Source organism: Paramormyrops kingsleyae, chromosome 4, assembly GCF_048594095.1.
Source record: "Paramormyrops kingsleyae isolate MSU_618 chromosome 4, PKINGS_0.4, whole genome shotgun sequence".
NCBI classification, from domain to species: domain Eukaryota; kingdom Metazoa; phylum Chordata; class Actinopteri; order Osteoglossiformes; family Mormyridae; genus Paramormyrops; species Paramormyrops kingsleyae.
Genome location: NC_132800.1, coordinates 7,065,439 through 7,187,334, shown reverse-complemented (window position 1 = coordinate 7,187,334; position 121,896 = coordinate 7,065,439). Strand labels below are relative to the sequence as shown.

General features: G+C 44.3%; 3 protein-coding genes across 5 annotated transcripts in view; 1 reads left to right on the top strand and 2 right to left on the bottom strand.

The window, feature by feature from the left end:
* The first annotated feature begins 289 nt into the window (after positions 1 to 289).
* Positions 290 to 32,504, top strand: LOC111860740 (pituitary adenylate cyclase-activating polypeptide type I receptor-like). Of its 2 annotated transcripts, XM_072710560.1 has the most exons (13): positions 290 to 1,029; positions 6,410 to 6,518; positions 15,677 to 15,784; positions 19,060 to 19,160; positions 20,387 to 20,484; positions 21,776 to 21,908; positions 23,988 to 24,141; positions 24,267 to 24,327; positions 25,490 to 25,559; positions 25,678 to 25,769; positions 28,151 to 28,280; positions 28,613 to 28,654; positions 32,279 to 32,504. In XM_072710560.1, the coding sequence occupies exons 1-13, from the start codon at positions 943 to 945 to the stop codon at positions 32,459 to 32,461; spliced, it is 1,368 nt and encodes a 455-aa protein (XP_072566661.1). In that variant the 5' UTR covers positions 290 to 942; the 3' UTR covers positions 32,462 to 32,504. The 2 variants fall into 2 exon arrangements, with proteins under 2 accessions (XP_072566661.1, XP_072566662.1); XM_072710561.1 differs by lacking the exon at positions 15,677 to 15,784.
* Positions 32,505 to 35,073: 2,569 nt separating this feature from the next.
* On the bottom strand, positions 35,074 to 66,756 carry adcyap1r1b (adenylate cyclase activating polypeptide 1b (pituitary) receptor type I). 2 transcript variants are annotated; one of them, XM_023844720.2, is made up of 14 exons: positions 66,295 to 66,756; positions 59,159 to 59,337; positions 57,067 to 57,166; positions 50,873 to 50,983; positions 50,560 to 50,660; positions 47,284 to 47,381; positions 46,096 to 46,228; positions 45,633 to 45,786; positions 45,037 to 45,097; positions 44,769 to 44,838; positions 44,228 to 44,319; positions 40,801 to 40,930; positions 40,501 to 40,542; positions 35,074 to 39,865 (listed from the first exon to the last, which is right to left on the bottom strand). In XM_023844720.2, the coding sequence occupies exons 2-14, from the start codon at positions 59,210 to 59,212 to the stop codon at positions 39,656 to 39,658; spliced, it is 1,356 nt and encodes a 451-aa protein (XP_023700488.2). In that variant the 5' UTR covers positions 59,213 to 59,337; positions 66,295 to 66,756; the 3' UTR covers positions 35,074 to 39,655. The 2 variants fall into 2 exon arrangements, with proteins under 2 accessions (XP_023700488.2, XP_023700489.2); XM_023844721.2 differs by having other exon boundaries at positions 35,074 to 39,852; positions 66,295 to 66,752.
* Positions 66,757 to 108,867: 42,111 nt separating this feature from the next.
* Positions 108,868 to 121,896, bottom strand: part of ghrhrl (growth hormone releasing hormone receptor, like) — a 33,068-nt gene continuing 20,039 nt past the window's right edge. The window contains exons 7-13 of the mRNA XM_023844728.2: positions 116,731 to 116,887; positions 114,256 to 114,316; positions 112,938 to 113,007; positions 112,618 to 112,709; positions 110,796 to 110,925; positions 109,874 to 109,915; positions 108,868 to 109,677 (exon numbers count right to left, since the gene is read on the bottom strand). Coding sequence (XP_023700496.1) covers positions 109,576 to 109,677; positions 109,874 to 109,915; positions 110,796 to 110,925; positions 112,618 to 112,709; positions 112,938 to 113,007; positions 114,256 to 114,316; positions 116,731 to 116,887 — 654 coding nt within the window. The 3' untranslated portion in view covers positions 108,868 to 109,575. The remainder of the gene's footprint in view (positions 109,678 to 109,873; positions 109,916 to 110,795; positions 110,926 to 112,617; positions 112,710 to 112,937; positions 113,008 to 114,255; positions 114,317 to 116,730; positions 116,888 to 121,896) is intronic.

The window sequence follows — 121,896 nt, the reverse complement described above, 5'->3', positions numbered from 1 at the left end:
TTTCAGAGGGAAGATGCCAAAAATAGGAAAAACATTATTATTATTATTATTGTTGTTGTTGTTGTTATATGGTTTGGTAATGTTTTTGTTTTAAGTGATATTTTCCCGAATGTGTTCCAGAACATGAACTAAGCATATATGGCAGTGGGTAAAGTTATAGCCCTTGGCTTAACTGCAAGCCTGAACATGACAGAAGCAAAGCCGATGTCCTTCATGAGAACCGTCAGCGCGTCCAAAAGCTGCTTCAGGGTCGTGCACGAGTTTGCTCCTTTTACCGACCTCCTCCCCTTTGCAATGCGTCTGCTAGCTTCACCTGCGTCCTCGAGTAGGATGGGCTTTCGGGGACGTGCCAAAAAAAGCCGTGGCTATAAAACACAAACTGTTATTACTGGTTTGCGTTGTCGTCTCAGAACTCCTTGTCATTCATCTGCTGTTTTTTTGTCCTACAATCTGAATGCTGAAGCCCCGATAATCTGGAGGATATGCTTAAATCGCCACAATATTACCGCACCTACTATTGCAATCGTCCGCAGCTTAGCGAGCTGCACGGTCCAGCGCAGTCCCTGCACGAAAGCCGAGGCGCGCCCGGCGTCCTCATTCCCGACCCGGTCCATCTGACGACGGGCTGCGGCTGTTAGGGCTGCGGGAGGTGGGGTTGCGGGCTGCATTCCTCCTGCCTCTCAGCTTCGGGACCCGAAGACATCACTGGGACATCGGGAAGCAGACCGTCCTCCGCTGCTGCTCACAGACATCAGCATCTGCCTTTCGCCTATTTATGCTCTATACTTGCCCATAGAATAAATTTCGGGGAGTATGTCTCAGCTGTGGTTATTTTTTCTACCTAAATTATCCAAAGAAATTTAAAAAACGGACAGTTTAAATAGAAAGAAGTCTTTTTCTCCCCGTTTCCACTTCTTCTTCTTCTTCTTTTTTTTTTGCAAAATGACAAGCTGTTTTAAAACTTCGTCGACACTGAGATTAATATTGCCTTTATGTTGTCTGTGGGTGCAGCACACTTCATGGAAGCTGGTAAGTTTGGGATCCTGTTATGATAACTTTGAGCGCGAAAATATCATCATCACAAAGATTATTTAATAATTCTGATATCGGCCTATTAATGAAACATTTTATATAAGACACATCGTTTTCCCACAACATCTTAACCAAAGAAAAGCGAATAGAATTGCAGAATCCAAAACTATTTTGCTATAATTCCACAAAAAGTTAATATTAAGGAAGTCATTATGGAAGTTCAATTCGCTTCCCTCCTGAAAATAAGAACATTTTATAAAATGAATAACAATGCAAAATTAATTTAAGCTACATGATGGTCAGAGATACAATTACAGCGCAGCCGAATTGCAGCAGTTTTTCCAATCATCTACAATCCGAAAGCACATTAATCGTAATTAAGGTTAATTAGTGGCGGAAATTCTGTTCGCTAAAATGTATCGATTTGTTTCCCAATGGTTTGATCCTAATCCATTAGCTACAGCGCAGCCAGAACGTATCTGAACAAACACCAAGAATAGTATTAATCCTTTCAATGCGAAATTGGTTGACTGAATACTTCTATAGCGCAATAAACACTACGCCATTCTTTTCTTTAATCCGGTCTTTTCTCCAGTTACCGTTTCACATATAGGAGGCAAACGCAATAGACTGATAAAATTGTGCTGGATAATGCATTGCCGGCGTTTATGGTAATTACATCCCTTCGTGCGAATTAGAACACAGCGACCGCCAGTGATTTTGTTCCTTCTCCGATTATGAAGAACTTGCCCGTTCTTCTTGTCAAACGTCCTTCCTGAAACTCAGCTCTGACAACTGCACTGTGAAGAACGGACCTTCATATAAAGTAATTCGATCTCACCCGTTGTTTTTACAAACGTCTACTTCAGAATTTTTCCTTTTAAATTGTTAATCCGGCACTGATACGTTGGCATGCAGTGTTTATTCCCTGTAACACCTGCACCTAACCTATTACCGCCAAACTCACTGCTTATGGGTAGATTTCAGTATCTCAGGACTTGAATTGATTCCAGCTGATTCTCTCCTGAATTTAGAAAGGATGGATTATTTGGTTTTGCTCCCGCTATGGACTTATGTGAGTAAATGTTAGGAAAGGATTATTTCTCATTTGTTTCTCCGGTTTTAGTCTGAAGTGGTCTTGAGTTATATGGTCTCATTAAAAACACTGCTACTGTAATGCCAAGGTGAGCCAGTAACGTCTATCTTAGGAAATCTGCCCGTAAAATCAGTCTTGAAGGGTTTCTGCTTTTCACCCTTGAGAAGTTCTCCGGAGGACAAGTGAGGTTTGCAACCATTATTACGTAATTTACGCTCATTAGGAGGTGCCAGGTAATGATACCCTGATTTTCTCCGAGGCTATTCAGCTCCAGTGTCATTTGTTAAGGTACTTCAAAATATCCAAACATCCGACTTCAAAACACTTTTTCCCGTACCAAGCGCATAACGCAGGATGGATAAACAGGAAAACGGTCAAGGACGAGTCAAAATATATATATATATATATAGCTTAATGATCATTATAAATAGAGGAGCATAAGAACAGGGGAAAAAATCCTCATCTATATAAGATAAGATAGAGGATTCTTTATTGGTCATGGGGGGATTATTTATGAACAACATAGTCTTGCTCAAGAGGACACTAAATAAATACACGGTTGTGCTCCATCTAGGACAGCGCTCGGCCGCACGCATGGGTGAATTAGTTAAGATACGTAATGGGAAGTACTGCACGTCCCTCAGACGGTTACCGCGGCTTGACTGAGCGCCCTGGCCTCCGCTGTGATCGATCAGCACTAAAGATAGATCGATCCCAGGGCTGCGCCGCGCCGCATCGACACGCCGGCCGGGGAGCACGGCTTTCTCCGGCACGCCGATCCGGAAACCGCCGGAAAGACTCCCACTCTCCCAGTCAGAAACCTATTGGGATCCGCGGTACATGTAGGTTAAAAGGATTAAATTATAGACGGGGGCAGCAGATGAAAGGAACGCTGGAGGTAAACCGTGAAACCAAGGCATTGTGCTATGCAGGGGAGGAGTTAGAGGTGAATGGTTGGGGGGCTAAGTCTTTACTTGGAGAGAGGGGGGCTGAAAGACTTTAGCCAGTAAATACACATTTATTTGGGAAAGGGGGTGGTAAAAACAATGCCAAAATGACACCCCTGCTGCAATGTCCCTGTCAGTTAAATTTGCTATATTAACAGGCAGGCAAAGAAACGCAGTCTTTCCAAATGACCAATCAGCAGCTTCAGTCCTCCTGGTATCTGGGGCCTCTGTGGTGTGGCCAGCAGGGGGCTAAAGGTCACCCCCCACTCCTCGAATCTTGCCATCTGTGCGCACAGAGGCCAGGAGGGTCAGCTGATGTACATATGCGGGGGCACAAAGGCATGCGTGTGTGTGTGTGTGCTTTCACGCGGCTGGTTCCTAGGGGCCTCATCTGGGGGTGGGGTGGGGGGTTCTGTTCTGGCCAGCCTTCGTTGCCTGTCCTTCCATCGTTATTAGCACGCAGGAACCGACCTCGCCAGAGGCAGACGGCCGCACACTGGCAGAAGACCACTGGAGGTCAGTATGTAAACAAATGGAGGATGTTATTAATAGCCCTTGGGCGGAGTCACCCAAAGACTTCGGGTTCGAGCACTGCGGATGACGGCCATTTGCTACATGAAGACAGGTCGTCACGTTAAATGATATTAAGAACCAGAATCTCAGCCAATCTCGTGTCCCTTTATTAAACTGTGAAGTGGAGCATTTCATCAGCAGCCAATCAGACAAGTCGTGTTTTGCACCATCACACTTTTGGGGGCAACAGCAGCTTCCGAGGTGGGATCTGGTTGGCAGACTCTTGGTGGTTAGAGGATCTTCCATTGTACAAGATCCCATTCTTAAAATGTGCCCGCAAGCCACGCCCACACCTGATGTGATGCACTTGGTGAACTTGTGAACGGGCATGCAAAAAAAAAAAAAAAAAAAAATCTTGAACGCTTGAAAAAATAGGCCGAGTTGGGGTGAAAAAACGAATGTCCTTGTGGTGTAGGAGATGGGATCCGTGAGATCAGAATTAGCGGGTGGGACGGCATGTCAATTTGCTGACAGTGTCCCCTTTTGGTGATTAAGGACGTCCTTTACAGAAAAAAGTCATAAATGTTTAAGCTGGGAGCCTCTGATAAGAGGAAAATGGTCTGTAATGGGTGCTGAGGTGCTTGCGTAGATTGTGAAATTATCAGCTATTGCCTCTTTCAGACAATGGAAAATCAAAATTACAGATACCATAAATTTGCTATTTGTTGTACAATACTCATTATACAATGTCCTGTGAGTGTGTGTGTGTGTGTGTTTGTGCTTGCAGGACTTGTCACACTCATATATAATATGGTTCACATAACATGCATGTGACCTCTGTGTGTTTCTGGGTATGTATTGAGGTTTATATATAATATTAAGCATAATATTTTGTTATATAATATATATTTGCTTGCACGTACGTGTGTGTATGGATGCAGGTATCTCTCGTAGTAAGAAAAAGGGCTGCAGGCGGGTAGGGTCTTGCTGTTGTACCTTTGGCTAAGATATCCAGCTGTGCCATATGTTAAAATAAGCAAAGAAAATGTGTATCAGAGTCACTGCAGTATGTAGCATCGGATATATTCGGACACAGGTACAGAGGGGCGAGTAGTTATACAAGAAGAATGATGATACCGGTGTGGGGTAGAAGAGAAGGAAGCTTAGAGCTTTGTTATACTGTGAGGTGCATTTCCTGGCAAGATTTAGGTCATTCCAGCCCTTCGAGCACAGAAACCAGTATAGCAAGCAAATACCAGCTTTGTGAGCAGTAATGCACTCTAACCTCTCACCTTCTCTTATGCTCGTTTTCAGGATGGAGCAGGCTGTCAGTTTCTGTCATACGCTTGAAGCGAAGTCGCAAAGGTTTAAGAATCGGTAACGTTCAGAGTCATAAGTGGGAGGGAATGAATTCATGTCTAATCAAAGATAAAGACAGGCCACCCAGAGCGACGCCGTCCTGTTTCTGCTGGATACTGAGCCAGCCTGAATATTGTGGTAATTCAGGCTGTCACAGTAAAAGCGGCTCTGATGCTGCCCGTGTCGCAGCTAGAAAGCCGACAGGAAAGTCCGCAATCGGGCCCCTGGGAGTGGAGAGGCAGGGAGTGACATGGTACTTCTCACCTGGATGCTGACATTCACACAGGATTCACACTTCAAGTTCCCCGCAGAAAAAGGGCAACCAGGGTCCACCCCGAGATCACTGACATCTCGCTTTTTTCCAGAGGTGGAAATTTCAGGTCCAGAAAGTATAAATCCAGACCAGGATTTTGTTTCAACCAACCAGCTGAGTACTCTGTGACAGTGACTCTTCATACTCAATTGGTTGGTTGAAACAAAATCCTGGTCTGGATTTTTACTTTCTGGACCTGAAATTAACACCTCTGCTTTTTTCCCAAGAATGCAAAAAAAAGAGAGCTTTCCCAGGAGAGTGGATGCATATTTCTAATATGACACTCAAAGAGCCAGCAGAGGAGGTCACTGAGGTGCCGTCCAAAGCTGCTGCCTTTATTGACAGGGCTGGTGACAAACCTTCCTCACATCATCCCCGTATCTCGATCGAACTCAAGAGAGTCACAGATTCACAGTTTTCTTTCCAGATCTTTCTATCCCTTGGGTGGGCAGTTAATCCACACGCTGTGTTGAGCGACAATGACAGACTCGACCCCTTGATTCCTTTCTCCCGTAGAGTCCTACTTCTGACAAATCATTTTCGTTTTCTGTATTTTTGTTCCCACGCCCTTTGCATGGTACGGATAGTTATTCATGTCAGAAAAGCTCACAGGGTTAATGCTGAAAGGGGCAAGCGTACAGGTTTAACGGCAAGTGAGAGACCCCACCAATTCATGTGATTGCAGGTCATGTGACAGCAGGACCTGTAAATTCAAGGTGCCCATCAGCTTGATAAATGCGTGGTCATGACATGGTTTCCTACAGCACCTTTGCAGAGAAACTAAATTGCAAACTCAGGGTATCTAAAGTTTTTGCTCTAGGTTTGCAGCTGAGTACTCTGGTTTTTTGAGATATTTTATTTGCATTAGATTTCCTTTAGTTCCACGAGTGGCTTTTCACTGTAATATCGTGGCTAATTGTGTTAGTGTGTCAAACTGGAAAAAGTATGATTTTTAGCCAAAGTGACCTACTGGTCCTATAGCTCATAAAACGTTTTAGTAAAATGGTCCGAGGTGAGAATCTTAATTCGAAGGTGTTTGATCCAGGGCAACCGGGACAAAGCCACATCTGGAACTGTAACCTAATTCTGAAGCCAATCGCGATGCCACCTTATCGCTGTGACCTTTGACCCTTTCCTCCCCCTTTGCAGGTGGACGCCATCCATCCAGACTGTGCTATAATATCACAGCTGGCCAAGGCCCAGGAGCAGTGCCTGCAAACACAGAGGCAGGAGGCCCAGAACCAGACAATGCGGTCAGGTAAGCCCCCCCCGCTGCTGAAGTTTCCCTTACAGACAGCCAGACACTGAAGACTTCTGTTACTCAGTAGCTCTCATTCTTCACCCAAAAGCTGTAGGTCCGTCTTACATGTGAGACACTCATTGATAAGCTGACCCTTTAATAAACTGGCATAGCAGACAAATGAGAAACCATGATATGCGATTGTACACATATTGCATTCCAGGTAACCTAGAGCTTGAAAATGGCCTATGTCCTACTGAAAAATGTCTATGGAGCATCTTAAACTCCTTCTTTACTTCAGGCTGCTTTATAAAAATGATAATGATGATGATGAGGAGGAATACATAAATAAATAATATTTGCAATAATAATAATAATAATAATAATAATAATTAAAGACTGTCCTGCTGCGAATTACTGGCCAAAGCACAGCATGGCCCTGCTGAAGCCAGAGGGATGACCTCAAGTGACCTCTCCACTTCAATATGTATATCTGAGCGAGAAAAGTATGGGAAAGAGAGCACGCGCAGTGAGGAATGCGCTCCTGGCACTCGATGCCGCACGGGCAGCAATTATATGGCGTAATCGGCTGTGCGGATGGGAAGATTAGAAACGGGGGCTGTGCTCGCGGAGACCGCGGGGTGGGATGGAACGTCAGGCTCTGCCCCCCCCCCCCCCGCACAGACTGAGAAAGAAAGACACACGTAACGGGACAGTGTGCATCTCGGGGAGAGGGGAACGCAGCAGAGGGTTCGGGGGGGAGGCTGAGACATCTGTAAGCAGCCCGAGCTGCATTTACATGAGCTCCTTCCTCCCCGAGACCACAGTCGCCCTCACTTCAGCCCTGCTGGCTCCGTTATGCCGTCCGGCCGCTCTGACACCAGTTAGCCTATAATTAATGAACTGGCTCGTGACTGAAGTTGCACGTCCAGCCGCACGACAGGTAAAAGAATGGTCGCAGTGTGCAGCAGGCAGCGTGTTAGTGCGCGACAAATGCTTCCGGTCCTAATCTCACGCCGGGCTGCGGAGCGGAGCAGCCGTCGCACTCTTGAGGTGTGCGTATCGAGGACGTTCTGAGCCTCTCGCCATGCGGGTCTCATTGAAGTGAAGTAAAAAAAAATATTTAATTTGAGTCGTTTGCCAGAATTCCCCACAGAGTCACAGACGTTCGCTCTACACGGTAAAATAAGCAGCTATTTTGTGCTTAAGATTCATTATTGCTTTCCGCTGGGTTGCCTTTTGTGGAGCACTAAGTGTAATTTACTTGAAGCACGCCTGCTCTGTCGTGTTATTTTAAAGAGGGCTCTGACGTTATTAAGTGACTTGAGGACTTTGATTCATTCTAGGGCAAACGTTCAAACCTGTTGGCTTTTTCCAGGAAGACTAATCCCTGTGTACAGAAAGGAAGTACTGGGATGACAGCAAAACATCCCTATAGTCTATAATCTAGATTGCATCTTCCAGGAGTTTGAAGAGATTTTATCAAACATTTCCAACATAGGATGGAGGATCTTGTAAGTGGCTGACTTTGACAGGTGATCCTCCTTACCTGTAGGGGGCGCTTACTTTATATCCATCTGCATTCTCTGATTCCTGTCACTGAGAGGTTGCAGCCTTAATGATGTATTATTCTTCTTCTGAAAGTACCAAATACTGATATCAGGTCAGATAATGATTTGCATTATTTAATTCAGCAATTCAGTCTCTCTTTGCATGTGCTTCCTCTCACATAGGGGACATATCCGATCTTTGTTCTTGCATATTAGTGAAAACTACAGGGGTCTATAGCTCCTGTCTCTGTGAGATGTAGGGCGTTCTTGGTTTTCACTCCACTCAAGCTCTTAATCACTTCATTCAAGAAATTGCCGCCTGAGATGGTGTTTAAGGGATAAACCGGGAGCTTGGTTGAGAGTTTGTTGAAATATCCAGCACTGTATTTTTATGCTCCTTTAGAGTGGTCATGGTGTATAACTGTTGAGACTTTAAAACTACATATCCCAGCATGCTTTTGGGGTATTCCATGAGTCGCTTAAAGAGCATCACTGCACAGTGGCACCTCGGTTCTCGAACTCGCTAGAACTCGAATTTCTTGAAAGTCGAACAAACTAGTTTGACCTACAACTCGATCTGAATATCAGAAGTCGAACCGTGAACGCTGACCTAATATAAATTGTACGCGCCAGGAAATGAGTCATACTACAATGCAATTCTTACTTGAATGCCTTCTTCACAGGCTGGACCATTAACCAAATAAAGCAGCGCAACATTACAGTAACTAACAATAAATAAACCACTAACTTACATGTACTATTAGAGCATTTATGTCATTTATTTAAACTTTATTTTACCAGGTAAATTAACTGAAAACCAGTTCTCACTGCTTTACGTGATATTCGGGAGAAATAGCAGATTACGCATCGGAACTGCCTGGGATACAAACGTCATGCGTGTAACTAAACTCTTCAGCCAATAAGGGCAAAGGCGGTTCCAGTTTGTGCAGCCGGGTGAGAGGTCGCAATGCATCTAACCGTAATGTATTGTGTCAGGATCAGAATGCGTTGTTTTAAGCCAGCGCTGTAAGCAAGTCGAACACACCCAATGACCGGACTGGGGAAACAAACTGAAACGCGGACTTAATACAGAGGACTAATGACAACAACCAGAAACAGCTGATCACATGGGAATCCCACACGAGGTTAAATTAACGAGGGGGCGTGGCACACGGAAGGAGCGGACGATCGGGGCAGGACAGGGGTAATGTTGGGATAAGATCTTTATTGTTTTGGAAGCCATTAAGAAAAAAATGATCTTCTTATTTTATCCTGTTTATTTTGTGTTTAAATGCTTAAAAAAAAAAAAAAAACATATTTAGGTGTAATTTTGGGGGGCCGGGAACCAATTAATTGGTTTTCCATTATTTCTTATGGGAAAAATTTGATCAGAACTCCAACTTTTTAGGATTTGATCCGGAGTCCGGAACGGATTAAGTTTGAGAACCGAGGTACCACTGTATATAAACTATCTATGTTTTTAACTATATTCATAGTGAGCATCACCCAGTCCTGGATGTTGTTTCTAATATTTTGTTCCTCCCTCTGGATAAGTTTCTTGTGGTTTTACTCGTATCATCCATCCATTCTCTGCAACCACTTATCCTATTCTGGATTGTGTAGGATCCAGAGCCCATCCTAGAGGCTATAGGCAGGGAACAACCCAGGATGGGACACCAATGCATCACAGGGCACATTCACACCTATGGGAGAACATGCAAGCTGTACACACATGGAGTCATGGACAGAGACTCGAACCCTGGTCCCAGAGTTGTGAGGCAATAGTGCTAACCGCTATGTCACTATTCTACCCCATTGCTCATATCAGAACTGTGTAAATGTGTAGGGTAGAGAAATGGATGATCAGCAAACTTTAGAGATTTCACGTCCAAACACAGTTGATTTTCCTCTTGCTGTTTGTGCTGGGGTCAGCGGCTTACGCGCCGGACCCTGAAATATATCAAAAACCAGAATGCGAAAGTTTATACGCATTCCGAAAGCATCAGGTACCAAGAAGGAAAAGCAAAGCTTATTTATTGGAGGGTTACTGCATCCATTACTGCTAGTATCTGTTGTTTTACAAAGTTCTCTGGTGAGCTTGTGGCTGACACAGTGCTGAAATGAAGGATTGAGTGAAATAAAAACATAATTTTATAATGTATTTTTAGTGGCCATTAATAGCTAATAAATGTAAAATAAATAATCTGAAAGCATTGTGTGTAATATGTGTGGGAATAAAGAAAAACATAGACTGTATATGGGCAATAGGTATATATTGTACTTTTACGGTTGTATAGTATGTATTTCTTGTGACTCACTTTAGCTGAAGTAACTCGCTGAGGAAACATCTGGAGAGGCAGCCTGAGGCAGAAAGCAGTAGCCGCTCCTCACAAACTGAGCTCCTTAGCTACACGCTGTGTGGGAGTGCGAACGCCTCACGGACATTTAAAGGGCAGCTGGCTCCTGGCATCCTGGACCGGTGGAGGGAGCTCATTCCGCTTCAGTTCACAATGCTCAAACCAGAAAATTACACTTGAGAGAAAATCAAGTAACATGCAATGTTGGTGACTTTATGGATGCGGTATATTAAGCTGTAAATGCCTTTAAATGGGTGGGGCACCAGAGGTAGGATCAAGTCATGTGACCAGTCAATTTATTCACTTCATCTCTGACGTAGCATCTTTAGTGTCGCATTACTTGACAGCATGTTTCTTAGTAGTCCCCTTAAGAAAATGCAGGGGGCCCAAGGCAGAGCTGTGGGGCACCCCGCTCTTAGTAACACAGTAATCGGAAGGCTTGATCTATACTTCTTTACAAAGATTCACTAATCTTTGGGTACATCCATCATTCAGCGGAGTCTCCATTTCATTTACTTAGGGCAAAGACTGCAGTTGGAGGCCAGCAGTCATTAGCTCAGAGGACGTTGAGCAAAACGCTCCTTATCGCGGAAGCAGCTATCGCTCTGCCGGACGTTTTCCTTCCCGCTCACACCTTATTTCAGATGCTGCTGCCTTATTCAGTCTTTGCAATCAGCACGGCTGGCTTGTGGGTGTGGGGGGGCGTGGGGTGTGTGTGTGTGTGTGTGTGTGGGGGGGGGGGGGGGGGCGGGAGGCCTGCTGCAGGGTGATAAAGTGGAACCGGATCTGCTGTCTGCCGATTGTAATTAAGGTGGAGGTAATGGTGAGTGGGAGGGGGATGTGGTTTTATCTTTCACGGTTACGCTGTGACTGGCCGTATTAGATGGGGAAGGGAAACCAAGTCGGGGGGGGGGGATATAAAGGGAGGTGCGGCTCCTCTATACTGTCATTTGTGTTTTTCACAATGTTATCTCCTTTGACTTTTAGCCTTCTATAGACATAGTCACCAAGCCAATGTTTTATCAAAAGTCCATCTAACCACCCATCTGTCCATCCGCCAGAATCTCCTGAAGTCATTCAGATAAGTTTAATAAGACCATATTACAGCAAATTATGGAGAATTAGCCTTTTGGTTTTTAACGTGACTTTTGTTCTCGCAGATGGCTTAACGTTTTCAGGAGCCCAAGGCAAAGCTCTCCTTGGGAGGCCCCCCTACCAAGAAAGCTGATGATTTTTTCACTTGCACCACAATCAGGGGACCCTCCACTAGGGGGTCCCAACCCCTGGTCCATAGCCAGTATTCCACCCAACTTTGGATCTTTGCCAGCATGTTTTTAGGGAACACAAAGAACGTTTCTTCCTGCTACAGTACCAGCCTTTGGGATTGTGTTCTGACATCCTCTCACACTCACTTGGGCAGCACAGACTTGCTCCACTGACTCACTGCTTCCAATGCTGGAAGCTCTGCACTGCTACCCATCCTGAATTTCTCCTCTACGGTGCCCAGCTATTTTAATGGCCAAAGCTGTGCATTTCTTTGGGGACAGACAATGACATGGTACAACACCATACTGTGGTGCCGCTGCTACCCATCGGGTATTCAGTTCTACGTATTTAGCAGATGCTTTTAGTCAAAGCTACATACATTTTTGAGAAAGCAGGGTCAGCCAGTCCCCCCAGTAACTGGGGACTCAGGACCTTGCTCTGGGGCCCAAAAGTGAAATCACTCTGCAACCCTGGGATTTGAACCAGTGACCTTCTGATCACAGGCACAGAGCTCTAACCTACTGAGCAACCACCACCCTGAAAGGCATTTAATCACCTGGGATTTGAAACCTGGTTACCAACATCACAATTCCAGCTCATCCTGGCCCCGCCCCCATCCCCACCCCCACCCCCCTCATTTTTCGAGGTAGCAGTAGGGGAAACACACAGGACCTCTAATAGACTGGGAGCTACTAAAGTGACATGTAAACATATACAGGTGTAGTTTAGGTTGATGCCAAGTACAGACGGGGATAGATTATACGGAGGATGAACAGGGATGAAGTTCGCGTCATATAAAGGTTAGTTTAGATGTCGTGCTAAATATTTAGTCATGTTCCTAAACTCCTAGTCCTGCAGTCCTTATCTCGAGCCTTCCTCCCAGAATCCTGCCCTGCCTCTGGACTTGCGTGGGATGGGTAGTAGGTTCAGCAGAAGAGTGGGATGGTCTGCTGGATCTTCCAAAGCTGTCTGAGTTGGGTCACAAGGAAACCAGTGTCTCACCACTTAACTAATAATGACATGTAATATGAGAAGTTGTACAGCAAAGCATCCTGTAAATGTGGCCACTGACCTGAGACCAAAAGATGGCCATTCTGGGAAGTGATTAGCTTGTTGCATCAAGGTCACAGTTGACCTCAGAGCAGTGCTAGGAGTTAACGTCTGCGGCAAAAAACCCAGCGACATTCCTTGTCTTATTGCCAGACTGGTCACAACTACAGTGCAGGGTCATGATGCATCTTGAGGCTACTCTAGGAAGGCTAGTGGAGACCCAAAAGAGGATGACCGTCCATCACAGGACACAACACCAGGGTCTGGGATTGAACCTCCAACCCTAAGGATTTAAGCAGTGTGCGAAAAACCCGTCAATATTCAGGGGGGGTCCCCATCTCCCTATTGTTGTGCAAAACCGATCTTGAGACCCCCTTAAAATTTTGCTTATGAGGCTTTCAGGGGGTCTCATGGGTTAATCGGGGGTGTCGGACCCCCCCGTATTTCACACACTGGATTTAAGGCTGCCCCCTATGCCATGCCACACTTTTCAGTTAGGTGAGAAGATCGCTAAACATCATTGTAGTCATGTAACTGACCAAAGCTACAAGTATAAGGGATACCCCTGTAAGGCAGCCGGTGTGAGCATGTGTAGCAGGGCGGCCATGCCTCCGCACTTAATCAATGCTCTCTAAACACACTCGTTGACTTGTATGGTTCCTTGTGACCCCTGTGAATTATTATGATAATTCAGTTGTCACTGGTCCGCCAATGCAATCATGTGGATAATGTCCCCCGCCCCATGACGGCCCCATGCCGAGGCGAAGCCGTCCCCACGCTAATTCCATCGATAAACCGACGCTAATCACGAGTGCCGTGACCTTGCAACCGGACCACGGAAGATTTAATGATGCGTGAATGGGAACACGTGGGGATCAGCAAGAAATGGCCCTGGCTGGATCCCCGGCATTAAGGGGCCAGTGACTGCGGTGAGGCTGGGCGGTGATTTCTGTCATTTCTGCCGTCACGGTGCCCCTTCCGCTCCCCCCTCTGTCAAACACACTGGTGACTCTCTCCCTCTATCAAACACACTGCCGGCTCCCTCCGTATAAAAAGGACACTAGTGACTTCCTGCATCTATCAAAGACACTGCTGACTCCCTGCCTCTATCAAAGACACTGGGGTCTACCCTCCCTATAAAAAAGACACTGGTGACTCCCTGCCTCTATCAAAGACACTGGTGACTCTCTGCCTCTATCAAAGACACTGAGGTCTACCCTCCCTATAAAAAAGACACTGGTGGCTCCCTGCCTCTATCAAAGACACTGGTGGCTCCCTGCCTCTATCAATGACACTGGTGGCTCCCTCCCTCTATCAAAGACACTGGGGGCTACCTCCCTCTATAAAGGACACTGGGGGCTCCCTGCCTCTATCAAAGACACTGAGGGCTACCTCCCTCTATAAAGGACACTGGGTGCTCCCTGCCTCTATCAAAGACACTGAGGGCTACCTCCCTCTATAAAGGACACTGGGGGCTCCTTGCCACATATCCCTTTGTAAGCCTTGTTTTGAGTGAGGATGTTTTACGGACCATGGGGCAGAGGACATGGGGCTCTGCAGATCAGACTGTGGGCAGGTGGTGGGGGTTTGACACTGTGGGTTTCACCCACTATGCTTGTGTCAGAGTAGGTTCCTTCAGTATGGAGAACAGAGCCACATGACATGGCGATGGAACTGGGGACTCTGGGTATTTAACAAGTTGAGAGCAGAAGGAACACAGGCATTTTGGCTCTAACAAAGAGAGTAACAGACCAGGAAAATGCAAGCCAGAACATAAGGACTGAACATATCTTTTGCTCTCCCTCTTCCTTCTCTCTCTCTTTCTCTCTCCATCCTTTCTCTCTCAGCATATATTACTTGCAGTTTTTTCTCAAGGAAAGCCAGCTTCATGTCGTCAGTAATTAGTAACTGATTGCAGGTGCGTTATCTCTCTTCCCTGTCATCTCTCTTCAACATATAAATCAGCGCTTCTGAAATCTGGCCCACGATTCCATATCCAGGCCGTGTTTTCAGTTCTCCCAGGTAGTTCGTTTAATAATTACTGATTCTGATTGGCCAGCGTCTTCACACCTGGCGCACAGGTAAAGGAAGGCTGGAAAACCATCAGGGCTCAGACCTCGAGGAACGTGATTTGATGTAAATCCTTTAATAATGTCTTATTATTATAATTTTTCCTAAAAAACACCAGACTGGCATTTTGACTTGCACCTCTTGGTCTTGTAACTAATATGCTGTGAGATCCTTAAAGGCTTCACATTTCTTGCCAACTGGGCTTCAGACTTGTTGTTCAGGTTCTGCGGTTCTTCTTGGAAGCGTGTGGGCCTGGTAAGGACTTCGCTGACACGTGTGTTGTTTTATCTTTGTGTAAATAATCAGTTTCTATGTTAGAGCAGTTAAGGCCAGTGCTGGGTGATATTTTTATTATGACATGCCCAAATAATCAAGCCGTAACTTTATTGGAATCTGTAGACAGACCTTTGGCTTGTGCTTTCTGGATTTATGTACTGCGTTCTTCAGCTTATTATAAATTCAAAGTTTTATTTGACTTTTTTGATGTCCAGTTATCCAGTAAAGTTTGCCTTCAAATGAAGCTTGTCTTCTTAGTCTCTTAGGCAATAACATGAAGTTATTTTCTTTTTTTCAATTGTATGAGGAATTTTCAGTCCATGGATTGATTTTGTCCCCTTGCTGCAAACTGACATCACACAAAGAATCAGAATCAGAAGACTTTATTAATCCAGGAGGAAATTGCTCACATTGCGACTGCACAATCACACATAGACACAAAGAAAAGAACAATACAGTAGAAGTATAAAAATAGGAATGAAGTGTAAAAAAAAAACTAGGGCACTGTTAAACATTCTAATAAAATAAAATAAAATAAAAAAAACAAAAAAAAAAACACACTCCTGACAGGAAGTGATTTAATATTCCCGCTTCCTGTATCACCCAGGATGTCGAACGGAGTGGGTGGAAATCCACTGCTGGTCACGTGCCGAGGTTGGGCAGGTGGTCAATGCCTCCTGCTTCGAAGTCTCCCAGCTTTTCACCAACAACCAAGGTAACTTCTCCCAGACTTTTGTGGAAGAATGTGTATTTGTTTATATCCATAATGTAGAATGGAACAACACGCATCGCTACTTTACCATTCCATTTTATTAAAATGACTGTGTTTATACATTGCTCTGGTAACAGGTGTGACCAGTGAACAGTGCCAGTTTGGCAGAATGGAGCTTTTAGACCAGTGATGCACTATAAAACTGCATTCATAAATGTAATTAAATTCTGTTTACAAAAGAAAATCACTTATGTTCAACATTAAAATAGATTTGGCTCTGAGATACATGTTCCCTGCTCTTGTTTACATTTGAACCCCCAGCTCTGCTTCCTTCCAAGACTTCCTTTCAATAGAAGAAAAAAAAAAACCTCTGAGAATGGTTCTTTCTACTCTGGGGATGGTCTCTTAGCTCTAGAGATGGTCTCGTCCCTGGGGATGGTCTCTGCTTTGGGGGTGGTCTTCTCAGCTCTAAGGATGGTCTCGTCTCTGTGGATGGTCTCTGCTTTGAGGGTGGTCTTCTTAGCTCTAGGTATGGTCTCGTCTCTGTGGATGGTCTCTGCTTTGGGGGTGGTCTTCTCAGCTCTAGGGATGGTCCCTGCTTTGGGGGTGGTCTTCTCAGCTCTAGAGATGGTATCTCTGGTCTGTGGATGGTTTGGTGCCCAGTGAGTGGCTCGGGAAACATTGGCCCTGGTTTATACGTTATAAAGAGACGTTCTGGCCACATCCTGACTCAGGTACGAGGATGACCTCTCAGACAGTACTAAACGATCACCAGAGGGAATTGGCTTTTATTCAATTTCGGGTTGGGGGCCCAGCTAAGGGTACAGTATATCTTAGAAGCATCTTGAACAACTGGGAAAACGAATAATACATGTCAGAAAAGAATGGAACGGAATGAAATAAATAAAACAATTAAGAGCTGTGTAAGCAGCCTGGCTGCATGATTCACTGTCCGCACACATTGGCCATTCCCTGGGGCCCATGCCCGGCCAAGGGCATCGCAGTCACCGGGGGAGGTGTTCTGTGGAACCAACAGGAACTATATTAATGCAGGGGGAGGGCAAGAGCAATCCCACCGGCAAGCTATGAGTCGAATCGCCCACAGAGCACTCCTCCACGCAGAACCTTGTTTCCCAGAAGCCACACACATTCAACGTACAAACTCCCAGGGCCGCTTTAAATACCTGAACCCCTTCGCCCCCATCGCCCACCCGCACCAACGCAAACGCTGCCCTCTGTCGATCTGCTGATATTGCTCATCATCATGGCAACCGTTGCCCCATGCTGTGGAACACTGGCAATAATAATCCATCCTCTGGCGATAATATTTACAATCATCCTTCATGATCGCATTGAGTTTGCTGCCAAGGAAGCTTCAGATGGAGGGTCATGGACACAAAGACCACATGCACACAGACCACATGCACACAGACGCACACACACACACAGATTCTGTTAAACACCATCTTGCGAGGCGTTTTTATTGTGTTTCCACTTAGCTATCGCCGCTCGCTTGGCTAAAAGCTCCCCCGTATCCTTCCTTCTAGAAAGTCCCAAAAGCCAGAGACCGATTCAAAGGTGGCACAGGCTTTACAGACTGTACACAACTTAGACACCATCACACCATACGAAGGGCCCTTTGGGGTGTAAAACCTCAGGGTCCATACTTGTAAGGAAAATGCTTTTAAGGGAGATGTCGCTCAGTTCACATATGAAATTGGAACTTGCACAGATGCATCTGATATCGCAGAGACGACCTGCGACGAAGAGCGAGCCGGCAGCTGGGTCGTGAGGGCAGGCAGAGGGGCAGCTGGCGGATGACTGGAGGTTAGGGGACTAAGAGGAAGAGACCCCAGGGGGATTTCTGAGGGGGATCGGTGAGCATATGGGGCGAGAAATGAGATGCTAAAAGCTAAACGGATGCTAAAAACCTGCTGTTATGGGCCCAAATCCCAGTGACGGTTTTATGTGGAAATTAGTAAGGCAGAAGTGCATATTATATCCTGCAAGCAGATCACTCTGTGAATGCCCTGATTGGACAGCGTTAATGCATGCTAGCTTGGCTGGTATAAATATGCAGTGATTCCTATTCCCACGCAGAGTTCCTCAATTAATAATCAATAAACCAAATTAGGCCATTTCACCACAAGTCTGGCTCAGCATTTAAGAAAATCGCACACGTTTTTATGGGATTTCTGTATTTGTTGTTCCGTCTCATTGTGACACATTGTGACCTTGCACTTAGACTTATTCTACCACAGTGTTGCTGAAAGTATAGCAGATACATGCCAAATATTCTCTCGATCTCCTTCAACACGCACTGTGGTAAACATTACAATTAAAGGGAGATCAGATCATCTGATGCAGGAACACGGCATTCTATGCTTTGCCCCCCCCCCCCCCCCCCCCGTGTGAAATACTCCAGAATGTGACTGACATACTCCTCAGCTGAGAGACAGGCCAGCCTTTCTGTAATTCGGGTAATTTTGGTGTGAGGAACACAAACTCCGATCAGCTGCCGCGAGCCAGGTGGCCCAGTGCTGACGGGTGCCGTCCCGAACAGCGGGAGTGACGGACAGCGCGGGGTTTATACAGAGACGCTGCTCTGAGAGATACAGGGAGGCTGACAGAACCTTCCGGTAGCCCCCACAGAGTTAATCGCGTGCCAATAAAACTGACAAGTGTTTCAATTCTAATAATCTGGTATCAGCTGATGGCGAGATGAGGGTCTGGTTTAGGGACGGCGACTAGCCCCCTCATCCCACAAGAACGTCATTGCACTCAGGAGGTGTCGCGAGACGGCCGGAATTAGGTGGATGGTGGAGAGATGTTCCCCTTGCGCCATCCAACGCCATCCGCCATATGCACACACTGCTGTCTGACTTTATTCGTGATATTTATGACACGTACGAGTGTCTGAGACAAGCTGTAAATTGCACAGGAGCAAAGAGACAAAGCAGGTTCACTTGTCCCTACAGCGTCATCAAAAAATGTAGCAGCTAAACATTTAGAATCATCATTTTTATCTTTTGATTTTGACGACACCAGATTTTCAGGCAGGTGTGGCCAGGTTTAGGTGTAAAACGGCCAATAATTAAAACACTTTCTGTACTTTCGTTCTCAATGAGTGGAAGGTCTTCCCGTTATTGTCGCATGGTCCTGAAATGCCCCCCCCCTGCCCCCCCAAAAAATAGCAGCATTGCCTATTCATCAGTGTCACCCTGATGAACTGCAAGGTCACATCTTTCTAAGAAGCTTCGCCTCTTGTCCGTCACCAGGTTATGTGCACAGGAACTGCACCCAGCAGGGCTGGACGGAGCTGTACCCTGCCTATGAGGAAGTGTGCGAATTCCGGGAGAAGGATGAGGCCGAGTCTGAAGTTGGTGACACCCTTCATCATCATCATCATCATCATATCTATCTATCTATCTATCTATCTATCTATCTATCTATCTATCTATCTATCTACACTACACGGCTAAAAGCATGTGGACACCCTTAATAATTACAGGCATTGCCTAATTAACCCACACCCTTTGATGACACAGGAGTATAATTAAGCGCACAGGGACAAAATCTCCTGCAACAAACAGCAGCAGCAGAAAGGATGGTTGTACAGAAGACATTAGTGACTGAAGCTGGCACCATCGCAGGACGACATCCTGTCCTGGTTAACTGCAAGTGACTGTGATGGTCAAAAATGTCTGGGTGCTACTGGGTGTGAAGTGGTAGGTCCTGGGTGTGAAGTGGTAGGTACTGGGTGTGAAGAAAGGGACCTGGTCACCCAGCATCAATCTCGAATCTGAATTACAGCAGATCCCACCAGCAGTGATCTGACATCTAATGGATGGACAAGCTTAAATAATATTCTTGGTTTTGGAATGAGATGTTGGACAAATTTGTGTTCACAAACTTTTGGCCATATAGTGTATCCGGGGGTGCATAACAGTAGGAGAAAGTTAGAATAATTGCAAAGGCACTGAGTGACAAGGGCTACAAACATAATTGGGTTGGTCTGGGTTTGAGGCCCAAATATGACATCTTTTCATGGGGCCCAAAATGTCCAGCGACACCCATCAGTATAGCTATCTGTCTGCGAATAGATGGATATATGGGTGAGTTCTATATATGTCTTTGTGATGCAAACTGAATCACACATACCCATAGAAATGCGAATCGGCCAGGACACACACAGAGATGTCAGAAATTAAGCCTGATCCAGCCACCATGAATATGCAGCAGTTCCTCTTGTCATAGACAGCACACCTGGGAGCTTCTGTACAGAGCTCTTTAAGATAGAAGCAAATACTCACTGTTTACTAAGTGCACGCCCCCCACAGACTCTTTTGTTTACTGCTCAGGGCCTTGATTAATCATTAGTTAAACAAATTAGTTTGCTGGCAGATGATTTTATCCAAAGCCTGCAGTTCTGTTATGGATTTTGGAGTGTCTGGTGGTGTAACATGCTCAAGGCTACATAATTACTGTCTGATCCTTTAGGAAATGTTTATTTGTCCAATTAGGGTAAGTAATAGGCTGGTCTTTTCATCACACTTCTTCTGAATCGAACGAAAGTCCTTTTGTTTTGCTTTTTGTCTTCATCAGACGACATACTACTCAACGTTCAAGCAGGTCTACACCGCTGGCTACGCCACATCGCTGGTGTCCCTCATCACTGCCATCTTCATCTTCACCGCCTTCAGGTACTCAGATTATCTATGGCTGTGTATGTGTGTATGTGTATATATATATATATGTGTATATGTGTATGTATATGTATATATGTATGTGTGTGTGTGTGTGTGTTGACACACACACACACAGCTTTGGAAAAAATTAAGAGACCACTGCATGTTTTTTTCAAATCTGCATTTGTAAATCCAGGCTTAATCCTGGTTCTGCTGGCAAAAGGCTGCACTGCACTGCAGGCTGCTTTCAGGCTCAAAGTTTCTAAGACAGCGGTGCACAAGCACAAGGTGAAGCAGGAGACACTGGCAATGACCAAAAGCCTGCCAGGCAGAGGGCAGAAGCAGCTTTCTAATGCCAGAGATGACCGTCGACGTATCCAGCAGTGCCTCATAAATCAGAGGATGACCTCAAGTAACCTTCAAAAGGAATGGGAAACATTAAGTGGTGTGAAGGGCACTGCTAGGACAGTCCATATCAGGCTCCAAGAAGGACTCCAGGACCCATTAAGCAAAGAACCCCTTCATCAATGAGAAGCGGGGAAGAGCCAGGCTGGAATTTGCATAAAAATGTATATTTTACAAAGGTGCATACACATAAACTGGCAAATGATTGAAACTGAAAATTTTGCTGTGGTCTCTTAGTTTTTTCAGAGCTGTATAAATATATAAAGTTATATAAAGCACCTTTATGTAGGTCATCAGTAGTGATTCCCTGAAAGAATTCCAGAAAGACTCCGTAGTTGTCTTACAAAGGCCAGGCATCCATCCATGCTTTCTGTAACTCCGTAGTTGGTGCACGCTGTCAGGCAGCCTGCAGCCGGTTCCAGGGCGGCAGGCGGGGCACGTGCTCGGTGGGATGCCCGTCCAGGTCCTTTAAAAATGGCTTCCTGGCTCTGAGGACGTCAGACTCCCTGGAGGCAGAATCTGGGAGATCTGCTGAGCTATTGTCACATTTGCTGTGATAAAGGGCTTATGAAATAGCCATGAAACAGTTGAAGGGCTGAAGGACAGTTTAAATCAGTTCAATCTATGGTTTGATGGAAACGTAAATGCAGTGGCGAAAGGGAGAGTTTGATATTGAGGGGGACACAACTTAGTTTTAATACAAAGGTCTGTATTTTGTGTGTGTGTGGGGGGGGGGGCATTAATAAATCCAAATTAAATATTAGGGGTGTACATGCCCCTCGCAGTTTCTACATCCTTGCATCAATAGATCCCACCTAAATAATCGTAGGGATATATGAGGACTGCATGGACCCCAGTGTCAGAAAGATGGTACGATCCTTGACCATATCCCTGCCCACAGGAAGTTCCGCTGCACTAGGAACTACATCCACATTAACCTGTTTGCCTCATTCATCCTGCGGGCAAGCGCCGTCTTCATCAAGGATAGCGTGCTCTTCGCCGACGAGACCCTCGACCACTGCTTCGTGTCCACGGTGAGCCAAGCTGATTAGCAGTGTAAGATTGGGGGGGGGCGGGGGGTCCTCCAGGCATGGGTCAGGTGACCCTCTGGGTGTGACTAATGGGTTCCATTACGTAAAGCGTATAGAGAATTCCAAAATTCTTAGAGCGCAAAGCTTAAATAGAAACACGAGCTTCACCAAACGCAGACAGAGGCCCTGAGTGGGATGGAACCTACAACAAAAAGCTACAATTATTTCGACAGCATCAAAGACTCTGTAAATTTCCCTATTTCGTTATACTGTGTAGCCCCCCCCCCCAGAGCCTCTGAGAGCAGCCACAGCTGGAGCTATAAATATCCAACGCAAACGTATGAAAATATGTAAACAGATCTTCCTCCCCCCTGTGCTGACCATGATTCGAGACATTGTTGAACTTGTCATGGGTCTGTTTGTGTTTTCTAGGATTTATTCGAGCCTTCACGGCACACAGCCTGGCATCCATGGTGCAAAAAGGCCATAACTGCATTTAAATAAACCTTTATATTTCTCCTGAAAGCAGAGGGAGGAAGCTGTAGGGGCAATTCTAGAATTTTTTTAAGGTAGGGGGCTAAAGACAGGTGATAATTCATACAGAGGGGACTGCCTCATCATCGGTCAATGATATGTTTTGAATCGGTGAGTGACGGGGGAGGGGCACTCCAGTGGCCAATCAGTTTTCAGCTGGGAGTGGCACTTCTGTGGCTCCGCCCCTTTAAGTGCCCCTGGGAAGCTGGGAAGGAGCATGGTGCCGTCTGAACAGAGCCACTGGTGTCCTGGGATTACTGCTCACAGATGGCACTGTGTGACAAAGAGGCGTCAGCAGGGGGACCAAGGCGAAGAGCCCCATCTGGCGCGTGGGGCTGTATTTTTAGAAAGTAAATGCAAACAGACAATGGATTGAAAGATTAAATAATGCCTGGAAAAATAAATAAATAAATAAAAAAAGTATTTAACAAGGTTGAAAAGGAAACATGGCAGAAAGGTTGGATTAGTGGAGGGAGCAGGCAGCATTGCCTATGCCTGAAGACAGACATATTTGTCTCTGAAGGTCCAACTCTGGGGTTTAATGTGATAAGAAGGGTCAGTTTAGCATCATGCACTGAGTAATGTCTCCAATTCTTATTTACTATTGCACGTCCTCGTACAAGCGGACCTGGATTGAGCTCATCCAGTGAAACGCTTTACATTTTTCCTGCAAATTCACCTGTGAAGGTCAGCTGATCACAGCTGGAGAACCTGGAGGACCTGAGGCTGTTACAGCAGAAGCAGGGCCATCAGGGAGACAAACATCGACCATGACAGGCCACTCGACTGCTCACGCTGTGCCGTATCTGCTGCTGGGAGGATGTTCGCGTTCAAAAGGATGTTTAGCCAATACTCAGATCAACAGCGCCGTTGCTTAACTACTGTATTGCTACCTGACATGTATGGAGCACATTGGACTGTGTACCAGCCCTTAAACACAAATCCATATTCTGCTCAAAATACTGAAAAACAAGTGACTAATGACTCTTGCGGGTCCCCTAAAAATTATGAGACACTAATATGACATACCATTACCTATGAGATATCAGAATATATTATTGTAAAACAACCATAAGGATGTGGTCGAAGAAAATGGTGGTTTAATTCACCAAGGTCTCACCTGCAGGTTTTCAATAGCTGGTGGAGGCTGACGGGAACCTGATTTTGAAAAGCCATGGTTGTGTGAAGTGGCCAGTTGATGCTTGTGCTGTTTTATTCGGATAAATAAGATTCAGCTTGCTTTAATGTACCTCTCTTCCAAACATGGCTTCTCCAAAGCTCCTGACAGGAATTACAGATAGACTAGAAGCAGACAGGTGTAAAACGTGTCCCACGTGTGGAAAAAGTCCCCCATGACCACAACCAAGAAGGTTAGAAGATGGATGGATGCATAGATGGATAGATGAAGTAATCAAATGATGGAGGAGAGGAGCTTTAGTCATGAGTCACAGGGGCCACCTGACTGCTCAATACCCCTGGACTTGCCAATCATAACCAAGAAAAGTTGTCTAAGTGGTATTCAGACATGGCTTCCTCCCACCCCAACAGACCGCCTGCAAGTCTGCCGTGGCCTTCTTCCAGTTCAGCATCCTGGCCAATTACTTCTGGCTGCTGGTGGAAGGGATGTACCTGCAAACCCTGCTGGCGCTCACCTTTGTGTCACAGAGGAAGTACTTCTGGTGGTACATCCTGATTGGCTGGGGTAGGTGACATCTTACTGTATGGTCTTTGCAGTTACTGTCAAGTTATCTTCATACAGGTAGCGCAATGCTGGTGCTGTGCTAGTGCTCCAAAAGTCAATGACACCAGAGAGTGATTTTCCTTCAGGTCTTCCAACGATGGTTCTGACCATCTGGGTGCTGACAAGAAACTTCTATGATAACAGAGGGTAAGAAATGGCAGATTTCTTTGGGCCAGTGATTCCCAAACCTTTTACAGTCATGTACCCCCATAGATATTAAAAACCCACTGCTGTAGACCCCCTCTAGCTCTAGTCATACATAAAAACACATATTTACAGACTATATAAACAGCATACTATGAGACACTTGACTTAGTTTGGTGCAGTCAATCCCGCATATTGATTTAAATGAGTACATTAGCATGTTCAGAAATTTTTCACTCCCAATACATGTGAACCCTACTGGAATATCGTTCTCGTCTAATCTGCACCTCTTTCATGGTACCTACTTCTCCGCTTGACGCATTGCTGTTGAGTGAGATTGGTTTGTTGATGGTTTTGTGTTGGTTTGGCTTCACTGTATGTGGTGTCTTGGCTTGCCACAGAATGTGTACTAGTGCCAGTCACTGATATTTCTGAGCTGCCGTCATCAACACAGACGGAATTTTATACTTTTAAATCGTGAACTCCATCTCATTGACAGGGTTCTCTGCAAGGCCCCACTTCTCTCCTTACCTTAGAACCGCCCCAGTCTGCAGCCATGACTGCAAACTGGAATGCATGCATGAGTAATGGGAAAGTGGGACTTTGTTTCAGAATTTGTCTCAGAATTTTTGGCATGACTTTACATACCCTTGGGGGGGACTTGTACCCCAGGTTGGGAAGCACTGCTTCAGACATCTCGTGCAGACATCTGCCCACGAGCATCTCGTGAGCAGGGTGAAGGGCACACAGTATAAAAATGCCCCTGCTTCACTGTGTCTCCACAGCTGGAAGAGCTCAGAACAGTAACTTATTAACTATTTATTTGGCAGAAGGGCAAGAGTGTGTTTGCAGAATATGCACAATTGAAAAGATCGTTTCCTGTTTGCATGTTGTTATACCATATTTATAGCAGTCCTTAAACGACTCACAGACTTACAGTGTTTGCTCTAGGACGACTTGGCGGTGTAGCAGCAATTCATTTAAAAGCAGTCAGTGTGGTTGTGAGACGGAGGGCAGGCCAGTGTTATTCCTTAGTAAGCTTAAATCCCATTGGACTGAAGATGCCTTTGATAAAACAGCATGAGTTCCAGTTGCCTTTCAGTTAATTTACACACAAACCGGGTGCATTAATTCCTGCTTATTAATGAATTTTTTTGCATGTCAGATGCTGGGATGATAACGACTATGCAGCTTTCTGGTGGATCATCAAGGGTCCGATAACAGTGTCATTACTGGTGAGTGCGGCGGCTCTGGTTCCTGGTCGTGGTGACTGGGCCGTGTAAGCTTTCCTACGCAGCCTTTTCCAGTGGGCGGTCATCTCAGTAACCAAACCAGAATATGTCCGCTGTGCAGGTCAACTTCATCATCTTCATCAACGTGATTCGCATCCTGGTGCAGAAGCTCAAGTCGCCCAGTGTGGGAGGCAACGACACAAGCCATTTTACGTGAGTCAACTCATTTGGCCCCGGTGTCGGCTGTTCACACAGGAAAATTCATCATGCTTCTGTGGCCCAAAACGATTGTAAATGGATGAAGTTAGTGCTGGGCAGTGTTGTGTTTACAAAGTATGATACTTCACCTGACAGTGAGGGGAACAACAGTTCTTGGACTGAGGCTAATGCATTAACCTTTCGGTTAGGCTCATCACCCAGTGGTCCCATTTTGGGAAAATTTTGGGCATTGGGACAGGATCAGCAACTTCTCAGTCCTCCTGGCATGGACAGAAACACCTGCGGAGCGGTCCATAACTCAGTGGCAACTTGGCCAACAAATATCAGACAGGAGATGCAGATGCTGGTGTACAGATGTCCTTTAATGACAGGAAGGGCAGGCTTGGGGGTCTGATGCCCATATAGGACTGCAAAGCATGCTGTATCTCCCACATCTGGTTGGATTAATTATTTGCCCAACCAAATCCTTTTTGCCCGTTGCCATCTTCAGCGATGTGCTTCTTCATTTTACAGGCTGAGCTGAGCTCTTGGGCAAAGTCACTATTTCCCCCACTGTAATTCATTCTTTTTAGTTTATGGAACATATAAACCAAATAGGCAGCACCAGTCATACGTCACACGGGCAGGTGTGCGAGTAAAGCCCCACTCAGATACATCTCCCCCCAGAACATGGCAGAAGATGCTTCTGAATTTACATGAGACTACAAGCTAGGAAGTGAGGAGAAGCAGAAGAAAACTATTTAATAGAAGAACCAAACAAAACAGCATTGACAACATTACTGCTTATCACAGTCAGGGATATGGCAGGGAGCCCATTGACAACATTACTGCTTATCACAGTCAGGGATATGGCAGGGGGCCCATTGACAACATTACTGCTTATCACAGTCAGGGATATGGCAGGGGGCCCTAAAGTCCAGGCAGCAAAGGGCCAAAGGGAGAGACCCAGCCTGGATGGGACGCCAATTCTACCATTTATATATAAATTTATTTATGAAATAATAAATAAAAGCTATACCAACTAAATCAATAATGTTGTACTGAGACACTGCGAGGGGCACACAGATCACTGCCCAGCGTGTCCGAAATCTCTTCCCCATCTCTCCCCAGCACCGGTCTGGGCGGCCCTGCCAGTGTCAGATTATGGGAATTTATGTTTCCAATATCCGGGCCACTCCTCCAGTCCTCTCAGAGAATAAATGAAACAGATTCAGCTTAAGGATAAATTTATTCAGGCTGCCCTGTTGTAAAGTGGGGGCACCTATTTCCAAATAATCCCCCCATCATTATTATTATTATTATTATTAATAATAATTATTATTATAAGTAATGATAATAATAATTATCATTATTATTATTATTATACAGTGGTACCTCAGAACTCGAAATAAATCCGTTCAGAACTCCGGATTGAATCCTAAAAGTTCGAAATAATGGAAAACTAATTAATTGGTTCCCGGCCCCAAAAAATTACACCTAAATATGTTTTTTTTAGCATTTAAACACAAAATGAACTGGATAAAACAAGAAGAGCATATACTGTACTAAACACATCTAAGCACATTTATCAAAACAGTAATTTGTAAAGTAAGAAAACAAATGTGTCCAAACAATGTGTAAAGTTAAAAAAAACAATGTGTCATGCCCTGATCGTCCGCTCCTTCCGTGTGCCACCCCCCCTCATTAACCCCGTGTGGAATCCCCGTGTGATCAGCTGTTTCTGGTTGTTGTCATTAGTCCTCTGTATTTAGTCCGCATTTCAGTTTGTTTCCCCAGACCGGTCATTGTATTGTCCATCTACATTTTGCCTGCCTTACCTGTAATTAAACCCCGTATTCCCCGATACCCTGACGTCTGCGCCTTTGTCTCCGTTCTGTCCCGTCCCCGCTCGGCACAACAATATTATTTTAATTAATTTTTTTTATTATTATTATTAATATTAAAATAATTAATAAGAAATCTTTATTTTTACATGTATTTTATTATATTATAATTACTGTTACTGTCTATAATTATCTAAATGTATTTTTACTGTCTAAATATATGTATTCAGTTAGTGAGACTGAAACGTTACCTTTTGTTTCCGCCGCGTGACTCATTTCCCCGCGCATACAATTATCTTAGGTCGGCGTTCACGGTTTGACTTCTGAGATTCAGATCGAGTTCTAGGTAATTTTTGTTCGAACTGGTTGGTTCGACTTTTAAGAAATTCTGAGGTACCACTGTATATGAATTCTCACATGAAAGAGAAGCCTTCACTCGCACCAGATCTCGAGCTGCGTTTATTTAAATGTTTCGGTTAATCCAGCCCAATTAGAAGGCATCTCCTAGGTGACACAGTGGCAGCGTGACCACGACTCATTCTGTGTTGTCAGGAGGCTGGCGAAGTCAACGCTGTTCCTCATCCCGCTGTTCGGCACACACTACATGGTGTTCGCCTTCCTGCCCGAGAACACTGGGGAGGCGGCCAGGCTCTACATCGAGTTGGGGCTCGGCTCCTTTCAGGTAGGTGGTGGCGACGTTGGGATGGGAGGACCACGATCCAACTCTCTAACAAGAGCTGGAAGCAATGTGGGTGTCCATCATCCCCCATCCTGAATAATCCATAGGGCACTACCACCAGCTGAAAGCTGATTTGCCAACTGACTCAAAACATATCATTGGTTAATGATAAAGTTGCCCCCCCCCCGTATGAATGCTGGCCCCTCTAATGCTCCCGCACCTTAAAAACTCCTAGATCTGCCCCGATAATCATGCAATGCCCTCAACAGAGATGTTACAGTACATGTCTCATGTGAGCATGCCGGGTGATGCCTGTGTGTCTCTTTGCCTTTCAGGGTTTCGTTGTGGCCCTGCTCTACTGCTTCCTGAATGGAGAGGTGAGTAGACCAACCGGCCCCACCCTGGCCCTCTCCATTACCTACACACACACCATCAGGATGTGACGTATGTCGCGCAACCCGGGGAGTCTCCGAGAAGCAGTCTGGAAAGTCCCGGAAGGGGACACCTAACAGGACAGCAGCACAAGCTGTAGGGAAGGCAGGGGAGTGATAACATCTGATAACATCCTAAAGGCTTTTGTGAGAATGTTTGGACCACATTTACAAGTCTGAGACATATGCGAGCTGGCTTTTATGCCAACTTCACCTTTTATGCTAACCTCAACATTTTTGTCTTGGGTATGACGTTAAACTGCATCTGGCTTGGTTGGGTTGGTGGCGGGATTGGCACTCCAGCCACTGTAAAACACTTCACAGCAGCTCAGTCTAAACAGGTACGACATCCTTCTGCTCCCCATGGGAGTAGCTCTGCTGCAGCCACCCACAGGAAGGCTGCACACACCATGAAGGGGATGGGGGAAAGCCTTCGGGATCCTCATCCCCGAAAGAGTTGAAGCTGTCGGAGAGCTAATAGGGTCAGGCGTGTTGGGGATCGGGGCTGGTGTGGTGCTGAGGTGTCGCCTGCTGCATGGCTGCACTTGAGTTCCAATTTGAGGCGGCCCTTCCGGGTAGGCGCGTGGAACGTCTTGTCTTTCCGGCAAGATAACCATCTTCCTCTGCTGTCGGGTGAGCTTCATAAACTCCGCATTTCGGTGCTGGCACTCTCTGAGGTACGCAGACCAGGGAGTGGCCAGATGTCTGTGGGTGGGTATACCTACTTTTAGTCTGGTCGCTCTGATGGCTGACATGCTCAGGGAGTAGCTGTTTGGAGTGGCTCCATGTTCCTCGACTTTGTGAAAGGTCAGGGGCTGCGGGTTGCTGGATCCTGGTTCCACCGCTCTGAGCAGCATAGTTGGACTTGGTACTCCAATACTGGTGGTGCGGCGAAAGAGATCAATAACATCCTCGTGGGCAGATACTGGAGGCTCCTGCAGAACTGCAGGGTCTACAGAAGTGCCCAGTTTGTGAATTCTGACAATAGACTCGTTGTTGCTACTCTGAAGATTCAGCTTAGATCCAGTTGGCTATCAGTTACTAGGAGAATGAGGATGGACTTGGCCAGACTCCAAGATCAAGCTGTTTCTGATGAGTTTGCATGCAGTTTGTGTGAGGAGCTTGCAGACTTGGGTGCGACTGCCGACTCTAATGTGATGTGAGAGACTTTCCATGATAAGACCCTGAAGGTTGCTGAGGGTTGTGTTGGTGTTGCTGGTGTTCCCAGTAGGAGGTGTTTCATCTCACAGGGCACCCTGGATATTATTGAGAGCAGGCACAGCACACAACTTGGTGGCGATTCCAATCTATACCGGGAACTGAGGACAGTGGTTGTGAGGGCTCTGAGGGCAGACAAAGAGGTGTTTGTTAGGCAAATCTGTGAGCAGGTGACACATCATCTGTGGTGTAGTGACCCACGTCCTGCTTACAGAGGAATCGAAGCATTACGTACATCTGAATCTGTTCCTCGGAGACTTGCAGTCAGGGTGGATGATAAAACGTTCCTTATGGATGACACTGCAGTTGTGACCCACTGGGCTGGCTACTTTGAGCAGTTGTTTAAAGCTGACCCTCCGGCTAGGACGTTGGACATCTCTGGGTCCACTGTCCTCCAATCAGCTGTGAACCACAAAATCTCACTGAGATTGCACGGGTAGTGAATCAGCTGGGGGCAGGGAAGGCCGCAGGGATCTGTGGTATCCGGGGTGAACTTCTCCAGGCTGGTGGTAAGGCTGTCCTCCTGGCATTGCAGGCAATCTTTGCTTCCATTTGGGAGTCAGGCGTCATCCCAACTGACTGGAAAATGGGACATGTAGTCCCTATCTGGAAAGGGAAGGGTGATCGCCTGGATTGTGGCAACTATAGGGGGATAACACTGCTCTCAGTGCTGGGTAAGGTCCTTGATTGGGTCATCCTATGAGCAGTGGGAGCAGATTGGTTTTACGCTTACAAAGTCTACCATCGACTGCATCCTGGTTCTCATTGAGCACAAGCGTGAATATTGACAGAAGTTCTTTGCAGCCTTTGTTGATTATCGTAAAATGTTTGACTCAGTTGATCAAGCTGCCCTGCAGGACATCCTGAGACTTTACGGCATCCCCCCAAAGCTTCTGGACATCATGGCCGGCCTGTACATTGGTACAGTGTCTGCTGTGCAGTGTGGAGGGAGATCCTCTGCGTTCTTCCCAGTTGATTCTGGAGTTTGCCAGGGGTATGTTCAATAGTGTGTCTGTCTATGGGGAAGCTGTCGACCTCATCAAGAGATTCACTTACCTCGGCAGTGACGTTCATGTCACTGCTAACTCTTCCTATGAAGTCAGCAGATGGATTAGGAGAACATGGGTGGTCATGAGGTTGCTGGAAAGGGGTTTGTGGCGATCCTGATATCTTTACAAGATGACAAAGGTCGAAGTATTTAGAGTCCTGCTGCTCCCTGTCTTGCTGTATGTCTGTGAGACATGGATGCTATCCAGTGAGCTGAGACGAAGACTGGACTCCTTCAGTACTGTGTCTCTTCGGAGAATCCTTGGGTACTGCTGGTTTGACTTTGTGTCGAATGAGCGGTTGCTAGAGGAAACCCGAATGAGGCACATTACCTGCATTGCAAGGTAGCGTCAGTTACGGCACTACGGCCACATAGCACGTTTTCCTGAGGGTGACCCAGCTCACAGGATCCTCGTTGCTGAGGACCCAAGGGGCTGGACCAGGCCGAGGGCACACCCACGTAACACCTGGCTGCGGCAGATGGATTTCTGGAGGGTGGGACTGGACCGTGTGTCTGCCTGGGGGGTCCCGAGTCGGGATCCTGTGGAGTTTCGCCATGTGGTGGGTGCGGCAACGCGCTGCATCAGCACATGCTCCCCAACCTGGCCTGACCTGACCTCATGTGCACAGTTTGTGGTGCCTGATCCCACTCCTTACTGCAGCCCTAACCCTAACCCCTAACCTTAAACCTAAGATAAAAATAACGTGCATTGATGAAAAAGTGGATTTTTCAGCCAAAAAATACTCTGTCACACATGTGGGTGAAGACGGGACAGTCTTTCGCATTTCTGAGCAAAACTTTATGAGAACAATGTATAAACACTGCGAGATCCTTGCATGAACAGTACAAAGATGTTGCTTGAACATTGCACGGATGTTTGAGAACATTGTGTGAACCAGAGGTGGATAGTTCAGCTTCAGAAAGTAAAAATCTAGATCAAGATTTTGTTTCAACTAACCAGCTGAGTACTTTGTCACCGTGACTCTTTATGCATGCTCTACTGGTTAGTTGAAACAAAATCTTAGTCTGGATTTTTACTTTCTGTACCTGAACTTTCCACCTCTGGTGTAAACATTGTGAGAGCATCGCATGAACACTGAGTGAACGTTTTGAGAATATTGTGTAAACATTGTTGCATGGATATTTGAGAACAGTGTGTAAACATTGCCAGAACATTACATTAATGTTGTATGAATGTAGCGAGAACATTACATGTACATAGTGAGAACACCACGTGGATGCATCAAGAACATTGCGTGAACATTTTGTGAATGTTAAGGGAATGTTTCTCCCGATGGCTGCAGGTGCAGGCCGAGCTAAAAAAGCGACTGTGCAAGTGGCAGAGCCAAGGCTACCTGAGCTTTGCCAAGAGACGGCGGACGCTATTCGCCGAAAGCAGCACTGTCACGCAGATCTCTGTGCTGGAGAAGGCCAGCCCCAAGGAGCTGCTGTCCTTCGAGGCCCAGAACAGCGTCTCATCCATCTGAGAGCCTGATCCAGATCCCTCTGCCCCCTGGGGGGCCAGTACAGAGGCAAGTACTGACAGAGGCACCTTCACTAAACGCTTGCTGTCTGTTCAAATGAGTGTGAGTTTGCAGTCAGCATCCAAAGAGGACAAAGCCTTTGCAGGAGCGGAGCCACAGGGGCACTAGCCCCAGCTGAAAAATGATTGGCCGCCTGAGTATCCCCTCCCCAGTCACTCACCAATTCAAAACATATCATTGGCTAATGAAAAAGTTGGCCCACCTGTTTGAATTATAGCACCTCATACCCCCCACTTTTGAAAATCCTACAATCGCCCCTGTCCCTTTGTTTTTGTGAGCATCCATTGTAGTTTCACGAGTCAGTACAATGAACACGTTTTAAAATCGCAGGTAATGCGATGATGCAAAAAGGCATCCTGTTGTGCTGCTTTCTGAGGGGGCAGCCTGGTTATGCGATCACAAATGTAAGACATTTCAGGAGTGAAGTTGGAAGTGTACAGTACGATGCACAGAGGCAAGATAAATGTGTGTCATATGTGCCAATCGAGGAAAAAGAAACACTCGCCTTCAACGTTCATTGCTATGAAAACTAATATTGTTTGGAGGTGGGGTCAGTAGAGAATGTAAATGAGTTCTGTAAATTATTTTGTCATGAGACCCGAAATGTCATTGTTACCGTCATTGCTGAGGTCATTGGTGATGTCACTGTTGCTGGTACCTAACCAACCAATCATAAACCCAAATGAATCCCAGACGTACATGTCTACATCCATGGACCTATTAATGCTGAGTTTTGGTTATAATAGGGGAAAATAGGAGAAAAAAGAAAAAAAAATATCTGAAAAATAATCTGTTAATCTGCCATCCTTAGATTTAATAGGAGACTGCACTGAAAGGTCATATGAATTAGAGGCTGCTAGTGACAGGAAACAGGTTTAAAAGCTGGGTATTTTTATATAAAATATGACAGTGTAAATTATGGATTTTATAAATTATGTATTACAGAGAGTAGGGAATGACTGAAATGAAAATACATACATTAAAACAGTGTCAATAATACACAGGAAATATAATATAGACATAGACTTGCTAATACAACATAACAGGAAAATGAATATTAGATTTTCATTCAGCCCATATTGTATCAATAAGTAGCTTTATTGTGAGTATCAATGATTCTTTCATTGAAAAAAATCAATGATTTTTTTTCATGTGTCATTTAACAGTGAAGCTATTAATGTGCATCAATCCATAACACAAAAGACAGTATTAAATGTATTAAAGCACATATTGAAAAGCAGGGAAATAAGTTGTTTGTTCTTAAGTATAATATTTGTGCTCAACACTTTGACTTTTATAATTATGAACGTGCTGCATTTGCACAGCACACTGACATTTTTACAGCTATCCTTGCCATCAGTGACACTTTTGTAATATTTTATCATTTTAAATAATTCTGGTTACTTTTATTAGGAATTTTATTAAGGGATGTCACACATTTTCCATACAAATTATTTTCAAATAAGGCACCTATCTCATTTGCAATATTAATTATTTTTTTAGAAGATAATTCCCTTCGTAAAGCAAGAAAAATAAAGCCTGCATCAAGTCACCACATGATTTTGTTTTTTAAGATAAAGAATATTTTAAGGTTTAAGGATTTTTTAAAGGACTTTTTAAAAATGTATAAACCTGGAGCACTAAACTGTAAAGTTTATTATTTTAAATACATATCACATGTTCATGTGATGTGCTGTAAATAGTTTATATTAACAGAAAAAAATGCCGAATTAATATCTGTTGGAAAATAGCCCTTTAGCTTGTCCATCAGTGTGTTTTGTGTCAGAAGTTAATTGTGGATATATATTTTAAATGGAATAATACAGGTGAATAGCTTCAATGTGTTTATTCCGTCAAGCCATAAGGTTAAATTATTATATTAAAGAGGCTGCTTAGTATATATGGTAAATGATTATATGTTAAAGGTAAAACACATGCGTCATGTTCGGGATACGGTAGAGAGTGTGGTCGTCCTTGTTCAGAATATTGATGTGTTTAAACCTAATCATGTGATCTTATCATTGTGTGAAGACCGATAGCTATTGGATAGCAGAACAATAGTTCTGACTACTGCAGTTAGGGGATTCTCCCTCTGGACCCAGAGGATGGGGGGGTTGGACTGTCTCCCATTGACAGAGGTACAGAAAAGACCGCTCCCTACTGGAGGGTCACGGAACTGTCTATTTTTGGACACCACTTCCTGCTTCACCTGATGTTCTGGCTGCTAAGCAATTTGGAACTACACGGTGGATAGAAATGGCTCGTGCTTTAAACAGCTGTGCATATGTTTAGCTTCCAAATAAACTGCTAATAGTTGTAATTCTGTTCAGGTAAAATGAGTGATTTCACAGTTTGATGGTAGTTAAACATTGATCCATGTATTGTAAAATTCTTTCAGAATTTATAGAAACATGCTCTTAAATTATTTGGATATTGCCCACTGTGTTGTTTTGCTTTGCATTCACATTGGTTTGTCCTCTATCCAGTCATGTGTTCTCTGGCTTCTCTGTTTCAGCCAGTGATCCTACTGAAACGCACAGCAATCGCAAGTAACCCACTGTCAAAAAAACATTTAATGCAATTAAAAGTCAATATTTCAACGGTGTACAAAATTCATCTGTTATATGTACACTGAAAGAAAACAGACATTTAAACAGTGTGGTCAATCTAAAAAAAAAACAAAAACAAAGTGGATAACCATACAACAAGCAGAAGAGCGGACATGACCTTTGACCTTTGTCAGCGTAACTCTGACCCCAATCTTATTTACACATGAGGTTTCCATTACTGTGTACCGGAAACTCTCAGGGATGGATGCAGACTGTAGCTTATATTGCAGAATAACATAAACATTTAAAAAGCCCACAAATGACAACTGATATGTTGTTTAACTTATCCCATGTAACTTCAAGTGTACCAATCTATTCTCCCTACATTTTCATGTATATGTCGATCTTTTTCTTCCCTGGTGGGGGGTCTATGCTTATTTCAGTACAGTTATATCGTTCAATGGCCTTGATTTGTAAACATTGGGAAACTCGTTAGCAATATAAATCAGGGGTGCCGTATAGGGGAGGAGGGGGTGCGTTCAACTTTCCAAGGGTCCCTGAGTGACAGGGGCCCTAAAACATATGCAACCTAATTGGAATGGTCTGAGTTGGGAGCAAAATATGATATACATTCATGGGGCCCAAAATCTGTAGCGGTGCCCCTGTGTTACAGCAGACAAGAAACATACACACACACACACACACACACACACACACATAGAGCCTGGGGAAGAATCATAGCCCCAGCACTGGAGGTGTGAGGCTCCCACTGAACCACCTTCCTGCCTCAAATATAGTCATATATTTATATAACTGTAAAAAAACACCCCCTGACTGACTCCCCTGAAGATGCAAGACTGGATTAGCTCATAGTTTAAATATGAAATCTGATTCATATGTAGTATTTCGCTTGCCCAATTTCTGCCGTGCTGTGGGAGAGAGACTTGTGGTGCATAATCCCTCCCGCACCAGTCTTCACCGCCCCCCCCAAAGAGATAACCAGGTCCGGTCTAAAATAAGCCCCTCAGGTTTTAGGAGGAGATGAGACCAAAAACAGTATTATATAAACCGTCCAAGTCAGGCCTCGCTGAAGTCGAAATGCTCGTCCAGCTGCTGGCCTCACGCCTTGACCCATCTTCGTTTACAATCAGCTGTGGAATAGCTGGTTCCTGATTCCTCAAGGGAAAGTCAAACGATATCATACATAAATGCCGAATAACATGCTCAGCACATTCACGGGTCATAAATTTAGAGAAGTATTACACTGAAATTCAGATCTTTTTTATATATAATATGAAACACCGATCTCCCTTTGAGCTTAATTTCTAAGCCACTCGTGTTGCATAGCCTAAGCCTGAACTTAACCGTTTCCGAACCTGGCGCCACTCAGTACACGCGCAGTGATACTTGCCATGCCAATTGTGGGGAGCATGTTGAGATGTCTATGTTTCGTCTGTATTCTCTGGTTGTAAACTCGCATAAAAAGCACACCATCTCTAAAATCCATTTCTTTTTCTGGCAAATACTTGCCATTTAAATCGATGTCTCCTTTCGTTGGGGGATGCGATTGGTCTGGGTTGGGAGCTGAATAGACTTCTGTCAAAGTTGGCCAAAACCGTTCACGAGTTCATCAAACACTTATCCCAGTAGTAGACAACATTTTAAAGGATCTTTTCATCTTCCCTTGTCAAAAATACTGTTATTGGCACCTTAGTTCATGTTACACAAAAATAACAATTAAGCATGCATATAAAGAGCAGAAAGGTGGCTATAGGGCACGAATTTACCACACGGGCACCAGGCTGTACATCATGCTACCCACTAGCACTGAAGACAATAATATAAAAGTACAGAAAGACAAAGGTTTTAACCAACCTCGGCAGGTATTGTGACAAAGAGTCACAGAAACAAACCACCATTGTACTGGCTGAAGTGACCTATGCAGTCAAATGCGTTGACATCAGGGAGAGAATATTTAAGGCTCATTCACGAAGTACTGAACACGTTTTTTTTGTCAACACAGCAACAAAATGGGCCACAGGCGTCTGAGGAATTGGCAGCCACTAGGGGGCAGTAGATGGCTCAAGTGAATTTTGACATGAAGAAAAAAAAATGTGCAACTTGTGAGATGGGGATTGCTTTGTTTTCTTAATTGGCTTATTGAGTTCTTTGGGAAACCTAAAGATGCCACAGAGAGAAGTCTGGGCCTCACAGCCACGCAGGGTGATAATTCATTGTGCTATTTGATACTGTAAACTGTTGCTGAAATCTACATTAGCATATATTTCATCAGAAGAAATAATATCACTGTGGTATTACAAAATCAGTTAGAAAATAATCTATTTTATACTCCTTTTCTAAATATTTGCATTTCACTCTATTATATATCTAATATAAAGTAAATTTAAGACTATACTATTTTTATTCATTGAGGTCACGGAATATGGACCTTGTGGGATTCATTTAAATGTCTCACTTTATTCTAGGATATTCCAGTAATGTTTTTTTAAGTGTTTCTTGTGGCCACAGGTTATGGCATCTGGAGAGAGAAAGTGTCTCATCTAAAGGGATGATTAGCTGCAGTTATTTAAATTACTGACACGCTCCGATAAAAAGCACTTTGCATTCCAGATCATTGAGGCTCTCGGAAAGAGAAGCAGATGTTCTCTTTGTAGGATAACTCAGTTGTTATGTGGTTGGAAAGGCACTTCTGAAGATGGAATGAATATACCGAGCAATGTAACATGCTTATCACGAAGCATAAATTGTCTAAAAGTTTAATCTTATAATTGGAAGAAACAACCGAATTTTACTGCCTTGTTTGGTGTAGATCTCGTCCATGTCAGGCATCACAGGATATATTAGTGTAGACCACACACACGTATATTTTCCACAAATCAACTGGACAGCCCAAAACTTGTTACATTTGCATCTTACAGCTTGATAGAAATCCCACAGCTCCAAGTATTGATATTTATATAAACTTTCTCTACATAACCTTTATATGAGCGCTATAGGTTGGGCTCTGGACTTAAAATAACAACACAAGGATTTTCTTATATCAGTGAAATTTTTAAACGATCACAGTACCAAATACACACAACATTTAAAAAGACTAAACAGGTCATTCTGAGAAACACAGAAGTTATTGACATTTTCTGTACTGGTGGCTATTAAATGCTATAGGCATTCCGCTGTAGTAAGGCTTTTGACACAATGCACTCTTCATAGCCAGAGATCTTTCAGTTTTTCTTTTTAACATCTTGACAATGTTAAGTCTCAGGGGAAGTGTGTTTTTTAACATATAAAATAGAATACTCTGTATTAAGAAAAGTATTCTGAATAAACTAAAAAATTCTCCAGATTTTCCACTTCATAGCCAGTGCAGAAGTACATAAAAATTATGCTGCCGTTGGCAATATTTTGTGATTCATCAAATCATACTCCATTTAGAAATTATTTATTTATTTATTTTCTAGGACTAAACTGATGTTTCCTAATTTTAGTCGCTGTTAATAAATCTAATCCTTCATGAACCGACACTGTCCGACCTCCTGCAATGTCATGGCTCTGATGATACCTCATAAGTCTGTCCCTTCACTGGTTTCCTTAGTCAGCAGGGAGATTATGAACACGTGACCTCATTCTCGCACGTGTCATCTTAGAGGTAACGGTACCACTCCATCCAGGTGGTGCAACCATACAGAAAACTCCGGCAACTTCCACCCAAGTCAGTGCCAGAGAGAAGCTGGGTATCCCCTAGAACCACAGCGATACTTTGTGGTCATATTTTCCATAGAGCTTTGATTCGTCTCCGTTTCCGAACCCCGGATCACACATATGCCGGAGAAGGGGGCACTAAGATGACAATCCAGGAATATGGCAGGCCGACCGGAATTCCAGACGCATTAACGCATGCAGGTACTGCAGGGCACATCGGCATCGCAGTGAACCAGGTCCTGTTACCGTGGTAAACATGGCGGATGGATATTTACATGTCCTACTGAACCACGCCTTTCTCCGTGACAGGCTGCTTCCTCATTGACGACCATGACCATCGGTCATTTTCTTCCAGACAGCGACGTCGATTTTATGTACAGATACACATGGGCGGCCAGGCTCTGCCATTAACGAGCTGATGACCACCACCCCACTTGGGCCGAGCGCCAGCCACCCTGACCCGCTCCGTGGTCCCTCGGGCAAGAGCGGTCTACGACCAGTGGTCGACTCGCAGTTTCCTGCATTTCGATTCAGTCCAAGTAGAATGAGAATGAGACGAAGGGACATTTCACTCGTCGTTCACTATGTACAAGAAAATGAACATTCGGCATTTCCAGTGCGTATTTCTCAAAGGAATATCACTGGCCTTTTTTTGGCAATTCCAATATATTCGTATGGTGACCACTGTGGCGATAGCTGCCAGGTCGTGGTGCAGGCAGGCAAGCGAGACTGTGCCGGCCCCTGTTGGGTGTCTGGTGGGTCCGGGCAGGTTTTGAATGGGGTTTGCTGGTTTTTGGGATGGCGGGCCGGAGTGTGTGTGAGGTGTGCGTGTGTGTCGGCGAGTGTGGCGAGGCTCCAGAGGCCACTCTCAGGCGCTCAGGTGGCCGGCGTCTCCGCCTGCAGGCTGGACATGCGGATCTGCGAGCTGCTCTTGCTCAGGATGGACAGCTGCGTCCCCCCGTTGACCCCGCTGCTCGCCAGCGATGGGTGCCGGTGCTTCAGGTCCACAGCAAAGTACCGGTTCACCGTCCAGCTTCGCCATTTCCTCTTCATCTCCGATTGCACCTTTAGGGAGAAACTTGAAAAGGTCATTTTTTAATGTACCGAGCTGCAAAGGTGTCGCGATTTCTCCCCCTCACTTCCTCAACGCTGCTGCAGAATGTTCTGGACTATTACAGCAGTGTCACTGGCAAATCCAACCACTGTCTGATATAAACAGAGGAGCTAAGTTGACCTGACCTCTGACCTTTTAAACACAACCGCCAACCACCACTCAGACAGAACACAGATCTGACGAAGTCGCAAACAATTGGACAAATTTGTCGGGCCATCTGGATTGCACCCTTTCATGAGGAATCTGATGCAGCCACCCCCTAACCCCCCTGAAAGCACCAAGCCTTGTCCGGAGCAAAGATGCGTAGCCCTGACAGAAACTGTGGCCTGTAGCTCATTTGCATAATATTTCCAGAAGTAAAATGTAGGCTCAACAGAAATTGACTGAAGACTGTGGTTTCATTTATCATAACTGATAAGATGGTTATTGAATGTATATATCTGCTGGTGAAGCGGCTATAGGCTGGACTTTATTTACGCTGACATGGAGAAACTGCAGTTATCAGTCATCAAAGACTCTTCAGAGGGTTATATACTGGGTGATTTTTCGGAGAAGGAGGAGTCCTATTAATGGAAGGAGGAGCTCTGACATGGACTCACCTCTCCATTGAGGAAGCAGTACAGCACAGCCACCACGAATCCCTGCAGGCATACAGATGGAAGGGGAATTAGAGACCCGATTAGCTTCAGCATGCTAGCCAAGTCTTATATTTAGACATGTGAGAGCATTTGATGGATGAGAAGGGAACTGTGTTTCCATGAGATCAAAAACACCTATTCAGCAGAGAGACACCTAGTGGCCAAAGGTGATTCTGCATTGTGCCGCAGAGGCACACATGGGACAATTTTAAAAAGATGTGCACAGTGCCACCTAGCGGCTTTCTGAATTTCTGCACGCACCTGGAAAGACCCGAGGCCCAGCTCAAAGACAAGCCGTTCCCTCTTGCTGACGTCCTCGGGCGAGAAGGCGAAGACCGTGTAGTGGATCCCGAACAGGGGGATGAGCAGGAGGGTGGAGCGGGCCAGTCTCCTGTTGGTCACATGACACGTTCAGGAGGGCACCACTCATATGACCACATAATGTCCAGACATTACGCTCGAATAAAAACTTTTGAATTTTTTTTTAAATTAAATTATATATACAGTACCAATCAAAAGCTAACTGGTAACTAAGTTTTTCATAACTATGTTTGACGTTATTCTAAAATAGAATATACAATTTACAATTTTACAGTACACAAAACACAACCAAAGCGATGTTCAACGCAACTGAAAAATCTCTACGTCTCGGATTCCGCAAAAGAGCTTTGTTAACAGCTTTAGAGACACAAAGCGTTTTGTTTACAAGTTTCAGCTGGTAATCACCCAACGTGTCACGCCGGCTCATCTGCATCGATTGCTTCACACAGCCCCCTGTGAGCAGCTGTTGTTGAAACAACTGTACTTTAAACCGGCTTTGACATTCACAAGATTGCTCAATACCATTCACTCCAGTGTAAGTATACATGTCATCAGAAGCGATTCTAGGATTTGAAAATTAGCATTAAATAAATAAATAAATACAGGCTCAACACAGTAGATGTTTTGCAGCGGGTTAACTTAGATAAATATTAATGGAGAACGTATGCTTTAAAAATAAAAAATAAAAAAATTAGACAAAGGAACGCAGTGCATCCAAACTCCAGCAAAGACACAACTGTTTTAAAGTTGGTGTAAAAGGCGGGAGGTAAAATTCAGCGATAATATTCACCAAGGGAACTGTGCCTTCACTGGGTTTTAAAACTTCAAGTAAATGTTTCTCAGATGTATATATTCATTAAATTGTTTGAGTGTTTAGGAATGGTTATACTCTCAGTTGTTCTTTTTGAATTACAAATATTTAGAGAGGTATGAGGTAGGGCTGGGCGATATCATATCATATCGATATTATATCGCCCAGCCCTAGTATGAGGTTCCATTTATGTAGCTGCTCAAATAAGTAAATATTCAATATGTATATATGTTCCCCTAAAATAGGGCTAACGACACCCCTGCATATCATGTAATTGAGAATAAACAAGTGCGTGCTCTGGAAGTAGGGCCGCCGCGATTAGTCGACGTGGTGGATGACGTCGACGCTGAAAATTGGTCATCAATATTTGAAATCGACGCATCTTTTTATATTATTATTTTAACAAAATTACCTTTATGATTTCTAAAACGCTTCAATTCATCATAACAAATGTTCTCCTTTAATATCACTACACAATTATGGGAGTAGTTCAAATTATCACAAAACAAAAACGTGGTTTTACACTGTGCAAAAAAAAAAAACCTGCTGAATAAAAGGCAGTACCATATATCCTGCTATGCAAATATACATCCAGCACTACTGGTCTACGGGGGAGTGAGTGGTTCCCGGAAGGCATCACAACTCTCCTAATACCTTTATGCATATATTACCCATCATCCAAGGCCACAAGGCTATGACTGGTAATCAAAATGGCCTTACATCAACAAAGTTTAATTTAATTAAAATGTATATGTTAATATCAACCAAACATACAAATTACATTTAAGCAGACTGATAATGGGCCCTGTTGGATTAATTTAAAAAAATAATTACACATATTAATTACAAATTTGTTTAGTTTATATAACATACAATTGAACTATGAACTTTAAATTTCGATCTGTTACATTTCATATTGAAATATTTAATACATGAATAAATCAAACAGTCATTTTAGGATTTTTAGTGGCTTTTTTGTTGGCAGCTTATAGCTCAGTGGACTAAGCCTCTGTGACTGTCAAGCTGCAAGTTGCTGGTTTAAGCCTGGTTGCATTAAGTCTGTGGATCCTTGAGCAAGGCCCTTAATCCCCAGCTCCCTGGGTGCTGCAACAGGTAGCTGCCCTTCACAGCCAATGTGCTCTCATCTCATCCTGTCCTCACGGTGTCCTTCAAGTTCTTAATGTGTTTCCCCAGCTCCTCAGACTGCTGTGTAGCTCTATGGCAGGGGTCTCCAACTCCGGTCCTGGAGAGCTACTATCCAGTAGGCTTTCTGTCCCACTTGGCTTCTGATGAGCCACACCTGTTCCTGGTATTTACCTGAGAACAGGTGTGGCTCATCAGAAGCCAGGTATGATAGAAAACCTACTGGACGGTAGCTCGGTAGCTAGTTGGAGACCCCTGCTCTATGGGCTGAGTGTGTGGCTATAAACCATTTATTGAATTTGAGCCCAGTTTCCTCTTTATTAGTAATTCTCGAATTTTGTTCCCCAGGGTTTATTTTCTATTTTAGTTTTCTTGTTCCTAGTTTTTGGCTTGCTTTCTGTTTGGGGTTTTGCTAGATGCCTGTGTTTGTGATTATATATTACTTGTCTTTGTTATATTCTTCCATTTCTTAGTTTCCCTGTTGGTCTCTGGGTTCCTTGATTACGTGTATTAGACCTACCTGGTCCCCTTTGTATCATGACTATTCTACCTGATTGCTCATTGTCCTGCTCCCTCCCTGATTGGTTAATTGTTTCATGTCTCACTCCTCCTACTTTGTTACCCGTGTATATTTATTTACCTGCCTTAGTTTAGTTCCTTGGTTGGTCATTGTGTTTGAATGTTTCTGTTTGCACGTTTGTTTTGCTGCATTACTGGTTTCACTTTGATGGTCATTTACGGTTCTGTTTGTAGTGTTTTACCCCTGTTTAGCTCTGACTCCTCATGGTCCTTTAGTTTGTAGTTTTACCCAGTGTGTTTAGGTTCTGTGGCTTGTTGCCACCTCCCTTTCTCTGCTTGCACTATGCCATGTCCATGACAATTTACTACATTTGAAAGAGGAAAAATTAGTTGGGTTTTTTTATTTAAATTATATTGTGAATTTAGTGCATCGAACTTGGTATATTAAGTGAAATAATTCGGCAGGAAAATGCAAAAGAGTGAGTAGAAGCAACTTGTTACATTTTAAGTTAAACCAACTTTTTCATATATGGGCAACCAGTTTCCCCAAAAAATGTAAGTAAATTGAACTTACCCAGGCTTACCGTGTGCCCCACAAAGGCAAAACACAGTAACTGCACATTTCTCAAAATTGCCGAAATTATATCTTGTGACAAAACACCTTAGGTCAACACTGCCCGTTTTTGAGGAAAACAGTGAAAATTACAGTAACTACAAAATCCACATTAAAACCAAGGCAAAACAGCCTTTTCTCTGACAGCATAGTTACTGTTTTTTGCCTTTGTCGGGCAGTATACTTGCTTGCTTAAAGTTGTCCAAATGAAATAGGATACACAGATTTTAATTTACAACCCCAGCTTGTTGCTCAGAGGGTGAGTGGTAACTCTCACTCACAGGTAAATGCTGGACTCGTTGCCGCCGATGTCAGGAGACTGCAGTTTCTGAACCAGGATGATGATGATGCCGATGAAGAGGACAAAGTTTATCTGGAGAACAAACCAGGCATTAAATAGCATCTGAACCACCCAGATCAGGATGGAAATCTTTTACACGCTGTCCATTTTTGTGAATTTTATGGGGAAAAAAAACACTTCAAGTAAATGCCTGTAGGGTGCAAATATACAAATAATATTAGAGTAATTTCATCTGAGTCACGTATGTTTTACAAAACAAATTAAAACTTTTACATTTAATTTGATCTGTTGCCTGATTATGTACAGAATCATTTACAGCAGTTCTGAAGCACACAGATTAAAGTTTTTATTTACCTGAGAACCTTGTGAAAATTCTTTGTTTGCGTTTGACACAGTATAATGGTGATAAAGCTTACTGGAGACTCTCCGTGTTAAGAGGTGAGTTATTTAATATGTTACTGACTGGCTCAAGAAACATAGACCATCACACACTGTCACAAACTTTCCCTGCCGTCACTCACCATAATGGATGCCACTACAGGTCCCTTAATGACCCACCAGATGGCAGCGTTGTTGTTGATGTCCCAGCAGCTGGAGAAACACAGCAGAGGTGGAGTGAGTCATTGGTGTTCGGTGGGAGTCAAGCACAAACACTGTCTTTACTGGCTGAATGAAATGCCTACATTTGAAAAGAGACCTGTGGTTGGGTGAGCGAGCCACATCTGGCCCAATCAAATCATCCCACACAAACCCTCACATAGCATCGAATGCCACAGGCTGGTTGCTCACCCGATGTCGTCAAAGTGCAGCCGGAGCACCGCCCAGACCGTGACACAGGCAGTGGGCATCCCTGGACACAGACATAATGTTAAGCATATGGTTGGCTAGGTCAGTGGTTCTCAAACTACGGTATGCATTTGACTGATGGTACACAAGCTCCCTCTGGTGGCCAACAAAGGTATAGCCTTTTATGACATCAGTCTTAAAGATGGCATGTGAAGAGCCTACTATTTTCTGAAGCGGTACACATTGTAAAACGTTTAAGAACAACTGGGATAGATGCACTACATAAGAAAACAACATTTTGCTAATGCAAGTGTGATTACTCAAGTAAGTCTGTCCTTTGTGATCATCTGCAATTTATCCCAGGAGAGCTACTGATGTGGAGCCAAACTGGTCTCTTACTGTCTAGGGCTTCCTAGTGCCATATTGAGGATCCAGAGAGTAAAGACACACCCAAGACTTTTGATGAAGCAGTTTGATGTCTCACAAGTCCAGAAGCTTAGTTAGTATGAATGAATAGCAATTGAGTAAAAAACAGGATAAATGGATCTTTCCAGTGAGAAGATGAAGAAGTGGGTAGTAAAGAAGCTAATGCTACTTACCCCAACCAATGATGATATACCAATAGAAGTATGTCCGCTCAGGGAAGAAGGTCTCCACCAGCAGGGTGAAGAGGTACAAGCCCTCAATGAAGAGCCAGAAGTAGTTGGACATGACGCAGTAGTGGAAAAACACCATAACTGCCTTACACTCCACCTAGGGCCAGAGAGGTATAGCACCGGTCACCATGGTAATCTGACTGAAGCTAACTGGGGGTCATTAAGTGAAGTAGGACTTAATGTGAGTCATTCCTGCCCATTATCTCAGCAAATCAAAAGAGGAATTATCTGAGAGCTGTCAACAATGACAAAAATCCTGCAATTTTTTTTAAATGCCTGAAGAGGGCAGTGTTGTCTATATATAAAATCTCACTAGCGATCACTGATCTGACATCACAACACGGGCCTCCTGTGACCGGCCATCAGCATCACGACGCATATGAAGCTGTGGGTCACCATGACTCACGGTGCGCAGAAAGCAGTGGTTGCTATCCTCCTCTGCATAGAGCACTCCGTCCTTGATGAACACGGATATGGCGCGCAGGATGAAGGAGACAAACAGGTTCATGTGGATGAAATTCCGAGTGCAGTGCAGCTTCCTGTGGCAAGACATGGATGTGAGAGGAGCACCGGCCGAGGAACGCCAATTTGAGTGTCATCAGGCATTTCTGAACCCAGGCAGCTACAAAGGAGATGCAGACACAACGCTGTGCGAAAATTTCAGGCACTCAAATTAAATGATGTTTAAATGATCTTCATATTGGTGTAAAACTATGATACGTATTATGTCAGTCAAAGTGTCAGCTTATCCGTTTTGAAACCTCTCCTAAAATCATCCCAGGATTTGCAGCAACCATTCAATACACCCACTAAACCACTGGCATAACATGTTTGGTTAATCAATAAATCACTCAGTTACTTAACTAATTAAGTTAATTAATTAAGAGAGCTGGTGGTAAATGTAATGAATACATGTCTTGGCTTTACTGTCCCTGAGGAGAAGTTTGGGAACCAAAGAACAGAAGAAATTCTGTTTTATACTTTTTATTGTGTTACTGTTAATTTGCATATGTTCTAATGTTAAATTGTGTTCTTTTTCTGAGCAAATATACACTTATATATACAAATAGCCTTGGATATTTCCTTTGACTGCCTTGCACATGCTGTACCTCAGAAATGCAGGATAAAGCCAGACACAAAGGAATATATGGATTTTCCCCTCATATCAGCCATACACCATGTTCAATACAACTCCAGTTAATGCATCTGTCGTAGTAACTTATCCACGTCCAGCTTAAGATCGTCCAGAGAGGCAGTCAGTGATACAGAGACCTTGGGAAGCAAACAGCCACCTAGGATAGTTTCTGGAAACATCTTTGACCGGGAGCTGATCTGAACACACACACACACACACACACACACACACACACACACACACACACACACACACACAGGTACATGCACACATTTCACCTGCATGCCTTTGGAATGAGAAGCCCCCACAGGAAACACTAACAGACCCAATGAAGGGACAGCAGGCTGTTCACACACGCAGCTGGGGCTGTATTTAAACCCGCCGAGGCCGCAGTCGCTGCTACCGTCACTGGAAGGTGACTCAGCCACTGCCAGTGCTGCAGGGGCTGCCAGTGCTTACCTAAACCTGCAGAGGATGACCATGGCAGTGGTGAGGGACACCAGTGAAGTGCTGTAGCCCACGGTGTATAGCGCCTTGACCGACGCATAGTACAGGTCCTGGGGGAGACACACGCAGTTCGCCGTGAAGATGAGCACAAGCATTCTACACAGGTTACTGGGTAAACTGGAAATCTAGAAGAACGCGCTGCAGTATCAATCAGGAGAACTATTGATGAAGCATACAAGTTTTAGTAATTTTTTATCATTTTTTGATTAACATCAAATGTCAAGACACAAGTCAGTTTGGCCGTATCTTGATAGGTAATGGCCAGAGGCAAAATATTAAGTAACACATAACATGCATATAAAATCACAATACTTTATAATAAAAAAAATGATTGCACTTAAATTTCACAAAAAATAAGGCATGAATTGCATTACAGAATCAAATGATGCACGCAGCAGCAAACAGTGGGAGCTGAGAAAGCAGACGGTGCCTGAAGCTGTTGTGAAATATTTTATCATGCAATACACTAAGCTTATTTTTATGTAAAAAAATAGCAGAGTGAGATACTGTGTCTGTATCATACCTGCTTATTGCAGCTGCCTATCACATAGACATTACAGTATGCATACTGCATCACACGCTAAACATGGACAGCAGGTCATTATATGGCCGGCAGGGCTGCCCATTCTCCTGAACCTGTTACACTAAGCGATACACCCACTAACATCCTACTGCATCCACTTTCAGGCGTCTATTGATCAGTGTATATTGCTCTGCACTCATTTCTATGGGGAAAACTCTAATCCCAACATGACGACCTTAACCCCTACCCAGCCCTAACCTTAACCATAAGTAACCAAACAAAATACAAGACTTCTGGCATTTAACTTTTTTGATTGCATTCATAGATCTTTGTGGGAACCTGAAAAATGGTCCCCACAAAATCAAAAAAGCAGGTTTTTATTATATTATGGGGGACATTTGGTTCCCACAATGTAATATAAACCTAATTCGCACAAACACACACACAATATGGGCAAAAGTATTGGGACACACGCTTAATCACTTATAATAAGTCAGTTTCTGAAATTTCTTTCCTGCTAAATATTCCATAGTCAACTTTAAGTGGTATTATTGCAATGCGAAAGCATTTAGGAACAACAGAAGCTCAACCAAGAAATGGCGGACCATGCAAAGTGACAGAGCGGGATCACCAAGTGCTGAGGCGCATAGTGTGTCAAAGTCACCAATGCTCTGTCGACTCAATAACTTCCTCTGGCATTAATGGAACGGGCTTCCATGGCTGAGCAGCTGCATGCAAGCCTCACATCACCAAGCAATGCCTAACGTCGAATGGAGTGGTGCAAAGAACATCACCACTGGACTCTGGAGCAGTGGAAACATGCTATGTGGAGTAACGATTCACAACTCTGTCTAGCAGTCTGGTGGAAGAGTCTGGGTTTGGCAGATGCCAGAAGAACATTACCTGACTGACAGCTTTGTGCTAACGGCAAAGTTTGGTAAAGGAGGGATAATGGTATGGGGCTACATTTCAGGGATTGGGTTAGGCCCCTTAGTACCGGTTAAGGGAACTCTTAATGCTTCAACATACCAAGACATTTTGGACAATTCTATGCTTCCAACTTTGTGGGAACAGTTTGGGGAAGAACCTTTTCTGTGCCAACAAGACTGTGTCTCAACCCCATTTAAAACTTTTGGGATGAACTAGAATGGAGATTGACAGCCAGCACTTTACATCCAATCTGTGCCTGATCTCACAAATACTCTTCTGGATGAATGTGCAAAAGTACCCACAGACTCACTCCAAAAACCTATGGAAAGCTTTCCCAGAAGAGTGGCAGCTGTTATAGCTGCAAAGGGGGACCAGCTCCATATTGATGCCTATGGATTTAGAATGGGATGTCATAAAAATTCCGGTGGGTGTCCTAATAATATTGTCCATATAGTGTGTGTCTGTGTCTGTACGTGTGTGTGTGTGTGTGTGTGAGTATGCAGTCGCAGAAAAAACATATTTTTCTATTTATGGGTGTGCATCTGTAAATAATATATATTTTTGCAAACTGCAGCCTGGTAGAGTGGTCTCTTAATTTTATATATATATACACAGAAACACACGGAAATACACACACACACACACACACTATATAGATGCAGTTGATTCAGTGCTTCACAAAATATATTCAGCGAAGCTTGAAATCACCACCAGGGTGAACATCCTGGATGGGGACGTTGCTATGGCGATGAGAAAGGCAGGAAGGAGGATGCCGGTGGGAGGTTCCTGCCAGCTCGGCGCCGCCGTGCCAAAGTGGAGGCAGAACAAGGACAAACTGGTATCTCTGGGCTTTTTCCCCCCTCGGTCGTAATGACAAGCCGGGCCTGGGGCATCACTGCCGAGGTGCGGAGAAGGCAGTGGGCACAGTGCCAGGCTAATGATCAGCGGCTGTAGTGTTAGCTAAGCATGGCAGCCTCAGCAACTCATCTCAATGATAGCCCTGGATATCTGCAAATAGCTTTAGCGAAATGAAGGGTTTTAAACAATAACCAAAAAACACTACTGGAGGAATCATCACCTTAACAGAGACAGAAGTTTAGATGTTTAATTCTCTGTCCATATATCTATCTGCCAACCACTTATATGGTACCGAGTTGATTGGGGTCTGGAGTCTATCCCAGGATGCAGAGGGGGGGGGGGAGCACACACATCCTCCATAGGTGATTTAGAAACACCAGTTCAACTAACTGCACATTTTTGGACTGTGGACTGAAACAGTACTTAAGGGAAACCTGGCCAGCTTCCATAAACACTGAGCCTGGGACCGGATTCAAGCACTCAACCCTGGAAGGGTGAGGTCACAGTGCCATTCGGCGTGCTAGTTCTGCCCTTTAGATTGGTCTTTAATACTCCATTACTTTGGTTTTATATTATTTATTGAAAGCCTTCCCTGAGTCAATTATATTGAAAGCTGCTGTGCAAAAACATCCTTCTACACAATTCTCCAGCACTGCACCATGTGACAGCATGCTTAGCCAATCACGGCCCGCCATGTCAGAAAAGCCCAGCTGGGGGGGGGGGGGGCGGTCCCCACTATGGCTCATGACATGGAGAAGGGCTAAAACTCTCATGCCTCGGCAAGCAATATATGGTAAATGGGAAGGAGACGGTAATATCACGGTACAGCTCGGGGTTGCCTGATCATGGATTAGGGACATGCGGTGCTGGTTCAGGCGGCTGAGACCCATGTGGATTCTGGGAAGGGTAGCACTCACGATTTCAGTGGCGTTGTCAAAGTTGGTGCAGGCGTCGGCGTAGTGTGGGAAGGTGTCTGACCAGCCGTCCTCTGTGCAGTTGCGGCTGACCTTGGCTAATTCTGGAAGCAGAGAAACCATCTTGTGATCTGTGGGCCACCACAGAACGTTCCAGGATTGATACTACTGTCGTACCTTTCAGCAAAGTACTTTGTCTAAATCAGCTCAGTACCCGACTCAATGAATAGGTTGTAAGCTGAAGCCATTAGCAAATCGCTGTGGCCAGACTTGTCAAGTGGGAAGAAAACCAATGCTAATGTGTCATGTGACTCACCTTCGTCCCCTAGGCCCATAACCACAAAAATCTCCGGGCAGCTGATGGTCACCATGTCCCCCACAGCAGCCGGCTGCCAGCATGTGACGTTGTCCCACATCCACGGGCAGCCTGATGAAGGAAACAAACAAAGGAGAGACCGTTAGCTCATTCGGTCTTTTCGGGATGCATATTCTTTAACTTCTGAGCAAACAGAAGCCGAAGTAGAATCAGCACTGTTAAGCAGTTTGTCCAGCAGATGGCAGCACATGCTAAGACCCAAATTCACGGAAAGCTATTTTCGCAGCGATAGCTCAAAAAACATGCATTCTTGTTGATATTTTCATCCATCCCTCCCCAAAATGCTTTCTCGGGTGAGGGCTGTTTGTTTTGTTTTGTACGTCACAGAAGAGAGCTGTGTGATTCCATTTACAATCAGTATTTACTGGTAATATCCATCTATCCACCCATCCATCTTCTAGCTGTTTATCCTGGTCAGAGAGGGGGGGTGCATCTGGAGCCTATCCCAGGCAGCAAATGGCACAAGGCTTGGATACAGTACAGTGCACACACAGACACATTTGCACACACCATCAGACGTGGGTTTTAATGTTAACCTTTCCCCATTAGATCATGTTCAGCATCTCTTGTGCCTTTATTTAACAGCTATAGTGGACAAGAATAGAGAGAGTGAGAGAAACAGAGAGAACACAGTGGCAAAGGTGCAGAGATGGAGTGATTAGACAGAGAAGAGAAACAGAGAGAGAATCCTCTAATATCTGTTTCCATAATGCTTGAGTACCAAGCCCATCATTTCATTAAATCAGTGGAGTGACTGTTTGCCTGGAGCAGACGATAGCCAGTTATACCCTTCTGGGGAAATCGGTGAACCAGCACCAGAAACGGACTTGTAATTGCCACTCAGACCCAGATGCTAACCAATGTCAGTCATGTAAATAACTGTAGGTTTGGAAGCTAAACACAGGTGTGTGAATAATGACCAGGACCATGTTAAGACCATAAACATTTACTAGTATTCTCACTGTCAGGGAAAACCATGCACCTATTCCAGAATTCTCATTGCCAGGGAAAACCATGCACCTGTACCCGAATTTGCACTGCCAGGGAAAACCATGCACCTATTGCAGAATTCTCATTGCCAGGGAAAACCATGTATCTATTCCAGAATCCTCACTGCCAGGGAAAACCATGCACCTATACCAGAATTCGCACTGCCAGGGAAAACCATGCATCTATACCAGAATTCGCACTGCCAGGGAAAACCATGCACCTGTTTCTGAATTCTCACTGCCTGAGAAAACCATGCAGCTGAACCAGCGCCAGGAAAGACCACTGAGATGCAGAAACACACACATACACACACACCCTTCCACCCCCCCACTAAGTTGCCAATTGTCCCACTGAGCACTGAGGGATAGTGATGAATAAGTAATGAATATTAATGACATAAGACTCCCACACGTGTTCGGCGTTTGTGACGGTGAGAGCCAGGGTGATGTGTGGGCCGCCTTGTGAAACACGCGTGTGACCGACAAGCTGCTCAGTCACATAGCTACCGGAGAAACAGCGGGAAAAATGTGACAAGGAGCTCTGCGTTTCTCTCTCTGTCATTCTCTTCTTCTTTTGCCTGCCATCCATCCAATTTTCTTTTTATTCTCCTTTCTTATTCCTAATCATCCTCCTACACTCCTTCATTCTCTCTTGTCTCTGTTTTTTCTTCATGTATCTCTATCTTCATCTTCACTCTCCTTTTCCAGTTTACTCCCTCCTTTCCGTTCCTTCCATTCTCTACAAGTCACACCAGCCTCACGCTGTTTCACACCATCCCAGCCGGGAAAATTCGGCATGAGAATTCAAAAATAAATTACGTGCAAAACAAGTTGAAAATGCGTCACTGGGCTGCACATGTCACAGAGCACCACTGAAGGTGGGGGGCAGGCGGGGGGGCAGGTGCTTGCTGTTACAGGAGAGAGAGTTGGGTACTAAGGCTTTTTGTGTTGATCATGTCTGCCTGTCCCTCATTTCTTTGTCTCCCACAAGTTCCTGTAATTTTCCTGTTTACAGCTGAGGTGTCTTGACCACTGTCTTGATCGGCAGGGGCGATTCCAGGATTTTATAAGGTGGGAGACATAAGAGGGTCCATAATTCATAGAGAGGGGGCTACCTCATCATTAGTCAATGATGTGTTTTGAATCTGTGAGTGACAGAGCAGGGGGCCAATAAGCTTTCAGATGGTGCCAGTGCACCAATTGTCCGACTCCTGTCACTGTAGCCCCATAGCCCCGTCCCTACTGCGAAGATCCTGTTATGGAGCATATGCACTGGCCATGACACATCCCATTGGGCCCAAACTGCTGGTCGTGAACTTTGTTTTCCCATGACCTGTTATCCAAGGGAAGAAGCTGCTTTGCTGCTCAGTGCAAATTGTAAATTGTAAAACACACTATCAGATGTTGCTCACTGAATGTCATCTAAAGGACAGATAAATAGTGCAATTAGCAACCAGCAGTGCTGTGCTCTAGAACTTGTTTGATTACTTGCAAGCCTGCTAGTGGCATTCTGGTTCATTTCAACAGGCATGCTCAGGTAGTGGCCCCTTGTGGTGTGTCACATATGGAAGCCTTCACTAGCGATAAAATTGTCAAATTGATTCATTAAGCTAAACGTAGGCGATTTTATAGACCAGTGAACTTAACATTGCGTATTGTATGCGTCACGGCCGCGTACACCTAACTGTTACTTCTTCGAGTTTGCGCACCCTACTGTAAGACTAAGCGGGAAATTCACGCATTATGATGATTAATTTAACAAGGCGTTAAGGTGCCTCCTTGCATGCACACATGCAGACACTGTCACCGCTGTCAACCATCGCCACGGATATTGTGGGAAAGACTGGGTATAAATGAAAAACGTTCACGGTCTCGTATTGCGGAATCGCCGGAAGACGGAATCGCCCTGTCCCGGCCAACCCCAACCCGCTGCTGCAGGTGCAGTCTCTTATTACGTCACTAATGTCACAAAAGTCATGTTCCATTTCGCAATTAACACTATAACATATGAAAATCACAACATTATTATTCCGTTTAAAGTTATGGCAAATAGTATATTATATAAAAATTCCACATTACTTGAGCTGAAACAGTACACGTGTTCGTCATGTACTGTTACTAATACTATTGTATTTTTGTATTTTCAAATCAAAATTACTTGTATTTTAATTACATACATTTTCTCAGGCCAATATTTTGTATTATATTTGATGGCAAGTACTTGTTATTTGTAACAAGATTTTTTGATTTGTATTTGTGTCCATCTCTGCTTCTCCTTTATGTAGTTTTTAAGCAAAACATAGCTCTATTTCTTGTTAAATCTATTTGTACAATGAATGGCACGGCAGCTCTCTCCCATTTAAGATGTGTTTTTGTTATGGTACCCAAGCTGAACGCTAACGCTGCCGCTCACTTTTTTTGCTACTCAGTGGGTGTGAGCGCAGTGGCTCCCGCCTGCTGTGACGTCACGGGCAGGTCATCTATTCCCAAAAATTAGACCTTCTCTGCTCCCTCCCATATTACGCACATTGCGTGCTTAGCTACACTTCTCCGGGGTCTCGTTCTCTCTGCCTTCCTGCGCCATCTGCACGTCAGCCAGAGGATAGGGGTCGGCGTTGTTTCCTGCGACGACAAGCCATGTTCGCTCATCTGGGGCTGAAAGTGTCGCAGCAAGCAAGCGTGGAAACGGGACAATGTAGGAGTCATGATACGGGCTCCAGCAGAGTGCAAGGCAGGCCTGCAGCCAGAAATAAATTTTGTGGGGTGTCCGGCAACCCTACTGTCTGACTGATACATCCCCCTCTGGAGATTTTGCTGACCAAGTGTGGGGGGGTTCAAGTACATTTTTTGGGGAGTGGGGGCGGTGGTCAAACCTGTAATCTTAATACCTGTCTAGATGGCTGTTCCATGGCACTGTAGCTCATGCTCAGAAAAACACACACAAACATGCTCAGACTCACAACAAACACTAATCAGGCTGTTTGTCAACACAAATCAGGCTGTTAGGGAAAGAAGAAGAATCCAATAGATCTATTCAGCCAAATTGAACCATGACGATGGTGCAGAGTTAGGTTCCACTCAGAGACACAACCCCCCCCCACCCCAATTATCTGCATCGCTCATTTGCACCCAGAGTGATAGTGAATCCAGCTACACTCAGCCAAGACGTCCATCTGCATCAGCAAAACAAAACATGGTATCAGACTTTGCTTCTGATGCGTCTGTCTGCGAAACAAACACAAGTGGGGTCACGGAGAGGCTAAACTAGCTTTCCGTCTGCTGCGGAACAGAACCCAAGACTGGGGTCACGTTCCCGCCACATTGGATTAGCACAGGGCATTAGTTAGCCTTGAGAGTTTTAAGCAAAGCATAACTTAAACATCTCTGTTGGGTGATGTCTTCAGGTAAACTAATAACCATTCATTAAAAATTTATGCACTAGCCTGCCACCCACTTATAGCTAGTTTTGGATCAGTTCATGACGGCATTGTGTATGTGTGTATGTATATATATGTGTGTGTGTGTGTGTGTGTGTGTGTGTACATACACACATGACGCTGGTCTATTAAGGTAGAGAAGGTATATTTTTCAGATTAAGTTCCGAAACAAATAACTTTGAAATAACTCATTAACAAAATTCCATTGTCATCTAAAAATGCTATTGCAATGCAAACGTAAAATTCAATAACGTTATATTGTAATATTGTAAAATGTATTATCTTCATACCTCCTTAAGATGTTTTTTTTTAGCCACCAACTGCCAGTCATATACGATATTTATATATATACACAACTCGTAATTTCTTCTGAATTTGAATATGGGATGTTTCAGAAGGTCTGGAATAGCATCTCACAGTGACATCCTATGGGGGGGATTTATTTTGTTTGGGGTGATGGACACTTTCCCAAAAAGGATAAACATGGTCAAACAAAATTTCCCCTGTCAGAAACTTGTGGCATTGCAAAAGCAACCCCCCCCCCCCACACACCTCACCTGGGTAACCAGTTTCTACATGGACACCCGGGACTCTGACTCAAAACTGGCTCCAGGGCACGTGGAGAATGACACAGTCCTGTGTTTTGCCCCATTTTTGTTTCATTTCCCCGAGACAGCAGTTGCCCGATTGAGAAATAACATCAAATAAAAAACACAGAATAAAAATGAGTAAATGTGATTTTGGAAAGGTCAGCCTAGGCTCTCAGCCACAGTATAATCTGGAAATGCCTTTTAAAGCTCTTTCTCGATGTTCGTCTGCTTTCTGACGCACGGTCACTGCAGTCAGATGGAGTCAGAATCCTACGTTCTGTTTTCGCCGTCCTTTGCAAATTGAAGTTTTTTCGAACAATCCCATTTGTTTTCCGTGATTCTCCGCCGTTCATGTCAGTTTACCGACAATTTAGCAGCAATTAATCAGAGACGAGGGTGATGTCTCAGCAAACCTAATAGACAGATAATTGATTTGGGTAATAGGGCTGACAGGAGTACACTGGCCTAGTGGTCTACACACTGCTGTAGCCAGCTATGAAGTCACATACTGTAGGTCTGGACCTCGGTAATTTTTTAAGAGCTAAAAATAAAAATTGAAGTTAAATATTCAACTGAATAAATAATTAGTCTGACTAACATTTCACATAACGAATTATTTTTTTTTTATAAAAATAAACAGCTAATGAATGGGAAGGTATTAATAATATGATTGATGAGACCCACCCCCATCCCAGACCTCACTATTTTTCAAACACGGTTACAGGAGGCCCTGGTTCGACACAGCAAAGTCTTCCAGAGAAATATTAAAATGTGCTCCAGCAGGCACTGGAATGCATTGTGTAAGAGTTCATGTAAATGAAAAGTGATTTGGGTTTGAAGAATGAGTGCAAAGGTATAAGAGAGTGGATATCTGGCCTTCCTCCAACTGACGACAGAAGGAAATATTCTAAGCAGGATATAGGATGTTTGGGACATGCTTTTTATCAGTGAGAAACGTTTGTACGTTTGTGTACTGCTCGTATGTTACTGTTTCTTCTATAATGATATATGATGATCTGCCTTATCCTTAAAGAAGAACAGTCACCCATTCCGAGGCAAGGTGCACGCACGCACGCACACACATGTGCGCATGTGCTCAGGCAGCGTGCAAGCCATACCTGGGCGATCGGGGTCGTTGTCACTGGCTATACTCTCCATGCACTTCTCCTGCTCTCGCTTGATCACGCAGTCCCCATGTTCTGAGTGCATGCAGCAGGCCTGGGGAGGAGGACAGGATAGCAGGAAATGAATCTGATCACTGAACGTAAACCACAAGCTTAAATGAGGATCGGGACGATTATCCACTGGGTGTGATGACTAGCACCAGCGTTGTCGCATTACTGCGCCTTCCTGTAGGGGGCGTGTACGTCCGTGGCCTGTGTCATGCCTCCGTGCAGGCGCCCATCTCGTGGCGCTAACGAAGGCTGACAAACCGTAGCCCGCAGTAACGCTCTGACACGCTCATCATCGACTAATTGGCCCGAGATCTCGTTAATTATGTCTGTGCACTGTTTTTCAAAAGGAATTAACGCGCCGTCTCACTCGGCTACTGAGGGCACACGTGAGGTCATGGCGATAAAATGAGGGAAAATTGTGTATAATGACTTTAATGCAATACATTTTTACGACCCATTTTGTGCTAGTGCTCAAAATGGAATATGACACATAGCACAAACAAACTAGCCCGAAGTGAAACGCAAAGCGAGTAGCGAGGGGTTATTCCAACTATGGATGAGGTCATCCACTTACATCTGCATGCTGCTTCATTCCACATTCCTTCCTGATCCAATTATTATTCATGTTGCTAAGCAGGAAGAGTCCAGGCAGGGGGAAATGATGCTATAAAACCAGGAAGGCCAAATGGCTTCCACAACAGGGAAAGACGCGGTTTCACGTAAACCATTAATGTCTTAACAACTCAACAAGTCTAAACATCCTTCTAAACTCTTGAGGTTGTTATGGGGCTAACTACAGTCGGCTGTTTATTTCGAATTCGCCAGGCACTGTACTTCCAGGACTATGGCCAAGAATCTTAAAAAGATCCTTGATCCCTCAAACCGTTTAGGTACTAGCAGGCGAATACAGGCGCAACGTTTAACCTACTTCCTTGGAGATAGAGGAACAGTACGATTTGTCCCAAGTCATTTGGTTTGACCCTGTTGCTGTTCGGTCTCCACGGAACTCCACACCACTTAGATTCCTCTGGCCTGACAGAGGAGGCTAAGCGCTGACCTTCGCGGCGAATGAGCTACGACTTCTGCAGCTGGTTCTGGTGAAATCGGATCGCTGTCTGTATGACATTATCCTGAGCCGGGGAATCGTTCTAACTTCCTACATGTGACTCTGCGCCATGATTGTGGCCCGTAAATAGTCTGGAGTGGTGAGACAAATCCTCCAGGCGATGTGCTGAGACACACACGCAGGCACTCAAGGGGCTTGCGGCTCCAGGGATCTCCAGCTCGCATTTGACGCAGCAGGACACGCTGCTCAGCCCTGCTCTAAATCTCTGGTGGCCATAACAGGGATAAATGTCAGAGTAACACCCCCCAAACCCCATGCTGCCTGGGAAAAATTAAATGATGCCCAGAGGGAGGGAAGAGAATCAACCTCACTCAACCACAGTGCAGCCCCAACGCCCCTACTCTGGTAAATGTGGTGGAGAGCGTTTTCACTGCATTACAGTACGGTACGGGAACTGCTCTGCAGCTGACAGGAGGACACTGCAGGGGGGCGGTAAAATCTGCTCAAAAGACTACGGACAGTAGTCTTCTATCTATTTGAGGACATTTACGTCAACAGATATAGAAGCATAATGAAGGACGCCACACACCTTGGTTTAAACTGTTACTTTTCCCATTCACTGGTATGAATATTTAGGTGGTGAGCTATTTTAGCTCTTATTCAGTTATTGGATTTTTATTTATTATTGAGTTTTGTCACTGTATTGTACGCTGCTGGACCCAAGTTATTAATCTTGTTCTCTTCATGTGTCAACGTGTTAAGAATGACAATAAAAAGAACCCGGAACCTGAGCCTGGACCTGAAATGCTGCAGAAGTCTGCTACTGCGCCTCAGATAGACACTTCAGTCCCACAGGTGTCTCAGTTAGATGGAATCTAGCGGACGGAGATGGATTACAAGGGAATGTTTCTGAGGATGACCTTCCTCAGACGTGCGAGAGACCAGCTCTCGTGATTTCCCGCTACTTACCAGAGGCAGAAGGAGGAGGACGGCGAGAACGCTTCCGTTCTTCTTGCCGGACATTGTGTCGGGTGTCCCAGGTGTCAGGTGCTTCGTTCAGCAGAGCGCGGCTGTGCCGTCGAGCAACCGCAGCGAAGGTGTACGTCCTGTAGGAGGCGACAGTGCGGATCCTCCTACCCTCCAAGGGTCTGAAAAGCAGGCCGTACCTTTGGTTACTCAGTCTGTCGTCAGCCGAGACATGACTCAGTCTCTATCCAATGAAGTGAAAATATGAACAATAATTAGGTCACGGTTTTATAATGTAAACCTGTAGACTGCAGACTGCTGGTTGATACCTATATAACCAGTAAATAAAATCATTTAAAATATATTTAGACAAAAAAACACTGCAACCTGGCAGCATAACAAATGACCCAATGTCCCCACCATGTAAAAAAACCTGTTATTTTCAGTCCCCACAAGGGGAAACTCAATTTCAAATAGGGGACTGCAATCAAAAAATTAAAAAATGTTCACAGTCTTGTATTTTGTTTTGGTTATTTATGGTTGAGGCTAGGGCTGGGTAGGGGTTAGGGTTTTCATAGTTGGGATTAGGATTTTCATAATTGGAATTAGGGTTTTGCCCAGAAAAATGACTAGACGGTCCCCACAAATATATGAATACAAGCATGTGTGTGTTTCTTTTATCTAGAAGTTGCGCGATTTGTTCTGTCCGTCCTGTTGCCTTTCCTTCTGGATTTCCTGTTTGAGTTCGATGCCATACAGAAAACCAAAGATCTGGCACAGACGACCCCCCACCCCACCCCCATTCTACTACACAATCCAATTACCCTCTTGCTTGCTGCTTTATCAAATAATAGAACAGGCTGTATTTACGGTCCGGCCTTAGAGAAACACAAGGGCCTTTTCCACTGCCGGCTGGAAGGAGATGCATGATTAAAGCACCGTAGCACTGAGGTACATATCCTGTGCCTTGGGCGCAGGTGGACTGAAATTCCAAGATGCCCGCAGCCCCAGTTATGCCTGGAAACTTCCTGCCAGAAGCCCACTGCGGACCAAATGGCCCCCATGTGTCCCTGGGCCAGGCCTAGCGATCTGAAAACACTGTGCGGTTGTCAGGGCAACCATTCAGAATCATTCGAAGTTGGAGCCAGGGACCGGTGCTGTAACCCAGAGCAACAGAGATGATGCCATGGTTTGACATGGCTGCTCATGACAGGAGATTTCTGACAGAACTTTCACGTTCAAATGATATGAGGGTGGGGTTTTATGGGCTGTTCATTTTTTGTTTGTATAATTAGCTCTAGCGAAGCATTAAACACACAATGAGTGCACCGATATAAAGACCTGAGCCCTCGACTTAGGAAACCTATCAAGCTTTTCACTTAGACTCCTGACTTTGATTGAAGAAGACAGTCTAGTAAGGGTCTATGTCTCCAGCTCAGGGAATCAATCAGATTCTCCTGTTTACTGCATGGGGGCAGGGACATTGGCTTCACATGGTTTTACAATTAATACAACACTCATACATGTCATCACATAATATACAAGAAGGCTTCCTTTGGTGAGGCACTATGACCTGCTGGCTTCTGGATATTTACAACAACGCTGCCTTTGGCTGGGTCAGAGAACAGCACTTTCCCCATAGGATGATGAGGTCAACATTATTCAGTCTTTTATGGTACTGGGTAAATGGAGCCAGGCCAGATGGACAGAAATTTAAGGTCCCAGAAGGATCCTGCTGTGCCATCATTTACTGTAGTATGTCCAGCTGCCTTGGAATAAAAGGTTACTGTGCCTTCCTCTGCAGCAGGTGGCGCTGTGCTTAAAACACTTCATTAGCTCTAGGTTCCAGAATAGAGGGCATACTACTAATTTCCTTAATGGAACTTCGATCCCTCCCAAAAAATTTGTTTTGGCTTTAATATCAGCATCACTGAGAAGAACTTCATCATAACACAAACCACCCACAAAGGTTCATTAAGTTACACTATAACACCCACACACCAAATTACAGCCTCAAATGTATATAAAACAAAAAAAACACCCACACATATATTGAAATGCACGTGTTTGGAAACTCACACATATGCAAGTACCATACACACACACACACACACAGAGTGATACACACATATTCACAAGCTAATTATATAACACAAATACTGAAATACAATCACAAAGTCACGCATGGCATCAGACACTTAGATAGCCAGATAGCCACACATTCCCAGATCCTGAAGCGCCATAATGCATATAAGTAGTGAGGATAGCCCGTATAAAGGCTACTGCAAAATGTCACCTGTGGTTCTTTGATATGCTATCAGACATGAGGCACCACTCAACTTCCCAGCCTGAGCAGAAACATCGACAAGACAAAGTACAAATTCAAACCGCGCAGGTCTTTCACTGACCAGTCATTTGTCGACCAATCAGTCCTTGGAATACTAGCAGGTCACCTTCTCTTTTAGCCAATCAGGAGTTGGGGCCTTCCAGCACATCACAACAAAGCCCTCATGATAAAAATGCTATCTATATTTGAAATAGGTGTACGCTGTACAGTCAGATTCTTTCTAAGCAATTATTAATAATAATGTAAGTTATTTGCTGCCCCCAGCAATATTGCAGGAAAAAGCTGTTTCATTTTCCAAAAATGCCTGCACCACTCATGTGAGGGCAAGTCCTCCATTCTCCAGATTTTGGGCAGAAAAATATAAATAACATACTTTATGTTAATGTAAACAGTTTATATTCTCTGGGTAAGACTGAGGCCTATGGGTATTCCTATCTGACTTGAGGACAACGGGTCATCCAGGAATCGATGGTCTGCTCAGGGCCAAAAAGCTCAGTGTTAGTATGAAGTAGGTAGGATGATTGCAGCCTGGAAACAGATAAAGTGAAGTAAGGGTTGTGGGTTCGATCCCGACAAAGGTATAACTTTGGGTTGAACATTGGGGGCAGGGGGGGTTGAGGTCTCTACCCATTAAAGGGAGTCTAGGAGGTTGTAATGGCTAATTTATGCCCATGTTTGTCGAGTTTGTATATTCCTTCCATGTTGGTTTTCAGGTTTCCTCCCACAGTTCAGAAGCATGTGGTTTAAGGGAATTAGTGTCTCTAAAATCATGTAGTGCGTGATGGGCTGGGATCCCATCTGGGGTGTCCCCCTGTCTTGTAACCTGGGACTGTAAGCTCCAGGCTCACAGAGAGCCTGTAGCGGGTAAGTGGTTGTGGAAAAAGTCTTAAAAAGCACCTCTAAGCCCTTAATTTAAATACAGTCATCGCCATTAAGTCATTTGGTAACTCAGCCACATGCAGAGTGACACCGCTGAGTCCCGAGAGACGTAACAATTTGCTCAAAACCTCGCATGACATGAAATGACACAAATTTGCCTGATGCCCATGTGAACATCAACGTGCATTAAAAATTAACTGATGATTAATCATTTTCAAAATACATGCAGCTAGTGAAGTCAAGGTCACCCCGGTTTTACAGGAATCGTTGCCGCACATGACGTGAGCTAACAATCACATTCGTACCCAGAATCCCAAAGTACACTGTAGCGACAACATAAGTATTCAGTGTCAAATGTCTTGGTCGTATGTTTTAACAGGAATATACAAAACTTAAAATGACTGTATACACTGTATGATGTTTTTCGTTCATATTATATAAGTTTTTGTGCTATGTCTTATATGATAAACGTGTGTCGGATGGTAGTTCTCAGCTTTTCCTGAAGATGAAGATGGATCAATGGAGGCGTGTTCACAGGTCTGGGGCAGCGTGCCCTCGCCTCGTCCCTCCTGCACTATTAGGAATTCACACCCACCCCTTTACTGGTTTTTGCTGTTGTTGTTGATCCCTGTCACAGCCGTCACCTTCAGCCTGACGGGAGCTGGTTCCTGACAGTGCGGGTCTGTTGGACCCGCCACTCGAAGGCGGGCGTCCAGATCGCTGCTGTCACACAGCACCCCGCAGGAAATCTAAGTGGCTTTCTCGTAAACAAACCTGACCTTTATGGGGACGAGCTAAATATGTTGGCTATCAGGAAAGATGGCGGTGTGACTCGGGCCCCCAGGAAAGGCTCTGTTGCTCCTGATTTATTCTAATAAATAACCTGTAAGTAGCAGTATACTGGGCTGAAGCTGGAGCCGTTAGCTGCTAACAAAATGTATAATGATAGTTAAGCGATGTCTTTGGTAAACATAGAAATGGGAAAATAATTCACACAGGTGATGCTGACAGCAGGGGGCGCCATAAAGGAGTAGTCCAAGGGCCCCTGAATGACAGGGGCCAAAAAATCTGGAACATAATTGGATTGGTCTGGCTTGGGGTCCCATATGATATGCTTTCATGGCCCCCAAAATCTCTAGCGGTGCTCCTGGCTAACGTCAACCTGAATACTAGATTCACGAATTCTCCAGTCGCCTGCATACATCCATGCATTTGTAGTGACTGCTAATCTACTCGAGATCATGCTGATCCCAGAACATTTCCTTGGAAAACACATGCTATAATGTATCCTCTCTAAGAAGGTAAGATTTTTTTTTATTGCTCTCATGTGACTGATCACATGACTTACACAGTTTGCCACTCCTGCACTTTTTCCTGCTGCTGGATATTTTAGTGTAATGAAAGCAATGCCCACCCAGCAAAATGGACCCTGGAATGAGGTGATGAAAGGTATTCTTCTCTGATCAATGTCCTTCAGCTGACAGAGACTGCAGATGTCAGAAGAGCAGTGAAATACTCGCTGCCTTTCCTCGACTGCTGCTGGTGACGTGCATTTAGCAGAGGCTCACTAAGAAATGGAGTAACGGGAAATTCTATGAAGGAATTTTTTAAAAAAGACATTACATTAGAATTCCATACGTTGTTAAGGGTAAAACTCTACTGCTCTTGGATCAGAACCTGCATCATTCTGGTTACCAGTCCAGTTCCCTTCCTCTCTTCAGGCACCATACATGCTGTTTCAGCCTGGATCCGGAGTGGAGCAGCATCCCCACATGTGGGGTGATATCCGAAAATGCGCAGAATTCCAAATTGCTCCAGATAAATCTTAGAGTAAACCCGAAAGAAGTGTGTGTCCTTCAGAACTCAGATTTATAGATTAACCTGATATAATGCTCAGACAATAGACAGCATATTGCAATAGGTAAAGTATCACTCGAAAAATGGTCTTTCAAAACAGTACAATGTTCTTAACAATGTTATATGGAACCTCGTGCAATTTTCAGCACATTTAAATAATCTAATACATTTAAAACAATCTAGTTACAATAACACATATGTAACTAGCAATGGTATGGGTAACACTCGCTGAAAGGGCAGTGGAATGAAACACTGGTTTAAATGTACTGACAGTAGCGATATAGGCATCACAGATCTGTCAAGTCAATCACTATTACATACTACTTAGCGTCTGGGGCAACAAAGCCTCAAAAACTTAATGGATAAACTCCTTTTTTAAGTATAACAAAACACAAAAACCTTTCGGGATTTACATAAACGTGTAAAACAAAGCAATGATTTCATCTTAACAAATAATGTAAAAAAAAAAAAAAAAGAACACAGTGGAAAATAAAAAGCAGACGCGCAGTATTCAGTATGTCGTTACAGTGCAACATTTTCATCAGTCTGATCACCGGCCCTTCGGAATAATATCAAAGCGTCTGGCTTGGCTTGTCATTGCCTCTGTTGAATGAAATAAATCATTCATTATTTGAGGGGGGTAAGGTCCGTATTTTAAACAGGAAGGGAGCGAGGACATTTTCTGTCGCTGCACATTCCGCCTGTCATCGTCACCGGTGCCTGAATCCCATACATGTCCGCTAGCCCGTGTTCATATGGGTCTCAGGAGGCGGCGGGGACCTATAGTGACTGAGCTCTCACAGAAAGAAATATTTTGCTGTATTTCTTCATTACATGGCACAATGCAAATTTTAAAAAGGTCCCCTATAAAACAAGAGGTGGGTGCGTGAGGAATTTTGGTAATTTAAGGGAAATCATCTTTGCTGGAAAAAAAATGTTAATTCCATAGTCCATAGCCTATGTTATATATAATGTAATACAACAACCTTATCTATCTATCTATCTATCTATCTATCTATCTATCTATCTATCTATCTATCTATCTATCTATCTATCTATCTATCTATCTAAGGTTAATATGTTCATATTATAATGTTTATTTTGTGCGTGTCCAAGAACAGTCACACTGACTGGATTACTCACCGTCCACACACATTTGCAGTGGTAATTAAATGACTGGAGCCAACGTTTAGATCTACAGCATTGCTTGGAAGAACATAGACGTGAACTTTCCCAAAGCCCAGGAACATGGGAAGGCTAGCCGACTCAATGAAAACTTTATCATTTACATTAAGAGACTGTTTCATCTTTGATTGCGACGTGCGACCCACCAGAGGAAGGGACCGCAGTTATATGGGTATGTGTGTGTGTGTGTGTGTGTGTCTATATATATCTATATAGCCAAAACCATAGACCATATGTGTCGTTTTTCTTCACCCGACATTTTATTCTCGGGTATCCTGGCGAAAAACCGCACAGGGTGATAGACAGGCTTTGCATTTGCAAACTGCAGCGCGCAATTTATGCGCAAATTAATATCGGCTTTGCGGAAACGCCTCCCTTCAGTTTATTTGCCATTTTGCATGTCAAACAGGTTCCACTTTATTATAAATCTCTGACACATTTAGACAGGAATTCCCCAACCCCAACAATTCCCCAGAGGTCCGACGATCTCTCCGTTAATACATCCCGCAAACCGTGCTGCATAATCTCATTCCTATGGGGGTGTTGGACGCTCGTTTCTCCTTAACGTAAATCAAAAACCGAGTATTGTCCTTTTTACAGGTGACCAAAAACACATTCGCTGAGGTGTGAGAATCAGAAATCTCATATAAGGAGTCTAACTGTTATGCACCATTAGTATCGGGCACATTTAAAGTGCCGTCCCAGACTCAAAATCATGCCATGCTTTGAAATCCCTGTTCGAGGCAATACTGCTTACCCCATATATCCGCCCCCATCTTCTTTGCATCAACCTGTCGGTCTTATATTAAATGCAAATTAGACTGTATGTGCCTTGCACCATTAGGGATAAAATGAGAGCCGCATCGCTTACCGGTAGAGCGGTGAGCTGTCAGGTAGCGGAGCTCCTCCGTCCCGTCTGTGGCGCCGGAGCCCGGTTCATTCACGTATGGAGCACCGTCGGCCAAATGACAGACGACAGCACAGCACGCCTCGATTGAGCTTCGGCCGAATGGGGGTGGGGACGGAGGCACAGCGATTCAGCGCAATTTCAGCGCAATCGGTGAGCTCCGCGGGCGGGTGCCCTGGTGAGAGAGCCCACTTCGTGTTTGCTCACTTTCCGTGCCCCGAGGCATAGGGAATTGCAACAGTGGACAGTGGTTTTTAAGACACAAACTTTAGAGAAATCCACCCCGAGAGCTAGCTTTCACTAAGCACCCGATAATCTTTAATGTCGAGGTTTCATATGCAGTGAGTTACATGCAAGTCAATGAGGTGCGGTAATTTTTCCGTAAAAAATTCTGACGCTTTTCCCACTGTCAGGCGAAGCCCGCATATCACCCTGGCACTGCATGGTACCAGCAAATGACTGTACAATAAGTGTATTTTCCTGATGCCATCCTACTTTCCATTCATAGTTAAGGGTCTTATATCAGTAAATTACTGTTTTTGAAGCAACAACTCAAAACCTGACTACATCTGATGGGAGTAAGATACGAAGCAGAATGAGGCGCGAAGTATTTCGAAGTAAATGTACAACCAAAACAATCACAAAGGCGGTAAATCGGATTATTATTCGGGTGTTTACAGACACTCGTCAAAACCCAAGTGAAAGTAATTTATACACAGACAAAGAAAACGCATTAGGGTAGTACTGTGATATTATCGGTGCAATTACTCCACAGAGGACAGCAGATTCAAAGGACAATGTTAACAAGATTGTTGTGGAAAAGGATTTAACCCGAAGCCTAACCCCGCTGCGGCTGGAAATAAAATACGATGACATACGAATTTATTTCTCAAAAAGTCAACATCTTCGGAACGCTGGGGAGGAAGCAGAGTATGCTGTCGATCAGCTTAGAGAGTGTGTATTTTAGCTTAGCAACAGATATTGGCTGTCAGTCTTAAGTAATTGTTTTGCTTCCCCCTTCGTAATACATGTACTGTAATATTAACAAGCCTGTCAGTGCTTTCAGTCTCTTTAAAAAATTCTGATAAATTTATTATGAGGGTGCATTTGAAAATTACGGTGTCTGTAAGCTATATTTAGCCAATTAAACAGTTTCACATCTTGTCTTGCAACCTGAAAAATCAATACATTAAAATTAATTATTTAACATGGCCCACTTAATATATTACACAGCCTTTTTTAATAAAGAGGTGCAAGAAAATATACATAAAAACTTTCTCGTACTTGAACACTATCGACTGGGGGGGACTACAGGTCACATTCAACTCTGAGGTCCATAGGAGAGTCCAGGTCACGTTCAACTCTGAGGTCCATAGGAGAGTCCAGGTCACATTCAACTCTGAGGTCCACAGGAGAGTCCAGGTCACGTTCAACTCTGAGGTCCATAGGAGAGTCCTGGTCACGTTCAGCTTTGAGGTCCATAAGAGAGTCCTGGTCACGTTCAGCTTTGAGGTCCATAAGAGAGTCCAGGTCACGTTCAACTCTGAGGTCCATAGGAGAGTCCAGGTCACATTCAACTCTGAGGTCCATAGGAGAGTCCAGGTCACATTCAACTCTGAGGTCCATAGCAGAGTCCCGGTCACATTCAGCTTTGAGGTCCATAGGAGAGTCCAGGTCACATTCAACTCTGAGGTCCATAGGAGAGTCCAGGTCACGTTCAACTCTGAGGTCCATAGGAGAGTCCAGGTCACATTCAACTCTGAGGTCCACAGGAGAGTCCAGGTCACGTTCAACTCTGAGGTCCATAGGAGAGTCCTGGTCACGTTCAGCTTTGAGGTCCATAAGAGAGTCCTGGTCACGTTCAGCTTTGAGGTCCATAAGAGAGTCCAGGTCACATTCAACTCTGAGGTCCATAGGAGAGTCCAGGTCACGTTCAACTCTGAGGTCCATAGGAGAGTCCCGGTCACATTCAGCTTTGAGGTCCAAAGGAGAGTCTAGGTCATGTTCAGCTTTGAGGTCCATAGGAGAGTCCAGGTCACATTCAGCTTTGAGGTCCATAGGAGAGTCCAGGTCACGTTCAACTCTGAGGTCCATAGGATAGTCCAGGTCACGTTCAGCTCAGAGGTCTAATGGAGAGTCCAGGTCACATTCAGCTTTGAGGTCCATAGGAGAGTCCAGGTCACATTCAGCTTTGAGGTCCATAGGAGAGTCCAGGTCACGTTCAACTCTGAGGTCCATAGGAGAGTCCAGGTCACGTTCAACTCTGAGGTCCATAGGAGAGTCCAGGTCACGTTCAGCTCAGAGGTCCAATGGAGAGTCCAGGTCACATTCAGCTTTGAGGTCCATAGGAGAGTCCAGGTCACATTCAGCTTTGAGGTCCACAGGAGAGTCCAGGTCACGTTCAACTCTGAGGTCCATCAGAGAGTCCAGGTCACGTTCAGCTCTGAGGTCCACAAGAGAGTCCAGATCATGTTCAGCTCTGAGGTCCATCGGAGAGTCCAGGTCACGTTCAGCTCTGAGGTCCACAAGAGAGTCCAGATCATGTTCAGCTCTGAGGTCCATAGAAGAGTCCAGGTGACATTGAATTCTGCAATCCAGGTCAGACTACTACTTCGCTTCTCCTACAATATGAGACAATTCATCACTAAGCCAACATAAGACAGCATTCGAGAGCAAAGGGTAACTTCAAGGCGAATGTCTGTCCGGTTCAGCAGAAGTGATCCACTGTTGTGCTGTTTATTATTAGATGTCTCCCCGAAAGAACTGCAAATGTAGGAATTGCTGTGTATCCGTTACAATAGTCAATAATGTCTTCAATGGATTATTAGTGTAGAATCTTGAGTCATGGGTCTTGAGTATTGAATTGTGCTCCTTGCATTGTTTTGATCTTACCTCTTCAGTTACAACTGCCATATGGGACAATTGAAAGCCTAATGAAAAAGCACGGTACTTTACTTTTAAAGCTACATTTCCAATCCCTTAGCTATCTCTGTATAATGCATATCTGCCATCATAGAATTGCCAATGTCAGGTCTTTCCAGGAAACATCTACTTTATGACATTAATTCCATACTTATTGCTGATTTCAAAAACTGATTCTTTTAAGTTTACATTCCTTTTGAACCATGAAATTGTGCTTCGCTCATCACATGAGAATTTATGACAGAGATCAATATTCAAGGCATTTTGAAAAACACATGTTGTTTCCAAATATACAGCATACCTTGTTACCAAATAAAAAGGAGAAATATCAGTAAGTCCAGAGAATAATGTTCATTGGTCATTTAAGCATGTCATGTGTTGGGCGGATTTGCATGAGGCTTGATGATAGGTTTCCTTAGAATGGAAATGCCAGTCAGCTTGTGCATGTGTAAATGGAGTGACCCTGCGTGGAATGCTGTCCCCCGGAGACAAGGAAAGGGTCTGATTGGTTCCCTGGGGACTGGGCTGTGTGGTTTGCAGAGCTAATCCCCTTGCTGGAAGGCAGGGGTGCTGTCAGGTTGTGACTAATGTGGATGCAGGTTTGATCTATATTCTAATTTTATAGAAAGCATTAAGGATTTAGAGAGGGAAGCTTGCTCGCTGATCAGGATGTGGTGGTCACTAACCCAACAACCAAAAAGCCATGAAAATTGCATTCTAATCTTCCTTCCAAAGTATTTAGGCAGATATCAGTTTGTCATGCAATATATGTTATTTTAAAGTATATTTTATTAGTAATGTAATTTTTCATCATTTACCCTAAACATTTAATCACGTGACTCAGGGTAAGGGAGACTCAAAATTTCATTATTTGCTTTGCTAGCAATGCTACACCTAACCCAAAGCCAGTGACAAGACTTTGTTAAGCTTTCAAACGAGTAAATGACTGAGCTGGTACACTTTGCCAGCCCTGGACCGGGAGCTCTCAGCGGTAAAGTACTGAGCAGTGTGTCAATGCATGTTCCATACCATTCCTGCAGATCAGCACGCCTCTATTCTGGCTTAGACAGGCTGCTTCCTTTATCCTATGTGTCTGTGAAAGACTGGTTGCCTCTCCTTCATGTCCCCTGCCTTGTGATAGACTGGCTCTCTGTCCTTCATGTCCCCTGCCTTGTGATAGACTGGCTCTCTGTCCTTCATGTCCCCTGCCTTGTGATAGACTGGTTGCCTCTCCTTCATGTTCCCTGCCTTGTGATAGACTGGCTGCCTCTCCTTCATGTCCCCTGCCTTGTGATAGACTGGCTGCCTCTCCTTCATGTATCCTGCCATGTGATAGACTGGTTGCCTGTCCTTCATGTTCCCTGCCTTGTGATAGACTGGCTGCCTCTCCTTCATGTCCCCTGCCTTGTGATAGACTGGCTGCCTGTCCTTCATGTTCCCTGCCTTGTGATAGACTGGCTGCCTCTCCTTCATGTCCCCTGCCTTGTGATAGACTGGCTGCCTCTCCTTCATGTTCCCTGCCTTGTGATAGACTGGCTCTCTGTCCTGCATGTCCCCTGCCTTGTGATAGACTGGCTCTTTGTCCTTCATGTCCCCTGCCTTGTGATAGACTGGTTGCCTCTCCTTCATGTCCCCTGCCTTGTGATAGACTGGTTGCCTCTCCTTCATGTCCCCTGCCTTGTGATAGACTGGCTGCCTCTCCTTCATGTCCCCTGCCTTGTGATAGACTGGCTCTTTGTCCTTCATGTCCCCTGCCTTGTGATAGACTGGCTGCCTCTCCTTCATGTCCCCTGCCTTGTGATAGACTGGCTGCCTCTCCTTCATGTCCCCTGCCTTGTGATAGACTGGTTGCCTCTCCTTCATGTTCCCTGCCTTGTGATAGACTGGTTGCCTCTCCTTCATGTCCCCTGCCTTGTGATAGACTGGCTCTTTGTCCTTCATGTCCCCTGCCTTGTGATAGACTGGTTGCCTCTCCTTCATGTCCCCTGCCTTGTGATAGACTGGCTGCCTCTCCTTCATGTCCCCTGCCTTGTGATAGACTGGCTCTTTGTCCTTCATGTCCCCTGCCTTGTGATAGACTGGTTGCCTCTCCTTCATGTCCCCTGCCTTGTGATAGACTGGCTGCCTCTCCTTCATGTCCCCTGCCTTGTGATAGACTGGCTGCCTCTCCTTCATGTCCCCTGCCTTGTGATAGACTGGTTGCCTCTCCTTCATGTTCCCTGCCTTGTGATAGACTGGCTGCCTCTCCTTCATGTTCCCTGCCTTGTGATAGACTGGCTGCCTCTCCTTCATGTCCCCTGCCTTGTGATAGACTGGCTGCCTGTCCTGCATGTCTCCTTCATCTATCTCACCGTGTATTCCTTTCCATGCCACTTTTAACTGTAGGTAGACTGTCTAATGTTAAAGTATGTGAAATTTCATGTGAAGATACTTGTAAACTGCCCTGAAATTACCTTGTATATTTGTTTAACATTCTCGGCTAATAATGAACTTTCTGATGCTAATTCTGATTCCAGAACTTGAACTTTTAGAGGTTGATAATGTTGAAGCTGATGATTTCAGCACAGGGGTCCACGATTAGCAGTATAATGCCTACACAAATGAGCACAGAGATAATCTCATGGAGATATAAACAAAGATTCTTACAGCTGTTTCCGTGGCCACGCTTCCACATGGGAGTCCTGTCAGTGGGAACAGGAATTCCCGTCACGGACACATCTCTAGCTCAAGTTCCGCTGCAAATAGCAGCCTGAGATGATTCTGCAGCCCTTCCTTTGCAGTGATAAGTCCGCTTTGGACATTTGCATCGTAAGCAAACCGGCTTTGGCAGATTCCTGCGATTATGGGACAAGACTCTATCAAATAAAAACAGAAGAGGAACGCTCACTTCCAAACAAGCGAAGCAGAACTTCCCGGTTACCGCTAGGTGAATGGCTCTCCTCTAAGTGATATAATAAAATATTTGCAAATCAAGAAAATTGTGCATTAAAATAGTTTAGAGTAATTTGTCCTTTTTTTTGTTTCGCACGCAGGGACCATCTGCAAAACCTTTGTGTAAGGGAGATACTGATGATGCAATGTGAGTCAGAGCTGTGAGAGGCAGCGGGAGGGGGACGGATGGGCCGGCCTAGTGTGTGGGACATGTTCTGGCTGCCCAGGTCAGCGGGATGCCCAGAAGACCCGTTCTCCTACGTAAGAGGGCTGAGTCCAGACGTCAGGCCCACGGAGCGCTGGGTCGTTTTCCAGAAACCCTGCGAGGGGAACGAATTGGAGCAAGTGAGAGAGAGATGGAGGAAGAAAAGGCGGGGGCGTTGGCTGACGTGAAATCGAGCGGGAGCTTTCCCCCCAGTCGCATCGCTACTCCTGCCAGCTCATGCCGCCGACCAGTGCTGTTGCTTCACTGTACTCTGGGAGAAGTCGTAATAAGCGCATCCCCCCCCCCGGGCTAATTCCCCTGCAGAAACTTTTTACCAGATACACCCATTGAGCTTAAGGCTTCAGAGGTTTTGTTCTTTGTCAAGTCAAGCCGAATGAAGCTCTATTGTCTTCAGTTACGTACACAGTGAAACAAATTAACATTCCTCTTGACATTCCTGCTGAACCTGTGATGCAACATTAGGACGGACATTACAATTTTAAAGACAGAACTATGCAAGGGGAGACAGAGTGGATTCAGAGGAAAGACAACTACCTACCTACCAAACGTAACATAATGTAATATAATGTAACATAGCTTAAAGTAACATAACGTAACATAATGTAACATGACGTAACATAATACAAATAGAAACATAACATGACATAACTAACATTACCCGTTTTTTATGTTATGCCACAACATCCATCCACATAACATGACAAACATGACATGAAATAACGTATATTAACTAACATACTGTAACATGATAGACATGACACAACAATATAACATACATCCATCTATTTTCTATACTTGCTTGTCCTATTCAGGGTTGCAGAGGTCCGAAGCCTAATGATATATATCGTGATATATATCGTGATATATATCGTATCGTTTTTTTTTCTTTTGCAAGCAATTTTTTATTGGGTGTTTGGTATAATGCACGCAAAGTGACACATCAAAACTGTTCAACATACAAAACAGAAGAGAAAAAACACCAGAACCAAAACCCCACCCCACCTCCGGAGCAGGACATTAAAGAAAGCAAAAGAGATACTGATAAAACTGTGTCTGTATATATACATGTTAATATACATACGGTAATAACAAACATATGTATACGTATGTATACATATACACACACACGCACATCTACACACAGATAACATAGATTTTTAAAATACTGAGGTCAAAGGAGTTAGTCCATCCTAGGTGTTCTCATAATGGATCAGGGATACTGGAGTTGCAGAAAAAACAATGAGGACTTGACCTTGGGGTCCTCAGCAGTTGGTACGGGTATAATATCACACCCAAACATTTTTAACAATTAACACCGAAAGACTTTTTTTATTTTTACTTTTATTGCATTTTTTACTTGTTACAGTAATAACACAGGAAATTGCACAGTTATAAAACTGATCATAATAACACCAATAATTTTATATTTATTTCAGGCAACATAAAAGGAGTAAAGCAATTTAACAGTAATTGTGGCAGTAAAGTAAAGGATGAGAGGAGCTGCTGTGATGTTGACGGAGATGCTGGGGAGAAGACAAAGGGGTCCATAAGCTCAAGAATGGGGTGTCATCTTTGGGGAGTGAGGAACACTGCAGCCCCAATGCTGAAGGCTCATCGGGGGAGGGGGGACGCTTTGCACAGGCGAAAACACACACATGCACATGAACACACATACAAACACACACCCATCTAAATGGGGACCATCCATTCATTTATACGGGAAAAACCCTAATCCCAATCACGACACCCTTAACTCCTACCCATCCCTAACCTTAACCATAAGTAACCAACCCAAATACAAGACTTTTGGCATTTTTACTTTTTTGATTGCATTCACAGATTTTTATAAAATTGAGGTTATCAGGCACCTGAAGAAATGTCCCCAGAAGTAAGGAAGTTTCAGGTTTTATCACACTTTGGGAACATTTTGGTCCCCAAATGTGATCTATGCAAACTCATGTGTGCGTACACAGACACAGACACACACAAACACACACACAGACACACACACTTCAGTACCAAAAATGAAAGAAAAACATGAAAGAAGACAAACAGTCTTTACAGTGTTTATCAGAATACTTCAGGTATCGGTGAGATTCTTTTGCCATGGGTAAGGCGGTGATGCATAGGGGTTTGGGACAAACTGATGAACAATGCAAGACAGGACAGGGCAATATAGGACTGAATAAACAAGAAATAAGTAATAGGAAGTTTAATGGCGGAAGGTCTAACAGGGACCTACAAACCTACAAATTATTGCAATCTGTGACATTGTTTTTTTTAGGGATATTACACTTTGCCTTGATATTAAAGCAGGTTATTACCTCTCCCTAGGTAATTATCCCCCCCCCCATAGACACACACACACACACACACACCAAAACTACTCCAGTTTACACAGCTGGAGTAATCTCCCCAAATTGGGCTCTGCCGCATTATCCTCGAACCTGCTACTCACTGCAGATTTCCTCATATGCTGTTCAAAGCAGCAGCCGCTTTGGACATAAGCGTCTTCTGAGGGATGACACAGAGAAAACGCCACTGGGACTGGATGTGAGATCGCCTCTGTCAATCGCCCGTCAGCTCCCCCCTGCAGAGACCCGGCCGGACCGGCCTGTCAGCGCCTGGCCTTTCTGACATGCGGTCTTGCCCGTCCTCCATCCAGCTGGGCCCCTGCTCTCACCACGAGCGACTCACAGCCTATGGAATGACATCATCTTGAGAAAGGAATGGGGGGAAATTATACCATGCTATAGTGCTGTATGGTGTAACCATGGCAACCCTCAGATCGCAGTGCAGAGGGGATGGAGGCTGAGGAGCACTGGGGAGGGGGGTGTGGGTAGTGCTTTTGGAAAGAGAGAGATCAAGATGAAGAGCGATGTCGCTGTGAAAGGCGCACCAGATCCAGCAATTATGTTGCACTGTTCCAGGACACACCAGAACTGCATTAACATTTTATCACTGGCCAGGGGATCTTACCCAGAATCCCATGCAGTGCCTCTACAGCCATACAGCAGCACAGTATGAGAAAAAGCAAGACGTGATTAAAATACATTTTGGTTTTGTCCACAAAGATATAATTTTGAGATGACCTAAGAACCAGTTTTACTCAGAACAATGCATTACCACAGTAAATAGATAGTTTACTGCTGTCTTTAGGAATGCCTAGTCTTGGCGGAGAGGGAATTAATCACTCAGAGCTTTAAGAGCATAGACGTGTTTTAAAAGTATTTAAGGTGCTTGTTCTAAACCGTGGTAACAATACCACTGATCTGTTTAAGACCTTTCACAGGCTAACCATTGGCCATCAGCTTGACTGTGCTACTCATGAATTATCTAGATCTGACCCCAGGCAACTTAAAAGGCACCAAAGGATGGAAGACACAATTGCAAAGTAACTGGTCGTGAACTTCTGGGGCCATGCGGCCAGATAGCCCAGACATTCGAAGCTGTGATGTCACAGAACCGTTCATATGAGCACTTCCTGGAAGGACTTGAGTGTATGATGTCAAACAGCAGAATTATGACACCATTTTTGAATAAATGCGATTACTGAGAGGTTCTGAGATATCACAGAACAGAATTAATGAAATGCTCCTGGAAGGTAGACAGAGACCAAATGTATGAGAAATTGCTGGAACCCTTCTATTTTGACTGCGGTACATGGTTTTTGAGCCCAACGCAGAGGAACCTAACTCTTCTTTGGAGTCCTTCATTTAAGCTTTGTATTTGTACCATTCTGAAGATATTTATCTATTCAATTATGAGATACCAAGTTATCACCAGATCCAGGCCCGGAGTGGCCAGTTGGGAGACTGGGAGAAATCCCAGTGGGCCACTTAGCTACTGTGCAGATCAGAAACAAAATCATTTGTCAAGTTTAAAATTGAGTTGGTTGGAAACAAAATAATTGTACAACTTTAAAATTCTAAAACAACACATAAGAATGTTAACCAGCCAGTTGTGTCGTGCACATGAACACACACAGGTTTGTAATCTTATGTGGGGACTCCCCATTCATTTCTATGGAGAAAACTTTAACCCCAACATGATGACCTTAACCCCTGTCCAGCCCTAACCTTACCCATAAGTAACCAAACAAAACATGAGTTTTGGCATGTGTAGTTTTTTGATTGTATTCACAGATCTTTGGTGGGAACATGTGGTTCCCACAATGCAATATAAACCTAATACACACACACACACACACACACACAGATAATAGACCACAATTGCTCTGCAGAGAGAAACATGCAGATACGTGGCATATGCGTCAGTGCGATCACTTGTCATTTAGAAGTGAGTGAGTGCAGTACATGGCTGCGGAGGTGCCACAATTAATCGCTTGCTATCGCTAATCACCGGAAGTTTCTCAAACGATGGATGATAGAAAGAGACCAGGCGGGGCTGAAAAAGCCAGACTGCTTATACAGTTCAATATGCTATTTATTATGTATTTTTGTCTTGAAATGTCAGTAATAAATTTCTTGGGAAAATGAGACTTGAACTGTGGTATCATTTATCAAAGTTCCCCCTGAACGAGGACAGAATGGGCTGGTCTCAGGCATAAAGCTCCCAGACTGAAAATTAGTCCCACTGTGCGCCTGACCAGATCCAACAATGCAGCAAATATTTTTCAGTCAACACCGTTATATTGTACAACATATTAAAATTATTAATACAAATGTATATTCAACACATACAGTAAGTAAGTTCCACCATGCATGCTGATCTGCTCTCCTGGTTGCGTGAACATACACCTGATGTGACTCTTTTGGGTTTGACCTGATTGCAGATTTCTCTAGATCTCCTTAAAGGCCTGAAAATGCCAGGCTGTTGTCTGAGTTCCTGACCTGATTTCTGGGTCATTCCCATCCCTGTGCTGTGAGGGTTCTGGGGAGTTGGATTGAGTTGCAGACCCCTTGCTCCTTGACGAAAAAGGGGTCTCGGCTTCCCCCGCCCAAATGAGTTGGCTGGTCGCCAACAACATGACTTACGTGCCACCCAACCCCCTCAGATGCTCCATGATAGCGACTAACTTTGAAATGATTTCTTTTTGAAAAGCTGCCTCACACAGCTCACAGTCGTACCCCCGTCTGCCCATTCTGACCAGTTTGATATTTTTGGGAAGCTTCTGCTCCCTCTCACATTCAGAATGTGACATCCTCGCTAAGATATGAGACATCTGACCAGTAAAGTTTTGTACGTGTGACCAGAACCGCGAAGAATAAATCCAACTGTCCCAGAAGCTTCCTCCTTCCCTGGCCGACACAAACCGTATCTGTGAGGACTTGCCAGCAGAGTTATCTTCACTCATCCCGCAGTCACACTCCGTATGTAGCACCATCGAAACTGACCCTTCATGCGGGCAGCTTCAGTACCAGGTCTCCGATGCCATCGCCACGGTGACGCCACAGACATTCTGCCGGGCCCCCGTTCCTCGATATGCAAAGAAATGTGTGCTCTCTGTGCAAAATCTGCCGACAGGTGCTGATGGGTCACCATGGCAACCAGCCCAGGTGCCCCCTGCGGTTGATGCTGTGGAGCACTTATATACAAATCGGCTCGCTCGTCTGTATCCGGGTCATCTGCTTTGTCGTTCGAGGCACCCATCTATCTATCAGGTGCCCCCCCCCCCCCCATATCGTCATCGTCGAGCCCTCGACCAGGCACCCCTCACACGTCCTCGCCTTCAAGCTGCCTTATCACCATGGCGACGCAGCTTAGAAACAAACTGCACTCCAATTATGGCAGGAGCATCATTTAACTTTCCAGATCCCTCAAAATGAGACCCTGAGTTTTTCTTTTTCAGTGCTTTTATAACTTTTTCTGGGATAAAAGTTGTACAGCTTCCAATCGAAGTAAAACAAAGCAAAATTTCATCGACATGCTAAACGTCTCAGCCCTCGAAGCCCGGCTCATCTACAGCGTCCTGTTCCTTCACACAAAACCCAAGAAGAGGACTGCCAGGGGCGTAATAATGTCATTAACATCTCACTCTCAAATGACCTATTTCCCTAATTGCCTAATTACTTAAGAGTGGTGACATCGTTCTTTATATATTTTTTTTCCCCTTTACACTGGGGAACACCGGCTGTGACTTAAGGCCTTCTTCCTTATTGGCCACCTGTTTTTTTCCATAGTAAAGACAGATGAGATGCCATCCAGAATTCTGAGGAATAATGTAAGGTAAGGATTTCCCTTATCTGCCCTATCTGCCCCGACCTTCTAAATCTGCAAGTGGATGGGCTGTTTCTCCGTGTTTCAGATCAGTCACTTTTGACTGTCTCTGGGTTATAATAATACTCATTAGCTGATTTAATCTTCCTTCTGGTTTCATGCTATAATCTTCATATTTTCAACCACATGCTAGATAAGCCCAGCTTATGAAAATAAATATCTGTGCAAGGTAATCTTAAAGATGTAACCAATAAACTGAGCTGAATTTCCAGAAAACAATCCAACAAACTACAGAATTTTTAAGTAATTTAAGTAGTTAAATTACTAAATGGTCTGTATTACTCACCTGGAGATCAGCAGGCATGGATGCTGGTGCACTACAAGTAATGCTACTGATGGTGAACCAGTTCCACTGACTGAAAACCGATTTGACACTGATTTGAAACCGGTTTGATGTAATAATGGAAACCCAAATATGGATTTACTTGAGCAGGTTTAGAGGGTAGTGAGCTGTCCTTTAGCTATCTTGCTGCTCTCTTTGTCCACCTCACACTGAATCAAAGCCATCTGTTTCTCTATTAAGCGGAGGCAGACTTTTGATATTTATTTATAGGGAGGCCTGGGGGGAGGCCATGATTTTTTCCCTATGATTTATTATTATTAGAAGGTCCTATATGAGACCACAGTAAGACGGAGAACCCCCCACCCCCCCGCCCCCCCCCACCCCCAGGACAAGCTTTTATCTGAATCGAAGCTGCGCCGCGGATTCTAAGCTCAGCAGGAACCATCAAAACTGCATTGCTGCCTTTCCCCTGTTAAAGTCTTGGAGTGAGGCGGTCGCCATGGTGACAGGAAGCCCTCGCATCCGACAGCACTGTGCTGTGCGGGAATTTTGCTCCGTGTCGCTACCAAAGAATAAGATTCTAAATGTGCACATTGCAGAGGAACACATTTACTGCTCGTCTAATGCCAATCAAAGCAAAAGTCAAACGGGATGCCCTCTGGTCGGCCTCTCTGCCCACACCCCTGCCCCACAATAACGATTACAGCCGCACTCAACTGGCCTTGGCAGCACTGCAGATAAAATCTCACCATTTAGCAGAACAATTTGGGATTAAAATATAAAATAACGGATACTTCCAGCAGAATTAATTCCACGCTGAGTGTCCAGGAAGAGTACCTTAATTCCAAGAATGAGAAGCCCTGTCTATTTATTTAATAAATATGAATAAATGGCAAATGTTCTGTCTACTATTATTTACATTGAAAATATGTAAATTGGTTAACACTGATTGGCACTTTTTACAGTGAATACTATACTTGTCTGCACAAAGTGAAATCACAACATACTTATATGTGTCTGCTGTGCCCATATTCAGCTGCATTGGCATGGTTAGTCAGAGAGTGAATCAGAACTACATTAGGTGCCAGGGAGTAGAGCTGGTGCTGTTATGCTCTTTTGTCCTGGTAAACAGCTTCTGAGATATCTAGATGTACATATATACTAAGTGCACCGTGTGTAGAATGTAAGGTATACAAATAACAATGGGAAAATATGAAAGAAGATGAAGATGGAGGTAGAATAGAAGAAAATGCAGTGAAAATGCAGTGAAATGCAGGTGCATCTTGAAATGGGATGCACCGTTTAACATGCAAAAAATGAGGTGCGAATTCACATGTCATTAATATCATCATAAACGACAGAATCACAGATGGTAAAACAACAACAAAACTGAAAAATGATAAAGCAAGATGCTATTTTCGGTCATACTTCCTGGCTATTATATTGCTGTTTTGCAATGGGTTTAATAGGGGATTCAACAGTTTCTTTCAGGGGTTGGGGGCATTGGTATAAATTACCCACAAATCCCTTCCATTAGGGCAGCAGTCGGTCATGACAATAGTCAGATAACCATAAGCTTACACACCTGGGCTTTGGACTCTTTCAGATGATAATCATGTGACCAGTATTTTGGGATCACATCCTTAAGAATGGAAATTGATGTAAATTGCTCAGCAGAAATGCTTTTGAATACATTTGCGATAAAAGACAAGTGCAATGGCCATAGCACGACATACTAATTCAATGATTTATTACAATTAACCTAAAATACATAGCTTACGTATCTTGTCCCTTTTGAATTTCTACCTCACAGGAAAAGTGAAGCAGAGTGGCACCTATGGGGAGAGTCTGATTCTTTCATCTGCTACAGCCTCTCTAAGCCATAATTGTTTTTCACAGAAATTGATTTTGCATACAAAGAAAGATCCACATTGCTGTCCTGCTATTTCCGCCTTAGGTGTTGCTCTGTATGAGCGTTTGGGGTGTAGTGAGAGAGTCAGATGTGAAAAATGGAAGAAAAAAGCGAGAAAATAAATGCAAAAGCATGAGAAGAAAAATTAAATAACTAACCATGCATCTGTTCATTTGTCCATCAATCATCTAATATTTCCCAGCTGCAGTTGGCAACAGAGGAATTCCCAGTTTAAAAATTGCGCATGACACACGGATGACTGGGTAGGGACCAGAAAACTTGAGTATGAAATGCTGGAATGCTTTTATATGACACTGTGAATGCCTCTACAGCCGGTAAAACTCGATCGAGCTTCCACCCACGTCCAAATATTAATATGCAAATAATTTTCACAGTTACACCTTGGCATGTCTTAGGTTATAACGGTGAAACCTAATAACTGAATGCGAAAGAGTTGAGGCAAACTCTAAAGGTGAGCAAACAGCTAAATCGCTAAATCTAGAGATGAGGATCTGAATAGAGGGTCCTATCCACCCCTTACATCCAAATCATCTTCCATTGATCATTTTAACACCTGCGGAGGCAGCAGGTTACCATGGCAAATTTCTGGGATTTTAACCCTCCAACTTCCCCCGCCATTTTGGGTTCAGCAGTGAGGGACGGACAGAACACCTTCTCTCACCGCCTCAGCTGGAGTAAAATGAGCTTTGGGTTCCGCACACGGAGCCATGACACGCACTTCAACACGCACAGCGAAGGCACATTTAGTCAGGCAAAGTCTGCTTAGGACATTGATGAAATGTCGAGCCACAAATCCCTTCCAAGAATTCGAACCAATAAGTGTACATGAAAATAACGCCCAGCTATTCATTATAGCCATCAGTTACACTTACTTGTCAAGCACATCATTCAAAGCAACACACAATTGAGAACCCAGGGTCAGACAGTCTTAAGAGTAATTAGGGGTTAAAGGCCTTGCTTAAGGGCTCAACAGTAACATTTTTCTGCCGATGCAGAGATTTGAGCCAGCAACCTTCTGATCAGAGGTACAGGACCCTATCCCACCAAGCCACACACAACTCCACACCATACTGCCGCATGGGTCACCTGACAATCGAAGGGTTGTGGATTTCAATCCATCCTCAGCTTGGTGTCTATGCTCACGTTCACCAAAGACACGGTTTTACTTGAACTGTTGTAAAGTGTGCATGTGCATGAGCATGTTAGCATGCTGCAGTTGCTCCTGAATGACACATTAGAAATTTAGAGGCACATTGTAATTGTGAAATGTTCTAAGACATAATGTCATGGCTGTAAATAGACAGTGCAGCGGCCGTAATGCAGGGACCTGTAGTACTATGCTGCTTACACTGGATAAACTGTACAGTATTTCCAGTTATTCAAATCTTCATCTTCTGCCCATCAAACACCTAATCATTTGGCCCGTAGGTCCCAAGAGCAGCACTGCGTTATTCTGACAAATGGCACAGTCGCCATTAAACAGCAACTAGAGCATCCTGTTTGCTCTCTGTGCGCTAATTCAGCAAGTGTTACAGTAATTTCATTTTTTGCGCTTTGCATGGTGTCATTTAATCCTTATGAAGATGAACGAGGTTGAGGAGCCTTAAAGGGCACGACCTACAAAGTCTTACAAAAAAGTGACAAAAACAATGAATCAAGATGAACTTTGGCTGCTATTTCATTATTTAATGCAGTTCTTCCCTTTACTGGAGGAGGAACGCAAACTGAGTTATATTTACTTCATTCTCAGCAATAAAAGCAATAAAATCCTTCCTAAGTAAGTAATGTTTCATTTCCTGCGTCATCCTTTACAGGCAGTAACATGCAGTTTCCAAAAGAAGATTTCTTGGAAATTTCAATGCAGAAACCGAGAAGGAGAATGTGGTTCCGGAATGTTCCTTTCTGCTTTTAGCTTCTTTTTAAAAACAATGGGCTGGTTACCAGTCCGTGTAGTGAAGTTTATTCCTATGTATGTGGAACATCATTTGGCACTAAGCTCCTCAACTCAAGACTGAGGTTAGTGAAGTATTTACCAAACTGGGATCTTCAAAAAGCACCAGTAGGAGGTATCCTAGAAGGAGCGAGGTTCCACGCTCGTTTATACATTGGTAACTGGGGTTGACAGCATTGCAAGCAACAGACACAGATAGACCAGCACACTATTAAAGGATAACAGACTTCCCCACCTGTCTCATTGCATCACTTTTCATTACAGTGCAGTAAATCAGTTTAACCAGTAACTCGATTTTCCCTCCACTCGTCATCCATACAGACTTAATTCACTAATATTATTTTTGCATCAGATGCAGGGTCAGAAACAGAACAGAGATGTTCATAGACACAATGGAGTTGGACCAGTGACTGAAATGCTGTTACCAAAAGGGGAACTGCTCTTGTAAATACTCAGAAGCTTCGCAGGGAAATAAAATCACAGCATGAAAAGGACACCCCAAGCCCGCAGCGGATTCTATGTCTGGCTAAAGAGAGCCATCTTCACACGTACGCAGATCTCACACCTCTTGGTGAATGGCGTCGCCACTTTTCTGCAGCCAAATGGCATTCAGATACGCAGTTTGTTGGGATTTATGACAGCAGAGCTTCGCTTGGTTCTCCAGTTTGCTCACAAATTCACGCCGATATTGATTTTAAGGCGCAGTGGGTAAGGTGCTGGTCCCTTCATCCCAAGGTTCAGGGTCCCAGTCCTCTCGGAGGGATGCTGTGCGGCTCGTTGGGTTAGGCATCTGCGTGTGCGATCGGAAGGTTGCCAGTTCAGATCCCACTCTCAGCAAAATGCTCGCATATCTGTTGAGCACTTCAGTAATGTCCTTAACCCCCCCCCCCCCAAGGGCATCAGATAAATGGCTGACCCTGTGATCATACCCCAAGCTTCACACTCACCAGTTGATATGTGTGTGTGTGTTAAAGGAGAGCATGATTGGTGGGATATGCAAGAGGAAGCATTCCACTGTACTTGTGCAAATGGCAAATAAAGGATCACTAGCAGTGTTTTGCAGTTCCCCGGGGAAAGGTGGGGGGAGCCCAGGTGGGGGCTTAGATGACTCTCTGTGGCCTCAGTAGGTTGTAGGCAGAACTACTACAGCTCAGCCAAGCTACATGATGGTAACCAATGAGCAGGTGCTGTGGGGAGCCGGGGGGGGGGGGGGGTCACCCAGCAGGGTATTGTGGGTGAGGAGAGATGGCCACTCGCTGACCCTGATAAATGAGACATACACACACGTTTAACACACGCCCACTGCTCACCAAAAACAGGACGGCTGCTTCTTCTACCAAAAAACAAACAGGTTTTTAATAATAATGCACTTTCTGGCTGCATCTGTAAACATTCATGAGCAAGAAGCAGAACTGTGCTGCGAGTCAATGTCACGTCACCGAATGTGAATCACTCAGACGGCTCCTTAATGGTGGATTAATTCGTTATTAATCAATGACCATAATTAATTTGTTGGGATAACGGGGGCCCGGGAGCACAATTTAGATTGATGAGGAGGAACCAGCCAGCTGCCTGTGTCACAATCCCCAGAACAGCGGTCTGTACTATTAACCAGTAACGGCATGCAGGTGAGTAATGTTTACTGCGATGTTGTCATCATTCAAACCGTGGGTGGCATTTATGGCCATTTAACCAAGAAGCAATATAGGATGGTGTCGTACAGTTTACTTGTTTAGTCAGTATTTTTTAAAATTTATTATTCATTTATCTGACACTTTTATCCAAAGCAACTGTGGAGGGAACTAGAGTGGAGGGAAGAGATTTACCTGCACTCCTGGGGATTCGCACCTACAACCCTCACACTGTTGGCACAATGCTGTAATTGTTGAGCTGCAGGATCATTCGTTTATTAAATCATATTTTTCATTCTCTAAATTGTAGATATGTAGAATTATTTGCATATTAAGAGATCTGGCCTGCAAATCAGCAGCTCTGATGTAGAGAATCCAGGTATGGGTAAGACCATGGTCTTAAGGTGCCAACAGGCTCCCCAGTACAGCAGCCCCCCCCCCCCCCCACACACACACAGGCCCCAGTCAGTCACAGGCTGCTCCACCCCAATCTCTAGTTTTACATTTTAGTTTTAAATAACAGACATAAAAGACGTCAAAACCATGGTGGTTCCTAGCAGATGCTCCAGGATCGGTACAAGATCATGCCAGATGAAAGACGGATGGATGGATGATGAAGTGGCGATTGGTCCATTTTTCCATGCAGAGAAGTCACTGTATTGGCTAACAGGAAACTAGGTGGGTGGGGGGGGGGTTCTTCTGTTCCTCCAGTTTCATGATTGGCTAAAAGGAGCAATGATGGACAGAGAAGGGGCAGACGGGGTAGGAGACAGAAAAGAAGAAAAACAGGACCAAAAATGCACATGTGGGAAGAGAGAGTCAGAGAGATGGGAAGGGAAGAATGGATGGCATAATGAAAGAGTGCTGAAGAAGGCAGAGCAGGAAGAGAACGAGACTGACAGGATAATTATGGGATGTCTGAAAGAGATGGATGGGGTAATTGGGAGATGGAGAATTGGATGCAGTTGTATAGTACTGGAGAGAGAGGGATGGTGAGAGGGTGTATAGCGGAGGAGTGAGGGGGTGACAGCGAACCAGAGGAGTTAGAGGAGAGGCCAGGGAGGGGGGCACTCCAGGAGGCTGGGATGGAAGCAGGGAGAGGAGGGGGTGATGGAGAGGGGGCAGTAGGGAGGGGTGGGATGATTCATCACATATAGGGACACGCAAGGGATGTAGGGGAGGAGAAGCTGAAGGCATCGGTGATGTCATACATACATACACGCATACATACATACACACACATACATACACACGCAAACACATACATACATACACGCATGCATACACACACACACATACATACACACACACACACACATGTGACTTAGGTATACATAAATCTGGTGGGGCTCTCCACTGACTGCTATTTAACTGTAACTAGCGATCCCTAAAGCCGCAATCCTCCAAGGACTCATTCAGATACTGCCGAAAAACAGATGAGAAACAAAAAGAGTTTTGGTGCTTTACATAAATGCACACATTTACACATTATTATAAAGTACATGCCGGTACTTTGGTCCCAGATATCAGTTACATATAATGGTCACGCGACCCCTGGATGCCGACTGGCTCATGTACTGCAGGAGAAATGGACTGATGGCCACAGAAGGTCACAGATCCCCTCACCCTGATGCTAAGGGATGCTTGACTTGCGATCATCCTCTAGTAATACTGAAATTCCACCCTGAAAACTAGAATCGCTCAACATATTAGTGTGTGTATGTGTGTGTGTGTGTGCATCTCTGAGTCCAGAGTTGTGAGGTCATCACCAGGTTCCCCCCCGCACCTCAGGGCGAGCCGGACCAGACCAGGACTCCTTCCTGACAGCCGTCGGACATAAGTAGGATAGCGGCTCATGTAAGGGCAGCACCTGGTCCCGCTGGAATCCGTCTGCTTCCAACAATAACCCAAACTGGGACAGTGTGGGGCCTGGGGCATCGTCCATGTCCATGACGACTGAATAAGGGCAATAACAGCTGCGCACATCACTGCCGTCAGCAGCGTAATCGCTGGGAATACAAGGGAGCGCTTAGGCAAAGTGTTTATAAGCGTTTTTATGGAGCCCTAAAGGTGCCTTGTGACAACGTCCATAAGGAGGCGCTAACAGGTCACCGGAATGTGACTGAGGTGACTCAGGCCGCGTGTGTGTGTGCTGAGGCATCAGACGATTTTTGGAAATGAAAATTTATCATGTGTAACACCCCCCTCCCCACACACACACACACACACACTCCCCCAGTAGGTTGCGTAGAATATAATAAATCCCTGACGCATTCCTCATAATTAAAAAAGCAAAAATATCAGTGCAGGCATCTAAGTATCAATTTAACGTGTATTTTTAACACATTTTTCCCTTGCTCACTGCATGAAAAATTGACGCGGCAGCAGGACAAAAAAATGTCGTTACGTGAGGTGACTGTGCACGGGGCGCTTTGACCTTTGACCTGAATGATATGAAAGGGTTCCGCTCCTGCACTTCTTGGGGCAAAACACTACATTTTCACCCTAATGATAGATAAATACAGTAAATGAACAACGGTTAACAAAAAATCCAGGTAAATAAAAACAGCACAGTGAAACATCCCTCCCTCCCTCCATCCATCCATCCATTTGTCCTACGCAGGTTCCATCTTGGAAGCTAACCTACAATGGGACTCCAGTCCAAAGTGAAACACATGCTTTCAATGACTCCTGTCCTGCACGTCCATGCTGAGGTATCTGCATACACCCTGTGTGTACGGCTGCTGACTATATCTGACTTTCAGGGCTAATTTTGTCCCACGGCTTCTGCAGTAAAATGATGTAAGGCAGATGTGAATGAGCGGACACAGTACAGGTGTCACTGTGCAGTGAATTCGATATTAAGTGTCTGGGGCGCTCAGTAGAGCTGTCTGCCTTCCTGAGGGGGATCGTCTAGGCGTGTCCTGCTCCACTGAAGGTGCCGTCGGGTGATAATGGGTCTGTTCTGGCTGCGGACCCGGCCCAGAGACGGACCCAGAGAGGTCAGACTGCCCATGGACTAACTGTCTCAGTGACAGACCTCTTGGGGAAAATGAGGCGATTGGGTGGCATAAAACGCTGATTTCTCTTTAAGTCTGGTGTGTGTGTATGTGGGGGGGAGGGGGGGAGGGGTTGGCGTTAAGCAGGAGAGATTGATCCAAATTCGCAGCATTGTTACCTCAACTATTAACAGGGGAAGCGCTTAGATGTGAATTTCCTGCATGCTCCGAGCACCGGGGAAAATTGGGTTTTTGGGGGTAGGGGGAAGGTACTGGAATGGTGCACCTGAGGCCAGTTTGGAGGGGACTTTAATTCTAAGACAAAATTTCTTGTGGCTTTCCACTTCTATTCATTATCATCTCAGGTAGAGGCTAGACTTCTATGACATCATAGCTAACAGACGCCACAGTTTTACCCAAAGCAACATCCAATTCTTTTCTTTTTTTTGAGAGCCCAAGGTCAGCCGGTCCCTGGAGCAATTAGGAGTTAAGGGTCTTTGCTCAGGGGACCAAAGGTGAAACCCCCCCTGACAAAAGGCACAGAAATTCTACGCATGATTGTGCCCATGCTGTGGATGGGGGGGGGGGGGTGGTGGTGGTTGGTGTTCTGGGCACCAGGGCATGGATCTCCGGGGGCATTTTGCGGTTGTGGACAAACTGGCAACCTGTCTGCCTTCCCAGTGGCATGGGATCCCCCCCCCCCGCAATGTTTACAGAATATTATGTAAATGTTTAGCGGGAGGACAGGGGGCTGTGTGGCGCCTGAAGGAGACCCCCACCACCACCCCTGCCCATGTTGACAGAGACCAGAGATGGCATTTTAACCATCACCCCCCCCCCAGAGGTGGACACCACGGTCCGGAGGAAAAGCAGTTTGTCGTCACGGAAACAGGGGAAAGGCCACTTTCCTGCTGGTGCCTGGGAGGCACTCATCTGCAAGTGACAGCACCCCCCCCCCTCCTCCCCCCCCAGCCAGAGATGTTCTACTTAGAGGAGCTTTGATTTGCCCCCAGGTCTGCTCCCATTGGCTGCCGAACCGCTGAATCGCTCCTGATCAGCTCTTCAGCTCATTATTCAGGATGAAAAGGGAGAAGTGATGGAGGGGGGGTCTGATTCCCCTTCACTGTGTGTGTGATGTCCCCCCCTGCTTGGGCTGGGGGCCATCTGACCACCCAGGAAACATGTCTAAGCCAGACTCTCTGTTGCTCGGGGCTCTCTCTCTCTCTCTCTCTCACACACACACACACACACATTTGTACGTCCATTCATTTCTATGGGCAAAACCCAAATCCCAGCACTGACAACCTTACCCCCTCCCCAGCCCTAACCTTAATCATAAGTAACCAAACAAAGTACTTTTGGCATTTTTAATTTTTTAGTTTCAGTCACTGATTTTTATAAAATTGAAATTCCCTTTGTGGGGACCAAAAAAATGTTCTCCACAACATCATTGTTCCATTTATTTTGATTGCTTTCAGCTGAAGCCCCCCCATGCATTTTGGGGCAATGAAGTAGGTGCTGGCTGGTCCTTACACCTATCACTCCCCCATACTCTCCATAATGCAATGCAGTTGAGTATGACTCTGAAAGCACCCTTAATTCTTTGGACATACTCAAATGTACTCTCAATGTTCCATAAATATACTCTGGACATACTCTTAATTCACACTGAATATTCTGAACGTATTCTGAACTTATACTGCAAATACCCTGAACATGCCCAGAATACACTCTAAATTTACTCTGAACATACCCTGCACATACCCAGAACATAGTATGAATGCAATCTGAATGTATCCAGCATGTACCCTGAAAGTATGTTGCACATACTCTGAAATTACTCTGAGAGTACACTGAATGTACCTTGAAAGCACTGAGGTTTTGGATTACACCAGAGGATAAAATCATTGGCAACATAACAAATATTCAAGGACGGGGTGTTAGATCCTAGGCGACAATACTGTCTTACTGTCACTGTGCATAGAGCAATGAAATGTCATTGAACACATCTTGTTTTACGAAAACAAAAATAAGCTATGCCCATAATGTGTAATGGCACCCCATTAATTATTTAAGCGACATGAAACTACTTATCTTGGTTTTAGTGAAATAGATTCATATAGATCACCTGAATTTATGCAGGAGTATAAATGACCCCCCCCCCCCCCCCCAGATAAATGCATAACAGAACAATTAAAGCAAAAGAACAGGACAGATATTTGATGCTATTACTTAATTGTCATTTCCTGCATGACAGTGGAAGCCTGTCTACCCTGACTACCAGAACAGAATTATTGTTGTAATAAGTTTGCATGCCCTTAATTTATGGGTGGGGATGGTGGTGGGGGTGTTATTTGTGGAGAGCTTAACTCAGGAATCCGAAGCATGTGGCAGGATTTTCAGTTCAGTCCCCTTTTCTCAAGTAATGGACTCCAAGGAATGATGTCACACTTCGGCATTAATACAAATACAGTGGTACCTCACTTTGAGAACTCATTATAACTCGAATTTCTTAAAAGTCGAACCAACCAGTTTGAAAAAAAATTACCTAGAGCTCGATCTGAATCTCAGAAGTCAAACCGTGAACGCAGACCTAAGATAACTTGTACGTGCGGGGAAATGAGTCACGCGGCACGTCTCTCAGCGGAAACATAAGGTAACGCTTCAGTCTCAGCCTCGCATTCGCTGTGATAGAATCGTGCATGTTTACACTAACTGAATACATATATTTAGACAGTAAAAATACATTTAGACAATGATAGACAGTAACAGTAATTATTATTATATAATAAAATACATTTAAAAATAAAGATTTCTTATTCATTGTTTTAATATTAATAATAAACAATTAATACATTTAATTATAATAATATTGTCGTGCCGAGCGGGGACAGAACGGAGATAAAGGCGCAGACGTCAGAGTATCGGGGAATACGGGGTTTAATTACAGGTAAAGCAGACAAAACGCAGACGGACAATACAATGACCAGACTGGGGAAACAAACTGAAATGCGGACAAAATACAGAGGGCTAATGACAACAACCAGAAACAGCTGATCACACGGGGATTCCACACGGGGTTAACGAGGGGGCGTGGCACACGGAAGGAGCAGACAATCGGGGCAGGACACATTGTTTTTTTTAACTTTACACAATGTTTGAATACATTTATTTTCTTACTTTACAAATTACTGTTTTGATAAATGTGCTTATATGTGTTTAGTCTGCTCATTTTGTGTTTAAATGCTAAAAAACATATTTAGGTGTAATTTTTTGGGGCTGGGAACCAATTAATTGGTTTTCCATTGTTTCTAATGGGGAAAATTCGATCAGAACTCGAACTTTTTAGGATTCGATCAGGAGTTCTGAACGGATTAAGTTTGAGTTCTGAGGTACCACTGTATACAGCATTTCGAGGGGCGAGAAAACAAAAAGAACCGGCCGCTAATGTGGAGATAAGCTTGACTCTCTCTGGGTCCGTCTCTGGGCCGGGTCCACAGCCAGAACAGACCCATTAGCGAAGGCCAGCACAGAGCAGGTGATGGCAGTCGCCCCGACCCAGGGTATCACCCGACGGCACCTTCAGTGGAGCAGGACACGCCTAGACGATCCCCCTCAGGAAGGCAGACAGCTCTACTGAGCACCCCAGACACTTAATATCGAATTCACTGCACAGAGTGACACCTGTACTGTGTCCGCTCATTCACATCTGCCTTACATCATTTTACTGCAGAAGCCGTGGGACAAAATTAGCCCTGAAAGTCAAATAGGGTTAGCAGCCATGCCTTTCGTCTGTCCCTTTGTTCAGCTTAAAGAGATAAAAAAAAAAGTAAAATATGAAGAAACAATGAACAGGAATCCCCAAGCCTGGAGGTGCAGCCCTGCAGCTTTTCACAGCAGAGGGATCCATACTGAGCACAGATAATTGCTCAGACAGACCATACTGCGTAGGGCCAGGTTGCAGCACCTACTGAAATGCTAGATAATGTGAGACCAGGGCAATTTAATGACTACTGAGAGCAGGAGCCTGATGCAGATCAGAAGGTAAGCAGCTGAGAAAGGGACACGAAGTAACTACCTACCCCAAAGGTAGCAAATCGACAGACAAAAAAAATGCTAACACGGGTAAGGTGCCAGAGCACTTCCCTCTTCAGCAGGCTGGTCTCAGGCTACGCAGTACAGACAGAAGTGGGGCCACTGACTGAAAGCACCTGACCGAATAGAAAAGGCTAAGGGCACAGCCCAAGGCCAGGCTAGCCAATCAGAGGCCAGGATACAGAGGGGAATCAAAAAGACAAAAGGTCCAATCTAGACCATGCATATAAATTCTACTGGCGAATAAGAACGACAGAACGCCTAGACCAAATAATGGAAAGCAGCTCCCCCCCAGAGTGAGCTGAAAGAAATGCAGGGACTATCAGAGAGACAGTAGGTGTGAGCAGAGGTAGGTGGTTCAGGTCCAGAAACTAAAAGTCCAGACCAAGATTTAGTTTCCCCCAGTCAATTGAGCGTGAAGAGACACAGTCACTTAGTACTCAACTGCTTGGTTGAAACAAAATCTTGGTCTGGACTTTTAGTTTCTGGACCTGAACCACACACCTCCTGGTGTGACTGTTTAGAGGCCAGCTGGCCAACTAACCTGAGTAGCGGAATCTGGAAAGGATGTGACTGAAAAAATGACGGAGCATATAAATAGATACATGCTTATTTTTAATTTAATGCAATGTGTAATGTGTATGTCATCATAAATATAAATATAAAATGTGTTTTGACTCATTGCTCAGATCCAACACTGGTCGAAGACTGTTCAGCTCAAATTTCACACTGAGGGGGAAAAAAGAGAGTTTCACAAAGTTTTCAGAAAGAAATTGGAAAGAAGATTAACATATTTACAAGATATTAATGTTTACTTTGATCAGAATGATCAAAACATTAAAAAAAATAGTGCAAATATGATGGCAGCTCACTCTCCCCCTCCCAGCCCCAAGCTGGTGTGTTGCTATGGCAACCATAGTCGGGTCTCCGCCTCCCTCTATCAGCTCCCGCGTGTGGTGTTAACAGTACAGAATGTTCCAGAAATGCAGATACCTACCCGGGGAGGCCTGTTATGGGGATACAGACCTGTCCTCGGCAGACAGGCTGCCGTAACGATTCCGCGTTCGGCGTGACTGTGGAAACCCAACAAAACACAGCGCATTATCTCTAATGTATATAAATCACATAGAATGGGGCAGGCATAATGACCTGTGTAACGTTTCAGGCTACTTAGATGGTGGCCTGATAGATATCGAAAACAATAAAATGGAAAGCAGCACACGTAGATTTACAGACTTAGTCAACCAGTGACTCACTTGGAATGTGGGTCTACACGCTGTGTTAAAGACAAATGCAGTCATCCAGTATGTGGCCACATAACTGCGATACAGAGGTCTGAGCTGCAGGGAAGCGTTTCTGATAGCTAGACGCTCTAGAACACTTGGAGTCCAGGATGGCAATTAATTAAGGCAAGATATTACACAAACGACAAATTCTACCTATCGAATAAAAACAGGCACAATTTTAGACACCTCAAAACGGTCGCCTTTCCCAGTAATTATAGCTGAATGGACTTCTATGAATTCATCACTCAGGTTGGCTGTGTAGCCTCACCTCACCAACCAATTCATCCAAAATCAAATATGGTAAATTATAAGGTGTTTAAAAGCATTAATAGAGTGCAAAGTGTGCAGATTTTGATATGAGGAACTTGTGTGCAAATCCCGTCTTAAATTCAGTTCTCTGAATATATTCATTGAGTCATTTTCCATGCCCGCTTGCCCTATGCAGAATCAAGTCAAAACAAATCCTGCCAACTCAGTGTGACCCCCAGGCCTGTAGGGGTGCTATACATTATGAGAACAGACAGTTGTGGGGGGAAACATATTTAAATATTTGCACTGTGATAAAACCTCAAGGGTTCCAAACGGAAACCAACCAAAGACCACTTTAGATCTGAACAGAAATAATGTGTTTTTGCTTACATAACGGGTGACTGGAACAGTAATTACCTACCTAGGAGCACCCTGTAAATATTTAAGCATTCGAGTCAGCACCAGTTGCAGTTCCTGCCTCTAGAACACAATTAATTACACATAAAGAAACAGTAAAATCTCCATATAAGTGAACTTGCTTCAACAGCATCTGTGATACCTAGCTGTGGCTCTCTATTTCACAAGAAAGCCTGGACAAATGCTACAACGTCCTTTTCTATTGTGAGCAGCCACTGTCTTCAGGCAGCAATCGAATACCCCAAGCCTGTCCCTGAGATCAGCAAATACCTCTTGATTCCCCTCTAGTGGTGAAACAAGGCATGCAACTAAAGCAAACCTGATGCTCTGATATTACTCTGATCTTTCCTATTCTGTCCTCATTAAATACCCATAGCATGCCCTTTTAATAATAATAATGATTCTCGGTTTGGTTGTGTGCACCCTGAGATGGACTGGCATCCTGTCCAGTGGATCCCTGTGCTTATGTCTTGGGGTGTGAAACGCATCTCTGGCATTTTCTGAGGCACAGACAGGTGATTACCGAGCTGGTCCCGCTACCTGCCCGGGCTGAGAGCCTGACGCGCTCTAAATATAGAGCCAAGGTTGTGATTATGGTGAGGAAGCCAGTGACCTTTGCGGAAAGACTTAATGGGCACGGATACCTGGGGGAGATCGGCAGAGCCCGGCGGTCAGTTCCGCAGCCCGGAAGTGGAGGCACGTCGTTGACGATACAAGGGGGCGGGGGGAAGCTGAACAGCTGAATGACCCCCAAATGAATTGGAGGGGGGGGGGGGGAGTGGATCATTAAAAGACATCAGATGCAATAAAACCTGCCCCCGTCTGTTAAAGCACCACCCACTTAATTACTTTGGCACTCTGGTCACCTGGTTTATCGATTTTGTTTCAACCTTGCATCCCCTAAGAGATTGACGTAAGCTTTCAAATAACAAAAGTGGTGAAAATTGCCATGTGTAGCGGGAGCTGTGATGACTCACATCCTCTCTGCCCAGGGCTCCAAGATGCTCGCGGAAAAGGCGCTATAAAAGGCAAGTAATTAACATGCTCGCCGGTGCTGGTGGGAGCGGCTGCTCGCGCACGGCGCAGAGATGACTTCCTCTTCAAGAGCGTCACCCCCGCAGCTTTGAAACACCAATGCATGCTGCGTATGTGCCGCAGCTGGATGGCGATCTGTGATGCGCCTCTTTGGGGGGAGCGCAGCTGAGGGAATGTCGGAATCCACTGCTGCTTCGCAGTTCCAGTTACTACTTTACTCATTCACCCAGAGACTGTGTTTGTGACAGGCGATATGAAAGATGAAAGATATTTTGAATGTAATTCTTACTGTCCCTGTGGATCTCCCGGGGTCCCATTGAAATGCCGCGTGTCTTTGGGGATCACTGTGTGTCCCTATGAAATGCCGACTGTCCCCGTGGATCACTGTGTGTCCCTATGAAATGCCGATTGTCCACGTGGATCACTGTGTGTCCCTATGAAATGGCGAATGTCCCCGTGGATCACTGTGTGTCCCTATGAAATGCCGATTGTCCCCGTGGATCACTGTGTGTCCCTATGAAATGCCGATTGTCCCCGTGGATCACTGTGTGTCCCTATGAAATGCCGATTGTCCCTGTGGATCACTGTGTGTCCCTATGAAATGTCGAGTGTCCCCGTGGATCACTGTGTGTCCCTATGAAATACAGAGTGTCCACGTGGATCACTGTGTGTCCCTATGAAATGCCGATTGTCCCCGTGGATCACTGTGTGTCCCTATGAAATGCCGAGTGTCCACGTGGATCACTGTGTGTCCCTATGAAATACAGAGTGTCCACGTGGATCACTGTGTGTCCCTTTGAAATGCCGAGTGTCCACGTGGATCACTGTGTGTCCCTATGAAATGCCGATTGTCCCCGTGGATCACTGTGTGTCCCTATGAAATGCCGATTGTCCCCGTGGATCACTGTGTGTCCCTATGAAATGCCGAATGTCCCCGTGGATCACTGTGTGTCCCTATGAAATGCCGATTGTCCCCGTGGATCACTGTGTGTCCCTATGAAATGCCGATTGTCCCCGTGGATCACTGTGTGTCCCTATGAAATGCAGAGTGTCCCCGTGGATCACTGTGTGTCCCTATGAAATGCCGATTGTCCCCATGGATCACTGTGTGTCCCTATGAAATGCAGAGTGTCCCCGTGGATCACTGTGTGTCCCTAAGAAATACAGAGTGTCCCCGTGGATCACTGTGTGTCCGTATGAAATGCCGAGTGTCCCCGTGGATCACTGTGTGTCCCTATGAAATGTCGAGTGTCCCTGTGGATCACTGTGTGTCCCTATGAAATACAGAGTGTCCACGTGGATCACTGTGTGTCCCTATGAAATGCCGATTGTCCCTGTGGATCACTGTGTGTCCCTATGAAATACAGAGTGTCCACGTGGATCACTGTGTGTCCCTATGAAATGCAGAGTGTCCCCGTGGATCACTGTGTGTCCCTATGAAATACAGAGTGTCCCCGTGGATCACTGTGTGTCCGTATGAAATGCCGAGTGTCCCCGTGAATCACTGTGTGTCCCTATGAAATGCCAAGTGTCCCCGTGGATCACTGTGTGTCCTTATGAAATGCCGATTGTCCACGTGGATCACTGTGTGTCCCTATGAAATGCCGAATGTCCCCGTGGATCACTGTGTGTCCCTATGAAATGCCGATTGTCCCCGTGGATCACTGTGTGTCCCTATGACATGCCGAATGTCCCCGTGGATCACTGTGTGTCCCTATGAAATGCCGATTGTCCCCGTGGATCACTGTGTGTCCCTATGAAATGCCGATTGTCCCCGTGGATCACTGTGTGTCCCTATGAAATGCCGAGTGTCCCTGTGGACCACTGTGTGTCCCTATGAAATACAGAGTGTCCACGTGGATCACTGTGTGTCCCTATGAAATGCCGATTGTCCCCGTGGATCATTGTGTGTCCTTATGAAATGCCGAGTGTCCCCGTGGATCACTGTGTGTCCCTATGAAATGCAGATTGTCCCCGTGGATCACTGTGTGTCCCTATGAAATGCCGAGTGTCCCCGTGGATCACTGTGTGTCCCTATGAAATGCCGATTGTCCCCGTGGATCACTGTGTGTCCCTATGAAATGCCGATTGTCCACGTGGATCACAGTGTGTCCCTATGAAATGCCGATTGTCCCCGTGGATCACTGTGTGTCCCTATGAAATGCCGAGTGTCCCTGTGGACCACTGTGTGTCCCTATGAAATACAGAGTGTCCACGTGGATCACTGTGTGTCCCTATGAAATGCCGATTGTCCCCGTGGATCACTGTGTGTCCTTATGAAATGCCGAGTGTCCCCGTGGATCACTGTGTGTCACTATGAAATGCAGATTGTCCCCGTGGATCACTGTGTGTCCCTATGAAATGCCGAGTGTCCCCGTGGATCACTGTGTGTCCCTATGAAATGCCGATTGTCCCTGTGGATCACTGTGTGTCCCTGTGGAATGTTGAGTGTCCCCGTTAATCATTGTGTGTTCCTATGGAATGCCGATTGTCCCCGTGGATCACTGTGTGTCCCCGTGGATCACTGTGTGTCCCTATGAAATGCCGATTGTCCCCGTGGATCACTGTGTGTCCCTATGAAATGCCGATTGTCCCCGTGGATCACTGTGTGTCCCTATGAAATGCAGAGTGTCCCCGTGGATCACTGTGTGTCCCTATGAAATGCCGATTGTCCCCGTGGATCACTGTGTGTCCCTATGAAATGCAGAGTGTCCCCGTGGATCACTGTGTGTCCCTAAGAAATACAGAGTGTCCCCGTGGATCACTGTGTGTCCGTATGAAATGCCGAGTGTCCCCGTGGATCACTGTGTGTCCCTATGAAATGTCGAGTGTCCCTGTGGATCACTGTGTGTCCCTATGAAATACAGAGTGTCCACGTGGATCACTGTGTGTCCCTATGAAATGCCGATTGTCCCTGTGGATCACTGTGTGTCCCTATGAAATGCCGATTGTCCCTGTGGATCACTGTGTGTCCCTATGAAATACAGAGTGTCCACGTGGATCACTGTGTGTCCCTATGAAATGCAGAGTGTCCCCGTGGATCACTGTGTGTCCCTATGAAATACAGAGTGTCCCCGTGGATCACTGTGTGTCCGTATGAAATGCCGAGTGTCCCCGTGAATCACTGTGTGTCCCTATGAAATGCCAAGTGTCCCCGTGGATCACTGTGTGTCCTTATGAAATGCCGATTGTCCACGTGGATCACTGTGTGTCCCTATGAAATGCCGAATGTCCCCGTGGATCACTGTGTGTCCCTATGAAATGCCGATTGTCCCCGTGGATCACTGTGTGTCCCTATGACATGCCGAATGTCCCCGTGGATCACTGTGTGTCCCTATGAAATGCCGAGTGTCCCTGTGGACCACTGTGTGTCCCTATGAAATACAGAGTGTCCCCGTGGATCACTGTGTGTCCCTGTGGATCACTGTGTGTCCCCGTGGAATGTTGAGTGTCCCCGTTAATCATTGTGTGTTCCTATGGAATGGGACCAGCATAAGCATAAGGTGAAGTTGGCTGGTGTTACAGATAAATACAAAATAAACTATGTCTGTTAGTGAAGTAGCTTATAATTACATCTTATTTTACAGGATCCAAAGTCAGTAGTGTTTGCTGTCATATGTCTACATCATATTTGCATGTTAAATAAGTTGTGTATGTGTTTGAAAGATGTGGCCCGCTGGAGGACGGACCATCCAGCAGCTTAAACAGCAAATAAAAAGGCTGCAGACCAAGGCTCAGTGGTGCCACCTGCAGGCCACCAGGGAGCCATGATTATGAGCAAATTACCAAAAACTAAAATCTCAGGAACATTAGAGGGAGAATGTTGAAAAGTACTCTGAAGTATTACAATATGTTTCGATGTCCTGGTGTGTGACATCATCACCCAGCTGTCCTTCTATAACCACTTATTCTTCACATGGTTGTTGTGATCATTGGATCATCTTGGAGGTCAATGTCATATTTGGGGATACATTCACGTTACTAGAGCGGAGAGGGAGATGTTGCGGACCACGGTGCCCCTGGTGGGATAAGCCATGGAAGATCAGTAGATGGATGACTGGATCCATAAGATAATTATGAATAAGAATATACAACATGGTGGCATTTGGGCTCAGACTCAAAATGTTTCCTCTTTAATTGATTTCTCATAAATGGATATTTTCAAAGACTGTGGTCTGCATCTCAAGTAAGACTCAACAGGATTTGCAACAAAATGATTCCTTCATTGAAGTTGTATCTATGGAAACCTGATGCATTGAGATCCACATTCCAGTTATTGTCCCTGAGCTTTTGCCTGTCTGCAGATGAAGGCCACGTGATTCACATATCGGAAGATGGGACAACAATAGCGATGAACTGCTTCTTGAGGTCACAAATAAGCATTTCGCTATTTTCACCTCTGTTTGTTTTAACACCAGTAATACCTCTTCATTAGCAGAGAGCTACCAATCAAGGCAGAGGAAACCCAAATCAAACAAGTTGGAATGGCGGAACTTACGTAATGCAGCTTATGAGACTCTTGCCGGCCTGTCTGTGTTCACAGCCAGTTGAGATCCGCAACGTGACCACATTCACAGCCTGCTGGCAATCATAGCCTGTTCACATCGTCACCCATTACTGACTGTCCACAGCCCTCACCATGCAGCAGAATGACAGAAGGTGAGAAACATCCATCAAATCGATTTACCCGTTTAATATCAAGCCACTTAGCTTTACTTCCTTTAGAAAATTTATGATATTGAATCATGTTTGGTAGACCGGTTGGTTTTTCAAAAAGCAAGCCAAGCAAAGCTGTTTGCAGGATAATGATAGTTTGTCAGTGCAGGGGGAAATTACTAAGTACTAAGATTATTAATGAATTTCCTTGGGGAATGATGTGTACAACCCAAAGCCATTCATAGCTCATATGTGTCCCGTGACTCTGTATTAGATAAGCGATTGCAGAGGATCAGTGAATGATTAGGCTCTATATTTGTAAAGGAGTTTTATCTGACGGATAAAGCCGATAATGACGTAATAATCAAAGTCACAGTTTCTTTGACATTTTCAGCTGTATGATCCATAGATCATACTGTATGCTGAGGTGAAATTACGGTCTGGTTGGGCATAGTGCAAGAAACAGTGATAAATAGAATATAAAAATGAATATGAAAGATATTTTAAACACTGAAAATCTGACAATTTCCACTGCATACTGAGACATGGATATAAGGCAGAGATAAATAGAATGAAAATGCAGTTTAACAAGAGTTTTATATACAGTTCTCCAAAAGGAATGCATAGTATGGGTTTTGTTACAGTTATATTGCAGTTGTGTTATATTGCAGTTACAGTTTTGTTATGTTACAGCTATAATACCACTCATTACATCGCAGAACGGTCAAGGAAATGATATATGAGGAGTATTATGGAGTGTGGAGCCATGTTTGCTAAACCACTACCCTACAAGCAGAATCGGCTTCTTATATATTTGTTATTTAGTTTGTCTTCTTTTCCCTTTATCCTTCATTCTCAAAGCATGATGTGGTACAGTAGACAAAGAAAGTCCTATTTGGTCCACACGTTTTTTTTTTTTTTGCACAAACACAATGCCAGAGTGTTGTCATGGATACAATAAATATGAAAATCGTTGCTAAGTGGGAGGTGACAAGAATAATGTGACCGAGAGGGACACAGCAGCCACACTGGCTCTCCATCTGAAGACCCAAGTTGTGTCGAGCAAAAGCCACAGTCTTTAGGTTCACCCTCACCAACAACACTGGAGTTCTGCTATTGGCTTGGGGCTCTGTAAGGTGACCCAGCTCCACCAATGATCTCGTTCGTTAATGTCGAGAATATCTCCCATACTGAGACTTGTATAGGACTTGTGCAGTAAGTGGGTTAACTGTCCTAATGCAGAACTCTGCCTCTTGTGATAACCTGGTGCTGAAGGATTATGGGAAACCGTATGAATCTTTGCCACAATGTGGAACAAGGCAATGAAATTGACATTAAACATGGATGAGGTCCAGATTGTGGACCAGACATGAACCTGACATACATCCTGCTTGTGTTACCAGACTCCATCCTCTGATTCCTAATGCCTGTCTGGTCTTCAGCTTATCCTGAATGTATATAATCCCCCTACTAACATCTCTCTACTATCTTTGGATTGCGGCGACACTCAGACTGGAGATCCTGTTCCTAGGGTACCGAGGTACTTGAATGATATCCACAGCATGCTCTTCTGGTGAACCCAAGATCTAGGTCAGATATATTGGCTATAGAAGGATGTTTAATGGCGTGCATCAACCTTAATCACTGCTCAGCTGTCACTCCCGTGCTGAAGGGAGCTCCCATCTCAGAAAACAATGCGAGTACATGTTGTGCGCATGTAAATTGCTGATTCCCTGAATTAATTACATTGTCTGAAACGGTCTCGGCTCCTGTTGAGAGTGCCCAATAGGTAGGTGAACTGAAAATGAGTAAATGACTAGCCGCTAATTCGGAGATGCCCTCACCAGGGACGCGCCTATGCTCATTTCAAATCAGCATAATTACATACAGACCTGCCAGCAATTTGGTTTATCGGTATAACTTACCCTTCAGTGGAGAGCTGCAGTATTTATTGGTGGCAGAATGATGGAAGTATAGGAGTGGATGGGTGAAGAGGAGGGACAAAGCGGGGAATCTCTAGGGGAAGCCCAGGGCCCTTCCCTGAGACGGAATACCTCTTCACTGATACACCCACCAATAAAAGGATGTTGCCGGCTGCCTGACACTCTAGTCAGACCTGTGGCTTCTCTCAGGCCAAAGCGACAAATAATCATGCATTCCTGATACTGTTTCTTATAGGTCAAAAACACAAAAACAGACAAGAATGAAGGAATACTCATAAGAAATACTCATGAGAAATACTCATAACAACTCAAGATACTTAAAGTCATTACAGCCCGGTCCTGTTCCCTCCGAGCCTGTTGAAGGATGTGCCATGTTCACTATCACCATCAACACAGTCTATATAAAAGTTACAGAAAAAGATTACAAATATATAAGAAGAGCATAAGGACAAAGAGCCAGTAAGCATGTAACTTGACTTTGCTTAGAACAAATCCTTAGTGACTGTCAAAGCTCAGATGATCTCAATAAAGGACAGCGTTTCAAATACACGTTGTAAATGCTATACAGAATATCAACAAGGCCTTCTTTGTTGCTGATGAACCCCCAACCGGCTGGAGTTTGAATCTCCACCGGTGGGGATGCTCCGCTGTTTCCTGACGCGTAGCCAAATTCAAACATGGCTTTGTCCCGACCCATCTGGCTTGCTGTAATCCTCACAGACAAAGCCAGCCCACGACAGCAAAGATCACCCGATTTACAGGGCTTCTGGATTCCCCCCTCTCTGCCCATGAGACGGTGTAAGAGGCTGTCAGCATGTGCTACGTCCATGTTCCTCAAGCTAACACTGATCAGTCACTCAGTCTGACTTCAAGCCACTCGGAGAAATGACAAGTTCAGGATAATCGTCCAGTTAGTGCAATTCCAACTAAAATGCAATGCAAACATGCTGTACTTCATGCTTGCTGAGTCATGTGATCTGGTTACAGTCATGACTGACTGTCTGATCTCTGGAGCACAATTGAAGAGCAAATTTCCAAAACTCTCTCACTCCAAGAGGTTTGTTTTTGAGAAAATTTCTGTGGACTTTTAATGAAATGAAGACTGAGTGAGTATTGGTTCCTGATACTGCAACATATGATGAGGAATTATGACTCACCTCAACAGCTAAAAATTGATGGAGTGGAGTGAGGCAATTTGCTCTTCAATTAACAACGGAGCTATACTTCAACTCACTAACAGCCCTTGGATACATATGTTGCTGCAGCATCCTCACGCTCACTGCTTAATGAGTAACTAATAATCCATCACTAACACACTGTGCACCACCCCAGCATAAGACTCAGGGAAATACAAAACTTCTAAGATAGTACATAGAACCACAGTTCTCAGGGGCATCTATCCATCCATTTAGGACCCCTGTTATTTCGAATTTACATGAACGATATTGACACCATAAATACCGTAAACTGGTTAAATTTGCAGACGACACCAAGGTGGGTGGTGTAGCAGATACTGATCTAGCAGCAGAGAGGCTACAACGGGATCTTGATTTAATTAGCGACTGGGCTGATACCTGGCAGATGAAATTTAACGTAGATAAATGTAAGGTACTCCATGCAGGGAGCAGAAATATACAGTAAAGTACAGATATTTTATGGGTTCCACTGAAATAAAGGTAGCTGATTATGAGAAAGACCTCAGTGTGTATGTTGATGCTTCCATGTCCCACTCTCGCCAGTGTGGGGAAGCAATTAAAAAGTCCAATAGGATGTTGGGTTACATCTCTAGGTGTGTGGAGTTTAAGTCAAGAGAGATGATGCTACGATTATACAATTCCTTGATAAGACCCCACCTAGAATATTTTGTGCAAGTTTAGTCACCATACCTTAAGAAGGATATTGCTGCCTTAGAAAAGGTGCAACGGAGGGCTACGAGAATGATTCCTGGTCTTGGAGGAATGTCTTATGAGGAGAGGTTCAGACTCTGTTCAGACTCGAGCAGAGGGGACTAAGGGGGGACATGATCCAGGTATGTAAGATTCTAACAGGTCTGGATGCTGTTCAACCAAAGTTACTTCAATATTAGTTCAAATACAAGAAGTAATGGCCATCGGTGGAAATTAGCGGCAGAACATTTTAGACTGAATTTAACTTAAGAAAACACTTCTTTACACTGCGTGTAGTTAGAGTATGGAATAGTCTTCCTGCTAGTGTAGTGCAAGCTGAAACCCTGGGTTCCTTTAAATCAGAGCTAGATAAGATAAACTCCTATTAGCCCAAACGAGCTTGATGGGCAGAATGGCAGTCGATGGCCGTAGGTGCTCAGATCAAGGAAGGAGGCTGGATTGTCCTGGGGGAATCTGGGGGAATCTCCACAGAATACTGTACACGTGCCGGGGCAGTGACTCTTTCCCTGAGGGTATGTGTGCCATTTCTCCAAGGCGACATACACTTCTGAGTAATCCATGGAGCAAATGAAGGTGAAATCACTCTACCAACCCTGGGATCTGAATCGACGACCTTCTGATGACAGGCAAACTGTTCTAACCTACCAAGTCTATATTAATCATATAGGAATTCAAGTACCACTTACAATGTGATAAATGTAGCCATGTAGTAAAACTCTGGGTTTGAACCCCCCCTCCTCCAAATTTATTTGCTCTTGACCAGCTGGGTAGTAATATTATGAGCTTGCACCCCCCCCCCCAGAAATTTGCAGGACCCTCCTCAAAATTCAGTTCTGGCTACGGCCCTGGATAACTAGATGAGAAAAAATGAGAGACTGTAGTGTATTAGAGCAGCAGTCGAACCCTCAGCCGGAACCCGTCTCACACACATGCATGGAGGCACGAGATACATGCCGATACTGAAACAGCCACACACACACTGAGACACACTACGTCCTCCACCCCTACACCCCATCCTCTCCATCCTGAAGCTCCACCAGCAGAGTTCTTTAGGTGGATGGATGAGCCATTTTAAGTCCTCCAGTGTTAATCCATTAAGCGAAATGTTGTTTATTTCTATCCAGCACGCTGCTCGAGTTTGCCCGAGCGCTCTCCTCCTGAGAAAATGACAGAGGGTAGAACGGAAGGAAGGAAGGATGCAAGCGGCGAATAGAAAGAGCAGATGCAGGGGGGTGTGCCCCCAGTCGATAATGGCTTGAGAAATTAAATCACTCAGAGGATTGGGGGGTGGGTGAGGGGCTGCCGTCATCATCGACGAAGGAACCTCTAATCTTGGCTGTCGCTGGTCTTCTCCGGGATTTTAGAAGCGATAGTATGCAACGAACCTCTTGAGGAACAGGGAGGCTTCAGATATAAAAGCGCCAAACGAACGAAACAGAAGTTGCCGTTAGCTCCGCCCAGGGAGGACCAAGAGCAGGACTCCCAAGCCTTCGTTGTAGTCAATGAACTGAATCATTACAGTCTTCTGGGGTTCTTCAGATCTATACCACTCTGCTGGAGCACCATGGCCTCCAGAAAGCTTTTGTCCCAGATGGGAACTGAAAATCCTGTTTTGCCTAATTGTGGCTTGAGTTGGATTTGCTTATGTCATCACCCAGTTTGTGAACCCAGCTTGGCACCGACCGAATTGCTTAGATACGATCGAGTATCGGGAAATGTCATTCAGTACCAAATTTGGATACCTAAGGAGTAAATCTCACCAGCGTCAGCCAATGGGCATGCAGCATGCATGTACAAAGATCTAGTAATGCTGGTGATCGGTAACGTTACATGAGCACGTCATAGAGGCACGCAAGAAAAACACTCTGGAGCTCACATGTGTACGCGTGTTAGGACCCGGTCTCAGACGTGGCTGACAGGTCTGAGTGCACACGCAGATGAGAATGTGCTGATATTATTAAACGCACATGTTGCCTGAAAATCTTCCGTCAAATTTGCTCAGTATAATGTGAGTTTTGTCATGAGCAGCTGGTCTGCTATAGCGAGAATTACCAAGAGAGTAATTAGGCAAACCGGGATTAACCGCATGATAGCCTAATATATGTCTATATTAATCACTCATAAACATTTGGTAGGCTATTTACAACCAGTTAACCCTAAATGGGCTGAGGGTACTCAGTATTTAAGGTGAAACCAAATCACATTTGGGACTGTATGCAGTTGTTCTACTACTTAAAGTAACAATATCTCATTCAGCTAAATCTTATTGTTTTTAGATAACTTCTTTAAGTACATATGAAGGTACTGTCAGGCTGGAGATGCTGACAGGAAAAAGAAGGAAAAAACTTACTGTGTTTTTAAAAAAAGAAAAAAAAAGGATAGTGTGTAAGCAGAGCCAAACAAATAAACAAACAAACATTGCATTTTATGTAGAAATTTCTCAACTGCTTTGGAATAAAAAAATATGCATTATAATTATAATTTGCATATGTGACTCTGCCATCTGTCTATGGAGGTAAAGGACCTGGAATTCATAAGAGTATTAATGCATTCATTCATTAGAATTTGTTTCTGCTCAAGTCCCCTGTGTGCAAATTGCTTGTTTGATAGTTTTTTTTACCCTGCTAGCATCAGTGCTATTATTTAAAGTAAGCCTACAGCCCTGAAACAGAATGCAGGGAAGGTACACTGGAGCAGGGTTTCTCAACCCGGTCCTCGGGGACCACCAGACGGTCCATGTTTTTGCTCTCTCCCAATTCCCTGCCAATTGGGAGAGAGCAAAAACGTGGACCGTCTGGTGGTCCCCGAGGACTGGGTTGAGAAACCTTGCACTAGACTACTAAAAAGAGCATCTGCAGTACCTAATTCAGAATGCTGGTAGCTCAGTGGGTTACTGTACGCATCCACAAATTGTACACCCCTGAAATTCCGTTAAATATTTTTTTTGTTATGAACCTGCTCTGAATGTGTAAAAATGCCAAGGGGCTGAAACGTAAAACTACAGCCATGGCCAAAGGTTTTGAGAATGACACAGACATTAATTTTCACAAAGTCTGCTGCCTCAGTTTTTATGATGCTGATTTGCATGAACTCCAGAATGTTATGAAGTGTGATCAGATCAATAGTGATCAGACTTTAATCGCAAAGTCCCTCTTTGCCATGAAAATTAACTTAATCCCAAACAACCAATTTCCACTGCATTTCAGCCCTGCCACAAAAGGACCTGCTGACATCATTTCAGTTATTCTCTCATTAACACAGGTGAGAGCGTTGATGAGGACAAAGCTGGAGATCGCTCTGTCATGCTGACTGGGTTACAATAGCAGACCGGATGCTCTAAAAGGAGGGTGGTGCTTGAAATCATTGTATGTCCTCTGTTAACCATGGTTACCTGCAAGGAAACACGTTCAGTCATCATTGCTTTGCACAAAAAGGGCTTCACAGGCAAGGATATTGCTGCTAGTAAGATTGCACCTAAATCAACCATTTATCGGATCATCAAGAACTTCAAGGAGAGAGGATCAATTGATGTGAAGAAGGCATCAGGGCGCCCAAGAAAGTCCAGCGAGCACCAGGACCGTCTCCATAAGTTGATTCCGCTGCATCTGCACGCACAGTGAGGGAAAGACTTTTGGAGGATGGCCTGGTGTCAAGAAGGGCAGCAAAGAAGCCACTTCTCTCCAAGAAAAACATCAGGGACAGACTGATATTCTGGAAAAGGTCCAGGGATCGGGCTCCTGAGGATTGGGGTAAAGACATTTTCTCTGATGAATCCTCTTTCTGATTGTTTGGGGCATCCAGAAGAAAGATTGTTTGGAGAAGAAAAGGTGAGCGCTACCATCAGCCCTGTGTCATGCCCACAGTAAAGCATCCTGAGACCATTCATGTGTGGGTTTGCTTCTCAGCCAAGGGAGTGGGCTCGCTCACAATTTTGCCCAAGAACACAGCCATGAATAAAGAATGGTACCAAAACATCCTCCGAGAGCAACTTCTCCCAACCATCCAAGAACAGTTTGGTGTCAAACAATGCCTTTTCCAGCATGATGGATGTAATTGTCAATAAAAGCCTTTGACACCTATGAAATGCTTTTAATTAATTATACTTCAGTATACCTTAGAAACATCTGACAAAAAGATCTACAAACACTGAAACAGCAAACTTTGTGAAAACAAATACTTGTGTCATTCTCAAAACTTTTGGCCACAACTGTAAAGATTTGAACTCTAATGTGTAATACAATTTTAATTTTGTTCAAATAATTTCTGTAAAATTTTGAAGGATACGCTGCCTCAGAGGTGGGGTAACCTTAGTCCGCAGCCGGCCTGAGACCCACAGGTTTCACAAAACACATTCTATCTCACGCCTGAGGCAAGTAAACAGATCCAAGGACCAACCTGTGTTCATTTTAGAGGGAATCTGAAGACATCTACGATAATAAACATCTGGTTGTAAATCCCCACCTACAGAAGCGTGCTATAAAAAATAGATTACCATAAGCAGAACTATGGGTCAAATCCACACCCAGTCCCCAACTGAGAGATATTACTGACTATAATTCAGATTGCTATCATTCGTGGTAGCTACTACATAGGTATTATTTTGTGGTTTCCAAATACTGCAAGCCCGGTTTAAGGGGTAGGAGTAGCGGTAATACACATTGATACATGTGTGGATCTTATGGCGGCATGATATTAGTCTGATACGTACCGAGAATAAGTCCTGCCAGTTTGCAAGGGGAAATGTTGATATTTTGATGTCAGACGTGAAACGAAGGAAATACATTCAGCTCAGTTTACAGGCAGAAAAGAGGCTCGGGTACAGAATGGCTTTTTCCGGCTGATGGAATTCATTAACCAAAGGCAAGGTCGTGTCCCTCACTATTTGAATGAATAATCTTATTTAAATGCAAAAGTTAAGAGAAGGCGGGGCTAAAATTAGACCTTGCGAAATGTAGTAGCGACATCACTTGCTTGTACGTGCATGTTAATTGGCATGTCAATCCACTTATACGGACATGTCCAGCTCTCCTAGGCAGTTGTTCCAGTAATTGCAGTCTGGCTGCCTTAGATTTCAGTCTAGTGTGGTCTGCAATAGCTGAGCCCGCAGGTCTCAGGATGAGAAAGGATATCAACCAAGAACACGTCCAGAAAACGAATGACTGATTATTCTAGTAGGCGTAGACATGAAGACATTAGAATGAAAATGAACGAGTGCACGTTTGCATGTTGAAAATTAGCGATCCGTTTAACTAGCCTGCATTTCACGTCGTAGGTGGAACTCTGGAATATCTGAGAGCTAAGAGCGACCCCTGCTGGAAAGAAACTAAATAATGACGACGAATATGTCGATTATTATGCATGTTGTTCTTCTTCTTCCTCATAATAATAATAATAATAATAATAATAATAATAATAATAATAATAATAGTAATAATGCTGTTGTTGTTTCTGTTGCTACTGTGTCATTAGTAGCAGTATTTGGTTGTATAATAATACTTATCTGTTTTTGATATTACGTTATATAACTTTTGTTCAAGGATAGTAGTATTTGTATTGAAGGAAAGTTTTGACAAGAACAGGTTGAAGGTATAAAGAAGAATGTGTGTGTTTTTAAAATGGCAGGTGTCAGATATTCCTTTCAGAAATTTGTAGTTAAAGCTTCAGTAAATAACCATTAGATGGCGATGTAGCACAATTCACTGATGAATATTTAATTTATGCATGAAAATATTTGAAGGCATTCTAAACTTTAAGCCAAAGAAAAAGTCTCTGTTTTACAAAGGGAATATATAAGGGAATGCAACGATTACGTCACTTATTTGATAATGCAATCACAGCCCTAGACTTAGCAGAAGGAACTTTTATTATTATTTCTCTTGTATTACATTTTGATTTCACTTATTCACTCATGCTGTTCTTGGTTTTACTTCAGGTTACCGGTAAACTGTTATTTGTAAAATTCATGCATACAGAAATGATACGGTTAAACGTAAACAGGATATTCACAAACATACGACCCACAGCAGAGGGCTGAACTTCCTTGACTCGCCATTCATCTGATTGCAACTTGACGGATGTCTTGCATACGACATACCATGCCATGTGACGCATAAAAGACATGCCATGTGATGCATAAAACGCGTACAATGGGACGGAGGGGGCGTAAGCTTGGAGGACCTGTGAGGCAGGAGCAGCCGATGGACCCTTTCTGGGGAGTGTGTGATGTAACAGATCCTCCTAGCATGAGACTTGTTAACTGTACTGAAAGCCCTGTGAAGGGATCAACTTGGAGCAGAAAATTCAAAGCGAAAGAGCAGGTATGCCACTCCCTCACCACGGCAGTAAGAGACCAGCAGTGACCCTAGGCTGCAGGCTACAGCACTGCCGTCGTTCCTTTGGAGGACCTCTGGCCGTAAAACGAACCAGTCACTGCATATCAGCAATGGAATACATCCATTCATGGAGGGTTAGAGAAGAAGCTGCAGCCAATAGCGTTGCGGTGACTGGGCGGGGCAGTGGGCGGGGTCAGTGTGGCGACGTATCAGAACGGGGTGTCCATCTGGCTGCCCCGGGCGCCGGCTGGCACCGCTCCGTAGCTGCTGTCCTGCCAGCGAAGCCACCTCACTCTCACCTCCGTCTGCACCTGAGGACGTTGGTGGCAACGTTGTTAAAATGCACGAAAGGCCAAGCGTCCGCTGCCTCATGCTGCAATTAAACAAGGACGTGCTGCCAACGTGGTAAGTAAAAGCAATTATAAGGGTAGCGAGATTCTGGAAGAAACGCAGTAATAGTTGCCTCCAATAATTAGCCGTTGTCTTCTTCATAATGTCACTACTCACCTCTTTATTGAGAAAGCAGTAGAGCACAGCGACAATGAAGCCCTGCAGGAGGGAGGAAGACAGAAATGAGGGACGATGGGAAGCAAAATAACGACAGACTCCATTTTCTCCCTTTAAGGAGCATAATTTTCTTAGGGGGTGCACATTCCGCTGTGTAATTTAGCATTTTTTCACAGTATTCTAAAAAATGTCAAGCAGCGAGAGCAATCGCACCATCTCCATGTATAATCAATGCAGTTGGTTTATAGCCAGAAATACTCATTCAACTGCAGAATAAACTTCTCGTTTCAAGGTTTCAAGAGCGGCACCTAGCGGTCGACCTGCTTGCAGTGGACAGCAGGTGCCTCATGGTGTGTCCCTGTGTACATACTCCATGGTACTCAACATATGTAACTGTAAATAATCCTTTTAGGATCTATTGCAGGTAAGGATCTTTCTAAGGTGGAACTACTACATCATTATATACAACAAGTCAGATATTGATCATATTTGTACACGTAACAACTGACAACACAAGCTGGGATTTTGGTGTCCACAATATCCACCAACACTCATTTCCAAGGGAGAACATGTAATGGGAGCCCATTCATCATTCATGTCCATATCTGGCTGTGTGTCCGAAGCCTTTTCTTTTGGCAGAAAAACAAAGGACTGAACCCCCCACTGTCTGCTGTCTTTTGTTTGATAAGACCATCAGGTAGCAAAACAGATGGATACGTGACTGATAAAATAGGGTCTCTGTCGGAAGCTTCCAGTGCTGTGCCTTTGACTCTCAGCGAAATATCATTAGCCAATGATATATTTTTGAACTGATGAGTGACGGAATGAGACACTCCGGGGGCCAATCAGCTCCCAGGTGGGGCCAGTGGCCCTGGCAGTAGAGCATTAACACCATGACATGTCCCGACTGGGCGGAGCCTACCTGGAAAGAGCCGAGGCACAGCTCGAGACAGAGCCGCGTCCTGACGTGCACGGAGTCCGGCAGGAAGCTGAACACCATGTAGTGGGTCCCAAACAAAGGGATGAGCAGAAGGGTGGATTTGGTCAGGCGTCTAGGAGAGAGAATGATCAGGGATGGGGAGGGAACGGGACAAATCACTGCGACCGTTCAGCAGTTGGTGGATCTGTTGGTGGCATTCTGACATCTCTTTACGACTCTAATATTCTCTATTTATTCTCTGCCAACACAGATAACCAAACTAGGGAACTCAAGACAAAATTTTGGGTCACGAGAAGGTGCGTTTCCAGGAAAACTGGATGCAACAGAGTAGGAGACAGTTTGGCGTGGAGGGGGCAACTTAATAATTTAAATGCAACAGTCTAATGATTGTTTTCAGTTCATATTCAGTTTTCAAGTTTTATCATCGCATCTGCTCCAAGTAACAGGGTGAAATTCATGTGCCACAGTTGTATGGAGGGACAATAAGACCAACAACCGTGCAAATAAAGGACAAAACAGCAGTGCAGTAGAAGACCAAATGCATGCAAGAAAGAAAGAATATATATATATATATATATATTATTATTATTTTTTTTTATTATTATTATTTTTTTATTTTGGGGGGGAGGGGTACATGCCCCCCCAGTTCCTATGTCCCTGGCTGTATGAACAAAACACAGGCAGAGGCATCAGCAAAGCAGAAGCAGGAAATAAAAGTGCACAAAAAGTGCAGTTCATCGTTGTGTGGTTGTGTTCATGCGTCTCTTTCCCAGCTTTATCTCGGAAAGAGATGGGTCTGTTGCTGCGGTGACTCCCATACCTCATTTCCTGAGAAGTGCTCCGGTCATCGGTGGCATCAAAGTGTTCCGTTTGCAATTGTTGATGTCTAAAAATATATCGCCTCATGGCACTAGTGGGTAGATGTTGTAACTATGGTGAAAGCAGTCCATGACACACATGGACGTAAATTACGGAGGGGGTTGTAGCCCCCCCCCCCCCCCCAATAATTCAAAACCAGCAACAACAATCATGTTTCCCCCGTAATGGGTGGAGACCTCAACCCCCGCAATGTTCCAGCCAAAGTTATGCCCTTGATGACACACAGTTCACTCTCTCGTCTCTTCATTATGTTTTCAGTTTGTTGAGTAAACGTGGTGCTATTGGTCACGCTATGAAGGCCAGTCGGCGAATGGATGGGCAGAATGAAACCGAGACTGTGGAGTTACAATCACTAATAACTGCACGGTCTAGGTCAAGCCAACTGACGGACACCTGAATGTACCTGAAACGAATATTAGTCTGGTTTTACTATGGGGAGTAGTTACATCTTATCCAGAATATTGTGACCTAGATGCAAAGCAATCGATTTGAGATTCATTTGCCTGTTGTACAGCAGTACATATAAATTCTTCACTATCCAGTCAGAAACATATAATACCCAATGGAAGACAAGAAAAAGTCAATCAAAACATCAAAGGAAACATACTACTCGGTTCTATAGAGGCACATATTTATGGAATAAATATAAAATAAACAATTTAGCATGTAATCCACATGATAGGTGGATTACTCACTGGTATTGGGACTAGCCTTTGCTCTGAGTACAGTTAGTGTCCATATTATGAGGTACTAGGGAATTTAATTAAACATATTATACAGCTACGAATTTAATTAAACATATTATACAGCTACATTCACCCTGAGACATGGATAGTCACTATTTTTCATACTTAATACTCAGCATTTAATTGTACTGGGGTAGTCAGTATATAGAGAGATAGTGAAAGGAGCAGGATGTACTTACCTGTATTGTGAGGAGTTATTGAACTGAGTCAGACGAGGATTCAGCTTCTGCATCAGGATTCGGATGATGTTCACGAACAAAATGAAATTCACCTGTCAGGAAAGTGAAAGAGGAAACACTTTCCCATCACGTAGCTGCCCAGATCCTCCAGAGAAGTCATTACAGCCCATCATCACCATTTAGCAGACCTCCACTGGGTGCCACAAACTCACTGCTCCTCACAAACGCTTTTGCTCAAAGTCCGTATTTTTCCATTCCGGTTTTACCCAACTCACAAGTCTTATTTATGATTATCAACTTTCTGAAGAAATAGCACTTACACCAATGGACATCACAATCGGTCCCTTTATAATCCACCAGTAGGGGGAGTCCTCGTTAATGTCCCAGCACCTGGATAAATGGAGATTATTCAAACCCGCGTGTTGGGAGAGGATGTTGTAAGCAGAGGATGTTCATTGCGTGGATGCAATTAGCGATGCTGTCATAAATTGAACTTAACCTGTAATGCAGATATCCAACAGATAAGTATTGTCATGGCAACTGCATCTCAGAAAATGGCAAAAGGATGAGAATGGCATCCTTTGGCTGCATGGATTAGTGGATGGCTAATAGACGTGCTCTAATGAGCCTGACAAAGGAATTTTGCAAATGATGCAACCAGGCAATAGTGCCCTTTAAGAGTCAATTAAAGTCCGCCCCCCCCCCCTGCCCCCCACAAGTATGTGGTTGGCATTGCATGTTATGTGACGCATCCGTGGGTCATCCATCCAGGTCAAAACAATCTTATTCCTGCTGCAGCCAGAGATGGACCACTTGACTTCAAAGGATGTTATTTGTAAGATACTCCCATTGAGCCATTGTATAAATTACTTTGTATTATAAATTATAAATGCATAGAGGCTCAGTGTGCAGCCCCTGTAGGGTTCTGGGTTAGACTCCTGCCCTGCATGTGCTTGTGTGCAGCTTGCATGTCCTCCTATGCTCCTAGGCTTTCCTCCTGCGTCTCCCTTATATCATAATCAGTAGCTGTATGATAATTAAGCCCAGCTAGCACTAATAAAGGATATGTAATGGGTCAGCTGAATGGATTAAGGAAAGATTTAAAAGCCCATATAGTATGAATTAGAAATAATTTACTGTGCAAGTACTGTCTTAGGTAGTCAAAGAAAATGATTTTCAGGTTGATGTAAAACTATGATGTCTGTGTGTCAGCTTAGCCATTTCAAAACCTCTCCTAAAGTCAGCGCAGTCTTTGCAGTAAAAATCCAATACACCACTAGTGTACCGTGTTTGGCTAATCAATACCTAATCAAGTTATTGAACTAATTAAGTTAATTAATTAAGTCAGCCTGAGGAGAGGTTTGGGAACCAAAGTGGTGTTCATGCAGTCTTCCAACAGGATACCAGTAATGTTTTGGAGAATTCTGGTTACTTTTTATTCTTTAATTGTTCATTTGTATATTTTGTAATGATAGTTGGTCTTTTTCTTCTGAGCAAATATACACATACTTCCCAGATAAGTAGATGCAAACATTTTCATTGACTGCCTAAGACTTTTGCTTTTATTATGGTTAAAGGTATTTATCTCGTCAAATATGGAAACAGCATTCAATAAATAAGCTGCAAAAATATTCTTACTCTGTGTCTTCGAAGAATAACCTGGACACAACCCATATGGCCATAAACACTATAGGAACACCTATGGAAAGATAAGAAATCAACATCTAAGCACCTTACCAGCCCCTTTTATAACCACATCCAATAACAGCTGCTTTTACTCATGTAAGACAGCAGCACAAGTAAAATCAAATGGGGAGAGACGAGGGATATCATGATGGAGGTGAGGGACAGCAGGCTGGAAATGAGGGACAACAGATGGCCATCAGGTTGGAGGTGAGGGACAGCAGGCTGGAGATGAGGGACAACAGATGGACATCAGGATGGAGGTGAGGGACAGCAGGCTGGATATGAGAGACAACAGATGGACATCAGGATGGAGGTGAGGGACAGCAGGCTGGAGATGAGGGACAACAGATGGACATCAGGATGGAGGTGAGGGACAGCAGGCTGGAGATGAGGGACAACAGATGGACATCAGGATGGAGGTGAGGGACAGCAGGCTGGAGATGAGGGACAACAGATGGACAGCAGGATGGAGGTGAGGGACAGCAGGCTGGAGATGAGGGACAACAAATGGACATCAGGATGGAGGTGAGGGACAGCAGGCTGGAGATGAGGGACAGAAAGATGGAAACAAAGGACAGGAGAATGGAGATGAGTCAGGGGAAGAAACAAATGTTTTGGAGTCAACAAAAGAGGAAAAAAGTTGGTTTATATCCTTATAAAAGTTTTTAAAGTAAGCTCAAGCGCTCAAAGTTCAAAGTTTGGTTCAAATGACGTTTGACAAGAAGTGACTTCAGATGTCAAGCAGGCAAAAATAAAGAATTACTTACTCTGTTTCAATTATATTTTAATAATAAATCATTTAAAAGTGAGGTAAGCCCTCAATGTTCTGTTCAAATAAAGTCTGACAAAAAATAGCAACAGTGGTGATAATGAATCAGGGGTGTATTTTAAATTCTGGTTTTAACAGAACTGATTAACATTTCTGTCATAGTCTTCTAACTAGATAAAGTGTGATTGTGATATTAGGGTTATTGCTATTTAACCTTGGCTGTTCCAATAAATACACGTCAAACTAGTCAAGTGCAGAAATGTAAATCACTGCGGCATGTCAATGTGAGGATAAAAAAAAAATATGAAAAGAGTGATGGTTACTCAGAGTTTCCACAGCGATTCGGAAAGAGATTCACAAAAAAATAATAAAAAAGAAACAGAGACAGCAGTACCAGTGATTTTGCTGTAAACAATTGGGGGGCCTTCTATACATTTAAAGCCAAAATTATAAGTGAAAACTGATAATTAGAAATGAAACTGAGAGCTGAAAATGCTTTTGACAATCAAAAGGTAAAAAAATCGGAGATACAACAGAACCAGCCAATCACAGAACGAACAACAGCAGGGTATCACAGTATGAATTACGCGGTTTTGTAATCGAACCTCAGTCCAATCCTAAAGTTTATTATTCAGGCTATTAAAAAAAAATAATGACTTCCCAATCCTTGAATATTGTAATTTAACCCTGGGTTACTTAATATAATGAATACCTTCTGCATTTAATGCGTGACTCTGAATACCATTACTAAAAAGAATGCTCTAGTGGAGTTCTTTTTAACATAAGTATGATATTTAACTTTACAGAGCTTGCATTTTGACAAGAGTAACAGGACTCACGGAATTCTAAACAGCCAGTGGACAGTGCTTTATGCATCTAAATGCATAGTACAATATATAAAAATACAGGATGAAGACAGTAAATGTTGATCACATGTAATACCAGTCAGAAATCTGGACACACCTGCTTTTAATGCAAATGTCTCTGTTTAACTGTTATTCACCTTATAATAAGATGCCTTGAGGCAATGAAGTACAGTAATACATATCAAATATTGCAATGACCAATAGAAGTGTACAATTTCTCACCATTTTCTCAAATTTAACACTCTTCAAAATAGCCTCCTTTTGCTTCAATGACAGCATTGCAGACTCTCAGCATTCTTTCAGCTACGTGTAGCTTGCAGATGTAGCCACCCGGAATGCTTCTCCAACAGTCCCGAAGAAGTTTCCACAAGCTCTGGACACAAGTCGGCTAACATGCCCTTACTCTTCAATCCAACTCACCCAAAAGATCTCTATAGAGTTTAAGGCAGGGGATTGTGGGGGTTAGGTCATCTATCACAGCACTCCATCTCTTTCTTCGTAAGATAATTCTTACTACATATCCTCCCGGTGCTCTTAGCATCATTATATTGTTGAAAAACAAATGATTTTCAGTAGGTGTGCCCAGATTTTGATTAGTACTGCAAGGGAAAATACCCGAATTGCAACGGATCTGCATTTTACATTGGTCCTGGGTCCCATTTCACTTTTCAAATAGAGAACTTGACCATCTTCAGTAAGCGTTCTAGGTGTAAACATGCAAATTCACAAGGATAGTGGTTGTGTTTTCTTAAAAACTGGCAAAGAAAAAAGATGCCCCCAGGCCATTCTCACCCCAGCCGAGGAGCGCGAACCACCACAAAAGACGTCCACCGACAGGGGGCCGAGCCCACAACAGCAGCAGGTTGAGGTACAGCGCTTCCACCAGGAGCCAGAAGAAGTTGGCCATGACACAGTAGTGACAGAGCACGACCGAGGCCTTGCATGCTATCTGGTGAAAGAGGCATGGGGAGTAAGGATGGGGCACAGTTATTGTTATTATTACCAAGGCTATGTATAGTAAAGGTACCTACCAAGGCTACGACAGCAGAGTAAAGGTGCCTACCAAGGCTACGACAGCAGAGTAAAGGTACCTACCAAGGCTACGACAGCATATGAAAGGTACCTACCAAGGCTACGACAGCAGAGTAAAGGTGCCTACCAAGGCTACGACAGCAGAGTAAAGGTGCCTACCAAGGCTACGACAGCAGAGTAAAGGTGCCTACCAAGGCTACGACAGCAGAGTAAAGGTACCTACCAAGGCTACGACAGCAGAGTAAAGGTACCTACCAAGGCTACGACAGCATAATAAAGGTACCTACCAAGGCTACGACAGCATAGTAAAGGTACCTATCAAGGCTACGACAGCATAATAAAGGCACCTACCAAGGCTACGACAGCATAGAAAAGGTAACCTACCAAGGCTACGACAGCACAGTAAAGGTACCTACCAAGGTTACGACAACATAATAAAGGTACCTACCAAGGCTACGACAGCATAGAAAAGGTAACCTACCAAGGCTACGACAGCATAGTAAAGGTACCTACCAAGGTTACGACAACATAATAAAGGTACCTACCAAGGCTACAACAGCATAGTAAAGGTACCTACCAAGGTTACGACAACATAATAAAGGTACCTACCAAGGCTACGACAGCATAGTAAAGGTACCTACCAAGGCTACGACAGCATAGAAAAGGTAACCTACCAAGGCTACAACAGCATAGTAAAGGTACCTACCAAGGTTACGACAACATAATAAAGGTACCTACCAAGGCTACGACAGCATAATAAAGGTACCTACCAAGGCTACGACAGCATAGAAAAGGTACCTACCAAGGCTACGACAGCATAATAAAGGTACCTACCAAGGCTACGACAGCATAATAAAGGTACCTACCAAGGCTACAACAGCATAGTAAAGGTACCTACCAAGGCTACGACAGCATAATAAAGGTACCTACCAAGGCTACGACAGCATAATAAAGGTACCTACCAAAACTACGACAGCATAATAAAGGTACCTACCAAGGCTACGACAGCATAATAAAGGTACCTACCAAGGCTACGACAGCATAATAAAGGTACCTACCAAGGCTACGACAACATACAGTAATAAAGATACCTACCAAGGCTACGACAGCATAATAAAGGTACCTATCAAGGCTACGACAGCATAATAAAGGTACCTACCAAGGCTACGACAGCATAGAAAAGGTACCTACCAAGGCTACGACAGCATAATAAAGGCACCTACCAAGGCTACGACAGCATAGAAAAGGTACCTACCAAGGCTACAACAGCATAGTAAAGGTACCTACCAAGGTTACGACAACATAATAAAGGTACCTACCAAGGCTACGACAGCATAATAAAGGTACCTACCAAGGCTACGACAGCATAATAAAGGTACCTACCAAGGCTACGACAGCATAATAAAGGTACCTACCAAAGCTACGACAGCATAGTTAAGGTACCTACCAAGGTTACGACAACATAATAAAGGTACCTACCAAAACTACGACAGCATAATAAAGGTACCTACCAAGGCTACGACAGCATAATAAAGGTACCTACCAAGGCTACGACAGCATAATAAAGGTACCTACCAAGGCTACGACAGCATAATAAAGGTACCTACCAAGGCTACGACAGCATAATAAAGGTACCTACCAAAGCTACGACAGCATAGTTAAGGTACCTACCAAGGTTACGACAACATAATAAAGGTACCTACCAAAACTACGACAGCATAATAAAGGTACCTACCAAGGCTACGACAGCATAATAAAGGTACCTACCAAGGCTACGACAGCATAATAAAGGTACCTACCAAAGCTACGACAGCATAGTTAAGGTACCTACCAAGGTTACGACAACATAATAAAGGTACCTACCAAAACTACGACAGCATAATAAAGGTACCTACCAAGGCTACGACAGCATAATAAAGGTACCTACCAAGGCTACGACAGCATAATAAAGGTACCTACCAAGGTTACGACAACATAATAAAGGTACCTACCAAAACTACGACAGCATAATAAAGGTACCTACCAAGGCTACGACAGCATAATAAAGGTACCTACCAAGGCTACGACAGCATAATAAAGGTACCTACCAAGGCTACGACAGCATAATAAAGGTACCTACCAAAGCTACGACAGCATAGTTAAGGTACCTACCAAGGTTACGACAACATAATAAAGGTACCTACCAAAACTACGACAGCATAATAAAGGTACCTACCAAAACTACGACAGCATAATAAAGGTACCTACCAAGGCTACGACAGCATAATAAAGGTACCTACCAAAACTACGACAGCATAATAAAGGTACCTACCAAGGCTACGACAGCATAATAAAGGTACCTACCAAGGCTACAACAGCATAGTAAAGGTACCTACCAAGGTTACGACAACATAATAAAGGTACCTACCAAAACTACGACAGCATAATAAAGGTACCTACCAAAACTACGACAGCATAATAAAGGTACCTACCAAGGCTACGACAGCATAATAAAGGTACCTACCAAAACTACGACAGCATAATAAAGGTACCTACCAAGGCTACGACAGCATAATAAAGGTACCTACCAAGGCTACAACAGCATAGTAAAGGTACCTACCAAGGTTACGACAACATAATAAAGGTACCTACCAAAACTACGACAGCATAATAAAGGTACCTACCAAGGCTATGACAGCATAATAAAGGTACCTACCAAGGCTACGACAGCATAATAAAGGTACCTACCAAAACTACGACAGCATAATAAAGGTACCTACCAAGGCTACGACAGCATAATAAAGGTACCTACCAAGGCTACGACAGCATAGTTAAGGTAGCTACCAAGGCTACGACAGCATAATAAAGGTACCTACCAAGGCTACGACAGCATAATAAAGGTACCTACCAAGGCTACGACAGCATAATAAAGGTACCTACCAAGGCTACGACAGCATAGAAAAGGTAACCTACCAAGGCTACGACAGCATAATAAAGGTACCTACCAAGGCTACGACAGCATAGTAAAGGTACCTACCAAGGCTACAACAGCATAGTAAACGTACCTATAAAGGCTACGACAGCATAATAAAGGTACCTACCAAGGCTACGACAACATAATAAAGGTACCTACCAAGGCTACGACAGCATAGAAAAGGTAACCTACCAAGGCTACGACAGCATAGTAAAGGTACCTACCAAGGTTACGACAACATAATAAAGGTACCTACCAAGGCTACAACAGCATAGTAAAGGTACCTACCAAGGTTACGACAACATAATAAAGGTACCTACCAAGGCTACGACAGCATAGTAAAGGTACCTACCAAGGCTACGACAGCATAGAAAAGGTAACCTACCAAGGCTACAACAGCATAGTAAAGGTACCTACCAAGGTTACGACAACATAATAAAGGTACCTACCAAGGCTACGACAGCATAATAAAGGTACCTACCAAGGCTACGACAGCATAGAAAAGGTACCTACCAAGGCTACGACAGCATAATAAAGGTACCTACCAAGGCTACGACAGCATAATAAAGGTACCTACCAAGGCTACAACAGCATAGTAAAGGTACCTACCAAGGCTACGACAGCATAATAAAGGTACCTACCAAGGCTACGACAGCATAATAAAGGTACCTACCAAAACTACGACAGCATAATAAAGGTACCTACCAAGGCTACGACAGCATAATAAAGGTACCTACCAAGGCTACGACAGCATAATAAAGGTACCTACCAAGGCTACGACAACATACAGTAATAAAGATACCTACCAAGGCTACGACAGCATAATAAAGGTACCTATCAAGGCTACGACAGCATAATAAAGGTACCTACCAAGGCTACGACAGCATAGAAAAGGTACCTACCAAGGCTACGACAGCATAATAAAGGCACCTACCAAGGCTACGACAGCATAGAAAAGGTACCTACCAAGGCTACAACAGCATAGTAAAGGTACCTACCAAGGTTACGACAACATAATAAAGGTACCTACCAAGGCTACGACAGCATAATAAAGGTACCTACCAAGGCTACGACAGCATAATAAAGGTACCTACCAAGGCTACGACAGCATAATAAAGGTACCTACCAAAGCTACGACAGCATAGTTAAGGTACCTACCAAGGTTACGACAACATAATAAAGGTACCTACCAAAACTACGACAGCATAATAAAGGTACCTACCAAGGCTACGACAGCATAATAAAGGTACCTACCAAGGCTACGACAGCATAATAAAGGTACCTACCAAAGCTACGACAGCATAGTTAAGGTACCTACCAAGGTTACGACAACATAATAAAGGTACCTACCAAAACTACGACAGCATAATAAAGGTACCTACCAAGGCTACGACAGCATAATAAAGGTACCTACCAAGGCTACGACAGCATAATAAAGGTACCTACCAAGGTTACGACAACATAATAAAGGTACCTACCAAAACTACGACAGCATAATAAAGGTACCTACCAAGGCTACGACAGCATAATAAAGGTACCTACCAAGGCTACGACAGCATAATAAAGGTACCTACCAAGGCTACGACAGCATAATAAAGGTACCTACCAAGGCTACGACAGCATAATAAAGGTACCTACCAAAGCTACGACAGCATAGTTAAGGTACCTACCAAGGTTACGACAACATAATAAAGGTACCTACCAAAACTACGACAGCATAATAAAGGTACCTACCAAGGCTACGACAGCATAATAAAGGTACCTACCAAGGCTACGACAGCATAATAAAGGTACCTACCAAAGCTACGACAGCATAGTTAAGGTACCTACCAAGGTTACGACAACATAATAAAGGTACCTACCAAAACTACGACAGCATAATAAAGGTACCTACCAAGGCTACGACAGCATAATAAAGGTACCTACCAAGGCTACGACAGCATAATAAAGGTACCTACCAAGGTTACGACAAC

Excerpts from the sequence above, each read along its gene's own strand:
- adcyap1r1b (XM_023844720.2), bottom strand. The coding sequence starts at position 59,212 with ATGTCCGGCAAGAAGAACGGAAGCGTTCTCGCCGTCCTCCTCCTTCTG. Across the intron at positions 46,229-47,283 it reads GTCATCCTCTGCAGGTTTAG|GAAGCTGCACTGCACTCGGA; the intron begins GTAAGCACTGGC and ends GTCTTGCCACAG. Across the intron at positions 40,543-40,800 it reads TGGGCCTCGGGTCTTTCCAG|GGATTCGTGGTGGCTGTGCT; the intron begins GTGCGTGCAGAA and ends GTATGCCTGCAG.
- LOC111860740 (XM_072710560.1), top strand. The coding sequence starts at position 943 with ATGACAAGCTGTTTTAAAACTTCGTCGACACTGAGATTAATATTGCCT. Across the intron at positions 21,909-23,987 it reads ACCACTGCTTCGTGTCCACG|ACCGCCTGCAAGTCTGCCGT; the intron begins GTGAGCCAAGCT and ends CCACCCCAACAG. Across the intron at positions 24,142-24,266 it reads GTACATCCTGATTGGCTGGG|GTCTTCCAACGATGGTTCTG; the intron begins GTAGGTGACATC and ends ATTTTCCTTCAG.